We start from the raw sequence: 121,896 nt of genomic DNA on the forward strand, positions 1-121,896 counted from the left end.
GATGTCTTTGCCTATTTTAATCAGAAGTTTAAAAAAACTGACGGAAAGTAAAATTGAAGCCAGTAATTGTACTTTGAAAACTGGTGTTTAGTGTTATATTTTGCTCCTAAAAATTATAATATGAGGGAATTGATTTTAATGTATCTTTTCAGGAAACACAGTTTGGTTAAAACAATGCTTTTGAAATCTAAGCTATCCACAGATTTCTTTTTTTAGGCTCATCTTATGTTCCATGTGCCGCTGCAGTTAATGATAACAGGTGTAGAAAGATAGGGTGACATTTGGATCATGACAGCACGGTGTGAATTTCTAACACATTTTTATTCACGAGCTAAAGGTGTTATTTCCGAGAAAATGCTAATTTAATTCTCACTCTGCATTCCCTTTTCATTTTTGGGGTTGAATACTCAGTAGCGGCAAATTGGCATAAAGTTATGAAAAATGTCCACACTCAGAGCGTCTTAAAAAAAATACTGTTGCAGCTTTCTACTGGATCGCTTGCTTTTGTCTGACCTTCAGAGCTGAGCTATGAAGTCATGAAATTGTTTCCTCATAGGTGAACCTCCGGAGTTTTAATCAATTCATTCAATTCTACCAGCTATCATGTAAAGGTGAAAAAATCTGATGACGTGATCTTAATTGTGAAAAATGTATAGTTTGAAATCTGAACGCTTACACAATAAGTGTTCTTATAATATATTCAACCAGCGGATATGGGTGGGGCATGGCTCAGTGTGAGAAGATGCAAACCATCCCCACAGGGCATAATTTTGTTTTGAAAAAAAATGGGAGACCTTTCCAGGACACCTGCTTTCACCGTGGCTTGGGTTGTAGGTGCCCAGGGTAAGTATGAGTGGTGTCAGTGGTGGTGTTGGGTGGCCCCAGGACATGGCATGGAGCTGTGGTTTACCAGCCCTGGTCTGCCGCTAGGGCCTGACACTGTCCTGCCACAGGTCACGTGAGACCACAAGGGCAGAAGGGCATAGATGAGATTGCCAGGCACCCAGTTAAATCATGGCCATTAAAAATGCCTCACTTTACTGGACCCACAACTTCCCCTCGAAAGTGAATTCATGAACGGAGAGAAGCCCTGAGGATGTGATTAAAACAGCTCTGAAAGTGAGTGGGCTGGTGTGGATCCCAGCGGGACTGTGACTAGAAATGAATTCGCGGCAGGGGGCATGCTCTGTGACGTGTGGGGATCCACACGAAGTCTGTTGAATGAGGATTGGGAGAGGTTTCGTATTGTCAGATGTTTATTCAGACTGTTCAAAAGGCCTAGAGAACGGGGGTAGGCACTGGAAATAAACATGCCGACATGGTAAACGAGAAGAGAAGCCTGCTTGGTTGTTTGTGTGGTCCATTCAACAACAAGTGTAGGGTCTTTTGTGCAAAGCAAGCCTAAGCAAAGAATTGCAAATGCTTACAGGCAGGTGATTCAAATCAAGTGAAGAACATGTGCCTCATTTAAGGGAAAGTCAGCTTCTGCTCATCGTGTCTATTAAAGGGATGTGAGTCTTGAGATGTCAGATCTCCCAGTTCTTCTCTTTCCTTTTTTTGGGCAAGATTAGCCTTAAGCTAACTGCTGCCAACCCTCCTCTTTTTGCTGAGGAAGACTGGCCCTGCGCTAACATCTGTGTCCATCTTCCTCTACTTTTTATGTGTGGGACACCCACCACAGCATGGCTTGCCAATCGGTGCCATGTCCTCATCCGGGATCTGAACCAGAGAACCTCGGGCTGCCGAAGCAGAATGTGTGAACTTAACTGCTACGCCACTGGGCCGGCCCCTCCAGGTTTTCAAGAGAAATCCAAAGGCTGGTATTTTACATAAAATCTCTCAATGTTTACAACTAATTAAAAAATATTCAGGGGCCGGCGCGGTGGTGTAGTGGTTAAGTTCACACTCTCTGCTTCAATGGCCCAGGGTTGGCAGGTTTGGATCCCAGGCACAGACATAGCACCGCTCATCAAACTACACTACGGCGGCATCACACGTAGAATAGAGGAAGACTGGCACAGATGTTAGCTCAGCGACAATCTTCCTTGAGCAAAAAGAGGAAGATTGGCAACAGATGTTAGCTCAGGGCCAATCTTCCTCACAAAAACAAAAAAAATTCATTCATTTTGTGGACCAAACTAAACATGCCATTGTGCGCACGGTCTGATCTAGGCAGTGTGGGGCATGATTCTGCCCTTAGTGAAGAGATAAAACATCAATCCTGTTACACAAGCTAGAAAGTGGTCATGCCTGGAGTGCATAGACAAGACCTGCAGTGGGAGCAACGAGGAACAGAGCAGAGAGGAAGTGATGCTGATCTCGGCCCTGAAGTGCAGGTAGGATTTAGATGTAGGTCAGTGAGGGCTGTGCACCCTGCCCAGAGCGGGAAGGAAGCACAGGTGGGTCGTTGTGAGTAGCCAATAGTTCAGTGTGCCACCAGCCTTGGACTATGGAGACATCCCAAATGAGGAAAGGGTAAGGCAAAGCCCTCCCCATAATCTCCGAGGCCCCAGACACACACAAAACTTTCCCCAACAAATTGTGCGGTGTAGCTTAAAAGTGAATATGGGAATTTGAAACCATGCAACAGCAGCTTTAAGTGCTACGGACCCTTAAAAGCCCTGGGGGAGCTACCACAGGTCCAGAGGCAGCCGCTCGTTTTCATCTGGAGAGTTACTGGGCTGAAAATGAAAGCTTCGCACATACAAAAGGGCAGGCTTTTCCATCAAAGGGCAGATGGACCGGGTGCTCTCTAGGACCTCAGCTGTGTATGTGCAAAGCTGGGTAAATCATCCTGATACAAAGCATGTAACTGACTTCCATTTTATGGCGTTTAAAAGGAATTACGGCCACCGTTGAGGAGGGAGCCTCGACAAGCTCGCTAACGCACAGATGGCAGCAGGTGGCCCAAGCATCACAATCTCTTTCCTTTTCCCTTCCTGAAACCTTCTAACATTGCCTTATAAGGAAGGTCACGACCTCTAGGGAAATGATTATGCCCAGGTCATGGAGGAATTAGTTCCGTGCCAGCTCTTTTTCTTCTAGTTGTGCAATCACAGAGATACGTATGTGGAAAAAATATGACTGATAACGAGGTGCATGTTCCACATGAAGTAGATGATGCATTCTTAAGATGTTTGTTGGAAAATAAGACACCAGGAATTTTAATAAGTGAATTTAAAGTTAATAAACACGGATATGGATTGTAGGTGTTTTTCATGGTTAACATTGACATAAATGCAGCCAAAGTTTGAAAGTGTTTATCACAGTGCCTGTGAGATACATATATATATATATAGGACCGGTACTCGGTTAATATAAGTTCTTTTCCCATTTGACCCTCTCTACCCCATTAGAGTTTTAGTCTTGATTTTTTTAACCCCTCGTGCATTTTCTTTGTTGTTCTCTCTTTTTTTAATTGAACAATTATCTATTTTTTGAGGTAACATTGGTTTATCACATTATTCATGTGTACATCACTATATTTCAATTTCTGAAAGGCTACATGGTGTGCACCACCCGAAGTCTCGTTACCGTCCATCACAGTACACACATGCCCTTTCACCCCTTTCCCTTCCCTCCTCCCCGCTTCCCCTCTGGTAACCACCAGTCTGTTCTCTGTGTCTGTGTGTTTGTTTGTTGTTGTTGTTGTTTTGTCTTCCACATAGGAGTGAAATCATACACTATTTGTTTTTGTCTGAATTATTTCACTTAGCATAATGCCCTCAAGGTCCATCCAGGTTGCAAATGACAAGATTATAATTCTCTTTTAAAGAGCAATTTGAGGAAGCTGAGGAAATTTATCAGAGTGGAGTAAAGAGCAGTCTAGAAAGCTCAGACTTACACAACAACTACAGGGTTTTCTTAGTCAAACCTGGTAAGGGAGACTAAGGAGAACCTGTTCTGTTGACATGAGATAATGCTGGTCACCTCTATCTATCAATAAAATGACAATCACCAAAAATAAATGCTTCAAAAATAAAATTCACTGGGCTTGGCAGGAAGCTCACACTGTAGACACTCATGTTGTACCTTGGGACTGTGGCTTCTCTAAATCTTCAAGTCAGCTCAGTAAAATGTGCCCAGGTGTTATCATCAGATCTCTAAGAAAAACTCTGCAGGATATGGGCAGTGGTCTTGATGGTTGAGGAAGTAGTGGTCTCCTCTTAGCAACATTTATACACATTTTTAAATCCAGAGTCTTGCAATGCCCCTCAGCAGGGCTGCAGAACCTACACTTAAATCTAGTCACAGTATGTTCTTGGCTCCCTTGTCTAAAATTAGCTGTCTGTAGATGTGTGGGTTTATTTCTGGGCTCTCGATTCTGTTCCATTGATCTGTGTGTCTGATTTTGTGCCAGTACCATGCTGTTTTGGTTACTATGGCTTTGTAGTATATTTTGAAATCAGGGAGTGTGATACCTCCAGCTTCATTCTTTTTTCTCAGGATTCCTTTAGCTATTTGGGGTCTTTCATTGTTTCATATAAATTCTAGGATTCTTTGTTCTATTTCTGTGAAAAGTATTGTTGGAACTTTGATAGGGATTGCACCGAATCTGTAGATTGCTTTAGGAAGTATGGACATTTTAACTATGCTAATTGTTCCAATCCATGCTCATGGGAGCACGGAATATCTTTCCATTTCTTTGTGTCTTCTTCAATTTCTTTGAACAATGTTTTATAGTTTTCAGTGCACAAGTCTCTAACCTCTCTGGTTAAATTTATTCCTAGGTGTTTTATTCTTTTTGCTGCAATTGTAAATGGGACTGTATTCTTAATTTTTCTTTCCGCTACTTCATGTTAGTGTATAGAAATGCAACCTGGGAAAACTGGACAGCCACGTGCAAAAGAATGAAAGTAGACCATTATCTTACACTATACACAAAAATTAACTCAAAATGGATTAAGGAATTGAATGTAAGACCTGAAACCATAAAACTCCTAGAAGAAAACGTAGGCCATACGCTCTTTGACATTGGTCTCAGCAGCATATTTTCTTTCTTTTTTTTAATTTTTATTTTTTATTGCAGTAACATTGGATTATAACATTATATAGCTTTCAGATGTACATCGTACTATATTTTGAATTCTGTGTAGATTACATCATGTTCGCCACCCAAAAACTAATTATAGTCCGTCACCACACATGTGCCTAATCACCCCTTTTGCCCTCCCCCCTTCCCCTATGGTAACCACCAATCCAATCTCTGTTTAGCAGCACATTTTCAAATTCCATGTTGGACCAGGCAAAGGAAACAAAAGAAAAAATAAATAAACGGGAGTACATCAAACTTAAAAGCTTCTGCACAGCAAAGGAAAGCATCAACAAAATGAAAAGACAACCTAACAATTGGGAGAAGATACTTGCAAACCGTATATCTGATAGGGGGTTAATACCCAAAATATATAAAGAATTCATACATCTCAACAGCAAAGAAACCAACACCTGATTGAAAAATAGGCAAAAGTTCTGAATGGACATTTTTCCAAAGAAGATATACAGATGGCCAGTAGGCACATGAAAAGATGTTCAACATCACTAATTATTAGGGAAATGCAAATCAAAACTACGATAAGATATCACCTCATGCCTGTCAGAATGGCAATAATTAACAAGACAGGAAATAACAAATGTTGGAGAGGATGTAGAGAAAAGGGAACTCTCATACACTGCTGGTAGAAATGTAAAGTGGTGCAGCCACTGTGGAAAACAGTATGGATATTCTTTTAAAAATTAGGAATAGAACTACCATATGATCCAGCTATTCCACTGCTGAGTATTCATCCAAAGAACATGAAAACACAAATGCATAAAGATACATGCACCTCTATGTTCATTGCAGCACTATTCACAACAGCCAAGACTTGGAAGCAACCTAGGTGCCCATCAAGGGGTGAACGGATGAAGAAGATGCTGTATATGTACACAATGGAATACTACTCAGCTATCAAAAAAGATGAAATCTTGCCATTTGCAACAACATGGAAGGAGCTTGAGGATATTATGCTAAGTGAAATGTCAAACAGAGAAAGTCAAATACTGCATGATCTCACTCATAAATAGAAGATAAAAACAACAATAACAACAATAAACAAACAAACACATAGATAGAGTGATTAAATTGGTGGTTACCAGAGGGGATGGGTGAGGGAGGAAGGCAAAAGAGGTGACAGGGCACATGTGTATGGTGATGGATGATAATTAGTCTTTAGGTGGTGAACATGATGTAATCTACACAGGAATTGAAACATAATGATATACACCTGAAATTTATATAACTTTATAAACCAATGTTACTTCAATAAAAATAAGTAAACAAATAAATAAATTTAAAAAAAAAAAATCTAGTCACATTACATGGTAGACGCTAGTTGTCCACAGATGACACAATCTTCAGTACTTTTTCTTCTTTCCTTATTTAATATGCCTTATAGAAGCAATATGATAATTGATAGGGTGCTCTTGTATGGCAGGTACTATATATAATACACTTACTGCATCTTATTTAATGTAAAATATATTGGGCAGGAATTCTATTCTTTTATGACCTGTGCAGAGCTCCATATATTGTTGGCATGTAATGAATATTTATAAACAATGAAAAGAAAGATGGATGTCGAATTTAATGCAAGAACATGACTTCATTCTCATTAACTAATAGACCGGATGCTTGCAGTAAAATTCAGCTTTAATTATTTTTTCAACGTGACAAGTTCAAAGAAGTTTTTATTTTCTGGTACATTTAAACTTTTCTGTTTTCTAGCACATAAATTATATTATGAATTAATTTAAAACTGACCTGCCCAAGAAATCTGCTTTTATTCTTGCATATAAAATTCCCAGACAGTCTTATCTACTCATCCATAAGCAATATAATACAAATTAGGGGTTATACACATTAAGAAATGAAAAACCAGACTAGACCTCAAGGGAATAGTTAGTCTAACCTTCTTCCTTCAACTTCAACAACAAACAGACAATCAAACTGGCAGGTCAACCAGCTATCCATTTATCTTGCCAACACCATACTTTCTCTTTGCCTTTGTGTTTTCCTATTTAGGAAGTTCGCCTCAATTCCTCCCGCCACCTCTGCATACAGATTCCTCTGTGGGGCATCTCCAGTCTCCTGCCACTCAAACTTGCATTAATCAGCCCGTCTGAAAAAAATTACTATACAAAGAATAATCATTCCATTAGGGAAAATGTATACCAAGTTAAGTTACCCAAGTTCAGAAATCTCGCTAAGAAGTTTCTTTGGAGAAAGTTTTCTAGACTAGAGAGACCTGATTCTATTTCTCACTCTGAACTTCTCTTACCCTAAGATCTTTGTCAAGGCACTAAATCTCTTTGTGCTGTAGCTTCTGTAACCATAAAGTAGAATATTGTCTATTTGATTTTATCTCAGAACTCAAAGAGGTTTTAGGTAGCTCAGTGATTTTTTAAAATACTTGTTAGGATCATATGCAGTCACATACACAAGTGTTTTAATCCATATACAGCACTAGAGAATGCAAGGTAGTGTTATTACCATTATAGGGTTAAAAGCCTTGTTAAAGCAAATACTATTAAAATAAAATTGTAGCTTTAAAAGAAATGTTTAAGCACTAATTTACACACGCTTATTTAAAGCAATATCTTCAAATGCTATGTTCCAGCATAGTTACTGAGAAAGTCTTAGAAATTGTTGGAGGAGATTTTCTTTGTCTTAATAGGATGCAGACGTTTGAATAAATGAATCACTGATAATCTCAAAATGTCATATTAGCTAGGATGTTGCCTCACAAAATTTTTTTCTAAAACATCTCAAACAGCAAAAGAGATGTTTTAATTTTTATTGTTATATTACTATATATGTAATTTTATTATATATAAAAGCTATTGTCATCATTATTGTTGTTGCCATGTTATTATTTTCTTTGAGGATAGCAGTAAATGGTAAAATGGTCTAAAAATGCCATATTAGCTAGGATGTTGCCTCACAAAATTTTTTGCTAAAACACCTCAAAAAGCAAAAGAGATGTTTTAATTTTTATTACTATATTACTATATATGTAATTTTATTATACATAAAAGCTATTGTCATCATTATTGTTGTTGCCATGTTATTATTTTCTTTGAGGATAGCAGTAAATGGTAAAATGGTCTAAAGTTAAGGAGTGATAAGGAGAAAAATTTTGAAAGCAAGCTAATTTACAAACTGAGTAATTGATGGTATGACTCGGGAGTAATGAGGAAGGCTGTGTCAGAAAAGAGATTGAATAACTCAAGTGTTTATAAATAAGGACTGTTTTGCTCTTATCAACCCATAAGAGGGCAGAGGGGATCCAGAGAAGGCAGTGGCCCATTACCAACAGGCCATCAAACCTAGCCCAAGTCAACGTGGCGAACCCTGAGAGATTCTACTGGTCACTGAAAGAGAACACTGTGGCTGAAAAATGGTACAAATCACTTTACAATTTGCTCAGAGACCTCAGCATCGCCCATCAACTTTTTAATTAAAAATTAACTGGAAGAGATGTGCTCTTAGGATATTAACTAGTTTCATCCATTTGGATGGTACTGATTTTCTTTCTCAAGAAGAATAATATACAAAATATTGTAAATGATATCCTAACTAATGGCTGGCTAGAACACTGGGTTAATGAGGCCAAAGCTGGAATAAATTCCCGTATGGGAATTAGCAGCTTTAACAATAGCATTAGATGAGAGATGTGCCACAGAGGGCGGAAGAAATCTATCCTCTTTGATGAGAACAACCCTTGGGCTCCTGTCCCATATTAGTAGCTCGGTTGAAGGAGGCACCATCATATACTGAGGGAAACATCATAACCATTATTTCCCCCCACTAAAAGAGAAAATTTTACTTAATCATCATCTTCCCCTCCATCCTCCGACCCCAACGCTAAAATGCCATTTAATCCATCTTACATATGTCTCATTCATTCATTCACTTATTCATTCAATTTCATAAAGCAGTTTAGACAGTGCTACTCAAAACATAGCTCACAGACCAGTGGACACGTTAAGCAGCTTTCACCAGAGCACAAACCAACTACATCACAAAGCACACTCTTCGGTCAACATTTTTTCATAGCAAAACTTCCCTGGTGAATGAAACAGTGTCTTGATTTACATTCTGGAATGAGCACCTTATCTCATTGTGGACCAGTAAAAACCTTAGCTCCATTTATTTTTTAATCTTTTTCTTGATATAATCTCAAAGACCATGTTGGCACAAGATTCAACCCCTGGACATTGCTACCTAATTCTAAATGTAGACCTTTTGGAAATGCAACTTTTAAAAGAAGTGAAATCTGATGCTCTGTTCTTAAAATTTAGTCCTTGCAGATGGTACCCGGGGGCGATACTACCAGGCTTGGGAGCCCTGTATTACAACGGTGGCGGTGGGCAGAGGCTTACAGACTGACCAGGAAGCTGCAGCCCTTCAGCCTCTCACAGGGAACTCTGCCTGGGGCTGGTGAGTAGAAGACCGCCAAAAAAAGGAAAGAAAGAAAGAAAAAGGGAACTTGGAAAACGAGTATGACATGCAACATAGGGAAGATTTGTAACTCTCAAAATAGAGCCAGAATATCTGACATAAGTCCATTTTATAAATATCAGTGTGCCACTCATGTTACATCCATTTGCCAAAACCACAAAAAAATGCTTTTTTATCTCATAAAAAATCTCTTTAAAAAAACTCTTCCTTCTCTTTAGAAATATAATCAATAAATTTTTTCTTACAAACGCACTGTTGTGTGAAGAACATAAAAAATTCATTAGCCCTGTGGATGTAGGTCATGATTTGACATACTTCATCAACTTTTTATTTAAAAGCACAAGCCATTTCTGTTGGCTTCTTTTGGCCATTCTTGCTAGTCACACACTCACACACACGTGCACACACATACACACACATACACACCCACAGCTATAAACTGTGGTCCATACAGCCCTAGCTGTGTGTCACGAAATAGATGCTGAAAGTTTTTGTCAGGAGAACAAATATAATGTAATAGATATATAATAGTATATGAATAATATTAGTAATATACATATTATTATAATGTAAAATAGTGCTCTTAAGGCACTTTCCCAATGCCTCCACTCAGGGATGCTTTAGTTGATAAGCTAATAATAAAGTGTCTTCTAAGCCAAGGTCAGTGTGGTTTTGCAGGCTCCGGTTTGGCCGCCATGGGAGCTGAAAGATGATCAATCACATTGTGTCCAAGGAGACTGGCTGTATTGAATGCCGTCGCCTGTTGTCAGCAATCCACAGCAAGCAGGAGCTCCACGACAAGAAAGCCAGTCTTTGGAGTTGTGTTTGGACTCAAAAGTAGAAAAAGAAGTGGCATAAATAATTCATAAATTTGCACACTGAAAAGACTGAGCGATCGTGAATACTGTCAATTGCCCTATTATTCTCTCTTGTGGAAGCTTTTCACAGATAAACTATCCATCTTCGATCTCCCTTTGCAATAGGATGGTTTTTTCAGCTGACCTCTAAGCTAAAGATGTTACACGATATTATCTCATCTTGTCCTCAGTGATCTCTATAATAAATAAAGACTAACAGTTGTGCACAATGTGGCCTGCCCTCCGCATGTTGATACACTGAATCTTGGTAACAATCCTTCAAAGCAGGTGAACCACCTTCTGTAGAAGCTGTTATTATTTACCTCTATTTTAAAAGCCACACCACCAGTAAATTTATGAATAAACTCAACAAATATTTTTTAATGTCTGTGACGTACTAGACACTTTCTGGGTACCAGAAATTGAATAACGGAAAGAAACAAGACACTGGCTTTGTCCTTATGGACAAAGAGGAGGAGACAGATATTAAACGAGTAATGACAAAATCAATGTAGAATTATAGCCATGCTCTCTGATGTCATTAAGAGTGACATGGTCCCAGGGGGCCAGTCCAGTGGCAGCGCAGCAGTTAAGTTCGCACGTCCGCTTCAGTGGTCCAGGGTTCACCCGTTTGCATCCGGGTGCCCAGTGTGGACACGGCGCCACTTGGCAAGCTATGCTGTGGTAGGCATCCCACATATAAAGTAGAGGAAGATGGGCACAGATCTTAGCTCAGGGCCAGTCTTCCTCAGCAAAAAGAGGAGGATTGGCAGCAGTTAGCTCAGGACTGCTCTTCCTCAAAAAAATAAAATTAAAAATAAAATAAAAAAATAAAATAAAATAAAGCTGAATCAGATATAATTTAAAAAAAAAAAAAGAGTGGTGTGGTCCCTAAAGAGCATATAATCAGGGGACCTGAGTGGTCTAGGAGGTCAGGTTTTCCTGTGGAGTGATGTGAACGTGAGGGCGTAGGGATGAATAGGCGTTTCAGGGAAACGAGGGCAGCAAAACGGCACATGCAAAGGCCCTGTGGCAATAGTGAGTGGCCTGTCTGTGGTTTGGGCATGAGGTAATAGGGCACAGTGTGAGATGTGGCTGCAAAGGTTGCTGGGGACTAAACTCCACAGGGTTTGGGATCATCGCAAGGGTCCTGGGATAATCTTTGGGGTTTTAAGTTCCCTATACTGGCATAATCTTTGGCGTTTTTAAGGAGAAGAGCAACATGATCAGATCTGTGCTTTGAAGGGATCTCTGGCTGCAGGGGGTAGGGGCAGTGGATCCTGGGGCAGAGTGAGCACCAGCCACCTAGGAGGAGGCTGTTGGAGTGGTCCAGATGACATGTGCTCAGGGCAAGACAGCCGACCTCACATCTTGTTTTCTTTTACCTGTATCACCTGGCCCCCCCCCGTAAAGTGATTCAGGGACACTTTCTTGTCACCAATCTGTAAACGGGAAACCTGGAGTATAGGGAAATTATTTTGTCAGGGCCACATTATTTCTTAATAAGAAAGTCGGGAAAAATGAAGAATTTGAGTGTTTTGATTCTCACTCCACTGTACTATCTGACACACCATGCCAGCTAATACATAAGAATAAGAAATATACATTTTATCACTTTAGCAGGTTTTACTCTAATCTGCTTTCATTCTTTCTCAATTTCCAACCTCTGCAGGCACTTATTGCTGTAGACGAGGCTCTTTGGCTGAAATCAAAGCATCCTAACGTCATATCTGAGCTTTTGTTCACAGAAAGAAACAAACTACAAGAGCAAAAACTTCTTGACAAAGCCCTCGAGGTAAATACTTTCAATCAAGTAAGGTGTTATGCATATGAATTCATGTCAATACACCAACCCTTAAGCATACGCAATAAAATCTAACATCATTGACATGTTTGTCTGATGAATCTTTTGGTTAATTGACACAATAGTTTAAATTTATTTTTACAATTGACCCTTTAGTTTTTGTTGTTGTTGTTGTTTTTTGTGAGGAAGATTGGCCCTGAGCTAACATTTGTGCCCATCTTCCTCTATTTTATGTGGGACGCCGCCACGGCCTGGCTTGATTAGTGGTGCTAGGTCCACACCTAGGATCTGAACCTGTGAACCCCGGGCCACTGAAGCAGAGTGCACGAACTTAACCACTACACCACCAGCTGGCCCCTGACCCTTTAGGTTTTGATTATTCAGGCTCCCACAGTACCTCAGGGTTATCATTTTCCCTTTTCTCTTTCTGTTTGCCTACCAAAAGCTTCTCTTCCAGCTTGGGTAGTGCCTAAATCTGCTTCAGGCATTTCTACCTCTGCGCCGACATGTGTCCTTGGAATAGCCCACTGCACTCTGACTTGATTCCATGCATCCACAAAGACGCACCGTTTCTTCATCTCTTGAAGCTTCCCCTGACCAGTGCAGCCATACTTACCTTGCTTCTGAACTCCTCAAACACTTACTGTTTGTACCAGTCATTGGAAAGTCACAATCTGTTGAATTGTGGTGTTAAGTCTCCCTGTAAGTATATTTTATATCCCCCCTACTGGATTGGAAGTTCTTTGAGGAGAAAGATTGCTTCTTTCTATGTTCACAGGACTGTCTTGCATCCAGTAGATGTTTAATATCTACAGCATTAAAATAAAAGGTATATACAGTTTACTCATTGATAAACATTTACAAACAGAAACACCATATGTTTTTCTTTTATCTAGCAAAGCCAGAGGCTGGAACCTGTGCTACCTTAAGATCACACCAATTATATTTTGGACCAAATTCCAAGTGACATAATTTTATCTGAAAATGAATACGTGACGTTTTTTGGCGGGGGAAGGGTGAGGAAGATTGGCCCTGAGTTAACATGTATTGCCAATCTTCCTCTTTTTTTTTTTTTCTCCCTAAAGCCCCAGTACACAGTTGTATATCCTAGTTGTAGGTCATTCTAGCTCTTCTATGTGGGACACCACCACAGCATGGCCTGATGAGCAGGGTGTAGATCCGTGCCCAGGATCCAAACTGAGGAACCCCAGGCCACCACAGCAGAGCACATGAATTCAACCACTTGGCCAAGGGGCGAGCCCCAAGAAATGACTTTTACAATATTGAAAAGCAAGTGCAAACATATTTGGAGAAATTAAATTGATGTTGAACCCTCAACAGTAATAACAGTGTCAAATTTGAGATGGAAATTTTCTGAACCTTCTCTTATCTGGTAAACATTTTCAACACCAGCCTTCTTAAGTTATTATTACTAACATCATAATTTTCATTATAAATCTATAAATATATATACTACATGTCTACATAGGTTGTATGTAGACATTGTTTTGAAAACAAAGGTATTTGCTGATTGATCAGTGGATCAAATGATCATTATATGGAAAAAAAATATAGAGAGTAAAACACTGAGCTAATAATAACAACTAAAATGTGTTGGGTACTTACTCTGTGACATACACTATTCTAAGAACTTTGTATGTATTAACTAATTAAATCTTGGCAACAACCCTATAAGATAGGCACTATTATTATCCCCATCTTACAAATAGACTGAGACACAAAAAAGATTAAATATAGAGGAAGATTGGCACAGAGGTTAGCTCAGCGACAATCTTCCTCAAGCAAAAAGAGGAAGACTGGCAACAGATGTCAGCTCAGGGCTAATCTTCCTCACAAAAAAGAAAAAAAAAAAGATTAACTAACTCACCCAAAGTCACACAGCTAATAAGTGACAGAGACAAGATTTGAACCCAGTATTTTAACCACTACACCATACTCCTTTTCTGGTTAAATATTAATTAATCCCAAAATACGTACCCTACAGGTTTAACAATTTCTCTTAAGATCATATTTCTTCACCATTTGCTTCTTTTAATGAAATTAACATGATGAAGGAGTGGATCAGATTTTGGCATTTCTATAATATTTCTTTTCTCTTTGTAAATGTCTTATCAATGAGCAAAGTGTATATAAGTTTTATTTCAATGATACAGATATTAAACACCTACAGGACACAAAACACACTGTCGTAAACATTAAAACATACATATTGGTTTTACTATGTACACATAAGTGTTCCTAGTTGAGTTCAACATTACTAACTTTTGGAGTTATTATTTTGAATTAATATGTCCATGGTGGTTGCTCTATTGAAATTGAAACTCACAATGAGTATGCTTTTGCTGCAAAACAAATCTTTTAAATTCCTAACAGACATGATACTTAATAAGATACTTGTTTTTCAGACAAAAAAAAAGTCTTCGGAGGGGTGGGACAATGTTTTTCAAACACAAAGACATTTGCTGTGGCAGGAAAAGTGTGTTTTGTATTGCTCCAGATAGACTGAGTATCAAATTAAAGCTGAATAGTACATACTAGAGGCATAACTATTTCAGCTTAAAACAAGAGACTTTCTTGTCTTCCTAGACTTTCTTTCACTAGTAGTCCTGTCTTCTTTAAAAAGTATTGAGCATCTCATCATAGAGATATTCAAGCATAGGCTGGCTACCAGACTAGTGCTGGAATAAAAGATATTGCTGAATTGGGTCTTGAGATGGGTTAGGCAAATATTCCAAGATTCTATGATAGTGAAAAGATTTCTAGGGCAAAATCTTCATGATGTTGGGTTTGGCAATGAGTTCTTGGCTATGACACGGAAGGCGCAGGTAACAAAAGAGAAAAATAGACATATTGGGCTTCATGAAAATTAAAAACTTCTGTGCACCAAAAGACACAATCAACAGAGTAAAAAAGAGCCCCTCCAAATGGGCGAAAATATTCGCAAATCATATATCTGATAAGAGATGAATATCCAGGATTCACAGAGAACTTCTAAAACTCAATAACAAGAAAAACAAATAACCCAATTCAAAAATGGGCAAAGGACTTGAATAGACATTTCTCAGAAGAAGATATACAAATGGTCAATAAGCACACGAAAAGTTATTCAACATCACTGAGAATTAGGGAAATGAAAATCAAAACTACAAGGAGATACCACCTCACACCCATTAGGATGGCTACTATCAAAAAGAAACAAAAAAAAAACGGAAAATAACGGGTGTTGGTGAGGATGTAGAGAAATTAGAAGCTTTGTGCTCTGTTGATGGGAACATAAAATTGTGTAGCTGCTACGGAAAATAGTATGGCAGTTCCTCAAAAAATTGAAAATAGAGGGGCCAGCCTGGTGTCATGGTGGCTATGCTCACGCACTCTGCTTCAGTGTCCTGGGGTTGGCGGGTTCAGATCCCAGGCGCAGACCTAGCATCACCTAGCACAGCTCATCAGGCCATACTGTGGCAGCATGCCATATAAAATAGAGGAAGATTGGCACAGGCGTTAGCTCAGTGACAATTTTCCCCAAGCAAAAAGAGGAAGATTGGCAACAGATGTTAGCTCAGGCCACTCTCCCTCACAAAAGAAAGAAAGAAAGAAAGAAAAGAGAATTACCATATGACCAAGCAATCCCACTTTTGGGTATATATCAAAAGAATTGAAAGCAAGGTCTCAAAGAGATATTTGTATAACTATGTTCAAATCAGCGTTATTCATAGTAGCTAAAAGGTAAAAGCAACCCAAGTGTCCATCAAAAGATGAATGAATAAGCATAACTCGTACAATGGAATATTATTCAGTCTTAAAAGGGAAGGAAGGGGCCAGCCCCATGGCCATGTGGTCAAGTTCATGCACTCTGCTTTGGCAGCCTGGAGTTTGCCAGTTCAGATTCTGGGCACAGACCTAGCACCGCTCATCAAGCCATGCTGTGGCAGCGTCTCACATAGAAGAACTAGAATGACTTACAACTAGGGTATACAGCTATGTCCTGGGGCTTTGGGGAGAAAAAAAAAGAGGAAGATTGGCAACAGATGTTAGCTCAGGGCTGATCTTCCTCACCAAAAAGCAAAAAAAAAATAAAATGCCTTACATAAATTTTTTTTAAAAAGGGGAGGAAATTCTGCCACATGCTACAACATGATGACGCTTGAGGGCATTATGGTGAGTGAAATAAGCCAGATACTAAAAGACAAATACTTTATGGCCCCACTTATATGAGGTACCTGGAGTAGTCAAATTCACAGAGATAGAAAATAAAATGGTGGTTGCAAGGGGACGAGGAGAGGGGAAAACAGAAGTTACTGTTTAATGGGTGCAGAATTTCAGTTTTGCAAGATGAAAAGAATTCTGGAGATGAGGTGATGGTTGCACAACATGAAAGTACTTAATACCACTGAGCCATACGCCTAAAAATGATTAAGATGGGGGCCGACCCCATGGCAGAGCAGTTAAGTTTGCGCGCTCCACTTCAGTGGCCCAGGGTTTCGCCAGGTCAGATCCTGGGCTCAGATATGGCACCACTCATCAGGCCATGCTGAGGTGGCTTCCCACATAGCACAACCAGAAGGACCTACAAGTAGAGTATACAGCTATGTACTGGGGGCTTCAGGGAGAAGAGGAAGTATGGAAAAAAAAAAAAAAAAAAAAAGGAAGATTGGAAACAGTTATTAGCTCAGGTGCCAATCTTTAAAAAAGAAATAATTGAGATGCTAAATTTTATGTGTATCCTACAACAATAAAAAATATTGGGAGAAAAAAGTTTTTCTTACCAACTCCATTACAAGCAGTTTTTAGAACAGCTGAAAAGCACAGTTTTCTTACGGGTCCAGGGCAGCGGGAAATGATGCACTAGAACAGAAAGCACCTGGATTCCCTGTGGGCGTCTTCAGCCCCTTCAAGTCCACAGGATTCTCTCTGCGGGGAAATTGCACATTCTAGGTTCCTTCACTTCAGAATCAGCAACTTGTGCTGTGCACGGCATCTTGCAAAATAATGGTCACTAGCTTTCTATTATTTAAATAATAGAAAATAATAGTGATAATTATTGTAGTAACCATTTAAATGTTTGACTGCGGTTTCCACAACCCTGGAGTGTTAAAGATGGGTTCTCATTTTCTAACCTTTTTTATTTATTTAGAGCTATCAAGCAGCCATGGAACTGAATCCAGATCTAACACAGGCCTGGATGAACGTGGGTGGACTCCAACACATGCGATAGAAGCAATAATCCACCTCCACGTGGACTCGGTTTTTCCTTTGTGTTTTCTCTTTCTATCTTTCTTCTCTCTTAAGTAATTAAAAACCTATACCTTCACTGAATTCTTTGAAGACCAAAAACTCGGATGTTTAAGGAGAAATTAGCGATTTGTGTTCTGCCTTTTGTATCTGGATGTTGCGTATCATGAATCCTTTGTTCTTGTGAAAAAGAGAAGGGTATGAACGAGCCACCATGATTTTACTGACACAAATAGAATCACTTGGCTCAGGAAGTATTACACAGCAATTGCAGACTAATTGATGTGAGCTAAAGTCCTATTAGAATTTAGTTGGCTTGTTTTTCTCACAGTTTTACCAAAATGTCAAGACTAAAGCTACTTTAAATACTGTTTTCCTATTTCTTATATCTGTTTTTCTTCCTGACCTTTTTATTGGTAACTAATCTTGCTTTTTCCCTCTTTTTTTCAAGAGAAAAACTACTCTGGATGACTCTTCCAGCTAAGACGAGCTGAAAATTATTTTGAATCTATCTAATAAAAGCAAAGATTCATCATCTCGTGTCCATTTTTCTCCACTCTGACTCAATACTTATCCACTCCTGGCCTTTCTCTCTCGTCTCGTGGGACAATGCTTGTGCCTCTGGAAAAGAAAACAGTGATGGAGCCCTTGCTTTCACATCAGCAAGGGCACAACCAACGAAACTTTCCTCTCCCTCCGAATTCAGGGTGGAACATTTTGGGACACATGCTGATAACTCTGGTGCTGAGAGATTTGCATTTCTGCAAATCTTCTGGCAGAAGATATAAAGGAAACTAGAAAGAGGAGAGGAAGAGAAAAGCTAATGTTTTATCCATTTACACGTGGTTTTGCTTCAGGTTTCATTTATACCTTTCTCTACACTTGCCACCTGGGGATCTAATTCCATCTCTCGGCTTTTAATGTCCAAAAATATAAAAGCTGGGATGCTCTGGAGGCAGAGCACTTATTCTTGAAGGAGTGAGATGGCTCATAGTGGGCAGACCCTCCAGGGTCAGCCAATTGGAGAATGCCACCAAGGGAAGGCTCATTTCATTCTCAAGAAACATAATATTTGAGACATACGTATACGAAAAACTAACCGTTATTTATCTGACATTCAAATTTAACGGGGTGTCCTGATTTTCCTTTGTTTGTTTGTTGTAAATCTGGCAATCCTCCTTCAACTGGGAACACTCATCCGCACGTTTGTCATTTGTGTCCCATGCCGTGGAACGATTGGATGGAGAACAGGCAAGTCAGCGTGTGTTACATTCCTACTGGGAATGCGGCTCTAGCAATGCTGTGAAAGGAGTAAGTGACATCATCCCATCTTTTAGGGCTTGCATGGCGCCTTGGTATGTGAGCATTCCAGAAATCCGTGTAGATGCTTGAGAGAGTGAACAGTATCGTGTGACTTTTGTAAGATTTCTCCGTCAGGGTATGTGGGAAACAACAGTTGCAGCTCACAGTGATGTCAGATCATCTTTAGGGAGCTGGATGATACTGGTGATCAAGTTTTTATTGGAAAGAAGATATTCTACAGAGAGATAAGAATTCCATTTTGAGGGAAATAAATCTGATTGAACTAAAAAACCCTGATAGTTTGGCCTGTGTCCCACTGCAATTTAATGGATTAGAAACTGCAGTTGCTGGCCCATTCTTCTTTTTTTCTTTTTTCCTCTTTGGATGAAATTCGCCACTTCTTCATTGATGGTATCCAAATGAAAAACTCTGGAATTAAGCAGAAAAGTGCTGATCTGAAGATTTATCGGGCATGAAGCCTGCATCAGATTTTCAGCAGAGGCCGTCAGCTGAATTAGGCTTCAGGACTGGCCATGTTGGTCCCACACTGCCACTCACCAGTCTTTTTGAAAATATGTTCAAGTCCAGTAAAGTCAAGTCAGTTTATGGAGAAGTCAGCACTGTGGGAGATGCTGGGCAGGCAGAGACTCACCAGAGTCCACCGTTAGGATGCCTGTGGGGCACTAGGTTCCACACACTCCTGCCTCCTCCAGGACATTGCTCCAGTGGCTCCCTTGTCACTCCTGACATCAACACCATCATTTTTTACTCTGCTCCAGACTGCCCCAGCAGTACACAATCACACTGCTAATTCTCCCATCCTAAAATTAGCACAAAACTCTCTTTGGATCCCACTTCCCCTGCCGGCTACTCCTCTATTTCTTTTCACCAAAACTCCTAAAAAAGATTTTTCTAAACTCATTATCTCCAATTCCTCATCTCCCATTCTCTCATAAACCCACTCTAATCAGACTTTCCATCCACCCATCCCCAGGCTCCTGATTCTATTCTTGTTAAGTTCACCAATAGCTCCACGCTGCTAAATTCAGCATCCAGTCCCAGGGCTCCGCGTAATAGATTTAATGGCAGTATTCAAAAGGGTTCATCATTACCCCTCTTTGAAGCTCTTTCTTAACTTCCAAGACCACACACTCTCTTTGCTTTCTTTCTAATTCCTCAGGTTTAGGCTGCAATAATGCTGCACAACAGATAATCCCAAAATCTCAGTGACTAGCAAAAACCACCACTGCATTTCTCACTTGCAGATCTGAAGGTGGCTGTGGCTTACTTAGCTGGTCTAGGTTGGGCTCCAGGCTTCTGATTCTGCTCCATAGGCCGTTTTTTAAGGCTACTTTTATTCAATGTAATGTTTTTGAAATTCATCAATCCATGGTGTTTCATGTCTGAGTAATTCTGAATTAATCATTTAAAAATATACATGTATGTATGTATGAATGTGTGTGTGTATATATATATATATTCTAGCGCTGTCCACTGAAAGGGTCTAAAAGCAATGATATTCTAGTAGAAATGAGTACAAATGGACAAATGGCTGATTCCAAGACTGGTCCAGGGAAAACAGAAAGTGAATCTTGAATATTTTATGCCAGAAGGCAAGGAAGTGCTTAAAGACTGATGGAGATACGTTAAAAGGACACAAGAGCCACTTTAAAAGGATTCTCACTTGCCCAACTAATTCATTGAAAAATGAACCCATGAGTCTTTAAAGAGAATGGGTAAAGAGACAGCACTTCTTTACATAATAACACCTGCTAACAAATGTAAAAGGAGTGATAGAATTCAGAAATCACCATTTTGCAATCTCCAATGTAATCATGATTTAGGCAAGGATCATCAATGGATGCTAAACTTATTTTGCAGAAAATATTCACACGGTCTCCAAGCATCATTTCACAGATGATTATGTACTGATTTCTTAGTACTATTAATTTCAAAGGGGAAATAGTACCTTAGCTGTGAAGAGCTCTGTCAGGTACCGCCTTAATCAAGTAATCAAATGCAGAGTCACCAATAATGGGACAAACTGACAGTGAGTGTTTTCGATGGAATAGCCTAGGAAGCACACATCACCTCTATAGTATTCTTGCCAAAAACATTTAACCTGAATTCTAAACATGAGGAAACAACCAGAAGATCCAAATTGAGGGACATTCTATAACAGAATTGACCTGAATTTGCCAAAATGTCAATCTTATGAAAGGTTATTTAAAAATTAAGAAAAAGATTGAGGGAATGTTCTAGATCAGCAATTCTCAAAATGTGGTCTGTAGACCTCTGGGGATCTATGAGATGAGAGAGTCCCCAAGGTCAAAACTCTTTTCATAATAATATTAATGAATTATTTGCCTTTTTCACTGTGTCGAAATGTTCAGGGATGGTGGCTAAAACTGCTGACACCTTAGCATGAACAAAGACATGGCCAACAGCACTAGCTCATAGGCTTCCCCACCAGGTACTCGCAATTTTTTTTAAATGCCCGTTTCACTTAAGAATGTCCACAAAGCAGTCACAATTGTTAATTTTATGAAACTTCAACCCTTGAGTAAACATCTTTTTAATGTTCTGTGTGAAAAAATGGGAACTACATGTCTAAAGGACTTCTGCGAACCACAGAGCAATGGCTGCCTCAAGGAAAGCCTTTGTGCACCTGTTTGAACTGAAAGCTGCACTAATCACTTCCTTCACAGAACACAATTTTTTTTTTTTCTTTTCTCTATTGTGGTAACATTGATTTGTAACAGTATATAAATGTCAGGGGTACATCATTTTATTTCGATTTCTGTGTAGATTACATCATGTTCACCACCCAAAGACTAATTACCATCCATCACCACACACATGTGCCTGGTCACCCTTTTCGCCCTCCTCCCTCCCCCTTCCCCTCTGGCAACCACCAATCCAATCTCTCTCTCTATGTATTTGTTCATTGTTTTATCTTCTATTTATGAGTGAGATCATATGGCATTTGACTTTCTCACTCTGACTTATTTCACTTAGCATAATATCCTCAAGGTCCACCCATGTTGTCACAAATGGCCGTATTTCATCCTTCTCTCTTTTTTTTTTTTTAGGAAGATTAGCTCTGAGCTAACATCCTTGCCCATCTTCCTCCACCTTATATGTGGGGTGCTTGCCACAGCATGGCTTGATAGGCGGTGTGTAGGTCCGCACCCCAGATCCAAACTGGTGAACCCCAGGCCACCAAAGTGGAACATACGAACTTAACCACTACACCACCAGGCCAGCCCCAAGGTTTCATTGTTTTTATGGCTGAGTAGTAGTCCATTGTGTATATATACCATATTATCTTTATCCATTCACCCCTTGATGGGCATCTAGGTTGCTTCCAAGTCTTGGCTATTGTGAATGATGCTGCAATGAACATAGGGGTGTATATATCTTTACGCATTCATGTTTTCATGTTCTTTGGATAAATACCCAGCAGTGGAATAGCTAGATCATATGGCAGTTTTATTCTTAATTTTTTGAGGAATCTCCATACTGTTTTCCATAGTGGCTGCACCAGTTTGCATTCCCACCAGCAGAGTATGAGAGTTCCCTTTTCTCCACATCCTCTCTAACATTTGTTATGTCGTCTTGTTAATTGTAGCCATTCTGATGGGAGTGAGGTGATAGCTCATTGTAGTTTTGATTTGCATTTCCCTAATAATTAGTGATATTGAACATCTTTTCATGTGCCTGTTGGCCATCTGTGTATCTTCTTTGGAAAAATGTCTATTCAGATCTTTTGCCCATTTGCTAATTGGGTTGTTGGGTTTTTTGTTGTTGAGATGCATGAGTTCTTTATATGTTTTGGATATTAACCCCTTATCAAACATATGGTTTGCAAATATCTTCTCCCAATTTTTAGGTTGTCTTTTCGTTTTGTTGATGGTTTCCTTTGCTGTGTGGAAGTTTTTTAGTTTGATGCAGTCCTGTTTATTTTTTCTATTGTTCCTCTTGCATGGAACAGAATTTTTACGTGACAACTGCTGACAGACACATGGTTTTTCAGACTTGGGTGTTTGGCAGACAGTCTCTCAAAAATACACACAGTGAGCCCATCATGTCAAGAAAATCACTGACAGTATTTGTTGCCAACGATAAAATTTCAGCTTTCAAGCAAAAACTAGAATTTTGGAAAAATTGTATTCATCATTTTATTCATTTGTATTCATCATCAGCTTTTCAAGGCTCGAAGGCTGTTTTGGTGACATTGGTGGTGATATCAATGTATGTAATTTGTCGATATAGAATAATGAAATGTTCTAACATTGGGAAGATCTGTATAACTCAGTTGGTATTTTCCAAATGGCCAGTGCACAATGTTACAAAAAATCATGCGTGGGTAAAAGCTTCATTCACAACACAAAGTAGACCAAAGGATTTTCCTTTTTTCCTTTTTCTCCCCAAAGCCCCCCGGTACATAGTTGTATATTCATTGTTGTGGGTTCTTCTAGTTGTTGCATGTGGGACGCTGCCTCAGCATGGTTTGATGAGCAGTGCCATGTCTGCACCCAGGATTTGAACCAACGAAACACTGGGCCGCAGCAGTGGAGCGCACGAACTTAACTACTCGGCCATGGGGCCAGCCCCCAAAGATCTTAACATTACAGCATACAAAAGGCTTATTGATATGGTTTCGGATTCCACATAGCAGCTAACTTTTCAGAAATACTCCTGTCCCGTGTTGATTAGTGTCAAAGGAAACGAAGAACTAACATTTATTGAGTGCTCGCTCCCTGCTAGATACTGTGCAAGGTAGCTTACATACTGTGCTATAACAATTTAGATTTTCAACAAGCCTGTGATAGGGTTCCACCTCAAAAGCAACTGGAAAGAAGAGTAATAATGGCGTTTGTTGGGAGAGGAGTGTTTTGTCATGGATTGGGAAATGCTTTAGATTCAAAGCAAACAAAGGGAAGACTCAATATTTATAACAAGACATTCAATTAGAAGTTTAAACTGAAGCACCAAGATACAATGAATACCAGATTCTAAGAGAGTGTAAGACAGACCATTATAATGGGACAATTGAGTTGAGTGTGTTGACGCAGAGGGGACTCTCAACGTATTTCTTTGAGGAAACAATTGGTGCACTGTTTCTCCCCCCATCGTGGGGAGGGACAGGTGCTCTTCCCTCAGCTCAAACCCAGGGTTAAAAGCTTCATCAGGACCACCTGGAGAACCTTCATGTGTTCCCTGCATTTATGAGGGCACAAGGGACTGTGCTGCTTCATGAGAGGGACAGTGAAATTGACCTACACAGAAGAATAGGGCAGCCTGATGCCTCAGAATTCGTCAGGGCAAAGGATGCACGAGTGTTTCCCGTGGACCACGAGGAAGAGGGGTGACTACTACATAAGAGGGTAGTGGGAATCCAACAGAGGAAATCTGTGCAGAATAGACTATCAGAAAAACGAGGGCTGAGGGAGAGAATGGCAGAAAAGATAGATGGTGCACCACCAATGTCAAAAGGGTTGTAATCAGAGGGTTGAACCCAACAAACCAGGAAGGCACCCACAAGAATCCATTTTAGGCACCTGCCAAGGCCAGAAAATGCAAAGCCAACTCCTGATAGTACCATTCAAGTAAGAACTTTCTGCTTCTTTTCCCCCGCTTCCTCCTCTGTTCTGGAATGAAAGGTACCAATTGCCTAGCCCTCCCTACAGCACAGGCTACAGGCTGGGAGAGGAGAAGAGGAGAGGGGGAAAAGTGACCTTTACATCAAGATTGAAGTATTGCTTAATATACTGAATTGACATCATAATTTATGAATCTTCAGGATTCCCAAATCCTTTCAGGATATGAGCATCAGGAAGAAACGCACAATGAAGTCTTGGAAGTTTCCAAATGACACCAAACTTTGCCAAATAATGAAGAGCTGGACTGAAGGATGAGGACAGATCGTGGAACAAGTCTGTAGAAAGGCAGTAAGTCATGCCCAGGGTGGAATAAAGACTCTCTGGTCTGTAATTCCCTCTGGGGTTTTTCTTGTGAACTTGGTGTTTCCTGGAGTGTCTACGTATGGCCTACTTTTAAGGAATGTTGCAATACCCACAGTCCTTTTAATGGGATTTTATAAATGCTCAGGGGTAGTTTTATCATGTGACCCTAAAAACATGGACACAACTCATCCCAAAATACTGGTCCTTGACCAAAGGTGCCATCTAAAGGCTGGCCAGCCAGTAGCCTACCTCACATGCTTTGTCCAACAAGTGCATGCTAAACTAGAGGGAAACTCACCACACCAGATGCATCCTCTCTCAGGGTTCTTAAAAGGCAGAAATACAGAGAGGGTGGCCTGTGAGTAGAATGGAGAAGATGAAGAAAAGCACAGAGTAAAGAGGTAAACAGAAGCCATGACAGTTCCTCAAAAAAGTTAAACATGAAATTACCATAAGATCCAGCAACTCCACTTGGGATATATACCCAAGAGGATTGAAAGCAGGGACTCAACACATGCTAGTACACCAATGTTCATAGCAGCAGTATTCACAACAGCCAATAGGCAGGAACAACCCAAATGTCCACCAACAGATGCATGGTTAAATAAAATGCGGTATATGCATACAATGGAATATGATTCAGCCTGAAGATGGAATGAATTCTGATCCATGCTACGACATGGAAGAACCTTGAAAACATTATGCTAAGTGAAATAAGCCAGACACCAAAGGACAAATATTGTATGATTCCACTTATATGAAGTACCTATAATAGGCAAATTCACAGAGACAGAGAGTCAAATGATAGTTACCAGGGGTTGGGGGAGGGAGAATGAGGACTTAGTGTTTAATGAGTACAGAGTTTCAGTTGGGGGAGATGAAAAAGTTCTGGAGATAGATAGCGGCACTAGTAGCACAACATTGTGAAGATACTTAATGCCTTTGAATTGTATGCTTAAAATGGTCAAAATGATCAGTTTTAGGTCATGCATATTTTACCACAATCAAAACATTTTTTTAAAAAATGATTGTCCCAAGTTTCTCACTAATAACTTATGCCTCCATACACTCTGTCATTTAACAGGCCAGACAATGCGGGTAATTTTTTTTTTAAGAAGAGATGCAATCACCATTTATTGATGCCTACTGGGCACACATTGGCTCTTTAACCTTCAGATCCTCCCTTCTTTGGCATTTTGAGATAGAAATCAACAAATGTGCACCGAGAACAGCAAGGACTCTAGAAGAGGACCCTCAAGCTTGTAGATGAAACACCACTGGCTGTGTGAAGTAGAACAGGTCCCTTCTTACTGGCGTTCCGTCCAGTCCTCACAGAATGGCTGACATGGGAGCAGGAGTGCTGCACAGTGGATCCCTGGGCACCAGCTGGGAGTAACTGGTGGCCGAGGACAGCACAGAGGCAAATGTGGGGGCACAAGGACCTTAAGAGGAAGAAGGAACGACAGGAGGCCGGGGAGTTGCGGGGATCCAGATCCTGATGGAGTCTTACAGCCTTAGGGGTGGGCACAAGGAGCCACAGGAGATGTCCGAGAAAGGAACAGCACTGCAAAGCCACAGATGCCTGCAGGCGGGAGGAGGACAAGGCTCCTGGTTGGAGAAAAGCAGGAGGAGAAGGAAGGATGGAGATGCCGCCTATGGGGAACTCCAGTCTGAAATGAACTTGTGTTGGGTCGAAGCATTTCAGGCTAACTTTTAAGCATATGAATCATCTCGTCTGTACACTCCAACTTCTGCCTGGGGAGGGATACCACGTGGCAATTGTTACATTAAGGCTGTGATTACAGAAAAATTCCTAAGGGCAGACAATCATGTCAACATATTTTTCTAGTTTATGTTTTAAATTGTGCAAATGTTCCCAGAGGCCTGGTGACAGACACAACTTTTATAAATATAAAAAAGTCAAACAATCTATACACAACTGCCAGGCTGCTAAAGACTCCCATCCCCTCCAGATTTAACCAGCCCGGTTTTTTTAAAGACAATTGTGTTTTGAAATTTTAAACATGCAGCTAATCAGTCTAAGGAAAAACAGAGTTTTCTCCAATAACATTGCAAAGGAGCATTTCCCCCACCCCTTGTTTCTTCAGCATTAGAGACTGGGAGATTGTTCACGTCACCGAGGATGTGGAGGAAAACACAGAGCGTGGTAAGGGGCGGGCAGACAGGGCCGTGCAGGGTGATGGAGGGAGCGTGGGTCTGCAGAGAGGCCCAGGTACAAATGCCATCTTGTCCCTCCTAAGCAGCATGCCTTTGGCCGAATTACTTACCTCCATCCCCAGGTAGCAGCTTGGTGCGGCTGCCAGACTTCCCCAGGCTCAAATCTTCCTCTGCTCCCTCCTTGCTGGTGACTTCCGGCAGTTGAACGATGGTAACACAGCATCTACCTCATGGCCTTATTATGAGGATTACATGAGTTGGCTTACATGAAATATCTGAGAGAGTACCTGTCGTGTAGAAAGCATGGTATGAATGCTTGCTATCTTATCATCAGTTAAAACAACATATACTCCCTCGTAGGGCACTTGTGACAATTCACTGAGATGGGATGGAAGGCAACATATGTGGTTCAAATCCTAAAATCCTGACTCTACCACTTATCAGCTGCATGTGCTAAGATAAGTTCCTTTATCTGGCTGTTCTTCAGTTTTAAGATTGAAAGAGACGATGCAATTAGAGAACTACGCAGAAGACCTTGCACACAGGGACGGGAGAGTAGGTATGGGCTGCTATCATTGCCAATGCAGCAACAAGCGTTACTTTCTGTTGTCCTGATCATTCTTATTACAAGATGTTTTCTCCTAAGAGGCAAAGATCCTCTGGTCTGTTGGAGTTAATTCAGGACAGTCTCCAGATGAGGGCTGTTATGGGCTGAGCTGTGTCCCCCAAAATTCATGTGTTAAAGTCCCAACCCCTATTGTCTCAGATTGTAACCATATTTGGCGATAAGATCTTTAAAGAGGTAATTATGTTAAAATGAGCTGTTCAGGTGGGCCCTAATCCAATATGACTGGTGTCCTTATAAAAAGAATAATTTGGACACACACAGAGTCACCAGACACTTGCACGCACAGAGGAAAGACCAGGTGAGGACGCAGCAAGAAGGTGGCCATCTGCAAGCCAAGGAGAGAGGCTTCTGAAGAAAACCTGCCGAAACCTTGATCTTGGACTTCTAGCCTCCAAAACTGTGAGAAAATACTTTTCTGTTGTTTAAGCCACCTCGTGGGTGGTATTTTGTTACGGCAGCCCGAGCAAATTAATACAAAGGTCTAAATCTATTCTGCATATTTTTAAGAAAAGGATGCTCCATTTTCCAAAGTCCCGAGTGAGTGTCAATTTATTCAGCAAACTCTTGTTGACCTCCTGAGGTGGACGAGGCCCTGTTCCAGTGCTGGACGTGCCACAATGAAGCACTGCGTGTCTGCGGGGAGCTCAGTCCAGTGGGTGCCCCTGATGGTAAAAGAGGAAGTGGCCACACTAGCTGTGCCACCCTGACCATGTGGCCTCCAAGTCACGAAATGAAAAGAGGGAGATGGAGGAGGGTCACAGACCTCACGTCAATTCCATTCCCAGTCGATTGTCACCTGGCCCCGACCCAACCTCAAGAAAGGCTGGAAAACCTCAGAAGTGCGTGGAAATTTGATGAGCAACTGCCTCAGGTAGATACCTTTATTATGCCTGTCTTCTGTTAGAGAGGTTAAGTGTGTTCCCCAAGGCCGCGCCGCTAATAACCCATGGAGCCAGGAATCTAGTCCAACCAACCGTCTGATTCTAAAACCCACGTCGTGGCCACCACTCTGTATTGTTAGACCATAAAGAGCTTCTTAGGATATGAAGATTGACATTATCCTGCGGACAATGGGGGCTACTAAAGAGTTTTAAGCAGGAGAATGGCATGATCAGATTCTCCTTTTGGGAGATCATGTGGGCTGTGGTTTGGATGATGGCTTTGAGAAAGCAAGGCTGGAAACAAGAAGGCCACTTGCGAAACTAGCAAGAAGCTATTGCAGTTGTTCAGATGAAAGATGTGGAGGGCCTCAAGTGGGGCAATGATGGAAGTAACGGGGAGGAGGAACACATTGGAGAAGTTTGGGGGACATGGGTAAAATAAGCCAGACTTATTGATTTAGTATGGGGGTGAGGAACAGGAAGTAGTCAAGAAAGATACCTTTGTATTTGAACGGTGGCCTGGAAAGACATTGCCACCAGTGAAAGCAAAATACAGAAGGAGGAGCAGATTTGCTGGAGAAGATAGTGATTTCCATTTTGGAAACGCTGAGTTTGAAGAACTTTGTAGACAACAAGTGGCAATGCATATTCAACTCCTTATGGAACAATTGCAATGCTTGGGGAAGAAGTTGGAGAAGGGAATCATGAATACGTAGGTGGTAGTTGACCAAGAGAGGGAGAGTTGGAATCCTGTAGAAAAGTCATCAAAAGGCCATGTTCAGGGCGCCAGCTGAGTGGCAGAGTGGTTAAGTTTGCAAGCTCCGCTTTGGCAGCCCAGGGTTCACAGATTTGGATCCCAGGCGTGGACCTAGCACTGCTCATCAAGCCACACTGTGGCAGCATCCACATTAAATGGAGAAAGATTGGCGCAAATGTTAGCTCAAGGTCAATCTTCCTCACAAAAGAAAAGACCAAGTTCAGGGGCCAGCCCCACGGCCTAGTAGTTAAGTTCAGCGCACTCTGCTTAGGCAGCCTGGGTTTGGATCCTGAATGTAAACTTACACCACTTGTCAGCCTTGCTGTAGTGATGACCCACACACAAAATAGAGAAGACTGGCACAGATGTTAGCTCAGGGCAAATCTTCCTCAGCAAAAAAAAAAAAAAGAGAGAGAGAGAGACCAATTTCACAAGTGATGACAGAATCTTAAGCAGCAGAGTCCAGTATAAAGAACATCAGTTGGGTTCAGTCATTCAAAGTCCTTGATGATCTTAGTGGAAAGAGCTTCTATGGAGTGGGAAAGGGTGGGGCAGAAGTCAGATAGCCACAATCCAGAGTGAAAATGAATGTAAAATGCTACCCCTTTTAATCCTCTCAATATGAGAAGTATTATTGTCCCCACTTAATAATGAAGCTCAGTGATGGCTTGCAATATCATGCAGTGGCTAGGAACTCAGATTCTGGAATGCTGCTATCTCTGGATTCCTTGGAATTAGACTATGAGATGGATATTTGTGTGTAGGTTTGTTGGGGAGCATTTTCAAAACCAACATCTGTAAAGAAATGAGGGGAGCAGGATTGGGCAGAGGTGATGAAGTAGCCACAGAGGACTAATCTGATCTTGCAAGAGCTCTTCAGCTGGAAATGGACTTCAAGTCACCCCTAACATGAGCACAGGGATTTTGGCCAAGCTTTTAGCCACACACTGACTAGACATCAGATGTGCTACCCCCAAGCAAGGATATCACCTTGGGTAAGGCAGCTCCCTTTGGTCAAGGGCAATGCCCAGAGAGAGACTCAGCTGAGAGCCATCAGGAGCCAACTCCACCCCCCCACCCCAGCAGCCAGGGAAACAAGTGCCTCAGCTGTGAACAGGGCATCTGGCTAGCACATGACAGCATCCATTACACTGCCTGTCTAGGTACCAATCTCAGTTCAGCCATTTACTAGCTGTGTGACCTCGGTTAGCTTCTTCATCTCTCTGTGCCTCCATTTCCTCATCTCTAAGGCGAGAATAATAACAAATTTAACCCATAGATTTCTTGTGAAAGTTAGATGAGTTAATAAAACTGTTAGAAAAACGCCTGCCGCGCAGTCAGCACTTCAGAACGATAAGCTACTGTTATTAAAGGTAGAAATGCCACTACAATCCAGGCCTTCCGAGTTCCAGTCCTGGGCCACTTCTTCCAACCTTTCGGCCTCCATTCTTATTCTGCTTCCAGTCTGTGTAAGCACTGTGTGCTACATTGTGCTGCCCATAACCATTTGGCTCTTTACAAAAGCATGCCATAGTTTAGTATTACCAAAACAATGATCCCTAACAAACAACCTGGAAATTTCAGTGGCTTGCAGTAATACGTTGCTCCTTCACACATCTATGGGCTCAGCCGATACGGGCTGGCCTTAGCTGGGCCTGAATCCCAGCTGCAGGCTGGGTCCAGGCCTGCTCCCTGTCTCTCATCTTTCTTAGGTTAGCAGTCCCTGTGGCGTGTTCTTCTCATAGTGAAAGGAAGGAGCTCGAGAGAGCAAGCCCAAATGTGCAAGCACGTTTCAAGCCTCGCTCACATCCGTTGACATCCCCTCAGCTAACGCCACCCAGGAGGCTCAGTCCAAAGTCAAGCACAGCAGAGTGAGGATGGGGCGCGCAGCACTCACAGAGGCTGAGGGAAGAGAGGGGTGGGAAGTTTGCTGAACAATAATCTCCCGTACTGCCTGATGAACAGAGATTCTGTAAAGGAAGAGATACTTCTGACTAGTATAAAACAAACCAAAAAAAGCTCTAATTGAAAGACTTGGCTAAATATTGCTGGTATGTGTGGGTATGTCCTCCTAGCCTCTAACTCAGTCTCCCCATTTGTAAAACATAATTACAATGCTCCCTTCTATTTAAATCACAGAAATGAGATATCATCATTCTCATGCACATATTATGCTTTTTTGTGGAATCTGCAGCACCTCTTTTTGTGGTAACTTTGGCATTTTCTGCCACCTCGCATGCCTCTAATTCTTTACTGAGTATTCCAACATGGGTGCTGCCCCCCCAGGGCTGCCACAAAAAGCCAGGAGAATGCAGGAATGATGTCCTTAAGTAGACACTGTGGCTGGAATCTAGTGCACTTCAGATTTCTTAAGCACTGGGTCTTCACCTTATGGGCTTCTGCTTATCTGGATAATGCTGAAATATAGTGAGACTCCCATAATTTCCAGTTGAATTTCCTGAATTCCCGAGATTTTTAAAGAAGATCAATTGAAGAGAAGATGGTAACCAAACTCTGCTGAGACCTGAGACACAATTCAGCCAGTGGCCTCCGCGAAAAGTTGAACGCAAACCTCCGCCTGTCTTAGCCCCTGAACACCCAGCTGAGCACTTTTCTCCTTAATTCCAAAACCTTCTATTTAGACACTACCTACAAAGAAGCAGCGAATTTCCTCAGAACAGAATGAAAGAATGATGATTCAGCAAACTGCAGCTTCTGGTCCAAATGAATTGTATTTCTAATCCATTAAATTAGAGTGACACAGACGCCAAACTTTTACGGTTTTTTCATTCGATGAAATTACTTTACGCGAAGATGAAATCCTCTTCTCTCTGCCTGCCGGAAACAGGCAGAATTTCTTTATTCCCATAAAAACTTCATGGCTACAGCAGAATCCTGCTCCTTAAACACATTCCAAAATCATTTTGATGTCAAGAACTCTTTGTCACACCTCTGCCAGACTGATCTTACAAAAGTGCTACAGGACTTCCCGAGAAAAACACGGGAGAAATTCTTAGTGACGGTATCCATTTGCTAGGGCTGCCATTACAAAGCACCGCAAACTGAACAGCTTAAACATCAGAAACTGATTATTTCACAGTTGTAGAGGCGAGAAGTCTGAGATCGAGGTGTTGGCAGGGTTGGTTCCCTCTGAGGGCTGGGAGGAAGAATCTGCCCCACGCCTCTCTCTTCGGTGCTTTGCCGGCATTTTTGGCATTGCTTGGTTTGCAGATGCATCATCCCAATTTCTGGCTTATGGTCACAGGGCATTCTGACTGTGTGTGTGTCTGTCCTCAAATTTCCTATTTTTTTTTTTGGTTTTTTTGAGAAAGATTAGCCCTGAGCTAACTACTGCCAATCCTCCTCTTTTTACTGAGGGAAACTGGCCCTGAGCTAACATCTGTGCCCATCTTCCTCTACTTTATAGGTGGGACGCCTACCACAGCATGGCTTGATGAGCCGTGCATAGGTCCACACCCAGGATCCAAACTGGCAAACCCTGGGACGCCGAAGCAGAGTGCATGAACTTAACCACTACACCACTGGGCCAGCCCCTCAAATTTCCTCTTTTTATAAGGACACCAGTCATCTTGGGTCAGAACCTATGAAATGAGCCTATGTAATATGTATGGTTACCTCTGTAAAGACCCTGTCTCCAAATACGGTCACATTCTGAGGTACTGGGGATTAGGACGGCAACATATGAATTTGGGGGGACACAATTCAACCTATAACAGTGACATTGGGTTGAGTAAAGATTTATCACAAAAAGCAAAACTATAAAAGAAAATTCATAAATTGGATATCATCAAAATCAAACACTCTGCTCTTTAAAAAAACACTATTAAGAAAGTGAACAGACAGGGGCCATCCCGATGGCATAGTGGTTAAGTTTGCATGCTCCACTTTGGCTGCCCAGGGTTCATGGATTGATCCCAAGGCATGGACATCCGCACCACTCATTGAGCCATACTGTGGCAATGTCCCACATCCAAAATAGAGGAGGATTGCCACAGATGTTGGCTCAGCAACAATCTTCCTCAAGTAAAAAGAGGAAGATTGGCAATAGATGTTAGCTCAGAGCCAGTCTTCCTCACCAAAAGAAAAGAAAGAAAGTAAGTAAGAAAATGAAAAGATAAGTGAGCCATAGACTGGGTGAAAATATTTGCAAAACACATATCTGATAAAGCACTTGTGTCTAGAATATATAAAGAACTCTTACTCAATAAGAATAATAAAATGCAACGAGGAAAACCCAACTTATAATAAGTAGACAACCCAATAAAAAATGGGCTAAAGATTTGACACTTCACCGAAGATATATAAATGGCCAATAAGCATGTAAAAAGATGCTCAAGGTCATAAGTAATCAAGGAAATGCAAATTAAATCCACAAGGTACGTGTGCATAACAATACAACGACTAAAGTCAAAATGACTGACAACACCAAGTGTCAGCAAGGATGTGGAGCAACTGAAACCCCTGTATAGTCACATTGGAAACCAGTAGGGCAATTGCTTGTAAAAGTAATTATACACCTACCATATAACACACCAGTCCAAATCCTAGGTATTTACACAAGAGAAACAAAAATCTATGTTCACGCAGAGGCCTCCACATGAATATTCATAACAGCTTTATTAGTGATAACCAAAACCTGGAAACCCTAATGCTTATCAACTGGAGAATGGATAAACAAATTGTGATATATATGTACAATGGGATATACTCAGCAATGAAAATAATGAACTATTAATACATGTATGAAAAGACTACATACTTTATATTTCCATTTACACAGCATTCTAGAAAAGGCAATATTATAGGGAGAGAAAATCAACCAGTGGTTGACAGGAACTGGGGGTAGTGGAAGGGAACTGGTTGAAAAGGAACACAATGGAAGTTTTTGGGGTAATGGACGTTTCTGTATCTTGACTGTGATGATGGTTAGATGACTACACATTTTCCAAAAAACTCATTGAACCACACGCTTTAAAAAGCGAATTGATTTTATGTAAATTATGCCTGAATATTTTTCAGCTGCTACAGTATCTCTCACTCTCGCAAGCATCTGCAAAGATTTCTGGAGAAACCCCCTCCTGTCGTCCCCACAAAGTCTCCACAAGTGAGTGACGCGGCCACTCCTTTCAGCTCATCGCTACAGCCCGTTCCCGGTAGGAACATAATGCATACTTGCTGACTTTATTATTCTCCAGCTAATCATTCGATGGAATGGGACAAAAACAATGAACCTATGGGTAAGAGTTTCCAGCCCTTCTTCCTGCCGAATAAATCAGGCTCTGGTTCTGCCCACCGCTCAGTTCCCTCCCTCCTCCTCTTGCTCTTCCTCTTGCTCCTCTTCCTCTTATTTCTAAGCAAGATTCGGGTTCTTGGGAGGCAGAATTAGGGAAAGGAGCTGAGGATGAAAGGCCTATTCTCACGAAAACAGGAGTGAGAGTAAAATGGAGCCTCGCTTCCCAGGGGATCTCACACCTGCAGGTCTGGAGGCCCAGGGCAGAGCTGGGAGAGGTGGGTTAGGTAGGGGTGGGTTACAGAGGGGACTAGGGTGGGCCAGGAAGGGTGAGGGGGAGGGTGCTTCTGTGGCGGGACAGTGACAGGCCAGGAGTTATAGGTGCTAGAGAATAGGGGGGAAAGGGGATTTTAGTAAGAACTGCCTTTAGAGTTCAGCCTTTGATTTGCATGTGATCTGAGTTCCTGTTTGTCCTGTTCTTTGAATGTGGCTCCACTCCTGAATGAACCCATGAGGATCATGATTTCAAGATGATCATACGTGCAAGAAGCATCCATTGAACCCCTTCTGGGGATCCCCACATCTTACTGTGCAGCCCAGGGGAGGCAAAATATATAAGGACAATAGTGGAGATACTTGACTAAGAGATGAAACATAATCAATAACATTTATACAGCCATTTACAACTTCCAAAAATTTTAGTATGTTTGATACATTACGATTTTATTGAAGCCTCGTAAGAACTCTGTGAGGTAAATAGGACAGGTACTATTTGTATCATCTGAGCTAAATTATCTGACAGTGGCTGAGATTCAGCTCAGCGGCAAGAATCTGAAAGCTTGTCCTCTTCGTTCCTCCTGCAACCTCTAGCTCTCTCTGCTCTGGGGAGAACCGTGCAATACAGATGGAGGCCCTGAAGCAGAAGCCCGGTTTCTGGTGTTTCAAGTGGCTTTTCAGGATTACACGAGACATGCCTGGTTACCTCCAGTGACAAGGGTCTCTCACAAGATGCAGGAGTGTGTTAGGTCTCAGAGGTCCTCAGCTCCCTCTTGGCTATTCAGTCCCTCTTGGACCCAAAGATTTGGCTACACAGCAGGCCTCATGGAGAACGAGCGTATACGTCATCAGACATTGAGATATAACTTCCATTTCTGCATCTCTCCTGGAGTCCATATTTATTATTAAGAAAGGATCGAATGGATCAATTTATCAGCCTCCGCTATGGAGTTCCTCTATAGAGCATGGTTTTGCCCAAAACCCCACAAAGCCATCTGGCCTCCCTGTTCTCTTCAGAAGAGGGCTGTGAGTGTGGTAGGCAGGGATGGGTGGGGAGAGGCCGTGACTTCGAGGCAAATGATACAAGTAACCCTGCTATTGTACTGTATTTCCTGAAATAATGAATAAGCCTATGCTTGTGTTTTGTGGTCATTGTTTTGCTTTGGATGGGTTTGCTTTTGCCACAATGTAAACCTACTACCTCATGTGCTCTTATATTTTTGTTTTAAATCCTTTCAGGCATCATGGGACTTCAGAGCACTTACTTTTAATTCCCCCTACCCACCCACTTTTCTCCACTACCTTCTCTCAGCTTTCCCATTCAGAGCGTGTTGATCCAGAATTTAGCCAGTAAAGAAAGAAAAACACCTGTGCCATTATTTTGTCAATGACTCTGAGCCAATTAAAAAGCAGCACTCATTTGTAGGTATCACTTATGATTAAGGGATTATAAAGGTCCTTGAAATAAGCATTTTCCAAAACTGATACAAATGATCAGTGGGTTACATTATTTACTATATTTTAAAGTTTCAAGAAAAAAATCATGAAACAATCTGGTCTGTAATTTAAGGTCTGAGTGTTTTCCAAATGAAAAATAGATGATTTTTAAATACAAATATTTTTTTAATATAGTACAGATAAATGAAGAGTCATGACTATTGTATTCAGAGTAACTCAATATCACTCAATTCTGTAACACTGTCATAAAGAAGGATTAGCAGTTCAACAGCTGCACTGGAAACACAGCAATGACTGTCGCTGGGATTCGGGAATCTGCAAATTACCCCCACCTACATCTACAAACTACCTCATCACATTGAACTAAATCAAAGCATCTACAGAGCAGCTGCTGAATCCGTATAGGATTAAGAAAGGCTTGTTGACATTACATCACTCAAATCGTAGATCTTAATCCCTATAATAAAGTCAATCATTGCAATGTTTGCAAAAGAAGAATGAGATCATAGGAGTGACCTTTTTACCAAAGATGAAAATCCATCTGGAGAGGTCACATCACAGCAGCAGCCTTTGCTGTCCCTCTCGCATCCCAGCTCAGCATTTCCTGGCAGGCCTTCCCATCCTGTCTGGTGAGTTTATCTAGACTTAGAGGCCAGGAATTATTAGTATGCAGCCATCCCTACTGTGATTTGGAGGATTCTGGAAAGGATCTCCTTCCACAAATACATCTCCTCTACCCTCTTTTAGGATATCTGAAATGCAAGTCTTAAAGGCATTTCAGACTTCCTGACATTTTCATTGCTTAAGATGCTAGTTGGTTCTTTCTCCAAAGCACAAGACTTGCAGAGCTGACCCTGTCATCTGGTGGATGGTGATACAGACAAGACTAGTAAACGCAATGAGTTTAGAATGGATAACAGACACACGATGAGGTTCATAACCCAGTCACTCATGTCTTTTCTGTTAAAGTGAAGATTAGCTAAAGACACAGACTAACATAGATAGCAAGATTTCAAAGAATTACATGATACCTCTTTAACTTAAAGTTTACCGATTGAAACTTGACTTACTCTTGGCTTACAGATTTAAAATGAAATTTTTCTGAGAATATCACAAGGCTCTAAAACTATGTTTACATCAAAAACTCATCTGTTCATTTTATGTGACTTCTTGTCTAATCAGAGAAAGAAATTACTTTTTTCTCTGGTTCTACTCATTAGTTCAAAACATCTTCTCCATTTGCATCTTCTACTCCCTTTGCAAAATTCCATTGCCTTCTCGCTTTCTTTGCATCTCTGACTTCTTTCCCCAAGATTAATTGAAGAAAATCACTGAGAAATTATGATACTCTCATATGTGATGTTGGTCCTGTTAAGGGGTTTTCCCAAAATTGCTCAAAATTCAACTTAGACATGTGACCAACCTCTTGTAACATCACTCTGATCCCCAACCCCCTTGAAAGTTGTGCACTGAAGTGAACAAAACAACAGTCACAATATCTGACTGAAACTCCAGGCCAACTTTGTTTTGTCTTTTCTTTCTTCTGAACACTGCAAATAGATTTTGAAAATATCCGGAAAATGTTTTAACGTACTGGTAGGACGTTTGGCATAAATACGTTGGTAGTTTAATTATGAATCTTCCCATGACTTCTCTTGAAAACCACAGGGGAAAACACAGAGAGTTTTTTAAAGCCACAAACTCAATTTTCGTGAAACTAGGAAACATAGAAAGCCCACCATATCTAAATTGGTTGGAAGTGTTTTCAAAGAAGCTGAGTTCACCAGAACTCTTCAGGAGTCTGGGCAGAAGGCAGAAATGAGAAAAGTAGGAAAGCACGGAGGAATGTAGCAGCAATGGGCCTCAGAAATCAGCAAAAGCATTCTCCTAGAAGGGGAGGACCTGACCCTGAGTGAGACCTGCTGTGGACAGGACTGAGTCTGCATAGGTTTCAAGTGCTAGGGAAGAGAAAGAGAGAGGGAAAGGTGGAAGGTACCCAGGCGTACTGAGAGCCGCAACCACAACACTCCCTCTAAAAATGAAGGGGTCACACTGTCAGGAGGTACAGCATTGGATGAAGCAAGCAGGAGAGTGCAACACGGGCCATAGATAACATACCAAACCAGGTGAAGTTCAGAGGGGCATCCACAGAGGTGACATATTTAAAGAGAAAAAAAAGAAAAAGGGGCAGAAAAAGATTCGAAGTAGTAATGACTGAAAACTACCCGTGTTGGATGAAAAACAATCTACATAGCCAAGAAGCTCAACAAACTCTAAGTAGGATAAATTCAAACAGATTCACACCTAGACATATCATATTCAAACTGCCAAAAGATAAAAAGAAATTTTTGAACATAGCAAGAGAAAAACAATTCACCTCAAAGTAGCCTCAATGATATTAACACCTGACTTCATCAGGAACAACGGAGGTGAGAAGGCAGTGGGATGACATATTCAAAGTGCTAAAAGAAAAAAAGTCAACTAAAAATTATGTATCCAGGGGCTGTCCAGTGGTGTAGTGGCTCGGTTTGCGTATTCTGCTTCAGCAGCCCAGGGTTTGCTGATTTGAATCCTGGGTGCAGACCTACACAGCACTCATCAAGCCATGCTGTGGCGGCATCCCCCATACAAAACAGAGGAAGATTGGTACAGATGTTAGCTTAGCAACAATCAGCCTCAAGCAAAAAGAGGAAGCAACAGATGTTAGCTCAGGGCCAATCTTCCTCACCAAAAATATGTATATTATATATCCAGCAAAACTATCCAAAAGTGAAGGTGAAATAAAGACATACCCAGATTTTTAAAACATTGAGAGAATCTGGTACTACCAGATCTGCCCCCACAATAAATTCTAAAAGAAGTCCTCTTGTCTAAAAAGAAATGACACTAGAAGTACCTTGAAGTCACATGAAGAAACAAAGAGCACCAGTAAAGGTAATTACATAGTGGATTGGTTTCCTATGGCTACCATAACAAATTACCAAAAACTTAGTAGCCTAAAACAATGCATATTTATAATCTCATGGTTCTAAGTTTAGAAGTTCAACACAGTCTCACTGGACTAGATCAAGGTGTCAGCATTCTCTTCTGGTAACTCCAGGAAAAGGGAAAAGTCCACCAAATTCCCTTTTCCAGGTTCTATAAGCCACCTACATTGGTTTGACTCACAGTCCCCCTGTTACATCTTCAAAGTCAGAAATGGTGGGTTGAGTCGCTCTCCCATTATATGACTCTGACTTCCTCTTCTGCTTCCTTTGTCCACTTTTAAAGACATTATGATTACATTGTATCCACCTGGCTAAACCAGGATACCCTCCCCTGTCTCACAGTCAGCTGATGAGCAGCCTTAATTCTACCTGGAACCTTAATTCCCCTTCACTACGGAATCTAACATAAGCACAGGTTTCAAAGATTAGGACACAAACATCTTTGAGGAGCCATTATTCTGTCTACCACACACAGGTAAATATAAAAGACAGTAGAAATATGTTTTTTACTTATTTCTCCTTTTAATTGATTTATGTGATTTAACCATATAAAATGATAATTATACAGCTATATTGATGTACTTAAAATATATAAAAATATCATCATATGGCAATAATTACACAAGGGAAGGGGGAGGAAAGGGAGCTATATTGAAGCAGAATATATTCTATTGCAATTAAGTTAGTATTATTCCAAAATAGATTGACTTATGGTAAGATGCATATTATAATCCCAAAAGCAAACACTAAGAAAATAATTCAAAAAAATATATAGTAAAAAGAACCAACAAAGGAATTAAAATGACACATCAGAATATATTTATTTAACAAAAAGAAGGTGATAAAGGAGGAACAAAAAAAAGACATGAGATGTGTAAAGAAAAGTCTTTCACTATGCCAGCAGAGGGGGTAAGTCTTGCCCTACTCACCCACACATCCCTAATCATCTGCCAGGACCTGGGTCAGGAAAACACAAGGCATCAAACATTACAAAAATGAATGACGTATTTTAAAAACTCTATACAATAAGAAAAACATGGGAAAGCACAGCAAACCCTTCCTATATATTAAAAAAAAAATGTCTACCAGAAAGAGTTGTCACAGAACAGATAAGAATTGTATTCAATGCAAATCAAAACCACAGTGAAATATCACCTCACATCTGTCAGAATGGCTATTATTAAAACGACAAGAAATAACAGGCGTTGGAGAGGATGTGGAGAAAAGGAAACCCTTGTACACTGCTGGTAGGAATACAAATTGGTGCAGCCACTCTGGAAAAAGAGTATGGAGATTCCTCAAAAAATTAAAAATAGATATATCATATGATCTAGCAATTCTACTTCTGGGTATTAATTCAAAGAACATGAAAATGCTAATTCACAAAGATATATGCATCCCTGTGTTCATTGCAACATAATTCACATAGCTAAGACTTGGAAACAACCTAAGTGCCCATCAATGGATGAATGGATAAAGAAGATGTGGTATATATACACAATTGAATACTACTCGGCCATAAAAAAGATGAAATCTTGCCATTTGTGACAACATGGATGGACCTTGAGAGTATTATGATAAGCAAAATAAGATAGAGAAAGACAAATACCATATGATTTCACTCATATGTGGAAAATAAACAAACACATAGATACAGAAAACAGATTGGTGGTTACCAGACAAGAAGGGGGTGGTGGGAGGGCAAAAGGGGTAAAGGGGCACACGTGTATGGTGATGGACAGAAATAAGACTTTTGGTGGTGAACACGGAAAGAAATGGGGAAAGCAAGGAAAATGAAACCAAAATAGAGAAAGGGATCAAAGGGGTTAAAGATAAAATCATGGATACAGAAGACCGGCAAAGGATAGCCTACATATGCATGGAGTCCAAAAGAAGGAAGGCAGAATAGTGGAATAGAACACATATTTGAAAATGTAATTATAGAAAATATTCCTGAAATACATGATTTAAGTCAATCTATTGAAAAGGCACACTGTGTATCAGGGAAACTTGGCCCCACACCAACAATACTTAGGTACGTCTTAGTAAAGCTGTCATCTTTAAAGAAGAAGAAAATCATTTGGAAATACAAGCAAAAGGATTACATCACTTATGAAAAAAAAAAGGAAAGAAAATCAGGATGATATCAGATTACTCAACAGCAACATTTAATGCCAGAGAATAGTTTAAACACTTATAATGTACTCAAGGAAAGTATAAGCCAGATAATAGCTTTATTTAGTTTTGACTCAAGTCTATAAAATTAGATTAATCAGAAGTCTTGGTTCATGACATATTTTCATCCTTAGTCCATATGTGTCTTTCAAATATGTATGTATACATACATGTATTTAATTTGTGATAATTTTATGCTAAATTACTAAAATAAGCCATTGTATTAAATAATACCATAAATATCCGTGAAACCAACATGAGAACTCCAACAATAATTTTCATCTGCTTTGCTATCCCATCCATCTGCCTCTTCCCACCAGAGGTATCACTATCTTGATATTTTTTTTATTACTCCCTTGTATACAGACAGTATTATCATATAAATGTATTAATAAATAAAAATTAATTTGTTTTAGTTGTTTCAACTTTATACAAAGGGCATTATATTATATGTAATCTTCTGACACTTCATTTTGCCACACAATATTACCATACTTCATTGAATATAAGGCCCCATCAAACGTAAGGTACAGCATATTACATAATAAAATAAAATACTGTCTTCTAATTAAACAATGACTTGCCATCAATTGTAAGACATATCACAATTTTACAGATGTTAAAATGACAAAGATGAGGGGCTGGCCCAGTGGCGTAGTGGTTAAGTTCACATGCTCCACTTTGGCGGCCCAGGGTTCATGGGTTTGGATCCTGGGCATAGACATACCCAACGTTCAACAAGCCATGCTGTGGCAGCATCCCATGTGAAAAACAGAGGAAGATTGACACATATGTTAGCTCAGGGGCAATCTTCCTCACAAAAAAAAAGACAAAGATGAGAATTAATAAAATATAGCACATTGCTAAGATTCATCTATACTGTTGAGTATGACTGTAGATTATTAATTTGGACTGATGCATGAAATTCAATTTGGTGAATATACTTTGATGTACTTATCCATTTGCTTTTTGATGGTCATTCCGTTTTTGCTATCATACACAGTACTGTTATGAAAACTCTTGTATGTGGCTCCTGGTATACCTATACGAGAGTTTCTCCTGAGTAGGAGTGAAATTTCGGGTCATAACAGAATAACAAATGTTTATCTCTATGAGTCGTTGCAAACTTGTTTTCCAGTGGTTGTACCAATTTACATTCTTGCCAAAATTGAGCTTTTGATCACATTCCTCTCAACAATTAATACTATCAAATGGCTTTGAAGATTCCAGAATTCAGGGAATGATGTTCATGTGAAGGCTTCTTATGGAATCTGCTAGAGGAAAAACTGTCACCAGTCAAAGAATGACTGAGGAAACCTCAAGAAGACTTCTCACATAAATCTGCCTATAGATTTAAGGCCAAGAAAAGGTAAAAACAAGGATCACAGAATAGAATAGAAGTGGCATATGATCTGACAACTTAAAAAAGATAAAACTAAAAAAATGGATAGAGGGAGTGAAAGTGGAGAAAAGAATAATCTCACTGACGCCATCTATAATATAAAAACTGAGACATTTAAAGTTGAAAAATCATGTTTTAGAAGTATAATATACTTAACAATACAAAGTCAACACTAAAAAAGGCGATATTACTGACTAAAATTGCATGATGGAGGGCAAGGAATGAAGGGGAAGAAGAGAATACAAGCTAATTTTACGCTGCTCATATTAGAAAAATTGTAGATATGATTCTAAAGAAAAAAGAGGAAAAGGTATTAAATAAAGATATAATTATATAGCCACTAAACAAAAGAAAGAGACCACATAGAAGAGACTTTAAAAATGTTACATATATAACATTATAGAACTAAAATTAATCATACCAATAAATGTAGATTTAATTTACCTAGCAAAGGAAAAAGATTGATTTTCTGATTGATTGAGTCACAAATCTATGTCACAAACCCAACTATTAGGCTCTCTATAAGAGTAACCCTGAAAATAAAATTATTCAGAAAAGTTAAGAAAAAAAAAGATGAACAAAGATATAGCAGGAAAATGCAAACAAGAAGAAAGTAGTGGTTGCAATACAACATTAGAGAAGGTAGAATTCAGGCCAAAAAGAAATAATAAAGTTAGTTTATAATGCATACATACCAAAATGAGAATGTAACAGTTATGAATAACTCTGTACTAACAATGTAGCAGCAATGTTGATAAAAACAAATTGTGTGAGGCAAAGGAGAACCAGGTGGAAACAGCAGTGGGAAACTTTGTCTCCTTTCTCTCAGTGAAGTCAGATCAAATGGACAAAAATAAGGTATGCTTCTGCTTCTCAGTATAATGGACTGCATGGCAGAAAAATGTTCCCACTGAGAACAACTACAAAATCCAGATACGCTTTTTAAAGTCACATTTTCTAAGGCTTCAGAGCACTGCAAAAGCAAGCATTACTAGAGGGAGTAAAATTCCAGAAACTAAGAGGAGAGAGAGACTTTTACAAGTGAACTGAGAATCTGCAGTTTCCTTTCCCAGAGGTATTTGCCAATTCCAGGCATGGGCTAGAGGCTGAAGATCTGGGACTGGTCCAGACAGAGGGTTTCTGTAGGGGAGACAGAGAACCATAGAGAGTTTTTGTTGGGTATTCAGGACTGGAATGACAAAATTGGAAGCCTGAGAGCTGGTCTTCCCATCTCAAGGCCTTCACCTAATTCCAAAGATGTGCATGGTGGGAGATTAAAGAGCTACACCGAAACCTCTGAAAAACAGGGTAGAAATTCCCATAGTTCATTGGTGCCAAGGAGACAAAGACCAACCCATCTCTTGACTAAAATCTCTAAAGGGCCGTGCCCTAGGTATGGGGCGAACAAGTAGACTGACTGAATCTTTCCCAGACTGCAATCTAGCCTCAACCCAGCTCAGCCCCGAACACATTAAAATGAGTTCCTCTTTCTCCTACTCTATTTTCTTAGAGAACCATTTAAACGTTCTCCATTGAAAAGCATCATCATCTGGAGCCTCTATTTTTTTACACAATTTCCAGCATTAAACAAAAAATTACTAAGCATGCAAAATAAGAAACATATGACTAATAAGCAAGAGAAACAAACAAGTACAGAGAGGGATTGTTAAGGAGGAGATCTATGCAATTTCCCCTAAGAACATCTTAGAAGAAGGAGCAGAGGAAACAGCCAAGCTTTCCATCCCAACCTCCCAGCTGCCATCCTCACCTCTGTGAATTACCCAGACTGCTGGCAACTCATAGCTTCTCCCCTCTCAGGGACAATGCCCATGTTGTCCTTCAAAATTACTTCCTCTCTTCACAGCCTAGAAGAAGGGGAAAAAATTATATTCACAACAGGAGGTGATAACGGTTTAGGAACATAAAAACCTCATCAATAATCCCAGTTATGGCCACCTCAACCCCAGACTCAGTCAGCAGTTTCCCCGGCAACTAGTTTCAAAATTTCAACTTGCTTTTTCTCCTAAGAGACATTTTCTAAGTGTCTTGTTTTTTGGCTCCCTTTATGATTATAGTTTCCTGAAATTTTTATAGGGTGATCCGAAGCATGGCTGCACTATTTTTCAAGAACCATATTCCTTTTGAAGAATGTAGAATTTTTGTAAATATAAAACAACATAACTTGGTTTTAAAAATGAAGTATAAAATGCTTTTTGAATAATCTCCCTCATTTTCCTTTCTCCCTTTTTATTCTAAATTACAGGGGGAAAAAAAACAATTTGTAACTAAGAATAAAGGCAATTCTCCTTTTATAAAATGCTGGACTCATGGCTATAAGAGCACAATTCCCCAAGGCAAACAGGTCCCCTCTACTAACCCCTATTCTATAGATAAAGAATCTTCTAACAAGCCAGCATCAAAATCAGAAACTAAACACAGAGACTGAGATTTCCTAAACTGTTTGGGGAAAAATTACCCTTCTCCTGCCTGAACAACTTTGGCTAACAATTGATTAGTAATATCCAATAATAATATTATTATTAAAAATAAAGATTCTATGAAACAGAATCATTTAGTTTTGGCTAATGTTCTAAATGGAGAATGTGAAACTGTTCCTTAATAAGCTACTACTATGACACTTTGGCTTAATTTCTACAATCAAAAATGCAGTCACTTTGGGGCCAGCCTGCGGCCGAGTGGTTAAAATTCTGGTGTACTGCTTCGGTGGCCCAGGTTCGTGTGTTTAGATCCCAAATGCAGACCTACTCCACTCATCAGCCATGCTGTGGAGGCATCCTACACACAAAATAGAGGAAAATTGGCACAGACATTAGCTCAGGGCTAATCTTCCTTAAGAAAAAAAAGGAAGAAGAAGATTGGCAATAGATTTAGCTCAGGGCAAATCTTCCTCACCAAAAAAAAGAGAGAAAAACCATCATTTATCTTTCCTCCTTTGATTTTGATTTTGATAAAAATCAAAACAGAAATTGGCTGTTTTCTAAGAGTCTCAGGCCATAAAGATCACCTGCAATTTTGGAAAAAAAAATAAAGATAACCAAATAATTGGTATATTCACATTGTTTTCTTAAACTGCTATCTAGTTGACAGCAGCTTTTAGCTTCCAAAGGAAGAAATCCTTGTAATACTTTTTTATGTCTAAAACATTAAATTTTTAAAAATTCAAGTCATCCTGCAGGAGTTCTCCTAGCATGCTCATCATGGACAAACTCCTTCCATACTTTTTCTCTCCACTTCGTTTAAGTTCCTAACAGTGAGATGCATTAATGAACAGATGAGTGATGATTAATTTTAGATGGCAACTTGACAGGTCCATGAGGTGCCCAGATATTTGACTAAATGGTATTTCTGGGTGTGTCTGTGAGGGTGTTTCTGGATGAAATTAGTGTTTGAACCTGTAGACAGAGTAAAGCAAATTGCCCTCCCATGTGTAAGTGGCATCATCCAAACCCTTGAGGGCCTAAACAGAACAAAAAGGTGGAGGAAGGGAGAATTCATTCACTCTGCCCAATTTTGAGCCGGGACGTTGGTCTTCTCCTGCACTCCGTCCGACGGGAACTAACACCATCTCCTGGGTCTCTGGCTTTCAGATAGCAGATCATGTGACAAATTTCGGAATCACGTGAGCAAAAGTCAATTCCTTGCAATGCCTTTCCCTCCCTCCCTCCCTTTCTCTCTCTCTCTCTCTCTCTCTCTCTCTCTCTCTCTCTCTCTCTCTCTCTCTATATGTATCTCCTATTGGTTCTGTTTCTCTGGAGAACTCTAGTATAGGATGATTAAGTCAACTTCATTTTTTGCCTTCAGTGTTGTAGGAATGATCTCTTATTGGGTACGTTCTACAGTTACTGAGAAAAAGCGGCAAGGAATCAACAGTAAGAAAATAATAAACACTGACAATAATAACTTACATCTACTGTGCACCCAGCACAAAGCACACCTTGGGGCAGGGGTGGGTGGAGAGAGGTACAGAGGAAGATGTGCGTATCTTCAACATGCTTCCCCTCGGCATTTCCAGTATCAGTTCCACCACCCCCACCCCCACCCCGACCCTATAGACACACACACAACATATGACATGCCCTGATTTCAGAGCCCTAGGAACTGCGTAGCTCAGGTGAATTTTTCACTGGAAGGATTTAATTTTGTTCCTAGTTCTCCAAATGACGGCAACACGGTTTATACAACTCTCCACTTTGTTTTCATGTCTACCCTTCTCTCTCCATCTTTTCTTTCTATATATCTAATGATCAAAATATTCAGAGTGAACCAGAAACATCTCCTTTCTAAAACTCTAAAAGGTAGTTAGTGAGTCGGGCACATATACTTGGTAGGTTTCTAATACAAACTAAATTTTGAGATAAGAGGAGAGTGAGATGAAGAGGAATCTAAAGAAAAGTGAGAAGTCAAAGGGAAAATAAATGAGGGTGAAGTACAAAAGTTACCAAAAATGGCGTCAATGACCTTTAAAGGCACGTTGGCCCATAAGTGCTCTTTATAAAGGCAAGAAAGGACACACTAAGAGTTAAGAACTCTGGAATGTTTTACAGAGTTTCAAGAAATTTGTGTGGGCAAAAATAGTTTTCAAAATTCTGGGGACAAAGAAAGTCAGCCTTCTTCTGCCTGATATTGGCAACAGAAAATGAAGGTGGCCCCCGGGCGAAGGTGAACTGGCTGACGGCCGTCCCCTGCTTGTCCAGTGTGCATGCGCAAAGGCAGAAGCTGGCCATGGTCCAGCTCACTTCCATATTGTTATTTGTTGACTTTTAGAAATTCTTCCTTAATAGATGAAGTTTCTTTCTCTATTGCTTGTGACTTCTGTACCTTTCTACAGCTCTCAAAAGAGCGGACTTATGCAAAGGTGCATTCACTTGAAGGTGATCAAGATATGCCACTCCAGAATACACCACTTAGGTATAAGGATTACTTTGAGCAGAATTGAGAATCAACACATGCAGGAAGAGTTCTCTGCCCTCCCCTTGTCTACCTGAAAGCCGAGCAAAAATTTCCGTTTGTGAAGGTGTGCCCCCTCCCGCCCCTAGAAGGGGAAGAGCAACTCATCCCCAGAGAGTCAATGCCGAGTTTGCATAAACAGACCTTACTAAAATAACCCTCGTCTTCCATTAGCTCCCCATGTGTTTCCTAGTCACTCCCCAATGATTTCTCATCCCTTGAAGGCGAAACCCACTTCCTTTTGTTAAAATGGTATATAAGCCCCTAAGTCTAACCATTTCTTTGAGTTTTACTTCTTTTCTGTGAATTCCCATGCACGTTTATAAAAATTGAGTATATTTTCTCCTGTTAATGTGTCTTCTGTTAAATTCTCAAAGCTCCAGTTACTGAACATAAAAGGATGGAGGAAGTTTTTCCTCCCTGACACACTCCATTAAATTTCCTTAAAACTCTCAATAGATGATAGATAGGTAATAGATAGATAAATAGATGATAGATAAATAGATCGATAGGAAGAATATCCTATCTATCTATAGAAACAGAGATCTATTTTCCCACTGTGTGCTTTACACGTGCGTGTATATATATATATGTATATAGTGTGTGTATGTATATAGATTATATAAATAATCAAATGATTTCAAACTCCATACTTAAAATTTGCTTTGAAAGTGTCATAAATTAAAAATTACCCGGAAGATCACATTTACAATCTTATAAAAGCATGTGGTGGGAGAATAGATCCACCATAAAGAAATACACTTTACAGCATTTCAAAAACATTGCTCCTCAATTCTTAAGGTATAATCACAGTTAGTACAACTGGACCATTTTGATTTCATTCCATTACAAAATCTCATAGCGGGTCTGTCAAACCCGATTGACAGCATAATCCATTACTCTAATTTAGCAGTTCTCTGCAGAGCAGAATAAAATTAACAGTGTCACCAAATAACCATCACCAAGTGACAACTGAACAAAAGACCTAGGGAGGCAAATGTCTGTGTTATTGTATTAGACAAGCAATCCTATTCTACGTTTAAACCCCCCAGTCAATTCTAAACTCAGATCTCTCTGAAAATCAGCTTTCCAAGTTGAATATAAACAAGAGATGGTGAAAATAGAGCCCAAGGGCAGAGAGGCATGTCCAGGGTTGTGAATACTTTTGAAAGAGACCAAGAAATAGCTTCACAGCCATGCGAGTTCGTCATGCACATTAAACCAATCTATTGAAGAACCATCTCAATTGCATGAGTTAGTACAGCTGGTCCACTGTATCAGTGTAACTCAAGATAAAGCCTGAATATGTGAAAAATTAATTCGGCCGTGGTTGCAAATGGTGTTTCATGCCCATAAAAATATAGCCTGTAAATTAGATGATGATTTTTTATTTGTAGAAAGTTTTGCATACTAAAAAACAAAGCTAACTATGGGGCTGGCCCGGTGGCCGAGTGGTTAAGTTCACATGCTCCGCTTGGGTGGCCCAGGGTTTTGCCAGTTTGGATCCTGGGTGCAGACTGAGCACCACTCATCAAGCCATGCTGAGGCGGCATCGCACATAGAGCTGGAAGGACCTACAACTAGAATATACAACTATGCACTGCGGGGCTTTGGGGAGAAGGAAAAAAATAGATTGGCAACAGATGTTAGCTCAGGTGCCAATCTTTAAGAAAAAAGCAAAGCTAAATAAAAATAAATGATAGTCCCTAAGAACAAATGCCTAACATCTGTAAACAAGATGCAAACCAAATCTAAGCTACAGATTTTGTCGTACCTGTTTTTAGATATAGCTTAGTTTGAAAGTAGACAATTGACTTCCTCAGGAAAATTCAGTTCTCATATTTACTCTTCAGCTTGAACCTATTTAGAATATTGGGGTGGGGAGGAATCTTGGGGATTATTTAGTTCTGGTTCATATCAGAGGCCAGCATTCCCCCTCCAGGTCTTCATATTGGTACTATCTGATTGTTTTCCTAGTAATTCAGGATGTGTTCTCTTTATTCATACTGCAAAGTGAAACAGAGTTTTAATGAACAATATATTAGTTATCTATAGCAGCATAACAAATTGTCACCAAACTTAGCAGCTAGAAACAACAATCATTTATTATCTCAGTTTCTGAGTCAGGAATCCAGGAATGGCTTAGTTGGATGATGATGACTCAACGTCCCTCACGAGGTTGAGTCAAGCTGGCAGCCAGGCCTGCAGTCTCTGAAGACTTGACAAGGCTTGAAGTGTCTACTTCCTAATACACTTGTGGGTCTACGGGCAGGAGGCTTCAAGTTCCTCACCATGTGAGCCTCTGCATGGTGCTGCTCATGACATGGCTTCCACCAGAGCAAATGTCGAGTGGGTGAGGGAGAGAGAACACACCTAAGAAGTAAGTCACAATTTTTTACAACCTAATCTTGAAAGTGACATGCCATAATAAATTCTCCTGTATGCGATTGATCTCACAGACCAGCAACAGAACAATGTGAGCTGGAACAACCCAAGGCTCACTGGCGGCCATCTTGGAGGCAGGCTACCACAAGCAGAGAAAAATAATCCATCTGGAGTCAGACGACTCTAGACGCAAAGTCCTAGTTTCTCCCCTACATCAGTTAGCCTTCTTAGTTGTGAGCCACAGCAACCAGCACTCGCTAACTTAAGTAAGGAAGGAATTTAATGGAAAAAATCTTAGTTTCTCACAGAAACGGAAGGAAAGCTCACAAACGAGGCTCCGAAAAATGTGAGAAACCAAGAGATATTTGCTGAGTGAATATATTAAATTTAAAAGATAATATTTGACATTAGTTTAGGTACTGTACTATTATAAGGGGTCTATTAAACAATCACAACCTATGGGATATAATCAAAATGCACATTTATTTTTACCTTCTACTTGCTCCTTAAATTTTATCCACTGGCAAAAAGTTTTCCCTGTTTTTAGATGAAAACACCCAGCAGGCCCAATGATTTTCTGATCACTCTTAGGTAATAACAGGCCCAACAATCACTTTATACTGCAAAACATGATCTTGATTTAGAAATTAAAAATATGCAGCCCAAAATATTAATCAATACTTTGGTCTTCAAAGTTGAGACTTTCACACCTGCCCCCACTGGGGTCTGTGTATCAGTCTTCTATTGCTGCTGTAACAAATGACTACCAAATTAGTGGCTTAAAACACGCAGATTTATTATCTTACGGTTCTGGAGGTCAGAAGTCTCAGATGGGTCTCATTTGGGCTAAAATCAAGGGGTTGGCAGGGCTGTGTTCCTTCCTGGAGTCTCTAGGAAAGAATCCATTTCCTTGAATTTTCCAGCTCCTAGAGGCCACCTGCTTTCATTGTCTCTTGGCCCTTTTCCTCCACCTTCAAAGCTAGTGATGACCGGTTCAGTCCTTCTCACATCTCTTCACTCGCATCCTCTCTCCTGCCTCCCTCTTCCACCTTTAGGGAACGTGGTGATTATACTGGGCACACCTGTATACACTCCCTATCTTACAGTCAGATGATCATCAGACTGAACTCCATGTGAAACCTTAATTCCCCTTTGCCATGTAAGGCTACATATTCACAAGTTCTGGGGATTTGAATTTATACATCTTGGAGGTGGGGGGGCCATCATTCTGCTTACCACAGCCTGTAATATAGCAGCCAACCAAAGGACAACCACTAGTGAGGATTAACATACGTCGTAGGCTATAAAAGAGCGGGAAGGGAAAGAACGTCACCTGGCATTTGCAGCTGGTTTAGGTTATACCATGTTCTTTAAACCTGGGTTGAAAGAAGAGGCTGAAAGCCAGTCAGATGTAGGCACAGTAAGAGAGTAAACAATCTGCTTATCGTGTCTGTCTTGGCCAAACTGCCCAACCACAACCCCATTAAGGGACTAGTCAGCTGGGGAGTGGCCTGGATGGAGCACGACTGTAAGGAGTGCTGACAGCTCACTGGAATCCATTGGAAAGATGGCGCCAGGGAATGAAGCTTTCCAGATAGACCTTCTCATTTAACTAGTGAAATGAAAATTGGTCTTGTTCCCACCAAAGTCGATAACACCTTCGTGAAGAAACAAACACTTCTTGCTGGTATCTACCGATGTGGAACAATTTACTTTATGTGAAAATGCCACCCATCTTGACATCACCCACCTGACTGTGGTTTGACATTAGCAACTGCAGGCAGCTACAGATTATGAAGTTGAACTTGTAGTTCTGCTTGTTGGAAATGACCAATATTGGGTTATCTGGTTTGGAAAACTGTGTAATAAATGCATACAATAAATTTCTTATTTTGAAAATAGAAGTACACATATCTTAGTAATAAGTTTCTCTGACTCCACCAAATAAATGTTGAGCAAATATGTAAATATCACTAGATGAAAGGGGAAACCAAATTATTGACCTTCTTTAGATATTTCCTTGACTGCAATTGGGTAAATAACTCAATTTTAAGCAGGATATTTTAAATCACACTGACCTCTCCCTTCTAGCTGTTACCTTCCTTTGGAGGATTTTGGAACATGTCGGCTATCAATGATAAAACCACCATAGGCAAAGCACGGTGCTGGGTTTCAGTAGTAAGTAGAACACAAATGTGGCTCTCAGGAAGCTTATATCGCACAATTACTTGATTGTAAGTGGGATACATGATTCAAAGTTGACATAGGGGTCCTATGAGCAGAAAGGCTATTTATGTTCCAAAGTGAAGGTGGAGAGGAATTTATCAGGTAAAGGGGAGGGGGGAAGAAGAGAAAAAGTAAAAAGAAAAAATTGGGGGCCTTGAATGTTGCTGCACATAAACCCTGTGCACTGGATTTAGAAACAGGAAGTCAGTGGAGACCACAGGATCCACAGACATCTTACCTCTGCCATCCAGCTGCTGCTGCTGCAAAGTTGTTTTCTCCTTCTCAAAGCCAGGTGCCTCCACAGGAACCTACCTGTCTCTGAGATCTTATTTGTGGTCTCTGAGATGCCTCTAAGATGCCTCCAAGCTCGCTGGCAGAACCTCAAATATCCGCTCATTCATCTGTTCATATTAACCATGCTTGGTCACCAGATGCAAGGTATATAAAGAAGACAAAATGTGTACAAAATACTGTGTAAAGTACAGTCCCCGCCCTTGAACTTATCATCAGTGGCATGAGCAATTCAAGGCAAAATGAAACAAACACAAGTGCTGTGAAAAAGAAGAGGAAGAACTCACTCGAAGGCCAGAGGTTACCCACTTGGAAGGAATTCGAATTCGTTGACGTGCTTAAGGAGATAGAGACCAGTGGAGTCAGACTGTCTGGCAAACAGCAGCGGTGAGGGTCAAGCTGCACAAGTTCCCAGCAGAGAACGATGCAAAGGAGGAGCAATGAAGGGACTGTCCTCACTGGCTGGGCAGCGGGAATGGTGGGTCACTCTAAAGAAGAGCTGTGCGTTGGGACTCGGGCCACACTGAAAGGTGCCCATGAGGCCTTGTTGTGTAGTTCTCATCCTCCCTGCCAGGTTTTCTCTTCATGCCCAACGAGGTCCTCTGGGAAAGTGTGCATGCAGTCATTCCTGCCTGAGTTGCTCTTCGCTCCCTGCACATTCCAAATCCTTTGGGAAGTTTCCAATTACTAGCTCTCAAGGGGCACCCATCTACTTGTGAAATCTCTTTTTCAAGTTGGGTGATCTCCAAGGCGAACTTCCTCTCAGATGCCCTGCAGGGAGCATGTGCACTCACTCACCTCCCCACTCGATGGCAGAGCCTTGCACTCCCTCTTCCCCACAACACAGCGCTCGCCTCCCTCTGCCAGCACTGCTACCTGCCCCAGACTGTCCTGCTAATCCCCACTCACCTTCTGTTGCACACACGCCTCTCTCCTAGCTGTAGGATCAGCCACAGCTGCCCTCGTGTCTGTGCTTCTTCCTAAAGCATCGTCCAACCCTTTGTCCATTGGTTTTGTGGCCTTACTAGCAGACTGCCCAAAAAGCTTCCAACGGGCCCAGTCAGCACTTGTACACTGACCTCAATGGACAGAGGGAAATGAGGACAGGAAGGATTACCATTGAAGGTTCATCTGGAATGACTTTCTTTTTACAGATGAAATGCGCATGCACACCCACACGCACACAAACACACTCTGGTGGTCTCTGATCCCATGGCTAGGTTTTCCTTTTGATTTCTTCCACGGACTTATCACAGTTTCCAATCTCCCTTGCTGAACAGAAAGCTGGACTGTAATTCATTATATCACTTAAATGACAGAATTTAAAATGATTGTTTTCTGCCTTAAGAATTTTCACTGATTAACAATTTACTGGTTCAGGGTGGTCTTAACATAAATTAGAGGTGGGGAGAAGAAGCCTACTGTCGTGCTAAGTGAGTAATTGAGAACAAGAAGGCCAACATTTATCATTTTGACCACTCCTAGTTTGACGGCAGCCCATCAGAAAACACCTCCATTTGGGGCACTTTTTCCCTTCCTTTCAAGGTCCTGACGTGGTTGAACGCCCTTTGCTTTTTCAGAGCTTCTGTCGTTCTCACGTGGACGCCCCGGTTGATGAGATGGGCTCTAGCTCCCGACCACTCCCCACTCTCCAGCTGCTCCTGATGGGCCCTTGTTACCCTCCCACACCAACGGCCACCTTGCTCAGGTCCCCAGAAGTCAGCAAAACATACTGATGCATTTTTATCACATGCCTAAAGCACCTCAGCATTCCAGAAAACATTTCACACAGAAGAGTTCAGAATCTGGGAATCACTCCGCATTTTATTTTACAGTACATTCATGTAAGTTCCTGCATTTCCAAGGTAACCAGATCACATTCAGGTTAGCACTGCTGGTAACAAAATTATACAACTACCCTGGCTTCAAAAACAAGATAGGATGATACAGATGAACACTTCTTTCCCTTTAATACTGCAGAAGACAATACATCACAAAAATAAAATTACATGCCTTTTACAATCCAGTGTGAAGGCATATTATTTATGTTAAAATCAAACCATTTGGGATATGGGGAGCATGAGAAGAGTTTCAAAGCTTAAGATATCTAAAATTTCTCCAAATGCCGTCTTTCTTTTCTAGCCACCAGTTGGCACATTCAGCATCGATGCCTTGGGAGGAGAAGGGCAGAGGAAAGCAGGGGATCCTTTAACTCCAAAACTCATGGCTTCTTAGGCTACTTCGGTAAAAACTACTTTAACCTAAAATCCTAAAAAGAGTTAATATTAACAAGGGATGGTAATATAGGAAGCACCTGGAGAAAATTCCTCCAGTCACTGATGAGAAACATAAGCTGCAGACATTTCGCAAAAATGGAAAACTGTGTCACATCCAGTAACATATTAAGTTCTGAAAATACACTTTCACTTTACTGAATGAAAACACTATCATCTCCGTGCTGGTCTCAAATCAGCTCAGAAAAACAGCTGTAACCTCCGTCTGCAGTATTCCCTAGAGGCTATCTTATACCATTACCATCTGAGAGCGCAGCTGACCAGTATCCCCAACCCTTGAGAAAGATAAGAAGCCAAACTGAGCCATCATAAAGATTAGAACAAATCAGGTAGGAGAAAATTCGGATGTGTGAGAAAGCAGGAAATTAGATTTATGTGGGTCTTTCTCCTAGATAAAAATATTGTTACAGAATGTTTTGGACCCAGGTCCAACACAGCTGGAATGATAAGTTACTGAAAACTTAAGCCCCCATGGAGAAAGACAGCGTGCTTATGCAGCACCTTTCTCTTAGAAGTTCAGTGTGCTTTAGTACAATTACCAATTAATAGCATAATTAAGTACAAGGTTCAGAATATACTTGGACTTATTGTTAATTCCAGTGACTACAGAGTCCCTGCCACTTGCTGCCAAGAAATTTTTGAGTCTTGAACTTATCAGGTTATGAATGAAATTGACACTCATATTTGCTGACTCGAGAAGAAATATCACCCCTTTCAGAAGGGGCTGAAAAATACGATGGAAGAGGGAATAAGACACTTCTTAGGAAAGCCACAGAACATCTTATTAAAAACCAGAGCCAGTGCATGTTTCACAACCCCTGAAGAAAGTCCCCAGCAGCAGGGTGAGCGAGGGGAGCGGTGACGTTTTTGAAACCAGAGTGACTTGTAGCTAACTGCCTAACAGTAAATTCACATAGTAAAATGCAGAATAAGTCAACATATAGCCGAGGTTTACATTATATCTAGAAATATGTTTTATGCTTTAAAAAAAATTGCAATGCACTCCAAAAAAATTTTTCAGATAATTCATGTACAACAGAAGGCACTGTTATCCGCATAAATCCATTGATTCTGCATGGCAAAAACCTGAGACGTGCAATTCAATCCGATTCTCTAAAACCACCTTGGTCGTTCATCCTTTGGAGCATACGGTTTGTCCTTTTCAGTCCAATGATTTTGTTTTTCTTTAATTTCATACATTACAGTAGCTGCTTAAAATATATATATTTCAGGGTGAGAAAGGTCAAAGGGGAAGGGGAGAGTGCCAGGCGGTGACTGGCACAGCAGGAGCAGCCGCCCCCCTCCCCGCGCCCCTCACCTTCCCCTGGTGAAGCAGATGTGGCGCTGACATGTGGTCGGCTGAGGTCCTGCCTTCAGTTGCTGCCGGGCACAGTCCCGAGGTTAAATGCCGAGAGGACGCCTTTGTTTTCAAACGTGAAGCCTCCCTGTTGCTCGATCTTCTTCTTTGCCTCTGGCATTTGCCAAGAGAAAGGGGAAGAAAGGACAGGAGAGGATTTAAGGTGACAAGGTTGGAAATAACTTCAAAGGAACCCGATTCTTTAGACTTAGCACTGTGAGGGAATGGGACTCGTGGGATTAATTACTCTGCCCAACGGAGCACCAGCCTTTAACAGACCCATGTCAGGAAGCAGTTATATTTACCCACACGGAAAAACCATTTCCTAAAAACGAGTAAATTGAAAACAAGGCTCAAAGTTGAGTTCCACCTGCTCCACAGTCTGCTGCTGAAAGGACGCCCAGACCTCTCACATTAGGAGGGCTGATCCAGAATCTGTACAGGACTGAAAATCTATGTCTATGCAGAAGAACCCGGGTTCTAAACTCTACATTTCTATTCCATGATTTCCCACTGAAATATTTTTGTAATTACAAAATCCTTTCCATTGATTTTCCAGGAGTGACCATAATAATGTCTGCATAAATAATTTCTCCAGGGGGCCAGCCTGGTGGTGAAGTAGTTAAGTTTGCATGCTCCGCTTCAGCGGCCGAGGGTTCGTGGGTTCGGATCCCAGGTGTGAACCTACACACCACTCATCAAGCCATGCTGTGGCAGGCGTCCCACATACAAAATAGAGGAAGACTGACAGAGATGTTAGCTGAGGGTCAATCTTCCTCAAGCAAAAACAAAAAAGAAGAAGAGGAAGACTGGCAACAGATGTTAGCTCAGGACCAACTTTCCTCACCAAAAGAAATAATAATTTCTCCAGCTTAAAAACTGAAAATCAAAAAGAATCACCAACATGTAAAGCCCAAGAAATAGAAATGGAGGGTATCTCATCTCCAGGAATACAAGCTCCTCGCTAGAACTCACAAAGGGCCTTTGGTCCATCTGTGGTTAAGACGTTTAGGTAGGTGATCCCACTGACTAACTCTCCCTCAGCAAGACTCATCCACCCCTCATGTCTTACCTTTAGCTCCAAAACAGGATAAGGATGTGAATAACACCACCACTAAAAGACACATATTAAGGCATGGTGTTTTGCAGAGCTAAGATACCAAGAATGATTAAAAAGAAGATCATGTACTACTAATTTCTTATTATCTTGAAAGGCTGGCCTCTAACAACTTTAAAAAGTTATTTTGGTGCCACCAGGTGCATAAAATAAGACTACTGGCACTCTGTCACATGCGCTCCAATCTGGAAATCACGCTGGCTGACCTGCCACCGTCCTCCGGTGCTCCGCCAGTGTGTACACCTCCTGCAGCGCCCTCCTCTGATCCTCACTGAGCGGTGCCATCAGCAGCTGGTACCAGGCAGCATCCCGATTCTGCACAGCTGTTGCATTTTGGGGGCAGTAGGGGAAGGAGGAAAAGATAAGGGAGTCCGGTGACAATTATTATTTCAGAGAATAATAGTAACACGATCAAATTACAATGAAATGATCGCAGACAGTAAGAGACCAAGAGTACAGTACTATGACAAACACAAGGTGCTGAAACTTACTCCAACAAAGGATTATGCCTGAGTACTCACTTTAGTGCCCAGCTATGCGGGCTATCAGGAAGGTCGGGACACTGCAAATCTCTGCTTTGCCTAGTTTTCTGCTTCCTTTACCGTCTCCTCTTCTTCTTGGGGTTTTACTAACTATGAATGCTCCCTAAAATCTAGATCTTGCCAAACACCTATACTCAACTTGGTACCATTTTTCTCTGGAATTCTCACCCTACCTACAGCTTCAGTATTGCTCCTACACCAAGAGCACAAATTTGTATCTTTAGCCAAAACTGTTCCCTAAGCCTCCTGGACTTTTCCACTTGGATAGCTCACCTGAAACTCAGCACAACTAAAATCAAATTCAACATTTTACCTCCAAAGCCCTCTACATTTCCCCATCTCCATTACTAGTTCTATTAGTCTCCTAGTCAACCACTAACATCTTTAACCGTGCCCTCTCCACATCCAATTCTCTGCTGCTTTCCTGAAGTCTTTCACCGATACACTTCTTTCCATCGAATGCCATCCTCCCACTCCAGGGTCCCACTACTCCTAAATTAATAAAGTAATCTCCTAACGCTTGGTTCCAGATTTGAGTCCCCTTCAGTTCTTTTTGCACATTGTCATCCAATAAATCCCCTGAAGAAAACTACCACATCCCCGAGGTCACCTCTTTACAGAAAACCATTAAACAACACGCCGATGGGCAATTAGATAAAGACCACCTCAGTCCAGAATTCAAGGTTGGTACAATTCGGTCCCATTTTATTACTTCACAGAGACTTTAAGCAGTGGTCCCTACACAATGATCCAAAGCTGTTTGCCTATCACTTGAGAAGCACTTTCAAAATTCATATCCTGAGACGCCACCCAAGACCTAAAAGCTTCCTTCCTGATTATGATGCACACCCAGGTCTGGAAGCAACTGCCTTAGAGCATACCCTCCATATTCTCATCTCCACACTTATGCTCTTATTTTCCCCATGCTTTGGAATAGCATTTCCTGTGCTCTCTATCTCTAGTTCCCACTAAATTTCAATAAAACATAGAGGTGGTTTTATCTTCATATTTGTAATAACACTAAATAATGCCCATCTATTACACTAGCATTGCCTTGTTAGTAACAATATTTTCTACACAAGGATGTTTACTTTAATTGCTTATAACAGCAAAAAAACTGAAAATACTTTTATATGTTCATCAGTAGAAACAAGTTAAAGTATGATATTACCATAGAAATACTATGTAACTATAAAACAAATGATCTATAGTAGTGGGATTTCTTTTATATATATTATATATATTTTATTATATTAATATATATAATATTATATATTATAACAATTTTCTAAATATTTTCATTGGTTTATTATTTACTTTTAACTCTGTAAATTTTCCATTTACATCTCTCAATTTTATACTGGATTATTGATCTTATTCACTTGTAGAAGGCCTTTGTAAACTGTGGATCTTAAGCCTATGATATGTATGTGACAAATAGTTTCTCTCAATCTTGCATGAGTCCTTTAACTGTATTTACAGTGTTCTTTGCTGTAGAAAGTTGGTAAATTGATATGTAGTAAAGAGTTACTCTCTGCTGGCAGCTGGACTCTCTGTTCCCTCCCGAGCGGACTGTGAACTGCTAAGAAGTCTATGGTCACAATCTTTACGCAACATTCTTTGTGAGATACTCCATTCTTTTCTGTAAAGTGTAAAAATGCTTGCCCATTTACACCCAGAGGGTGAGTAATATATGCAGACACTACTACTTTTGTGAGGATAACCTGCAGCCTCACGCTGCCACTTCACGACGATAAAGATTGCTAGGACAGGGTGGTAGGTGTTTCGTTATGCTATTCTCTCTCATCTTGCGTATGCTTGGGGATTTCTATAATAAAACTAAATAAAACTTTTTAAAGGAATCTAAACCAACTGTGGGCAGATCTCAAAACTTCTAACACAAGGAAATGAAGAATGAGTTTAGAGAAAAAATCTGAAGATTCAGGGAGTAAAGACATACTTAGCAGAGCTTGGGTAAAAAATTGATATTCATCCACACTGTTGTCAAGGTCAAGTGGAGTGCTGAATCCCTCCAGGGCAGTTTCTTCCAATACTTCCTCATCCCAGTCATCGTCATCTTCCTCCTCGTCTTCACCTCTTCCGTTATTTGACTGCATTGCTTGAGCAGTTACGTTCGTCTCCTCTTCATCACTCGAAATCTCCTCTGTGGATCCATTATTTATTTAAAAGGAATCAAAACACATAAGGACAAAATTAAAAATTATTCCATAAAAAAACCAAAAATTATAAAATGACATTCTAGAAATGGGAAAACTACTATATAATTTTACATAAAATTATAAAAATAAACCCTATCTTTACTGTAGTTTGTTAAATTGGAAGTGATTTTATCCTCCTCACTAAAAACAATTTCCAAATACTCCTAAATCTGTGGTCCAACTGAACATTACAATTGTTTTGCAAAGGCTGCCTCATATTCATTAATATAAAAACACTATTTAACGACAGATTCCCAAATTAACCTTTTTGTTAAAAAAGAAGACAAAATGATTGTGCAGTCTGTGCATGTGTTTTAAATAACAATGACCTCCCACTGAGAATGTGGGTCCCTTAACAATTAACTAAGCTGATTATGAACTGCTCAGAAGCGCTCAAATGAGGAGGTCATTTCTGCTCATAGAAACAGAAAAATATCGAAATGTAAAGGGAAAACAGTTAGCTACATAGGGGTTGAAAAGTCGTCAGCTGAATTGTACATCACTATGGATTCTGTTTCTGTTTTCAGTGTCAGTCTGTTCCAAGCAGTTAGCCCAATATTGTAAATAACTGGAAGATAGTACACGCAGAACAAAAGCAAACTAAGAGGAAAAACCTGGAAAAAACCCAAACCAGTCAATATTAATCTAAAACTAGTTCTATAACACACATCATACTGAAGCACCTGGATTAATCTGCAAGGTAGTTTTAGGGATAAGGCAAGAAACCATAGTTTTGACCACACACATGGAAAAAAAATAGATAGATAGATAGATAGATAGATACACAACACATACACATATATATGGCGAAGGTATAATTACAGAGACGGCAAGAAATCCCTTTGCTAGTTAATCATTCTCATACTTCAGCAGAAAATTCAACAAGGAAATCTAGAATATTACTAGAAAATTTCCCTCAAGTCATATTAGTTGTAAACCAATAGTGAGCAAAGCAAGAAATTAGAAAGAGAATATTGTAACATACTGAAAAAAAGAATTCTACAATTGTTGGCATATACTTAGCAAAAAAAAAATCTAGTAAAGAAGCATTACTACAAAAAGACCTACATAGAATTCAGAAAAACAAAAAAATTAGAAGTGCTTTGTGTTGGGGGTGGGACAGGGGACAGATACCCTATATTTGAACAAACTGGGATGATGCCAGTTAAATGCAAAATGTTTTAAATCTACACATGCTGAAATCATAGAATTTAGCATCAAAAATAGAGCTGTATGTTTTCCAGGAAAAGTTCTGATTTTTCTCAAAGAAATATCTGTTTTTAACCAGAAGAGGAAAAGTTCCTTTTTAGAGTTGTATAATGTTACTTCCTGGGCCCTAGCAAGTAGTTTCACAATATCATTAAATAAAATAAAGATCTAATATTCTTGACTCTAACAATCTTATTCTGACTCCTGATTAAGCAAATCACCTTCATTTATGCCCTTTATTCTAAATTTATTAATATGTAAACCACAAATATATCCCAATTATAATTTTTCTGAGGAATCACCTAAGAACCACTAAAAAAAAATCAGGCACTCTCTACTAATCTGCTGCACTGACCTTCCGCTCTGGATCTAACGATTCCTTGAATTCACGGCTGCTGCCTTCATTGAGACTAGTGGCACAAACAAGAAAATGAAATACTGCATTGCTAACTTACTGTCAAGACCATTTGATTCCGTTATAAATTTCCCAGGGTGTAACAACATCCGTTAGGCTCAATAATAAATCATTTATGTGTCAAATGTGAACAAATCTAAATTTACAAAGCACGATATAATTAAGTCAACCAAACCCAAAATATTTCTTAAATGTGCAACAGGCCAAAGAATGTAAATCTGTTTAATGACTCCAAATAGACTAAAATTCAAAGAAAATGCATGCTCGAATCAAAATCAATTCTAGCATTCATTGCAGTTAGAAGACTTTACCGTTTTCTTCCATATCAGCTTTCTCTGCTTTTGAGCGATCTTCCCGGTTTACTAGTTGTCTAGTAGCACAGACCTGCTTTAGGCCAAGGAAAAGGAAAAGAATTGAGGGCACAATCTGTCCCACCACAGCATCTACTGCAGGAGGTCGATTTTGTAATTCCAAAAGGATACTCATTCCTATTATACACATCTTCCGGTCATGATGCCTACAAATTACAAAGGAAAAAAAACGCGCACATGAGAAATGAGGACAAGTTCTGAATGTCCTCATTTCAAAAGGAATGTGTAAGGTGTACTCTAAGGTTCATTCACTGGAATTATACAGAGGTATCCCTCATTTTCTACTAGTAAATCAAGTTTTGTCCACCAATAATTATCATCAAAGACCCACGGGAGTCTGCAATGAACATGGTGAATCCTGCTGTAATATCAATTTATGATTCATAGAAATGTTAAATCTGGGCCTTGGCATAACAAGTTTTATTAAAGCAGGAATATCTGTATTTGACAGCATAAAATTCCTATCCAATGGAGAAAGGAAGAATTTCTGAGATTGTTCTACAAGTTTCTTGGCACATAAATTGTACACTAACCCCGGGTACCAAAAGCTATTTCAAAAGCTCAGCATCTAATAGACTGAACTTAGTGACTATAAGTAAATCTATTAAAGGTCCTCTGCTATAACACACGATAAGGAGAATTTAATTTTGAAGAAAATAGTTTGACGATTACACATTACACACATTTTTCTACTAAATGTTTCTTCTAAGTTCTTTAAAAATATTAAGAATGAAAAGACTACTATATTGGTATATAACACTTTCAAAATTGCAGGCATGAACAAAAAATTCATTGGCAGTGATTCAATTCGTTTAAAATGAGAGTAATATACAACAAAACCAATGATGAATGTATTAGAAGCTTCTGTTATTCTTCATTATTTGCACTGGTGATTCATTCAAGTTACTAATGCCAAAGCGGTATACTCTAACAGGAACTGTACTTGACCTGAGAGCTTTCTCACCCATGTAGCCCCGAACTAGTAGGGCACACTGGGTGTCAAGGCAATCACAGCAGGAAAGATGATTATCAAGTGGGGCTCTAAAGAACCCAAGGAAACACCATCCCAGCGCGCCCAGTCTGTGCAATAGCTGAGATAGCCTTTCTGTTTTTTGGAAAACTGCTTATAGATGGTAATAAAGAGATAAGTGTACCAACTGCTTAACTGTGAACGACCAAATCTCTACGCCCTAAATCTTTGTCAGAGAGTACTTTAAGCATAATTTCTTTCTCAAGTATGTTCTTCCCTTTAAGGCTTTAACAAGAAACCTAAATCAGGGACAAATCCCAGTCTCTTACACGCAGACAAATTCGAGTACACAAAGCAGCTTGTGAAGATGTTCCCCATTCCTATTCTACCATCCTAATTCAGGCCGCCACCATCGCCCCACCACTTAGCAGTGGGCTAAGTACTCCTCCTGCTGGAAGCAAGTCTGTTCCCCTCAGCAAATTTTTCTAAATGATATCTTACAAAACTCAAGAAGAACACTAGTTATTTCTAATGTTTTAAACAAATTAATCAGCAATCTAGGTCAAATTCTAGTATAACATGGTCATTAATATGTGTTGGGCCACTGGAAGTGGGCTTACATAGTACTTGGGGTCTCATTTTTCCTACATTTGAAAACTAGGACAGGTGCTTCACACAAGGCTAAACTCTCCTCCAAGGCAGGATCTCGGCCACAACTAACCATCCTTCTGACCTTACATTTGAGAACAGGCCCCCTTGTGATCTGCAAAGAGTTCAACATCCTGGGACAGGACACTATATCTTTATTAGACTGCTACTTTCCTTAGAAACCTGCCTCCATTTAGAATGTTTTTACCCAAAGACACTTAGTAGTCATGGAACCTGGATGGACACAATTCTTATTGCCTAGAGCTAGAACAATGCACGTAAGTCAAAAACAAGTGGGGAAGGGCTATACCTAATTTTCAGAGCCTGCATTCTTTCCATGAGATTATGCTGCTGAAACACATTCTTAATTCTCTAAAAATTAAATATTATGTTAACAATACACTAAAAAAAATTCTTAAGATATGAAAATTATCTTTCTATATGCTATTACACGTGCATATTACAAAGTCAACTTTCCAGAAACAGAAATGCTGTGTAAAATCCAAAAGACACATACCCAAGAAAACAATCTGTATCATTCATCCACTGATTTATAAACTGTACAGTTACAGGTCCAGGGTTATGAGGCAACTGAATTCGTTCTAAAGTATGTAGCAGCAAATCAGGGTTGTAGTACAAGGCAGCAATTGCAACCTGAAGACACATAGTACGGAGCTCACTCGTTTTGACCCCTCGGGTTAATCTCTCCAAAACAAGTTGAACAAAGAGTGGAATGCACTAGAGGAAAAAAAGAAAAAGAGAATCAACCATACACAGAGAAACCAAGTAACTTTTGTAAGAAGCAGAATGTTGGTAAAGAGTGTTATCAGTAAAGAAGATCCTCTTAATGACAATAAAACTTTTGCTTATTTAAATCATTTTTAGATTTATTAACCAACTTTATATTCTCATAAAAAGCCAGACAGACTAAATGGCCAAAAAGAGGTCCCAGAGCAGGGCCAGGAAGTCCCCTCGCCTTTGAGTGCAGATCACGGTTAGCTCAAGATTGTCCTACATGAGTCCACACTCAAATGATGGGAATAATCCATATGTAGACTCAGTCACTTCCACATTTAAGGTAAAATGACAATTATGGAATTTTACTTTGATAAATCAAGTTGGAAATAAATGAATGAAACTGAGAATAAGCATCATGTGATCAGAATTTCTCTTGAGAAAGAAAACTCCTAAATAAATAGGTCATGGGGACGTAATGTACAGCATGGTGAATACAATTAATAATACTGTATTGTATATTTGAAAGCTGCTAAGAGAGTAGCTATTAAAAGTTCTCATCACGAGAAAAAAATTTTTGTAACTATGTATGATGATGGATGTTGACTAGACTTAATTGTCTTGATCATTTCACAATATATACAAATATCGAATCACTATATTGTACACCTGAAACTAACATGAAAACTTTAAGAAAAGAAAATTCCTATTGGTATAAGTAAAGGATGAAGAAAAAATGGTGGACTTCACATATTAAAATAAAATTAAGTGAAAGCGATGAGCTGAAATGATTTGTGTAAAATAAAATTCTGAGGTCTTACTATAAACTCATTTTAAAATTAAACTTTACAAATCAAGGTTTCAGGGGAGGATGGGATGAGCAGGCAGAGCACAGAGGATCTGCAGGGCAGTGAAAATCCTTTGCATGTTACTATAATAATGGACGCACATCATTATACGTTTGTCCAAACCCATAAAATGAACAACACTAAGAGTGAACCCTAGCGTAAACCGTGGGCTCTGGATGACAACGATGCGTCAGCGTAGGTCTATCATTTGTAACCAGTATACCACCTGTGGAGATGCTGACAATTGGGGAGGCTATGTATGTATGAGGACGAGGGGTATATGGGAAATCTCTGTATCTTCTGCTCAATTCTGCTGTGAACCTAAAATCGCTCTAAAAAATAAAGTTTGTTAAAAAAATAACTAAAGTTTCATGTAGAAATCTGAGTTAAATTTATATGCTTTCTTTAGTAGGCCAACTATAAGTACATTCAGATCAGCAGAATACTAGCCTCATTTAGGATAATATATAAAACCAAAGTACATGACTACATGTGCTACTTTTAAGATTGAGATTTTATAAAGAGACGACTAGTTTGATTAACTCTATTGATTTCTTCTCATATTCTGATATAGAGCCTTCAGTGTTCTGATTTGATGCACAACATATATAGGATATGGGCTACATTAAAATTATTACAGTAGTCAAATAGTTATTGTGAATCAATGAAGCCACAAGAAAATGTAAACTAACGTTGAAAAGCTCTTTTTGAGATGTTTTAATAATAAAGTTTCATTTTAACAAATATTTCCTATTACATGCAAAGCCATTAAGAATACGAAGAAACTTTAAGGTTTAAAACTAGTAAAACTAAAATTATCCCTTTATATTATAAGAAAATCAATTATGAGGAATAATATGCAGAATATCTCTATATACTACTATGGAGCGATCTGTAGGATATATTATTAAGTGAAGTAGGCAAGATGGAAAAAAATATGTATAGTATGCTACTGTTAAAGACGGTGAGGAGAGAATGAATATATCCATTTGCTTACTTTTTAAAATGAAAGGATGAAAGAAAAACGGGGTGGAGTGTGTGAAATGGGGAAAGAGAGTAAGGGTAGAGGGGACAGCGATGGAAGCTAGGCTTCCCTGAATATGCAAGCACATCTCATTTTATTGTCTTTTGCTTTATTGCACTTCACAGATACTGCATTTTTTACAGATTGAAAATTTGTGGCACGCTGCGTTGAACAAGTCTATCCGTGCCATTTTTCCAACAGCATCTGCTCGCTTCATGTCTCTGTGTTACACTTTGGTAATTCTCGTAATATTTCAAACATTTCATTATTATTATATTTGTTATGGTGATCTGTGATCAGTGATCTCTGATGTTACTATTGTAATTGTTTTGGGGCACCATGAACCATGCCCATGTAAGACTGCAAACTTAATCCTGTGTGTTGTGTGTGTTCTGACTGCTCCACCCAATGGAGGTTCCCTGCCTCTCTCTCTCTCCTCGGGCCTCCCTCTCCCCTGAGACACAATATTGAAATTAGGCCAATTAACAACCCTACAACGGCCTCTCAGTGTTCAAGTGAAAGGAAGAGTTGTATGTCTCTCACTTTAAATCAAAAGCTAGAAATGAGTAAGATTAGTGAGGAAGGCACGGCAAAAGCCGAGACAGGTCAAAAGCAAAGGCCTCTTGCACCAAACAGTTAGCCAAATTGTGAATGCAGAGGGAAAGTTCTTGAAGGAAATTAAAAGTGCTACTCCAGTGAACACATGAATGATAAACAAGTGAAACAGCTTTATTGCTGATGTGGAGAAAGTTTCAGCAGTCTGGATAGAAGATCAAACCAGCCAACCCTAAGCCAAAGCCTAATTAAGAGCAAGGCCCAACTCTCTTCAATTGTGTGAAGGCTGAGAGAGGTGAGGAAGCTGCAGAAGACAAGTTTGAAGCTAGCAGAGGTTTGTTCATGAGGTTTACGGAAGAAAGCCATCTCTAAACATTAAAGTGCAAGGTGAAGCAGCAAATGCTAATGTAGAAGCTGCAGCAAGTTATCCAGAAGATCTAACTAAGATAGCTAGTGAAGGGGGCCACACTAAACGGCAGATTTTCAATGTAGATGAAACAGCCTGATATTGGAAGAAGATGCCTTCTAGGACTTTCATAGACAGAGAGGAGAAGACATGTCATGCCTGGCTTCAAAGCTTCAAAGAACAGACTGACTCTCTTGTTACGGGCTAATGTAGCTGGTGACCTTAAGTTGAAACCAATGCTCACTTACCATTCTGAAAATCCAGGGGCCCTTAAGAATTATGCTAAATCTACTCCACCTGCACTCTATAAATGGAACATCAAAGCCTAGATGACAGCACATGTTTATAATATATTTTACTGAATATTTTAAGCCCACTGTTGACACCTACTGCTCAGAAAAGATTCCTTTTCAAAATATTACTGCTCACTGACAATGCACCTGGTCACCCAAGAGCTCTGATGGAGATGTGCAACGAGATTAATGTTGTTTTCATGCCTGCTAACACAACACCATTCTGCAGCCCATGGATCAAGGACTAATTTCAACTTTCAAGCCTTATTATTTAAGAAATAGGGTTCATTAGGCTATAGCCGCCATAGATAGTGATTCCTCTGACGGATCTGGGCAAAGTAAATTGAAAACATTCTGGAAAGGATTCACCACTCTAGATGCCATTGAGAACATTCTGGATACATGGGAAGAGGTCAAAATATCAACATTAACAGGAGTTTGGAAGAAGTTGATTCCAACCCTCATGGATGACTTTGAGGGGTTCAAAACTTCAGTGGAGGAAGTCATTGTAGATGTGGTGGAAATAGCAAGAGAACTAGAATTAGAAGTGGAGTCTGAAGATGTGACTGAATTGTTGCGATCTCATGATAAAATTTGAACAAATGTGGAGTTGCTTATTATGGATGTCAAAGAAAGAGGTTTCTTGAGATGGAATCTACCTGATGCCGATACTGTGCAGATTGTTGAAATGACAACAAAGGATTTAGAATATTACATAAACTTAGTTGATAAAGCAGTGGCAGGGTTTGAGAGGATTGACTCCAAATCAAAACTACAATGAGACATCACCTCATGCCCATCAGAGTGGCTATAATTACAAAGACAAAAAAGAACAAATGTTGGAGATGACGTGGAGAAAAGGGAACCCTCAACACTGCTGGGGAAAATGCAAACTGGTGCAGCCACTATGGAAAACAGTATGGAGATTTCTCAAAAAATTAAAAACAGAAATACCGTAGGACCCAGCTATCCCACTACTAGGTATTTATCCAAAGAATATAAAATCAACAATACAAAGAGGTCTATGCACCCCTATGTTCATTGCAGCATTAATCACAATAACCAAGACATCGAAGCAGGCCAAGTGGCCATTAACTGATGAATGGATAAAGATGATGAGAAATATCTATATATAATGGATTACTACTCGGCTATAAAAAAAGACAAAATCATCCCATTTGCTACAACATGGACCTTGAGGGTATTATGCTAAGCAAAATAAGCCAGACAGAGACAGACAAACATCATATGATTTCACTCATATGTGGAAGATAAACAAACACATGGATAAAGAGAAAAGATTAGTGGTTACCAGAGGGGAAGGGGGTGGGGGTAGGCGAAAAGAGTAAAGAGGCACACATGTATGGTGACAGATAAAAACTAGACTACTGCTGGTGAGCACAAGGCAGTCTATACAGAAACTGATATATAATAATGTACACCTGAAATTACACAATGTTATAAACAAATATGACCTCAATAAAAATAAATAAATAAACAAATAAGCCATGAGGATGTAATGTACAGCATAGGGAATATAGTCAACAATGTTGTAATAACTTTGTATGATGACAGATGGTTACTAGTCTTATAAGGGTGACCACTTTGTAATGTATATAAATGTCGAATCACTATGCTGTACACCTGAAACTAATACAATATTGTACGTCAACTGTACTTAAATTTTAAAAAAATTATGCTAAGTGAGAGAAGCCATTCACAAAGACAACATATGATTCCATTTATATAAAATGTCTAGAATAGGAGATCTATAGAGAAAGAAAATAGAATAGTGGTTGCCCAGGGCTGGGGATACGTTAAAGGGAAATGAGTGATTACTAATGAGTACAGACTTTTCTGAGGGGTAGTGATGAAATGTTCTAAAATTGACTGTGGTAATAGTTGCTTAATTCTGTGAATATATTAAAAACCTCTGAAATATACACTCTAAATGGGTGAATTATATAGTATGTGTATTATTTCTCAATAAAGCTGTTATAAAAAAGTACATGGAGCAAAATTACAGAACTGAAATAAAAAAGAGACAACTCCATAGTTTTATTTGAATGATTCAACACTTTTTTCTCAGTAACTGAATATCACACCACAACTGTATCAAAAATTGAATTCATCTTATTGAAAATTTATAATATTTTTTAAACTGGTAAAAAGCAGCTTTTTTTTCTTTTTTGCACAGTATCTTCATTTCTGGTTAAAAAAGCTTCTAGGAATATTTCAACAGCATACACAAAAACAAAGTCAAAATGCAAATCTCTGGGAATCCAACTGAGTAGAATTTACACATTTATCTTCTTTGAGATTTGCTTGATAACCCCTTAAATTATAGTCATGTGTCACTTAACGACAGGGCTACTTTCTGAGAAATGCATCGTTAGGCAATTTCGTTGTCATGCGAACATCATAGAGTGTACTTACACAAACCTAGATGTTATAGTCTATCACACACCTAGGCTATATGGTACTAATCTTATGGGACCACCATTATATATGTGGTCTGTCATTGACCGAAACATCATTTTGTGGTGCATGACTATATTACATATTTTTCTATGTATCTCTTTCTCAGCTAGAACACAAGGCACAATTTCCAAACTGTGTAAGTATTTTTCTTGGTCATTTAAGCAGGATTTGCACCAGCAAGCATAAACTGTAGGCTACCTCTTTAATTTTCCATCATAATATAACCAAAATGTCAATCAAGTACGTAACTTTTAAATGTAAACATCAAGTATGATGCTTTCCATACAATTATTACCTGATCAATTCCCCTTCCTTTGCACTGAAGAATGATGACTTCAAGAAGTTTGGCTGCATGACACTCTGCATCTTCTCCGGCATCTCCACATAGTACCTACAGTAATTACAATGGAGCTCAGCAGTGAATGGATTTGCATAGAATTTAATCAAGTCCACATGAAGCAAATAGCCCATAAAAATTCAGCCACTGGAATCACAGCTTTGCTTGCTTTATAAGTTTACCTTGCCAACCCAAAGAAGGAAGCTAAAAATAAAGTCCATCTGTTTTCTTTATCTACCCTGATTCCTCATAAGCAGTAACAATTCACTTATTTAACTTTGGATTAATAAATAAGGCTATATGAGCTAACTGTCTATATAAACAAAACTTCCCTTTAAAGGCGACAAAACAAGAAAACAATAAAATGGAATCAAAAGAAAAAAATAATCTCTTTAGACTATGAAACAAATCCTGTATTTTTCTGTTCCTTTTTAATTCCTGTCTATATGCATCCATTTTTTTCATAATAGCCACAATTTAATATTGCACACCTTTTAATTTCCCCCCATGGATTTTATAATTAAAAATATTTTCCATTTTCCTAAATATAACCATTTAGGACCATACAGGACTGCAGTAGATGAATACAACAAAGTTTACCAGACTCTTCCCCTATTGTCAATTTTGTATTTTCACTATTATAAACAATTCTCCAATGCACATGGTCATACATAAAATTTAGAATATGGTTGCCTTGTAATAAGGCTCCCAGAAGAGAGATTCGTAGAGTAGAGGCAGCTTATATTAGAAATTAAGAAATATGGAAACATTAATAAGAATTCAAACACCAGACATAAAAAAAGAACAGACAAGACAAAGAATAAAAGTGAGACAGAAATTTAAAATACAGACAAAAAGAAGGAACACAAACCAAAAGAAGATTCATTGAAAAAAGACTTCATGAAGTTGACAACTTTTGTCAAAATTATTTTTAAAAGCAAAGAAAGCAAAATTAACACATATTAGGAATGAAAGAGACATAAATACAGCTAAAGAGATTAAAAATAAGAGAATAGTATGGAGAATACCATATTCCTTATATATTTGAAAACTTTAGATGAATGGGATAATTTCCTAAACAAATACAGTTGAAGAAAACTGAATAAAAAAGAAATTCCAGATAAAGATGACAGGCTGAACATTCCCATTTAATTTTATTCCTTCCCAAAAGGCCATTAAATGATAGAAGCATATATCCACAAAGACAGAGAAAAGGAAAAAAGAGATAGCTACAAAATTTTGAAAGCTGGAAAACAGATGGATCAGTGAGCTGAATCTTAAGCAGGTAGGTGGCAAAGCCAAGAATCAACCCTGTATTCATAAATTAAAATTCTACCTCCAGGGCAGGGTATCTAGATCTATATTCTAAATGTGAATGGGCTCTGGAACCAGAATGCTTTGGTTCAAATCCCAGCTCTGCCACGTATTAGCTGTGTTTTTAGAAAAGCTACTTAACCTCTATGTCCTACTCTCACCATCTGTAAAGAGACTATAATAATATACTTACGTTGTGGGAATGTATGATACAGAAAGAAAAAAAAAATCACTCTGTTTTCTCAAAATTGCATTTACTTGTTTTGTTTGCTGGTTTGGGGGCTTTTCGCCCCCAAAAGGAGAAGAAACAAAAGATATTTCCGTAATTAAAAAAATGAGCTCTGGAGCCAGTCTCCCTGGGTTCAAATCGGCTCCAACACACAACAGCTACATGACTTAGGATACTTTATTAAACCTCATGCACAATGCAAGAAACTGTGCCTCAGTTTCCTCTTTGACAAAAAGGTGATACCTTCCTCATAATGTTGTGAAGATTAAATGTTAATATGTATAAAGTGCTTAGGAAATACCTGGTATACAGTAAGAGTTCAATAAGCAATAGCTATTATTAAAACCAAGAACAGAAAATATATTTTAACTACTTGATAAGTATAAAGACATCATTATGAATATCACTTTTCTGTATCTACTATAACAGAGAGCAGCTGCGAATTACCGACGGGACTGTGTAGGACTATGTTTTCTACTTGTTGCTTTCTCTTCCCCTTTCCCTCACTAGCAGCTGTCTCTACAACTTATTAAAAAACTGAAGACTGCAAGGTGACTACGATTTACCAGGATGGGTTATAACAGAGCTAAATGAGTCTTTAAAAATCATTATTCAGGGCCGGCCTGGTGGAGCAGCAGTTAAGTGCGCACGTTCCACTTTGGCAACTCAGGGTTCACCGGTTCAGATCCTGGGTGTGGACTTGCAAGCCACGCTGTAGTAGCATCCCACATATAAAGTAGAGGAAGATGGGCATGGAGTTAGCTCAGGGCCAGTCTTTCTCAGCAAAAAGAGGAGGTTTGGCAGCAGTTAGGTCAGGGCTAATCTTCCTCAAAAAAAAAATCATTACTCTACTCGTGCCGTTTATATGTGATGAAACTTAGTGACTTCCCAAAATCTTCCAGGCTCTTTATACCTGAACTGAGACCTAAATCAGATACATTGATTATTGGTTCAGAACTCTTAACACATCCTGGTACACCTTTCTTCTAGTGAGGAAAATAGGTTGTACACTAGCTATTTTACTCCTAACTCCAAGGCCAAACTTAGGTTTCTAGCTATTTGAGCTTTCTAAATTTGCCAGCTCTTGCATTATAGTTTTACATTCATGTATATACACCTGTTCACCTAAAGGAGAAGGAAAACATTATTTAGTCATCAATGACTCCAAGACTTAACCAATAGAGGGCCAAATCTAACCTGTGACAAAGATACCGCAGTAGGCAATCACATTTGTCCATAAACACAACAGTAGCCATTATGTGGCTTATAAATTATCCTGCATTGAGCTAAATGATGCCATTTTTCCAAGTATTCCAATTTTTGTCTTATGTTATTTATGTTCAAATTACCTATATCTAGTAGCTTCCAATATATACATTCAATTAAAGGAAAAATCAATGATTGACAAATTGTATGGTTATTTTCCTAGCATTTTTTTTAATCAAGCAGCAAGTTTGCATTTTTGAAAGAAAAAACACAATGAAAATTATTTACCCTAAACATTGCAAAGTACACAGCTGTAAAAGCGGCAAACATTCTTAAACACAAAACACAATATGAAATTTTCGAATTTCAATTCCAAGCTCCACTTGAAAATACAAAATGACAAATATATGTTGATGGAGGCAACACAGAACTAAATGTATAGGAAACAAACAGGAAGGGTGTCTGGAAGCGAAACCCTCAAACATTAGTAAGAACCACTGTGACAATTGATTAGGACACGCTTACCTTTCTACACATTGTAAAAAGTATTTCTAAGTGTTTTGGATTTGACAGTAAAGTATCTGTATCTATCGTCACATAATTATGCAGGAGAGGCATCATGTCTGGAAAAAAGATTTCAAAATCCCAATGAGACGTGAGTAACAGAAGTAGAAATAAATTATTCCCACTGAAACCACATTTCCGCAGCACTCACACACTGCTGTCTTCCCTTGCAACCACAAAACGCTAGAAGTGAAAGTGATAAATCTGCCCTATTTATAGATGAGAAAAATGTAGACCAGAAAGATTAAAATGCTCATCATTTATTGTAGTGATTGTTCTGCATCTTCTTCTTTTTCTCTGTAACACTCATCACTGTCTGACATACTGTATATCTTCTTGCTTGTCTGTGTGTTTGCCACCTTCCCTCCACATCACACTAGAAGGGAAGCGTCAAAAGAGCAAGGGCTCTATTTTGTTCACTGCTGCATTGCTGAGCTTAGAACAGTGCTTGGAACACAGTCAGCATTTAGAAAATATTAACTGAATGTACTGAATGTACAGATATATGCTCTGATTGCAAATTAATTTAAGATACAATAGGAAATACAGTCTCCCTCCTACTGCCTATATCCCTAGAGCCGAAAAACACTGCCACGATAGCACCACCCTTGACTTGACAGGGAAATAAGGACAATTATTTTCTGATTAGTACTGAAATCATATACGTCTTTATGTCCAGCGTCAAAGGAAATAATATCTAGACACAGAAAAGCAAAAATGTTACATGGTCAAAGTCATACCTGTAAAGTATTCAAAACAATCCTGCTGAAAAACCTCATATAATATACCTAGGAGCTGCCACATTTGAGGGGAAATACCATGGCAGGTTAAACTATATGCCAGGGAAAGAATTTCTTCATAGAATTCTAGAAAGAAGAAAATCTCTAGTTAGGACGCTAGGAAATGGCAAAAATTAAACACAAAGACCACACAGAGGATTGAGTCTATACACGCGTGCATATTCCTATATTCCTCTTAGATCTAACGTACTTCTGAGCATGCCTTTCTCAGCATTCACATCTTCAGGTACATATATTTACCACCTTCCATTTCTTACCAAGATCTGCCCCCTACTCAAGAAGACAAGGCAAAGATTAGTTTTTACTAAACTTACTTACAATACTGAAAAAAATATTTAATATTTTGTAATATATAAAATATAGTTCATACTTATAAAACTATATTAGAAATGGATACAAGAAGGAATAGATGATCGTATTCTCTCATGCACAGAATTTTTAATTTACAAATAATTAATATTCTTTGGAGAGCTTAATTAAGCTAGGCTAAACCACCTGCTTGTCTCACATGTTTTTACAAACTATATACTGGACAATATTTTGTCAATTTACAAAACTTGTAAAATTTGTACAGTATTTTTAAATTCACCTCAAGACAATTACACAAACTATAAAGCAGAAGAGTCCAAAGGGAACGTTCTCGTATTTGCACGTTTATTATTACTACCCTCAGTCAAACTGTATCTATACATACAATGAGAAAACACAAGTACAAACATTTCAAATAATTCCAACCATGTCACTCAGCAAAAAAGCCTAACTTCAAAGTTTTTCTTCCCTCTTATCAAAAGGAACTGCTATTCACCTTGAAAACTTGAATAAAGTTTTTTTCTGTAACATTATTTAAAACAATATATTTAAAAGCTAGTAATACAGATATTTGCCTTACCAGAAGCAAAATAAGATGGAAATCATAGATACTGGGAAATAATTTGTGATATAAGACAATCACTTAAAAAACAAAAACTTATGTGGATGTAACATTTCTGAAAGTTCTGTTCATCACTACGCCACCTGAGATGACGAGGAAAGGAAAGCAAATCCCACGTCCTAACATGCAGATAGAAAAGGGGCCCAATATTTCCTTTTATACCCTTGACAGCTATAGCGCATGTGCATGAGCTGGACAGCAGATGCTCAAGACCAGGACTCTGACACTTGAGGGAGACAGTAGAAGGCACACAGCTGGTAGAGATTATTTTCTGTGGCTGTGCTGGAGTCTGAACTGTGATGGGCAGTGGTCTAGGACCCAGTGTTAACAAAGGCAGTCCTGGCCTTCAAAGGCAGACTGTTTTAATGGCAGAATCCTGGCTGGCTCTGGCCAACTCCAGCCTTCCCACTGATTCAGTGAGCTAGCAAATGTCCTTCCACTAAACTCCATTTATGCTTAAACTGACCAGCAGTTATTTCACTTACTCTCAACAAACAAGACTGACTGTCAGGATAGGGAGGTTTTACTAACACTGACTTCCTACATAAGATAAAGCAGTTAAATCAGTATAGCTAAGCCTGGCTTCTAACAATAAATAAAACTTTATGAGTAAATTAGCATTGAAAACAGGCAAAGGAGGGAGGGAAAGTGGGACAATGAAAGAGACCGGACCGTGGACATAAATGTGGTCAGACTGCTGTGGTGGGGGTCAATAACAGACTCAGCCCATGACACCATCGAGAACAAGTATTTTTAATCTGAGATCCGGTACGGCCATATATTCATTCAAAAAGTGCTGTTAACATTACTCATCACAGTTAAAAACATAAGGAAGATAATAAGATAATATCAGATATTAAGGATTATCTAGATAATAAGGATTATCTAATCCATCACCTCAGGACTAGGGATGGGGTATTAGAGGAGAAGCAACGGGAACCCTGGCTTTCTCCTCTGCCTACTGAACACAAGAAATAGGCCCTTTTCCTTTTCTTAACATCTTCATGTTACTCAAACCTAACAGCTGGTGTAGGGAGATCACGGAAGGTTGGTATAAATTATTTCCCTATGCCATACTTCACAGTTTTCCTCCTCAAGATTACTTTACATTTACATGGAGAATTTTCAGTTAAAATCTTTCCCACGAATAAGGTCATAAGTGAATTGAATATATTCTTTTCGAGTTTATCACCTTCCCAATTTTAACATCTTCTCCAATGACAATACAGTAGTTCCCGCCTTATCCGAGGCTTCACTTTCCAAGGTTTCAGTTACCCCTGGTCAAGCGAGATCCGAAAATATTAAATGGAAAATTCCAGTAATAAACAATTCATAAGTTTTAAATCTCGAGCCATCCCTCTCTATCCTGCCCAGGATGTGAATCATCCTTTTGTCCAGGGTACCCACCTGTAAACACTACCGGCCTGTTAGTGACTTAGTAGCCATCTCAGTTATCAGATCGACTGTCACAGTGTCACAGTGCTTGTGTTCAAGAAACCCTTATTTTACTTAATAATGGCCCCAAAGCCAACTTTATTATTAGTTATTGTTGATAATCTCTTACTGTGCCTAATTTATAAATTAAACTTTATCACAGGTATGTAAGTATAGGAAAAAACCTAGTACATATAGGGTTTGGTACTATCTGTGGTTTCAGGTATCCGCTGGGGTTTCTTGGATAGCCCCCCAGATAAGGGGAGACTACTACAATATTTCAAGATCCTGAAAGTATAGATGAGTAATCACAAAATAATTCTTGCTGCTACCTAGCAGAAGAAAAGCAAATAATTGGAATTCTAGAGCACATAAGCAACTGAAAGATGAAAAACTTCTCCACCTTTCTTTTTAAATGAATTTCAAGTATATAATCACTTTTATATGTCTCTTCCTGTGTCTCGGTATAATACTGAAATAACTCCAGTAACATCTTTACTTGCCTAACCTTTATACAAATCGACGTTTTACTTAAAAAAAAAAAAGTTAACCTTGGGGGCTCTAAGGAGTAAAACCAAGACTCCAATCATCTCCCATAAATCCCTGTTTATTAGTGTAGCACCTTCATTAAAAATTCTTTTTGTTTCTATGATAGCCAAGGGCTTAAAAATTAGTCACTTAATTCCCTGCAACTAGTGACTACTCTTTTCTGGCTACTGGATTACGCTGTCTGTTTTGCATTTGCTCTGGTAAGACAGGAAAGAAAAGTGATCGTATCCAGGGATCCTATTAGCAGAGAGCCCCTCCAAGTCAGTTTCACCTGCATGAGATCGGCTGGGATATTTGGTAAAAATGTAGATTCCCAGGCATTGCCTCAAACTAAGAATCAGAATCATTGGGGCTATGATCCAGGAATCCTCATTTTAACTAGCTCCTCAGTGATTCCCACGCACTCCCAAGTCTGAGAAAGACTTCTTTATAACAATGATTTCAAAAGTAAGAGTATGTACCCTAGGCACAATGCAAGATGACCCACTGAGATGGGAGAGGACTGCATTAGAACACTTTACACACATACTTTTAATCTCACCCTTTTACATTTCTATTTTTACACATGTAAACACAGTACAATGACATATGCATATTACCTATAAATATGTATTCAAATATTATTCACATATATTAGAAGTATATGTAGTTTTTTACTAATTGGGTGAATGATAAAAAGTTTGGGGACAACCCCTGTTAAGTATTAAACTTTTACATCTTTCTTAAGTATTAACATCTTGCATGTTTCTACCTGCATACTCTACAGGCTGCATCTCCCTTTGTCCAAATGACTTGGGGCTGGCATCTTCAAAATGCTCGGATACTAGATACTTAGGGAGAAGCAGCCTTCCCTACAAATTCCCATCAGTTTATAACATCTAGCATTAGCAACAAATTCTATTCAGAAGTCAGGCACTATAACAGATAACAGAACAATTAATTCAAACCTCTAATAAGACATATACCTATCATTTCACATTTTTCAATCTCAGCTTAAAGTAACCTCACCTGAACCATATCCCAGTTCATTTCTAAAAACATAAAATTTAAAACTTTCTGCTCTTTAAAGATTCCAAGAACAAAAATTCTTAATTGGATGTATTAAGTTTATGTCTAAAGAAAATACAGATATCTAATATTAGAAAGTATATCCAAAAATTAAAGAGAATGCAATCTTCTCTTTCTCTAAATTGTCCATCTTGTTGAATTTAAAGGGCTAAAAATTCACCAGGAGCTCCCCCAATTTTTAAAAATTCTCTTTTACCTTTTTACCCAAACTTTGAACTTACCAATTACATGTTTCTGTAAAACAAGATCAATGATCCGTAGACAGATATTCTCTAACTGCTGAGTAACCTAAAGACAAATTTTAAACTTTTAGTTTAAAATTCATTATGAGAATCCTTAAGCTAATCTATAAATTTAATATTATCCCAATAAAAATATCAACAGGACTTTTCTGAGAGGAGAAATTGACAAGTTAATTCTAAAGTTCATATGAAAAATTAAACATGCAAGAAGAATACCAGAAAATTCTGAAAAGTAAACCAATGATGGAAATAGAAGTTAAATCCATAATAAAATTACAAATTAAATTAGTTCCTTACCTCATATTTTACACCAAAATAAATTCCTAATGGATCAAAGATTTCAATGTGATAAAAAAATACTAGAAGATATAAAAGAATTTGGGTGTAATCCTCAAGAGGAAAAATAACTCAAAGCCCAGAAACCAGAAATAAATATATTCAGTCATGTGGTTTCAAAAATTAAAAATTTCTGCATAGGGCAAGGGGAAGTCAGGGGGAAGATAAATGAAAAATTGAGTGAAATATTTTCAAATGATATCACAGACAAAGATAAAATTCCCCTCACATGAAATCAAATCAACAGAAAATAAAGCAAAGGCTATGAAAAAGAAGTATAGATGGACCTTAAGCTTAGAAAAAGCTGTTCATTCTAATACATAATAAGAGTACAAATTCTAAGCACAAGATTAACACTTTTCACCTATCAGACTGGCAATGATCAAAAAGTAGGGGTCGTACATGGATCTGGGGAGTGTAAATTGGCACATGCTGTGAAGGACAAGTTAGCGATATCCTTCAAACTTACTCACACATATATCCTTTGACCCAGCAATTCCACTTCAAGGAATCTGCCCTCCAGGCATATTATTATATGTGCAAAATGACATGTCTTTCATTGCAGCAATGTTTGTGATTATTAACAACCAAATATCCATTTAACAAGGGATAGTTAAATTATATCCATAACAACAGACTGGTTAAATAAATTTGATGTATCATACAAAGGGGGATTATACAACTATTAAAAACATGTAACTTTAGGGGCCAGCTGGTGGCATATGGTTACGTTTGCACACTCTTCTTCAGTGGCCTGGGGTTGATGGGTTTGGATCCCAGGCATGGACCTACACACTGCTCATCAAGCCATGCTGTGGCAGTGTCCTACATACAAAATAGAGGAAGATCTTAGCTCAGGGCAAATCTTCCTCAAGCAAAACAAGGAAGATTGGCAACAGATATTAGCTCAGGGCCAATCTTCCTCACACACACACACAAAAATCTATTTTTAAAAAAATGTAATTTTATTGACTAATATGGAAGGATCACCTAGCTATATTCATCAATATGTGATGAAAACTGTATGCTACTGTTTTCATTAAAGAAAAATAAACATACTCACTTTTTGCTTGGATATTATAATAGAAAAGTCTCTGGAAAAATACAAAAAACCTGGTAAAGGAGCTACCTCCTGAAAGGAGAATTAGATGACTGTGGAGTTGAGTGAGAAGGTGAAATTTCACTGAATATCTTTTCACATTTTTTTAATTTTTCAACATACGAAATATTTTTTAAATAAGTAAAAATTAAAATCCATGTTGGATTACATTTTTCATCTAAATCCTATTTTGACTTTCAAGCATATTCTTCTAATAGTCAACCTAAACTACTATCTTAAAGTTCAAATGATCCAAATGTGTCAGTGTATTTAAAATCATTAAGCAAAACTGCCTATGTTTGAGCACCTGTTTTAGATTTCTAATTTTGGTCTTCACAGATTAAGTATTTGTACATGTATTCACACACATATGATTCCTTTTAAGGAAATACTGTTTTCAAAGTTTGCTTTTAGTAAGCCAAAGTTCAAAATCATAGGACAGGCAATCAAGAGACTAAGATTCCAGTCTTTGTTTGCCTCTAATTATCGTTGACCTTGGTAAAGCCATTTAGCTGAAGGCTTTAAGTGTTTTCCTCTGTAGGTAAGGAAGCTGGATTTGATTAGTGCTTCTCAATTTTAACTCATGCCTTCCTTGATAATGACAATAAGATCGCACACTCCTTTAACTTTATCTGAAATTCAAAATAAATTTGATATCAAGAGTAAAAAAATTAAAACAAAAAGATAAAACGCTATTTCGTTTTCAAACTAATCCTGCTGCTCATTCTACTACTGCCCATCCTCCGCACACACAGAGTTGGGAAAACTCGACTAGGTGATTCCTAAGGTCTCTTCAAATTTAAAATACAAGTTCTACATGTAAGGGGAAAAAATTATCCTTAAGAATACTTGTTGTAATTTAATTTGGAACATTTCACTGTTCCCAAGAGGTCCATACAGTTTCAACAAGGCTACAAAAGTAAAATAATGAATGTGGAAATAAAAATTCACAGTAAGCCTTTTAGGTGAGGGAAGGCCTGCCCAGAAGAAGAATCTCGAACTGGTTTTATGAATCTGGTAATCTTCCATTGGTATATGATAAACACAGGATAAACCAAGAGCCACAGGGTTTAGCAATGCTATTTAAAGAACCAGCACCTGCTCCCTCAGTTCCCGCTGTATAAAACAAGAGCTGCCATCACTGCCAAACAAGTCAACTTGCACTCACAGAAGTAACGGACACAAATCTAATTTGAGGTAAGGAGAGGCTATGGGATACTTGGGGAGGAGAGCAGCAGGTTTTAGGTGAGGATAAATTGATATCAGAATAACCTGACTGAAAACCCAAAACTTTATGACCATGAACAAGTCTTTTGATACCACCTGAATCTAGTTTTCCACTTCTGCAAAATGAAACTACCATTTACCTGCTCCATCTCATGGCGATGTTAGCAAGATTCTACAGCTAATGGATGTGAAGGCACTTGATAATTGTCTGCACAAATTCTTATCCCAAAATTGTTCTGGAACGCAGTTTAGGAGAGATGACAGTTAAGCTCTTCTTCCCTTCCATTCTCACAATATTTGTTACATCAGAATTTTGTTCCATTATTTAATATTTGCCACCGTGATTGGAATGGCTATCACTCTCTCCCAAGACTAGACTGTGGGTTCCAGAAGACAAAGCTCACATCTTATTCAATTTGGTATTCCCCAAAAACCTAGTGTGGCATATAGCAGATGTGATGAACTGAACTCAGATTAGTACAAAAGGATATATTATATATTTTACAACTACATGTAGTATTTTCCCTCAATCATTTTAATAAGGGTTTTTAAAATTTGGGAGTAATTTTTAAAATCTGGCAACATAACTAAATACCAATTTAAAAGTAAAGACTTTAGAAGTCATGCCCATTGATGATATAAATTTTAGTTGTTACTATAACAACATAAGAAAACACAAAGAAATCCCACCTCTTTATGATCTTCTACAACCGTCAAGATAGTATCAATGGTATGTAAAATTCCCATCGCCATTACTGTTTTGTCTTCAATTTCTTCATATTCATCACTTTGAAGAACTTTGCCAAATATCTCGGCCTATGAAAATAACAATGAAGGAAATGAGTTTCCAGATTCAAAGCCCAGAAAGTGAAAATTAGAAGGCTCACATCAAGTCACATCACTACGAAATCTCGGAATATTATAGATAAGAAGAGAGGATCCTAATTGTTACTAGATTTAACTCTAACTATGGAAATTAACTGCTCTCTGAATTATTGGAGCAAATATCTTTATATTAATATTTCAGTTACATATAAAACTGAACTCAAAATTTTAGAGTTTTTAATTTATTTAGATTATTCACGGCTTTTATAGCAAACTGACATAAAATCTGCCCAGTCTTACCAAGTGTTGGGTCATGTCAACAGCAATGGAGGCTACTTCTTGACTGTATTCACATATCATCTTCTGGATCACATTAGTAACATCATCATTTTCTGTCTCTCTAACAATGTGCAACAGCTCCTGCATAATAGGCCTCACATGAGGCTTCATATATTCCTTAGCTAATGCAATAAAACAAACAAAATCAGTAAAAAATTAGCCATTCACAAGTGGTAAAAGGAATTAACTTGGTCACCAAGTAAAGTGACACAGGGTAACATATTCTAGATACTTCCTCTGTGGTGAATAAGTTACAAAACTATACCAAAATAATCTTCACCAATATATCAATTTTCCCATGAGTAATATAGGGATAATCAGTCCTGCACAAGAAAGAACTGTCCTGCCCAAAACGCCAACAGCCCCCACTGAGAAACCCTAACGGTACATATGCTCTGCCATCAGCATGACCTACAGAACATGAATATTGACATCAGGATACAAGTATAAAAAATCATGTACATAAAACTATGCCCAAGACTGACAATGCCCATTCCCTGCCCCACCCCATCTCTACCCACCCACTTCCCCACATATCCTCATACAATATTCTGTCCTCCCGTTGAAACCTTGTTGAGTAGAGGTAAACCTGGTTCACCTACCTCAGAAAGCTGAATTGATTTTCAAAGGTTTATTTGAACTTTGAACAGAATATTCTTCTGAATAATAAAATGAGATATCTGTGTTGTCACTCACCAGAAATACTACTTGCTACTTTCAGAACGAGCAGAATCCTAGAATCCTAGAGTTGAAAGGAATCTTGAAGCCGTCTAGTCCAACCCCCCTGCATTTAAACATGCGGAAACCTAAGCCTCGACAGATCATGTGCCTCACCTAGGTTTACAGGGTAAGTTAGTAGCACAATCAAACTAGACCCCAGGTCTCTTGATTTTCAGTCTACTCTAGCGCCTAACCCAATCAACTTGTTTCCTAATCTAAAATTTTTCTGGAAATCAGTCAATAGAAACTCCTAAAAAGGGCAAAAATAAACTCCTATAAAATTGAAGGTAGAAAAGCTCAGAAATCCAAACCATGAACCTTAAGACTTAGAAAACCATCCTTATTAGGGAAGGAAGTGAAAAAAACTATTTGAGAAGACCCCCGTCAAAAAAATAAAACAAAATGAACCTTCTAAAAGGCATTTTTGGTTTTACCTTGTGTCTGGTTAGAAATTAATGACTGAAGAGCAAGGGCAGCCTCAACTTTGACAGGCATCTCCTTATCCTCAATCAGGCTCTTCTTGGCTAGTTCCACTGCATTTCTCAGATTGAGCTCATTGTGAAACTTCAAAGAACTGAATGTATGAAGTACCCAGCAGGACTACAAAAAGAAAGGAAGTAGAGAACTATTAGGATTATGGCACTCTGTAATAATGTCACACACATAAGAACTTCTTACTAAGTAAAATATCATTAATTCTACCAAGTACTATTTGTTTGGTTTTGGAAGGTAGCATATTAACCTTAGTTGCTAAACTTTTCGATTTCCCAGTCTTTTTATTAAAACAGGCAGTGTCATTACTTCTGAATTACTTACATACGATAACATTTTTTCATAGGAAAAAGAAAACAGAGCCAAATTTAAGCGTCTCTGAAAAAAGAAAACCTGTTTACACCTTTAATAAATATTATGATTCATAACTAATTTATTATTTATATGTAAAAGCTACCACAAACCTATGTTTGACATTCATTTGTTGGCCTTCACAGCAAACAAATGAAACATTCTTTTCCCTTACACTAACTGGTTTAGCAAGCTTTCTTTTTTCACTGACATAAGGTATGAAGAACTCTAAATCTTGTATAGATTAGCAGATTTTAAACTAGTAGACCACAGAATCATACTACTACTTTTTTTTAAATTCTCTATGTGCCTAAAACAGAGTCAACAGTAATTAATTTGAATTACTAAAGACTTTTATCCAGAGAATTACAATTCACACAGCCTGTCAAAGGTGGCAGCCTACCTATAAAAACACTTATCTGCCCTCCACATCTCTAATCGACATTTGCCCAAATATTTCTCCAGCAACTATCATCTTCGGTTTACAAATGTTGCAGAGCGTACAAAGTATTGTTAATATTTGTTGTTTTTAGCAAGGCATTTTTTCCCTGTGGATGTAGCTAGAAAGATAAATACTAGGCTCTTGAATTAAAGTTCTATTTTTATTTTTCCATATAATATATTGATTCTAGAAGTAACATACACTTAAAACACAAATAATTTTGTATGGATTATTATTTTCTCCATTTTACTAAGGCATATCTACCTAATATACTGGAAATCATAATTAAGTTTTTAGCCAAACTAGAATTTCATGCTGTTTTGCATGCTGAGAATTAATCACTTTATGAATTTACATTGTACCACTGCTGTGACATCATCCCTCTCACTGCATGTTTTGCATCTGCAGCAAGTGAGGCTGAGGGGAAAATGAAAACAGCTGAAACTAAAATCCATAAATCCCTTTATTTACTAGTTCGTTCTTTATTCAGTTTATGTGACCATAAGGAACATTCCAATTGATTTTGTCTCAATTTGTAGTGAAAGGTCGATTTATCCAAAAACATTTAATTCAATAATTATCTCACAAACGAAGATTTTAAGGTACATAATGGAAATATGGAGAACTTACTCTAGCTCGAAGATACCCCAGGTTAGACAATAATAATGGAAACACATGATTCTGCAGCAACAGCTCCATTTGGTCCTTGAATAAACTTTTCTGTTAGGAATTAGAAATTAAGTTTCAACTTATCAATGTCTTTTTCACAGGTAAAAATTACATCTGATAAAGTATGTTTATTATGACTAACTCTTAATATACCTCTATTTACAATCTTGTAAAATTATTTGACCTACATATCGCATGTTTTAAAACAAGAATTTGAAACTGATTGATTTTTATAGAACCAAATAACACTAAAGCCAATTTGTAGCCTTTTTTTTACATAGCAACAATTCCAAACTCAAAATCTAACAAATAAAAAAGTCAAATTTTCTTTTTAATTAAAGAAACAGGTGACAGAAAGAAGGATATTTACAGTCAACTCATTATGCAGAAGCAGTCACCAGTTTTAAATGCTCCATAACTTTCATATTCTCTCATTTGCCTATACTTCACAGCTTTATTAAGTAAATTAAATTTTGAGTAGCTTGACCTTCAATAGAATATCAGCTAGGGAACCAATCACATGCAGGGCTCCATCTTTCTTCCTAGGGTCAAAGTTCGGGTCTGTTAGGATTTGATAACAGAATGCCATCATTTTTGGCAATACCTAAAGAAAGAGAAAAATCCATTTTAGTCTATATGAGTTTTCAGTACCCTCCTAAAGTATTAAATATGATGCACAAATTTTCAAAAATAAAGCCATTTTATTGTTTTATCAAGCAATTATAATTAAGAAAACAAAATAACCCTTTTCCCTTACTAGGATAGAAAAACATTCTTAAAGTGACAGATTATAACTAATAATATAATTTTTCAAATACTGGAGGTATACTAGAGTGTCAAATCAACACAGGCCACCCTTCAGTTTGATATTTAAAAAAAATAACTGTATACCTCTTTTCTTTTCTTTGCAGCAGTATACAAGAGAGTCTGGGCCGCTGTGGTGGGAGAAGCATAATCTTCAAAAATATCTAAGATTTTTAAAGGTTAAACCATGTTAGTAAAAAGACAATTACTTATTATAGATTTTAAACCTGATTGAGCATTATTCCGAAACCAAGAAATCCATATTTGACACTAATTTACAGCATTAAAAACCTAAGGATATATCATCAGTGCTCTCATGCACAACAATGTTTAGCAAACTCTACAGGTCGTCCTTTTAAACAATCATATTAAAGAAAACAATACATATTAGGCATATCTGTTTCACTGAGGACAGGAAAAGTGCTTTATCTCTATCAAAAAATAACAAAAATTTATTTAGTGCTTACTATGTGCCAGGCACTGTTCTAGGCTCTGGGGATACAAAGATCAAACAAAAAGGGTTCTCATGGAGCTGACGTGGTGAGTGAAAGAAACAGATTATACACAAACACACACACACGTACATAACGGGTCAGGCTCAGAATCAATGTAACCACAGAGTAAGCACACAGAGAGTGACAGGGTATGAGGTGCAAGTTTAAACGAGGGCTCAGGGAAAGCCTCCCCAATTCTCTGTCAAAGTAACATGTAGGCAGAAATCGAATGAATGAGGGAGGAAGCTCTACGTGGAACTCTAACAACAAAGCTCTCCAAGCAGAGGAAACCACAAGCGTAAAGCCTTGAGGGACTGCTAGGACAGGGCTTGACTCTGTCCACAGGTGGGATCAGCAGGTATTCCACAGTATTTACTGAATATATATCTATTTAAAACACATGACTTCATGTCACGAAAATTTTCACAAATTTCAGAATAGGCAGTTTTATCTAAGAATCTGAAAAGTTGAACAATGTCTGATATGTCCACATTTAAATATAAAAATAAAACCAAATCTAAGTCTTTGCCTCAAAATGTAAAATGCAAATGTAATAATACTAATAACTAACATTTATTGAGTACTTTCTCTGTGCCAGGCACTATACTAAGATTTTACAAGCATCTAGCAACTAACGCAGTTAGCTCATGTGTATTATCCCACTTAATCCTCCCAACACTATCATCATCACTTGTTTTATAGCTGAAACATTGCATCTCAGAGAGGTTAAGTAACTTGCCCAGTCACGCAATGAATAAGTGACCAACTCAGCATTCACACCCCGTCTGCCTTAACATCAAAGCCTGAGCTCTCATTGTTTTTACCAAATCTAAAAACATTATTATTAATATCAGTCAATGCATTTAGATGCATTTAGATAAGAATGTTTCATTTATATAAATAACTGTAAGTTACAAAAATATAAAAAGAAAACTAATGCTATAATTGTTCTCCCCTACAGTCAGCCAAAAGTAAAATATACATATCAAATGACAACCTCTGCATTCTACTCCACAGAAGGAAATGACTAAGGAAAAAGCACTTGAGTTAGTCGTGAGTTATCTATATTCCCTTTTAATCAAGAAAATGCAAATTCTGTCAATCAATACTCACAGCTCTTAATTATTATATTTCTAAAAAGTGAGATAGTATTTCATTTGATATGAAGAGTAAGTGAAATAATGGTTGCTTTCTGAAAGCCAAACAAATACCCTGCACATTCAAATCACACAGGTATTACAGAAAAGCTAAACACTAAAAGAATGTCTTGAAGAAGATAGAAGAAAGACTGGCTAATCATTCTGCTCCTAGGAAAACAAAAGCATTAGGAAGGGGAAAGAATAGATCATGTTTATGTGTAATGGTTTTCAAAGGGAAACGGTAGAACAGAGGGATAAAGCAGATGGTAAATATTGCTTCTCATTCGTTTGCTTTTCCTGTACTTTGTCTCCAAGAGAAGGGGCACTTCCTTACCTACTCGATCAAGTAATACTAAACACAAAGCACCAGAAAAACCACATAGCCCAATAATCCAGCATCTCCACCAGCAGGCTTGACTCAAGTAGCTAGAGACACCAGGCCTGACGAGGGGAAGGCACTGCACTGTCACAGCACCTGCAGCAGGCCTTGGGCAGTGCTAGTTTCATCAACTATTTATTTCAACATTTACCGAAGGCAGACTAGAGCCAAACACCAGTAGAGGAGCATAGAGGTGTAGAAGGGATGGAGAATGCAAATAAAGCAAATAAAGAAGAAAAAGTCCCTGCTCTCAGATATCTCTAAGTTGTGGGTGAACCAGAGGTACACAAATAACATTTTGCTAGATTAAGTGCAGAAATATTCCATGAAGCAGTTAATTGAAACTGGGGATCAAAGGGAATGAACTCAGGTAACTTACACAGTTCAGCAGCTTCCAGGAAGATCCAAGCTAAAAGGACCCCAGAGACCTGGGCCACACATTGGGGCCACCTTAGGAAATCTCATTCCCTTGTAGAATACTTAGCCCCTAGGATAAGGAGGCAAACTAAATTGGGGCACTACTAAAATATACAGAAATCCAAAGGATCTCCCAGACTGAGAACAACCAATCTACAAATGGGTATCCCAAAAGGCACAGAAGCGCATCATCAGAAAGTCACAGACGGCTCCACGACTGCTTCAGTGCTCGTGTAAGAGGAATGGAGAAAGCGGCTTTTCATCTCCCACACCCAAAGGCCTCGAGTCCACTGGTTCCCCAGAACATCAAACTCTCAGGAGTTTGGGTTTATCATGCAAAGCAGAACTCTGAGAATGTAATAAAGCAATAAAATCTGCATAAAAATAGAAATTTAGTTCTATTACTTTACATGTCCAGGAACTGATAGAGAATAAAATCATCTCAATTACCAAATTTCATCCGTATATACTCATATGGATCTTCCTGCCACAGCTCTTCATCTTCGTCTTTATAACACATCACCGAAAAAATCACATCTTCAGAGATATTCTAAGAAGAGAAAAAGCAAAACAAAACAACAAATACATACAGGCTATTTAAATTTGGGGAATACCAATAATGTATTTACTGACGGCCTTTATGATGTTAGTTTTCTAAACTTATATTAATCTTTCCGTTAAGTTGGCATTGGCTAAGGTGAAAGCAGGAAAGCAAGAGCTGGGAGAGGGGGGTAAAGAGTTAAACACGAGATTGTTTAAACACTGATTAAAGGTATAAAGAAAGAGATGAATGTAAATGCTATCCTTTGAAGCAACAGCAGGGATAATAAAGTTTACTAACAAATGAATATTAAACATACCTTGATTCTTTAAGGAAGAGAAATAAATACCAAGTCAAGGTTATATTTACTAATGTATTTCTTATTGTGAACATTTTTACATTTCCACTTTGGTCCTAAATGTCAACATATCAACAATATTAAAATTTTCTTCATCCATTTTCAAAAATATGGATTTCGGGGTGGGGGGGAATCACATCTAATAGCTTCTCGGTACACCTCTATTAATGCTCTACTAAGCCCTTTTGTGCTCTAAGAACTACATATATAAAAACAGGATCATTTCTTATCACTTATTCAAAATTAAATAATTCTAAGAGAAAAAATTCAGCTTAAGGACCGTGTGAAAATAAGGCCCAAGGCATCAAGTAGAGAAAAACATGCTATCACAATTTACCCTTACTTTACAGGAACACAGTAAATAAAATGAAATTAGTATCTTTATCAATTGCAAAGAAATGATCACTGTTTGATCAAGGGGATTAGGCAAACATTATTAAGATGTCCACAGAAAACAATGCAAAAGATACTGTATTTGTAAGACCTATAATAAGACAACACTAAACAAACTGTATCCTGGACACCAGAGACAAAGTAAAAGAATTTATTTTCCTTTTTAGATACCATCTTAGAGATACAGAATTTAAGAATTCATAGCTCAAGAGGAAAAAAAAAATTCAGTTCCTAACATCTTTGAATTACCCAAAACTGTCTGTATGCAAATAAGAATTTACTTATTAATGGCCCATAATTTTTCATTCTCATTTGTTCTTTAATACAATGCTGAATTCTACCTTTAAGTAAAAAAACTGAAATAAAAACAGGAAACTTTAACTTCTGCTATAGAACTTAACAATCCAAAAAGAGAAATAGAAACCTTGTTTGCTCATACCTACAAGAGAAAATAGTCATGTATCAGGCTTCATTTCCTGCAAAATAACACAACTTGTAGAGCCCTGGCAGCTGTTTTCCAAATGCTATCACACAAGATAGCTCATTTGATGCAGCAACCGTTAGATAAGAAGGGTAGGAAAATGTTGGCTGACTTAACAGAGGAGAAACTGGAGCTAAATGAGATTCCAAACAAGACAACTGTATCCAAGTCTTACAACTCATGAAACTTGAAGGCCTCACTCTTTTCAAATACTGAAATTTTCAAGCCCTTCATATCAGATACAAGACTGCACTCACTGGAAATTATTAATGGAAACAAAATATATTAAATATAAAATATAGGATTAGTAACACTTACTTTGTCTAGAAAACCTAAATTAACCAGAGAATCATTTTGGAGAGCTGTTCCCTGACACCAACCTGTATGTGTGGTTTCATCTGCTTCCAGGTCACAGAATGGACAATCCCTTGGTTGAGATAGTTGAAGGCTTGCTGAAGAACACGGGGTGCAACATACTCTTTCTGTCTGTATTGGTCTAAAATTTTTAGTAGTACCTACAGGAAAACAGGAGGAGAAAATATACAACATAAACAATTACAAGGTTAAGGGGAGGGGCATTTTAGGCATGACATAAAACCCAGAATCCATAGAGATAAAAATTAACAGATTTTTAGGGAAATCAATATTTTGTGAGAAAGCTCCTGGGCAGTTTTAATTATTAGATGGATTCATGTTATATTGAACTAACAGGTGTTTCACTGTGATTCCCAGCCATTTGTCCTACTTCTAACCTGTAGAAACACTCAGAGTAAGTCTACACTCTATTCTGCATACTAGCTCTTCAAGTAAATTAAGATTCCTGTTAAGAAAAATAACAGATTTGACTAAAGGAACATTGAAAACATCTGTACTGCAGCAAGAGATACCATAACACATTTTAATATTTGATAAAGGTACATTTCAAATTGGAAGGGAAATGATAAGTCATCCAAAAGAACAGTATTGGGACAAGTGATTAGTCCTTTGAGAAAAAATTAAGTTGGCTCCCTAACTAAACTTCATACCAAAATAAATTCCAGACAGGGAAATATTTCAACAACAACAACAAAAATGAAAGCATAGAATTTTTAGAAGAAAATGTGGAAGAATTTTATTTTATAAACCTCAGACCTTGGAAAGTCTTCATAAACATGGTCTGAAATTTATAATTTCAGAACAAGAATTCAGTTCAAGTTATGTAAAATTCAGGTTTATAAAATTTATCAGATGTCCTACCACTGCCTAGATGCCCCTTCTGCAATGCAGGCTAAAAATGAATGTTACTGAACATGGTTCTTCTTAATATAGTTGTGACTCATGCAAAGTGGAGTTGGTGGGAGAAAAAACACAACAGTAAAGGAGAGAACAGTTTTGTTTTCTTTTATTTTGTTTGCTGAGGTGCTAATCTTCCTCTATTTTATATGTGGGTGACCGCCACAGGATGGCTGACAAGAGGTGTAGGTCCATGCTCAGGATCCATACCCATGAACTTAGGCTGCCAAAGCAGAGCACGCTGAACTTAACCACTAGGCCACGGGGCCAGTCCTGAGAAGAGTTTTTGATTAAAAAGAAAAACAAAAAACTATTGTTAAATACTAGGAATATATACCTTAAATAACCAAGGTACAAATAGTTTATGACATGGATGCAAAGGCATGAAATTTAAATGTGTACGTGTACATGACACTGGAAAAACTCTACTGAACACACTTCCAGAGAGCATCAACTTTAGGATATTTAATGGGTTTAACAGCAGTGGGAAGAGGAGAAGACAGAGCTGACCAGCTTCAACTGCTGAACAGATAATATTATTCACTATTCACAAATTTTCCCTATAGACAGTTTCATGGGCCAACAAAATAATTTGTGAGAAAATTATAGCTATAGCTTTCCTAAATTGTTGCAAGGTACTTTTTAGAAATGATAACCCATAAAATGATACTAGACAAAATGATAACTCATTAAAGGAAGTATTCCATCTAAGATGACAGGTTTGAAGTACTTTACATCATTGACAATAAAGACTGATATGCGTAAATTTATAAAAATCTAGAAACATCATCTATATCATTAAAACCTTTTACTATGTATGATTAATCTTTGCTTCCTCAATATGGTCCTGACACAGCCAGTGCTCAATAGCTATTAAATTTTATTTGTTGAAATAGAAACAAAAATATCATGATTCAAAAGGCAAGGCAGATCAACCGATCTTCATACTCATTTGTCCTAAACATTAATATCAACTTGGATTATTTCTCAAGAACTCCTAATTTTTACTGTGTAGAATGGTTCCCAAAGTTCCACAAAAATGTATAAGTTCTCAGCTGAAAGTCTTAACTTCTGAGCTCAACTCCTTTTAAAATAGATCAATTCATATTATATAAATCTTCTGATATAAATGCTTAGAACAAAGGGGTGAGGCCCAAAGAAACAGAGGGCAAGAAACTCGTAAGAGGTCAGTGAGAACTAACAGAAGAATCCAGTCTCATACTGGTGACCGCTACACCAGTACCACAAACTTAAAAGGCTTGAGTCCAGTGTCTAGGAGCCTGGAAGGGCACTTCTTGTGGGAGCTGCCCTAGGACATTCGGGTTCTAAAACTGATTGCACTGTGTTAGATTCTCAGAGCTGCCATTTCATCCCCTATAAATCTGCAACATATTAATATGTTTGTAATCTAACTTTTAAAGGGATAGAAATGACTTAATTACTTTCAGTAGTAACCGTCCTTCTATTTAAAAAGCGTTAAGTTTATTACCTGCTGAATTCCCACTGCATAGGTTTTCAAAAAGAATTCAGAAAATTCAAAGTACTCTTTTGTGACATTTCCTGGGCTTCCATATCTTAAAATACAAAGAGAAAATGTTTAAATACTGTAAATTTTTAAAACAAAGCATGCTCACTAGTTTAAATGCAGTCCCTTGTTGAAAGATCTATTCTATTTGGGCAGGAAACTAACTTTCCCCTTTTTTCACAAGCCCCAAAATGAAATCATGAGCTGTACTTAGACTCTGGCCATACTTAAAATTTCAGACAGGAGCTTCCACCTACTTAACCAAGAGCTCCTAAAGGGCAAATATTACACATAAAGATATGTTATATCTGACATATTTTCTTTCCAATAAATGCTTCTATAATTAAATTTGACTAATTTTCCTATGGATCTGAGTGGCCAAGCACCTTCTCGTACAATTCCTGGATATTTCCAATGAACTAAACAATGTCATTTCTCCATTCTTTACAGAAGAATAGAAGGACCCAGAGAAGACTGTCCACCTCATTATGATCTCAAAGCCAGTGATCAGTTGAGCCTGCTTTAAAACAGAGAGTGACTTTCTGCCCTCTGTGGCTCTAAAGACAAATCATCATATATCGTGGAGCATCAAGGGACATGTCCAGTTTTATTATATCCAGTAGGAGATACTGACTGACCATAAGATCATGAATCTAATAAACAGAATTACCGTTCAAAGAGACGAGCTACAATATGCAGTGCCCACTTCTTACATTTCCACCAGACTAGTTCTGGTCTGTCATCCTCATCAATTTGCAGAGTCTCCTAAGAGGACAAAAGCACTCCGATTAAATTTCTGCATTTAAAAGGGTTTTTGTGAGTAACAAAGACAGAATAAATCTTGACATAGATTAAGTAACATTAAATGTCAATTTAGGTTGCCATACAAATGCAAATCCTTACTATATAGATTGCTAGGTAGGAACTAAATAAGCAAAGCAAATTTCAACTAATCAATGCTGTTGTTCACATTTATCTCCTATCTTCGAAAGTTCCAAATAAGTAGAAAATAAAATACAAAACATCACGACCCTCGAGGAAACGCTCTAGGATGACAGAAAAGTTCTACATCTTGACCTGGTTGATAGTGATACAAGAATATGTTTGTCAAAATTCACTCAACTGTTCACTAAGTTCTGTGCATTTATAAATATAAATTAAACCTCAACATAATTGCTTCCAAGATAAGGACAAAGGAAGGAACACTGCACACATTTGGAGACAAGCTTAAATTTTAAAATATTTGATACAATTTAATTTAGCTAATTTGGTTAGTTATTTGAGTTCATTGGATAGAGGAAATACAGTATCACTGTTATTGCAGATAAAAATGAGACTCCATCTTTCACCTATCAAACTGACAAACAGAATTTAATGTAACAGACATTCTCAGTCACTGCATATCAAAGTATAAGCCAGTGCGCTGTTTCTGGAGAGCACTCTGCAAGAGCTGTCAAAGCCTGAAGCACAGCTAGGAGGTTATCCCAAGAAAATAATCATGTATGTGCATAAAAATTTAACGTCACCCTTATAGTTAAAACACTAAAAAAATGAAAACAACCTAAATGTTCAGCAAATGAAGCATTCAACACAAATGAGAGTATAAAAACCACTCATAATTATAAAGAATATTTATAATAGATTTTAAGTGGAAAATGAATTTTAAAACTGCACCTACTTATACCATTTTTATAAATTAAATATGGTTGTATATAGATGCAGAGAAAAAAAGACTAGAGGAATAAATACCAAGTTTTTAAGATGCTTTTTATCATTTTTAGTAAGATTAAATATGGTTATTATTTTATTAATTTTGCTTATCTGAACTTTCTGAAAATGAGTATGTATCATTAATTATTTTTATTACAGAAGTAATTTTTTTCCCCAAATAACAGGCTGGGACAATAAGTCAGTCCACCACAAATATCCCAAATCCAAGTTTTCCCCATTTGCCCAAAGAAGAGAAGGCCCTTCTTACAGGAGGAACAGTCCTGTCAATAATAGTTCGGAAGATCTCCATCCATGCTGTCATGGTTTGGTTATTCACCAGCTGAAGAGGCAATGCGTACTGAAAACAAAAGAAGAACAATATCAAACAATAATTCCTCCTGTCCAAAAAAATCAGCAATGTTATCTATTTTGGAAGGTTGAAATATATGAAAAGGCTAACATTTGACCATGAAAACAACTTCAGATGGCTCAACCTAAAATTTAACGTAAAATAGATCTATAAGCACATACACGTAAATTAAAAATTTTAAATCTAGAAGTATACATGTCATGAATTATTTCTCTGGGCTACTTTTTTAAATGAAAAAAATATTTAACAGAGTAAGGTCTCATTTAACCAACATAAGATTCTAGATAAGTGATTTGTTACCATTTGTATGTTAAACTTTTTATTTTTCCAGCTTTATTGAGAGATAAGTGATCTGTAACACTGTGTAAGTTTAAGGTATGCAACGTGATGATTTGATACACATATATATCACAAAATGATTGCCACAGTAAGGTTGGGTAACACCTCCATTACCGCATATAATCACCTTTTTTTGTGGTGAGAACTCATTTTAACCACTTCAATGAAAATCTCTACTTCATGAAACATTCATGAAAGGTTTTTGCTATTACTTTCCTCTACACTGTGGCATAATACCACAGTCCACTGTGTCACACAGTGTGCATCGCCCTGCTACCCTGTGAGCTACAGCACCTCTGCATCCGGGCACTCCAAAATCTGCTGCTTGCTAAGGACACAATGATGAGTAAGAGACATAGTCTCTGTCTTCACAAAGCTTACACTCTAGTTGGGGAAAAACACATTTAAACAAGGAATGACAATGTGGTGTGATACACAGTACAGAGAAAAGCAGTACAATATTGATAAAGGCGCCCAGGAGGAACACCTAATGCACCTGGTAGTGTCAGGGACAACTTCCTGGAAGAAGTGATATGCCAGCTGTGACCTGGAGAAAGAGCACAAATTGACCAGGGCATAAAGGGGAAGAAGAGTGCTCCAGGCAGAAACACACTATTCGAAAGGCTCAGAAGTGAGAGAGGGCATGACCTATTCAGGAAGCTGAAGGAATTTCCCTGTGGCTGGAATGTAAAGTGCAAAGCTAAGAATGATAAAACATGACATGGATAGCTGAGGGTTTTGTAGGCATGTGAGGAAGTTCACACTTTGTTCTAAGTGCACTGGGCCGTCCTTTGCGCTTGAGACAGGGAACAGAGAAGGAGCAGACTCACAGTTGGGGGACAGTGACAATGAGTTCACTTTTGGACAAATTAAGTTCTGAAGTATGTACGGAATAGTCAAGTGCCCTGGACACAATAAATATTTAATAAATGCTATGTAGACAAAATCAATTTAATTGTATCCTACCTCTTAAAACAAATTTTTCTGCCTCTTCCCAAACTGTCCACCAACTTCTTTTCACTTACATTATATCACTGTTAATTGTGCCTTTTAAAACCTTCTAAATTTTTGCTTCCAGGATTCCCAGCTGGAGAATATTACTATAGTGGCATATAAGAGATTACCAAAATGGTTAAGAATGTTGCAATTTTTCATTGGGTTTTTAGGTTTTTGGCATGTACATGTTGAGAGAAAAAATTTCAGATTTTGCCCTCTTAGCTAACCAAATGGAGGTAGAGGCTTTGGGGAAATTATTTCATTAGCCTCTGTCTTTCTTCCGGATTCCTGGCTATGCTTCTCCCAATGGGAAAGGGAAGTCTAGCCTCTGAGTAAATGGGATATTACTTTCTCTAATGGCAAAACTTCTCACTGAATAAAAAATGTTTGCCTCAGAGTCCAGTGATTCTCCTGAGGAAGATTTCTGAACAGTGCTTTAACAAAACAAGAGCACCACACATCTTCCTTTCTCATTACTTACAAAAATAAAGAGGGTGAGGGAATACGTTTTCCTAGTATCCTGGTTTCTTCTCTCTTCTCAGATGTGCCTCCTTCCCCTCTTCCTTCTCCCCCAAAAAAAGCTGACCTGGAAAAAACCTGAGACCTGCCTCAGACTGTCTCTATTAAAAGTTTAAAAGATGAGGCTAAAAATACAAATCTTTTTGAAGGTAAATATTTTGAAACAGTACAAAAGTACTTAAAAGTCAGATATGAAGCCAAGAACAAAACCAAACTCTCTTGGCTCTTCAGCTCGATAAAACTACCCTCTTGCCATGACTAATTGAACCAGAAAGCATGTAATAGAGCTTTAGTTCATTCATCATCAAACAGTTTAGACCAACGACAATTATCCTTTCTCCACCCAGATCTAAATAATTTACCCAAGTCTTTCAAGGATTCAATTTTAACTATTTTTATATTTAAAGCACTCCCTCTCTAATTTCTCTAATTATTTTTTAGATTCCTATATTAATATTCTTTATAGCTTTCAGATAAGAAAAAGGAAGTATTTTAAAAGGAGGAAAATGAGGCACTAAATGTTGTTAGCTTTAAATTGGGTCAAAAACAAAGAAACTCCCATCAGTATGATTTCCCAATAAAAGAGGGACACTCTTCTTGTCCGTCCTCTTCTCCTATAATCTTAACTCATCTACAGGCAGACTGCCATGGACAGATCAACCCTGGTTCTTCCGTTCCCAGCACTTCAGACCCTGGAGCCAAAGGCGGATGGACATTGACACTCTGCTCTGCCTCTCAGATAACCTCGGACAAATAAGTTAATTTCTGTGAGCCTGTTCCCTCATAAGAATTATTTTTTAGGAAATATATGTAGGAACATGTAATAATTTTTAATAATAACTGACACTTATCAAGCACTTTCTATGTGTCAGGCAGAAATACAAGGCACCATATTTATCTTCTGCAAGAGAAACTTACCTGAACAAGTGCATAAAAGATTTTCAGAATCTGCTTCTGTAGTAATACAGAACAGTGTGAGGAATCAGGAAGGAGCTGCATGATTTGCTGCTGAATACGAGGCAGAAATATTTGCATTGCTGCTATCAGAGGTTCTCTTTCCTCTGCTTTCTTATATCTACAGGAGCAAAGACAAAAAGAGAGAAAGATAATTTCTCCCCCACAAAAGAGGCATAAACCATGAATGAAAAAAATATATTCTTTAAACTACATAAAGCTAACAAAACAAAAACCTTCCAAACACTGGCTTACATTTTGTTTGGATTGTTAGAATAAACTTGGAAGGAACTTTGAAAAAGCATGTCCCTGTTTTAGGCAGAATACCTATAATCTTTCTAGAAGAGCTAGACTAGTTTAAAAGAATCCAAGATGGTTTTGCAACTTTCCTACATGAATTTTTCTAGTACTTAAATTAATTTTCATCATACCACAATTCTTCCTATAAAATATAAGTTGATATGCCACTTTAAATAGACATTCCTACTATAGAACAAATAACAGGGGGAAAAAAAAGATTTCTTCTTGTACTATCCTAAATTGAGAAGTTAAAATAGTTTACAAACTTATGTGCTCTTAAATCAGTTTAACAGCTATAAATCTAAAATATTCTCTGAAAATTCTACAGAGTATGAACTAACTAAGGAAAACTACAAGACTTCGCATGCAGGAGCAGCAATCTTCTCAGGGACCAGAAAGCAATGCCCCCAAATGTGACACTAGTCCCCCTACCTCCCAAGCAAGGTTTATGGAAAAGAAAGTAACTAGCAAAGAAACTAACATTTTCTATCTTGCATCCAAATAGGTAAATGTTTGCTTTACTTAATAACGTGCTCACTTGAAGACAAATGTTAAGGTACCCCTGTATCAGAGTTTCCAAGGAAAGCTATTAATAACTGGTCCTCTGAAACTAACATAAGTTTGAGAAGCACTGCCTATCATATCATTGCCTTAACGATTAGCAAAGGACATTAGCAGATTGAAGGTGCTTTGACTAACTATAGTAAATAAACATGTTTAACTGCGTTTAACCCAACATTTCCCAAACTAACCTGATTCTGAGCAACACCCATAGCAGATCCCTCTATGCAATTTAATCCTTTCTAAGTAACACAAGGCTGGTATCTTCACCCAACAGAAATCAACTTACTCATATGTCTTCACCAGTTGATACAGACATAATAAACTGCCAAGCCAGCTTCCACTGCTCTGTGACTGCAAGTAATAGTCTATCTTGTCGACTACTGCTGGCCAGTGACCAGGGAAATCGTATTTAATGATGGCACGGAGACACATTGTTAACTGGACTCTATAAGGTGGGGGGAAAAAAGTCCAAAATCTAAGTAGTTATAAATACCAGGTTTCAAAGACCTCTAATATTTCACAGAAAAGCACTCTAACTCGCATTTACCTACATTATATAGTCATTTATCTGCAGTAGGGGGAAAAAGAGCAGTCCTATAAAGAAAAAACTCCTCAAGCTCAACTTACTGAAAAGACACAGAATGGGTGATTTCCCAAAATGAATGAAACCTTTCAAATGGTCTTCTGCTAAATATAGCTTTGTAAAAAGAAAAAAAGAATTTAAAAATAAATTCATAAAAAATTTTCAAAAAGAGACAATGAATCCAGCTCAGCTCTGCAAAATTTCTCAGCTTGTTATATTTGGTATTTTGGTTTCATATCCTAAGGGGGAAACAAAACAAAAAAGGTATTGTATCATATGAACTGGAGGAACTTAGCCTAAAAATGGTCAAAGTAAGTAAACAGAGGCCTACATAGCGGTGGGAAAGGTCTCTGTGAGCCAAAGTCTTGAACCATCCATTCTCAGTAAACAGCCAACACAGAATGTTGCACTTATCAAAACTTCCTGAGAAACAAGTTTTTGTACTTTGAGTATAAGAAACAAGTATGAGCTAGCAATTCCCGAAGAAGAAAGTTAAGAGCCTTTTTCAAAGAAATAAAAAGAAAAAAAAGCAACGGGAAAGACATAAAACAGAAAAAAATAAATCCTTTTAATAAAGCCACAAAGTTAAGTGATAAAAGATACAATGTCATAACACTTAGGTCAGTAATCACTTCCTCAATGGGATCCCAACTGTAATTGGGAATGAAAAGAAAATAAGAGAAAAAATTTCTCTTCTATAAACTATCAATATGCCCCTATATGGTCATTTGCAGATGGTTACACGGTGAACCTGGCTAAATTAGGATTCCATAGTGCCAAAAAATACGTGTGTTCAACTGAACAGCCAATAACTTGAATTCACTGAAATGAAACAAACAAAATAATGCCTTTTCCTTATGTTACCAAATCTATTTGATAAATTTCCTTTACAGTACTTTTAAATAAACTTCGAAAATATTTCTTCAAGCGTGATTACAGTCAAGCCTTCAGGACATAAAAGCAGCAAAGCCACAAAGACTATCTCATAATAAAGATAAAGCCCTCCTCTGGGCAACAGCAGCTGCTCCTAAACAGCAAACAGGTCATATCTGTGTGCAACAAAACTGAAACTTTGCATTTTTTTAAATTTCATCTTCAGCTTGACCCTCTCAATCCTTTCTCATTCCAAGACACGCAAAGAATGGCTATGAACGGCCATCCTTTCATACATTATTGTGTACAAGCATTGCAAGATTCAGAGAGATCTGAAAACATAAAGATTTTGACAAGAAATGGACACATAATGGTACCATGGAGAAGCCAGAGTTAGGGTGGCATTTGGGCAACCAACGTGAATAATGGTGATTTTTCTTTAATCAGTACACGAATTTTCTCCTCTTAACTAACAAAATAACTGCACAAAGAGGAGCTCAATATTCATTCTCCTTCCTCAACACTCCCCTCACACTTCCGTCCTTTTCTACTGCTTATGTCATAATGTACACTAGATGCTCAGGGATAAAGTTCTAGCTAAGCTCTTGACATTAAACAATTTCATTCCCCTACCTCAGTTTCATCTATTTCCCTCCTTCCTTTTCAAAACAGAACCTAATTACTATGTCCGTGTTCATGTTCATGTTGAAAAGAATCTGGTTCTCCCATTTTAAGACTGCAAAACTTGTACAAGTTGACGGCTATGCTGTCCAATAGGAGCAGCCACTAGCTACATGTGCACACTTTAAATCAATCAACATTAAATCAAAAATTCAGTTCCTCACTTACACTAGCCACATTTCAAATACTCGACAGCCATCTATGCCACATGGCTACGTATTGGACAGTGTGGCTGTAGACTTCATCACTGCAGAGAGTCCTACTGGACAGTGCTGCTTCACAGCACCTAATCTGAATTTGAAAATCAGGAGACAATTCTTCCAGTTTATACTTGCTCTATCCTATCTTCTCCAAAGGAAAAGATAATCAGTTCATAAAAATGAACAAAAACATAGGTAAAGTGTTAAGAAAAGTGGTAAGTTAAAACTCCCAGAAGTCAATTTCCCCGTATCAAGAAAAAGAAAAGCAAACAGTAAAAAGTCAAGAGATCAAAATGAAGGAACATAGGTTATTTACATAGCGGGGATTTATACAATTTTAGTTAAGCATGATTTTTGCCTTAATTCTTTTTGTGGCAACTTACGGCAACTAAACCTTTTACAAAATATTCTGGGGCAAAGACAAATAAGTAAAACAATATTCTTTGAGTGCTCATCTTCATTACTTCACCTCTTTAAAAAAACAAACTTGAGGCTGATGATTCAATCCCCCCCCCCATTTGTGTCTTTCGTGCTTCCTACCAGTCATACAGATCCAGCATGATGTACCTCACTAGATCTGGAGACCGAATGATTCCTTCCACAATGTTATCACGTATTTGCTGGCGATCGTTTTCATGAATGTTGAATGGAAATATTGCTTCTCCTGGTGGAGGTTCTCGGTCCGGCCAGTACTGTGTCACCATGTTCTTCAAGTAAATGGCAGCTAAGTTCGACAAAAAAAAAATTCTAATGTAGCAGTATTGAAAAGATGGCTTTAATTCAGTTTTACAGAGTGTGAAAGGCTAAGCCCTTCAATGTTAATATGACACCCAGCAAAAATGGAGAATCTTACTGCTATAAATAGCCAAGTGAGGAAGGGAAAATGGATAAGAATTTAAAGCTTTCTCTTTAGCTAGTAAAGCAAGTCTAAGCAGAAAACCTTTCATTAAATCAAGCTCCAGAGATCACATGACAGAAAAATGATCTAAGAATCAAGGAATCCACTAGGCATCCTTAGACGAAATACAAAGTGGTCTAAATGAGATCCTATTAAATGTACTTTGAGGGGCCAGCCCCATAGCCGAGTGGTTAAGTTCGTACACTGCTTTGGCGGCCCAGGGTTTCACCGGTTCGGATCCTGGGCGCGGACATGGCATGCTGAGGCAGCATCCCACATGCCACAACTAGAAGGACCCACAACTAAAAATACACAACTATGTACTGGGGGGCTTTGGGGAGAAAAAGGAAAAATAAAAATCTTAAAAAAAATATATACTTTGAGATCATAAGAGTCGCACTGTTCACAGTATCTAATAGTGGATTGACAACAGGTGAGATTCTGCTGTCCTTCAGGTAAATTGCTTATTTCGTTTATTTTCTTTCACTGGCTACTACCCTGCCCCACCATTTTGAAATATCTATGCTTTTCATATTATTTGGTAATTTTTATCCAACCCTTTTGAAATATTTACCACTTGTAAAGATAATAATGGAGAAAAGGACATTAGTCTTCAAATATTTTTGGAAAATCTCAGGAAACTTCTTATCTGTTTATTTCTATCAAAAGACATAATCAGTGGAGGCAGCTCAGTGGCATAGTGGTTAAGCTTGTGCACTCCACTTCAGCAGGCTGGGGTTCACAGGTTCAGATCCTGGGCACAGACCCATGCACTGCTCATCCAGCCATGCTGTAACAGCGACCCACACAGAAGACTGGCACAGATGTTAGCTCAGCAATAATATTCCTCAAGCAAAAAAGATGAAGATTGGCAACAGATGTTAGGCTCAGGGCCAGTCTTTGTCACCAAAAGAAAAAAAAAAAACATAATCAATTATTTTGTTCCTATACTTTTTAACCATATTCAACATTTAACAAAAGGCTTCTGAGAGAAACAGGCTGACATGCTGCTACAGGGTTTTGATAGGGAATATGCAGCTTTCTAACCAACCCAGCTGAACAGTGAATGTAAATAAATACTTATAATGTCATATTCTTATACAGACATAAGAAAAAAAAGATGTAATCTGCAAAGCATTATAACTTTCTTCCCTTAAATTTCTCCTCTCTCTTCTTCCCCTAACTCCTCCCTTATCTCAATTTTAACATAAAACTAAACTGGCTTGTAAAAGCATTACACCACAGAGAATAAACCAACATGTTCTCCAGTGGCTATAACACAACAGAAATGTAATAAAATTATGAACTTTTTTTTCATTAGTTTTGATTCAACAAAGTTCTGAAAAAGATAATTCCACCTAGGATTTCTGCTTGGATAAAAATGAAAATTATTTGAGAGAGAATGTGTGTATGTGTGTGTCTTAGTTTAGGTTTTTGTCTTACTTGTTTTTAATTTAGACCACACAGGCTCTGAACTAAGTACCATCTTTTATCCCAGTACGTTTATTATATTATATAACAGTGATTGCCAATAAAAATTTATAGATTGTTGGAAAAAATGAATAAATGAACTAAGAATATGGTCCAACCTGTCAGCAGCTCAGACTGATTCATGAGATTAATCTTTGCAAAAAGAAAAATCAACTATATTATACACAAAACCATTTTAATCCCTATAGAACTAATCTTGAAAATAAAAAGCAACCTTCAGACAGCAAAGATACAGATGTGATATACTCATAGACTTACTTATAATTCAGTCATTAAATGCTGTTAATTTTACAACTAAAAAATATTTTTATTATGGAGCACCATTCAAGATGGACCTATAAAAAAGGCACACTGACCAATTTGTATATGTTGAAATAAACCTGCAATTAGTTAAAATAAAATAGAACTTAATGTAATAATTTGAAAAGAGGATACTACTCTTACAGATAATTGTGGTTTACTAAGGATAACAAAGGAAAAACATCAAAGATAATTGAAATGCTATCAATAATCTAAAAACCTCCCTTTAATCATTTAATTCAAGTATCTAACCATTTGTCAGAGCTAAGAAACAAAACACAAATATCATCGTAATCCATTCATAAAGAAATTAAGTATTAAACTTTGTTTTTCTGCAAAATTCACTTGCCATTTCAAGTACCTGCAGCTGGAAATGAACTTTCTAAAACATATACACGTTTCCCTCCTTCTCAAGCACAGTGAGTCATCACTTCAGCTCTGAGTCCTGGACCCAGAGCCACGACAACACATGGTTCCAGAACCTCAAAGGGGAAAGGGTGCCAACATAAACTCAGTGAAGCAGAATGCTGTGCTTTTTGAGATGATATTTCTAAGCTTTTCCATTTTTCATCACAATTTGGTAGCCCCTCTCTCCCTTATTGTTACTTTAATTTGTTAGGCTAGGAAACCAAATAACAAAGTGTGTATATTATATCTACAACAAGATTAAACAGATTCTGAGTAAGAGCCAAGGAGCTTCCTACAAATAAGACACAAGAGTTTTAAGAAAAGAGCTTCTTGAAATGCTTCCGGACTGATCAGAGGCATCTTTCTGTTTATTTCCAGCTTCTGTATTCTAGAACGCTGAGGTTAATATTAATAAGTAAATAACCCGTGAATAACTTAACTATCAAGTGAATTTTTATAGCCTCTCCCTATCCATCTTTTGGAAATACATACAAAAAAAGTCAGAAGAACAAAAAGCAGGCAACTTACAGAAAATAGAAATCATGTTATCTGTCAAATGATGGTCCCACATCAGTCACCAAGGATGACTTCTTAAGGTCTAATGTAATACCCCTCAGCTACCTCTTTTAAATCCAAACTACTCTTCTGCACACAGCAACTCCAAAGTGTACTAAAGAAAGTACATTTCTGAACATACGTTTACATACATTAGAGCGGCTCTTCTCTTCAGAGGTAAGGAGTAAAAAACTGGAAATAAAATGACTTGAGAGATTCCTGCTGATAACTATCCTAAATTTAAGATGGGCTCCCTTATCTGCACATTACATGATAATATTAATAATGCTACTATGCCTATCAATACCTCAAAAGGAAAACAGTAGAGCAAACATCCAAATTTATTTTTTTTGCTTGCCAATGTCAAAATATTACATTGTTTTCCTATTTCTTCACAGTAATGTAATAAACGACATTCACTAACGAGCTTGCTTGACAGTAGCAAGAATTCTTTAGAATTGCCCACAAGCAAAAAGATCAAAAACTGAATATTTTGCAGGACTACGTCTTTCCACTTAATACTAGCATAATTTTTTCACAGCTTTATACAGGGCTGAGTTTTTTTCTTTTAAGCAAAGATCACATCATTCTTTTTTAAATGTCATGCTAAAATGATAAATTATCTGTCTGAGTGTCACCACAAGGTTCTTGGAGCATCCTTGCATTTTAGTAATAGATTAAATAGGACAGATAATTTTTAACTGGCATTTAAATTTTGGATAGTTATAACATAGAATTTTACACAGTGTATTTCAGACTCTGATAAAATAGATGTTCTAAGATAGAAAATTGTCCTCATAAATTAGAAATTATCAACTACCAACATAAATTCTGTCTTGTGGCTAACAGATTTGAAATCTACATAGATTATAAAGAAAAGCTTGCCTTTAAATGTCATTTACATTTTATACCAAAACTTAATTATCTAAGATATTAAGATTCAAAGTTGTATGGAGTTGGTGAAGATATGGGAAACCCAGCATTCTAAAGCAGTATTGATAAAAAAAAAAAAAGAAAGCAAAAGCAACTTGGAGATAAGATTCAAAATTCTAAATGTTAACTTCACTAATATCTATTAACCTAGCATTTCCATTTCTTATAATTTATTCTATGAAAATATTCCCACAAGTATCCAGAGATATATGTCCAAGGATGCTCCTTTTAGAGTTGCCTCTATCTACAACAACAACAGAAAGAAACAATAAAGGAAATGTCTATCAATATCAAATTGTTTACATAAACTTTGGTGGCTCTGTACAAAGAAATAGTGAACAATTGTTACAAAGAACAACATATATATAAATACACGGACATGGAACAATCCCCCAAGGGCACGTGGTTAAACAGTAAAAAAAAAAAGGAAGTTACAAAACAGCATGTGTATTACAGATTGTTGTTACTTTTTAAAACCAGCATATCTATAGAAAAGAAGAATTTGAGAACCATGCAGCAAACTTGACGGCGACTACCTTTGGGGGCAGGATTAAGAGCAATCTAATGTATAAATCTGTGTTTCTGTAATGTTTATATGTCATATAAAGAAGACATTTTAATTTAATAAATTGCTTTAAGATCTATAAAAATACTACATCTACAAAGCTTCCTAGGAACTTCACAATGGCCCTATAAATCCTTAGGTTATTGAAAAAGGTTCCCTTTAGCAAAATGTGCTTTTAGAACAGCCCTATTATATAAAACAAAGATTAAACAACTGGGAGTTATAGTTTCAAAAATTTACATATAAGTTTTATACACCTTACTAAAGTAAAAGATAATTCCAACAGGAATGTTTTCCATAGGTTTGTCTTATCTTAACCACAAAGAGATCTTTTAGGAAATCATACACATTGTCATAAATATATGAAAGCTAATGATTCCTTACTTTTTTCTGTTACATTCAGGTAAAATTACTTTTATCAGCATAAACATTATAATCCCATTTCTATAAAATTGTTCATCTATCCTTCTACCTGAAAACATGCAACGACTAATGTTCACATAATGTTAACAATGGGCATTTCTGAGCAATGAATGTCGGGTAATTTTTTTTACTTTCCTCTTTGTATTCTTCTGTATTGCCCATATTATTTATGAGTATATATCACTTACATAATTTTAAAAAGTCTTTTTTATATGCATTTTTTAATTAGCTATTGTCACTTTACCCCTTTTATCTTGAAATTATTCTCTTTTTAGGACTCATGATGCTCTAAGGCTTTCTCCATTTTTTACCTTCTGGGCTCTAATGACGGCTCATAAAAAAAAGCAATAAAAAGAACAATATACAACATCATGGAACTACCAGAAGGTCCCAGAGACTGAAAACTAAGTTTCATGTTTAAAACAAAATTCCTGCTCCCCATCACGTGGTTAGGACTATCCGTGCAGTATATTACCTCCGTGATCTGATGCATGAATGGAGCTGGAATTCACACATATATATTCATGGTCTTAATCTATGGGCCCAAAGGGTAGGCCAGCAGGAATCAAAAAATTAGGGAGATCGAGCCATTAAAATTGGGAGCTAAGGGGAAAGTTACAGAGGCAAGGAGGTAGGTGGAAGCAAGAGGAGGAAAGAAAAAGCTAAGGGAGATTTAAGAGCTCAGGGCCTACCTCTGAGTTTCCAGGGAAAAAGAAAGTGAGTTTTTAAGCCATTAGAAATACTTCATGAGCGCTTCCTATTTTTATCAAGAAATCACAAATATTTAGAATTAAAATAAAACTCTAGTTCTCCTGTCATCTATAAATAAATTTATAAAGGATAAAAAACCAACTCACCTGCCTGGCGTACTGGGAATTCCACATGGTCAGAGACTATAATCCGAAGTAAACTGGGGGCAAAATTGATAATCTTGTAGGACTGAAATTACAAAGAAATATTTTATAAAATAGGGCAATATAAATGAATAACGATTAGCACCTGTTACTGAATACATTACTGTCCCAACAAAAGAAAACTTTTAAAGTGAGGGAAACTCTCTAAGGCAAAATGAAGATTACTAAAATACTTCAAGTCAAAAAAATTTACTTACGATAAATTGATGACTAAAAAATATGAACCTCTTTAAGTTTTTCTTACATGTATTATCAAAGTGTTCTCCAGAAAGGGGTAGCAATTTATACTCCCAATGGTAGCACACGAGTGTGTCCATCTATCCAATACAGAGATGAGCATTATCATTTCTTTGAAACTTTAAAATCTTAATCATATTTTAAATTACATTTCTGCTAGGTTGAATTTTTTTCCTGTTTGTTGGCTATTTGTTTTCTTCCACTGATTCCTTATTCCCTTTATCCTTTTATAAATGGAGTATTTGTTTTATTCTTAATAAATTCTAAGAGCTATTTACGAATTTAAAATCTCAAAGTTTTATTTGACCTATACATGGCAAGGGTTTCTTCCCAGCTTATTTGTGCTTCAATTTTGTTTATGGTATTTTTGACAAACAGGAAGACATGGGCTACAGAAAACAGGAGATCTGATACAGGAAAATGAACAGATCATGTTAAATAGCTGTGCCTGAGCTACGGAGAGGAACCACTGTGCCTCACAAAACAGCACTGAGAGCTGTCATCACCAGCTGCCCTCTGCTGCTGCAGCATCTTTTAAACTTACCAGTGCCCCAGTGAGCCTGTGCTGATGAAGTGCCTGCTGCCTGGTCATTTCTCCCCACAGACTGTTCTGCTGTGACCTACTCCCAAGTTTGGCCCTGGATACTTCAGAAGTGAAAAAAAAAAAAAAAAATACAGAGCAGCCCATTCCGTCTGACCATATTCCCTCCAGATGTCTAGTACCTGGACCATGTTACAGCCCTGCCACATTCCCAGAGCTTACACTTGGCCTTGCCCGCTGACATTCCCAGAAAAGACTCATAAATTCTCAGTGAGGCTGAAGCCAGACAATGACGCAGAGAGTCTGTTCAGCTTACCTCCTCCCAGGAGGAGGATCTATGGTGACATCCCTTTCAACACACCACTAGGTTTATGCATGCCAATCCATTTTTTAATTTATCACCTTTCCTATTCATTTGCTTATAAGAGCATTTATTAAGATAAACGTTTGACTAAAAGATTTGGAGAAAACTGGCATCTTTAAAATATTGATACTTCCCATTCAAAAAGGATGTTTTCCAGATCTCTCTATATCCTTCAGCAGAATTTTGAATTATCTTATAATTGTTCTTCCTTTCATCCTGTATACAGTTCAGAATCTTAAATCTGTTGTATATGAAGTAAATTCTGTTTTATCCATAATGGAAACCACCAGAACTTTAAAGCAGTTTTTAAGAAAACAGATTTAGCAGCAGTTTACAGAGTCAAAATTAACACAGATTTACCCCAATCTTCTACAACTTCTACATTTATATTTTTATAAAATAACTCATGTTTATAACTTTTGAGATCCTGGAAGATCTTGTAGTTAATCAAAGATGAAAACATCTATATAGTTTTGTTCCAATCTATATAGTTTAGTTACTTATTTTAAAAATCTTAGCACACATAAGTACAAAATAACCTTTATACTTCAATTAATACTACTTATTTGAAAGTAGTTACTGTAGCGACTACTTTTATTTCAACACTGTTGCCATTGTACACATTTTGGAACAACTCCTTTTCCAATTGTTGCCATTTCAAAGACCTTCTGCCACTTTCTGTCTTCTCTTTTCAGCTTTGATTCAATCAATGTGAATTTGGCCAGCGAAAACCTTCAGTGGTAAATTCAGATATATTCTTATACTACTTTCCTCACAAATATTTATCCAATTTCATTTTCCACCTTGGGCTTCAAGTTTCTAAGAAAAAAAAAATAAGACATTTCTCAATGATTTCTTGAGGATATTTACTTTGTATCTTTGAAGTTTTCTGAAAATAAAGAGTTTCCTTGCTTAGCCAAATTCTGCATTTTACGAGAACTCATTGAAAGCAAAGACCTGATGTTTTCCCATTCTCCGCCTCACTGCTCTCACTACACTAACTTTTCTGGTCCTCCAACAGGCCAAGTTGTGGGCCTTTCCTGAACTTGCTCTTCCCTCCATTCCTCTCCCAGTTCCTCACCTGGTTCACTCCTTCACAACACCTAGGTCTCTGCTCAGTGTCATTCTCCAGTGAATGACCGCCTTATTTATACATCCCAACGCACTCTCTCTAGGGCTTTACTCTCTATTGCACTTATGACCTGAAATTATATTATTTACTTGTCGGTATCCCCACTAGAATGCAAGCTCTATGAGAGCAGACTCTTATACTAGTGCCTCTTAGTTATCTTAATAAATATATGTTATTCATATAAGCAAACTCTCTTAAAGGACCACAAAAATGATGCCTACAGATGCACGGAAAAGCAGGGATTCCAAAGCTTGGCAGTGAAGGCACATATCTTTATTTCCTTACGGAGGCCACGTAGAGAATGACTTACTAAAAGAAGACGCCTTTCTGGATGAACTATTAGAGCAGGATATCTACCCATTCCTACTTCCCTATGCTGCTGCTAAAGGGACTTCTGGGTTCAGAGACAGAGAAATGTGTATAGGATGCATTGTTAATATCCTGAGATAAAACTGAAAATGCATTTTCCCATAGAAACAATATCACAAACACAGTCAAGGAACCAGTCACTGGTAACAGAAATACGCTGGCTACAGGAAAAAAAAAAAAAAAAAAAAAGCTCCAAATGAGATTTTACCCTTTGGAACACAGGCTGTTATGTTTTGAAGCTGCCTCGGCTTCTAAATGGCAATTAACAAATCAATCAGTACACTGTAGAAGCTGCTCCCATTTCCCATGCAGAGCATATTTGCTGAGGGGGGACCCAGACTAAAATAAACAAGCTGGACCCTAATAACTTATGGTAGATTAACCACCTGTTTATCCAACAAAGCAGGATGTTACAGTGGTGGTAACGGATAAGCATGCAGAACCCAACATTACAGCCATGTTTTACTATAAGGTTATGTGACATTATACATTATACAGTCTTCTATTTACAGACAATTAAAAAAATACTTAATGAGAGCATATTACGATCCAAAGCATTATATAAAATATAAATGTTAAATGAGTGGCATAGCAATAAGCTACTTTGCGAAGTTGCAGAGGAAACTGTGGTCCCTGATGAGTTGGTGGATACAGGGCAGGGGAGAGTGAGATGGAACGGATTTGGACTGAAATACCACGGAAGAAAAAAGTAGAATTGGGTCTTCCATGTCTCTTCTAGTTCTGCAGGGTTTCCCACCTATCTTTTCTACTTCTATAAAGTCGACTACACTTACACACCACGAATCAGAAACAAAGCAGAGGTAGGCTAACAGACAAGGAAATCATAACATGCTATCAAAGGTATGATCCCTACCAACACTGTGAAAGTCATAGTGATAACAGCTGGCCTCGTGGTGAGGAGCCAGGGGTCACAAACAGGCCACCTCCCCTGTTCATACTAGCAGATTGCAAATTCAGCTCTTGCTTTGTTCCTGCCAGCCAATCCCTGAATACCATTCTTCTAGCTAATCAACAAATAGTACATCTATTCTGCAAAGCCTGAGACAGGTACCGACTTTAACTTTCCCCTATTCTGAGTGACAGTCCGCTTTCCAAGACACCAATACATTCCCTTTGGGCTTCCGTGCAGCTTTTCTCTCTTGGGAATCCTGGATTCACACTTACTCCAAACTCCACCCAGATTTCCCGTTACAATAATCCCTTTCAAAGAGTCACAATGCATATCTGGACTTTAAAGTAAACTCCAAACAGGGAAAACCTTAGTGAACTACTTCTGGAACATTTACTTAGGACCGTTGTTCTCACACTTTAGGAAGCACAAGATCACCTAGCTAGCTAATTAAAACACCACTGGGTCCCACTCCCAGAGTTTCCGATTCTTTAAGTCTAGAGTGACTTCAAGTCTATGGGGATAATTTGCACTTCCAACAAGTTCCTAGGTGATGTTGGTGTTGCTCATCCTGGGCAACACTTTGAGAATCACTAATTTAGGTATATTCCTTTACATTTTAAGGATTACCGCAACCTCAAACAGCTGTCACTCTATCCTGGGGGTAGACTTTAATTTGTACTTTTTAGTGAAAGGTCTATAATTCATTCCTACAGGTGAAGAGGAAAAAAGTAAGCTAGTTTGGGATCATTAAAATTTCGAAATGTCCTGGAAAGGCTGGAACTAGGTCAAGGCTAGTTAGCAGGAATAGAGCATGGAGGATAAAAGAAAGGCTTACACATTTTAGCGTTTATGAGAAATCCCTCCAAACAAATATTGCTGGACGTGTCTTTTGTAAAGCAGCACCACCATGAAAATTGCCTATTCTTCCCAGAGCACTCTACCGACAGCATTTCCCAGCGCTCCAACAAAACTCTGCCAATCAGTGTCAAAACAGTCCTGCCAGCCCCACAGAAGCAGGCGATGGGCAGGGTTTCCCACAGCAACACCTAAAAAGGGTTGGGTCTGAAGAAAAGCTGAACTCAGATTTGAATTTTAAGTGAATTTTCCCACCCGCGTCCCCAAGTCAGCGTCCTTAAGGAAAAAGAAGTCACACCCTGAAAACGCTAGCAAAGCTTGCTAAAGCTTCTTTCTGCGGACCAGGCGGGCTGAACAAACTGCACTGGGGAAGGAAAGCGACACGACAAGGTGCAGAGGTGGCCAACAGGTGCGCGAGCTGTTCCGAAAAGATCCGGGGAGCGCTGCTCAACAGGAGCCGGGCCGGGGGGCGGGACAGGCCGGGAAGCGCCCGGGTCCGGAGCCCCCGCGGGGTGGAGACCCGGGCGCCAAGGAGGGAGAGCCCGGCGAGCCGGTGGGGGGCGCCGCTCCAGCGGCAGGGGGGCGCCGCAGGCCCGCTCCTCACCTGGTTGAGCTCGTTCTCAGCGGCGATCCGCAGCTTGGGGTCGATGGTGCCCTTCAGCGCCTGGATGATCCGGTTGAGGTCCATCTCCCTGGGATGGGGGCTCCGCGGCCCCCGGACCAGTAGGCCAGACTGCAGCTTTAGTTTTCTTTTGACCCTCTCAGCCTCCTCCTCCGCGATCCCTGGACTACCTCACGCCCCACCCCCCGCCACCGTCGCCACCTGCAGCCACTTGCTGCGCCACTCTGACTCCGCGCCCCCTGTCCTCCCTTTCTACCCCCCACAACTCGCTCTCCATTCACCCTTTTACGACAGCCGGTGGGAGGCGGGAGAAGCGAGAAGAGGAAGCGGCGCTTCCTTTACGACGGCCTCTTCCCGCGGGCGTGATGCTATGGCCGCTCCTACGGGCGGCCGCCATGCTGCCGTACGGAAAGCGATCTCGGCTTCTTTCCCTGAGAGAAACTGCGCTCTCTAGTTCCGGCAGGCGGCCGCCATGCTGCCGTACGGAAAACAGCCTGCGCTTCTTCCCAAGGGAGAAACGAGCTGGCTAGTGGTCTCTTTACAGCTGCTTCCAAATTAAGCATGTCTGGATGGAGTGGCACTTTTTGTTAGTCCGATAACTGTTTGGACATCACAACTGAGCCTGTTCCAGGGCAGACTTGTTGGGACCTTGAGATTATCTAACCCACAGGAGGACAGGGTCCCCTGGGTCCATGGGAGCCATCACTCATTCATTCACTGAACATTTGTCAAACATCCATTTTTGAACCAGAATACTGAGATATTTGGGTACCACATTATAACAAGATGAATTCGATGCAGGTTACTATAAAGGAACTTACAACCTGATAGAAGAGACAAATTTAAACAGATAAAATATATTTACGGAGTAACTGTGGAAATACGGAGATCAGAGAAACTAGCTATATGCCTGAGAGTCTCTGAAAACTTTCTGGACCTTCTCAGAAAAGTAATGAAAGGCAAGAAGGGTTATACTGTGTTCCACTCACTGTGGCCATATCTGGCCCCACAATTTTAAAATCATAAAAATATGAAGGAGCTAGTTTTTCCTGAGGCTAACCCAGCAAAGAGAGTTCTCATTATATTTAGTAGAGATGATGACTGTAAGCAAAACACACCTGACAGGATGTGATCTTTCCAGGACAGATGATATAGATTTGTTCAATCAAATGGGCTCAATCAAGAGAGTAGAAAATACGTAGGGGAAACTTGGCTTTCTGAAAGATATCCGCTCTGCAGAGGCTGAAAGTGACACAATCCCCTCAACTGGGTGCAAAGGTGCCTAACCGTATGTCTCCGATTGCTTCCAGTTTTGCCCCACTTTAATCCATTCTCCACACTGCCATCAGAGTTATGTTTCTTAAAGGTTAATACTGTCATGTCCCTTACTCCTTGAGGATCATCCTTGATGATTTCCCAACAACATCGAGATAAAATACAAACTCCTTAGCACCCCTTCAGGGTCTTTTGAAACATAGTGCCTTTCATCTCCACACTATTTCATTACACTCTCTAATCTAATACTCCTTAACTTCTGAAATCTTAACTCCTATATATATATGTTGGTGAGGAAGATTCTTGCTGAGCTAACATCTGTGCCAATGTTCCTCTACTTTGTACGTGGGATGCCACCACAGCACAGTTTCATGAATGGTGTGTAGGTCCACACGTGGGATCCAGGCCTGTGAACCCTGGTCCACCAAAGCAGAGCACATGAACTTAACCACTACGCCACTGGGCCAGCCCCACCAATATCTTCTTTTTAAGTTAGGGTCTATTCTTCCATCTCTCTCTCAATAGTTCTACACCTATTTTCCAACTCAACCACTTTTTCAGTTCTCCTTAGTCTATCCATTCCTGACTACACTTCCTTCTCTGCTATTAAACTCCCAATTCAACTTCTCAAGTCTATCCTTGACCCATTGGACAAACTGATGCCACTAAAAATGTGTGTTCTTTTCTCAGACTCAGTTCTATTCCTTGTCTTTGATCAGCACCATCTTCCATTCCTTCAGCGACTGTTCCAACCCTCAAGACTCTTCTCAAACTCCCTACCCCTTCTCGCAGAGCCCTGCAAAGATGAGCAAAGCCAACAGGCTCAACTCACTCAAACACAAATTAATCTCTGCTTCCCCCCTTCACCTCCTTCCCTCCAGTCGGAACCCAGTCCTCTCCCATCTCCTCTGGGACCTTGCTCCACAAATCTCTCTCCTCTCTTCTTTATATTTTTTCATTAAAATAAATTTTAGGTATTATTACATGCTCATTGTTGACAATTTGTAAAACTTTGTCATATATTTTCAGCCTCTTTCTCTCCAGTGATTCATCCTCGGCCTAAAAACATTTCCCCCAGTTAAAAAACAATCTTTCTTCAGTAATGCCCTCCAATTATTGTTCTTTCTTTTTCACTCCAAAGAATGGTCATTGTCTCTACTTCCTTATTTCCTATTCATGCTTCAATCAGCCATCCCCAGGCTTTTGCCTTCATTTCCCCGAGATTGCCAAGCAAAAATCAACACTGACCCTCAGACACCAAAGGCAAGAGACATTTTCAGTTCTCATTTCAAAATGTCTCTGATATCTGACACTGTATAATATGCTTTATTAAAAATACCTCTTTCCTTGTTTTCTCTTAAAGAGTATATTCCTAACCCTTTGATGACTCACTTGATCAGCCAACTCTTAAACATCGGTGCTTCTCAGGACTCTGTCCTCAGCCCTCTTCTCTTTCTCCTCCATCCATTCTGCTTTAGTAATTTCATCCACTTGTATAACTATAGCCATCAACTCAACAGGGACAACTTACAAAATTGCTTCTAGCTAAGATCTCTTTTCTTAAACTAGATGTATCCAAATTTCTACTTGGATGTACCCAAATCCTTTAAGGCATATGTCTAAACTGAACTCTGGTAGCACTAAGGATGGTTTGGAGTAGGGACAGACTTGATGCAGTCATTCCAATAACGTAAAAGGAGAGAAGAGATGTACAAAATAGTGACACCACCAAATGCTGGCGAGGATGCAGAGAAACAGGAGCGCTCACATATTGCTGGTAGGAGTGTGAAATGGTACACCCTCTCTGGAAAACAGCAGTTAAACAAACTGTGGCACATGTATAACCATGGACTTCTACTGAGCAATAAAAAGGAATGATACATGCAACAACCTGGATAAGTCTTCAGAGAATTATGCTAAGTGAAAAATGCCAATCCCAAAAGGTCACATACTATCATTCCATTTATATAACATTCTTAAACTGACAAATTATAGAAAGAACAGGTCAGTGGTTGTGAGGGGTTAAAGTGGGAGTGGGGATAACAGGAAGTGACTATAAAAGGGCAACATGAGGGATCCCTGTGTGATGGAAATGTTCTGTATCTTGACTGTATCAGTGTCAATATCCTCGTTGTGATATTGTACTATAGTTTCGCAAGATGTTACCACTGAGGGAAATTGGATAAAGGGTACGCAGGATCCATCTGTATTATTTCTTACAAGTGCATGACAATGGACAATTATCTCGAAAGAAAAATTTTAACAACAAAATGTGTAATTAAAAAGAGAGTTGATATTCCCATGCAAACTTCACATGCTTTGCAAAGACTTAGCGAAAACAAGTGACTAAAAAACAATGCTGTCAAATTTCCAGTTGTCTCGGACACTGCTAAACACCTATAAGCATCTATGATTCTGCTCTCAGATTTCTTACATTTTAAAATAGCTTTCCCTAAACTATGTTATGTTTAATTCATATATTGTTGTTTGAGTCTCCTTTTTTATTACTGTGCATAATATGAGAGGATGTCTATACTTATTGATATCCTCACCTTGTTTAAGGTAGAATTTGAGCCAGCTATGTTGTCTTGTATTACCATGGTTGGCATATACCTCACCTCTCTGTACCTGTTTCCTCATCTGCTTCCAAAAGCTGTTGTGAAGACTAAATGAGATAAGCACATTGCTCATGCTACAGGCTCAATACTAACTATTATCATTGTATTCTATTTAAAAGAGACAAGAGAGACATTACTCAACTTTTGATGGAATGTGACATAGAACAACACAGTCTCCCACTATGCCTGGCACATAATAAGCAATAAATAAGTACTGGTGAGATGAATAAATGAATGCATGTGACAGAAAATAAGGGGTCTGCAATAGGATATCCACAGTAGGAATAACGAAGACAGATATGAGACATTTCACAGGTTAAATCAACAAGAATTTGTGACTGATTAAATACATAAAGCAACAAAGAGCAGTCAAGAATGATTCTAAAGTTTCAAGCTTTGAAGACCTATGGAAGTCATTAGCCAGGGAAAATGCAAGGCAGATTAGATTTTGGAAGGACGAGTTTGCCTTTGGACATGTTGAACTAGAAGTGCTTATGAGTTATACAACTAGAGATTCCCAGTGACAATTGGAAATCCACATCTGGCACTCACAAAAGAGGTGGGTGAAAAGGCAGGAAGTACGGCAGGGGAAAGAAGGAGTAAAGGGATGGAGTTAGAGAACTGTGAGTCATCTGTGTACCATGTAGGTTAGTTGACAACATAGAAGTGGATGACATTACCCTAGAAATATAGCATAGAGAATAACCGGCATGATTACAGCTCAAGTTACAGAAAGTAATTTCTTACTCCAAGCACTGCCTCCGTGGCCTTTTTTGAGATTTAACATTTTAGTCTTCTAAATGCAATATCACACAGCTGTCCTTCCATCTGTTGGACCCAGCTCATCTGCTGGTCTGTTAGTAGGCTTGAATCTAGTCCATACAGTTAAGAGAAAATGGAAGCTACAACCCAATGCACAAAAATCCCAATCTGAAAGTTTAACAATACATCTTTTAAACTATGTTAAATAATCCATAAGAGAATACTGTAAAGCTTGTGATTAAACACCTCTACTTCACACGTATCTATACCGGCAGAGCTCTATATCATACACCTGAAATATATCAAGAGTATATGCATATATCTTGCAAATGTAAGATCTTTCGTATTTTATTAATATAATAGAAATCAGGAGTAATCTTTAAAACGTCACATGTAACCAAAAGCCCTGAGACTTTTCTAAAAGAATGTGACAGACCTCTCAGTTAAAGAGAAATAAAAATTTTTAAAAATCAGTTATATACAAGCAAAGTGATAGGGGCTTAGGAAGTTTCTGAACAAAAGTCAGAAACTTCATTCTCCAAGAGGCCAAAATGGTAGTGTTGGGGGGTGGGGGGAGAGAGAGCAGCGAAAGATAGTAGTATTAGCTAGGACTAAAGAAATATTTACTTTCCAATCAGTTTTTTTCCTCAAAATGTTCTGTTTCTTCCTCAGGCTTTCCACATTTCGCACTGGGAAAGGAGTGATTTTGCCTCAACTTCAGGACTGTGAGAAACTAAAACTTAAGACAGCCTCCCAGGAGTCCAGTTTGTCCAGTTCATAAAGCATTTAGTCTGCCACAGCAAAGCTTAGCAGTGCACCAATCATACGTGTTCTGTTACAAAACAGCGATGAAAAATATAAAGGCAACAGCACCTGAGAACTAAAGAAGAGGAAAAAGTACTGCAGAAAATGCCATGCCGTACTTGGACTCGTGCGAGCCCAGCCTGGCTCAGGCACTTCTGCTCGTGGCCTTAGAAAGTCAATCTCCAGAAAGTCTCAATTTTCTTATCCCTTAAAACAGTATCTACCCCTCCAGGGCCATTGTGAGGATCAAATAAGATGACATAGATGAGAGTACTCTGTAAATTATGAGGGGAAATGTAAATATCAGCAAAAGGTGGAAGGTATTTAGGTTTTTATGGTAAAACTTTCCCATATGTTATCCAAGGCTTAACAATAATTAAAACAAACCCTCAAACTCTGTCCAAGGAAAGACAAGGCAGGGTAAGTATACTTCAAGTTCTACAGTAAGATTCAGAATGTAAAGTAAAAGTCTTCCTCCCTCCTACTACAACCCCCTTGGCCTTAAAGCCAACACTATCAAATTTCTTGTACATACCACCAGAAAAAAATGACTCAAATAATCACAGACACATGCTTTTACAAATTGTTACATAAATGACACTGCACACTCTGCTCTGTATCTTCTGACTTAAACAATTCCCTAGTGAGAGGCATCTAAGTTGTTTCTCATTTTTGCTATTATAACTGATGCTATACAAAATTGCTCTATGTGTCTATCTCAGCATAATTCCATAACTATTTGTTAATTCCTAGCAGTGGAATTTCTGGGTCAAAAAGCGTGTACTTTATCTTGATAGTTATTGCCAATTTACTCTCCAAAAATGTACCAATTTTATTCCCATCTACACTGTGAGTGCCTATTTCCCCACATGCTTGTCAAAATGTGCACTTTAAAACTTTACATATGCTTATTGATCTTTTTTTTGTATGTATGAACTGCCTCTTCACATCTGTTGCCCTTTGTTTGGCCATCATTTTCTTATAGATTTCCTCCCACTGCAGGTGGTCATTTGTCTTTCGACATTATTTCCCCTAAATAGAAGTTCTGGGGGGTAAAAGTCAACGTGTCAAATTTATCCACCCTTTACGGCTTCTGGGTTTTGTGTCCCACTTAGAAAGCTCTTCCATACTCCCACATTGATGTTCTCCCTACCAAAAAAATCACGCCGCCATGAAGGCCAAAGTGAACCAGTCCCGCCTCCACATTCAAAGTTTCCAGTCACTTTTTTACTGCTCCATTCTTAAATATGAACAGTCAACCAATTATCACAAGATTGTGAGCAAATATAACAATACAGATAAGAGATCAGAACAAAGGGGGGAAAGTGTAAGAAATAGACTACAGAGGGAAGAAAACTTCAAAAAAAAAAATACTTTATCCTTAGAATTAGAAAATAATGCAATCATGAAACAAGAACAGAATACATATACGTAAGGAATGTTCAGATAACAGAAATGTACTTATAAATTTTAAATGTCACAGAAACTTAAAACTCTGTAAAAAGGTAGGAGGATAAAATAAATCTCCCAGAAAGTCAAACTTAGAAACAAAAGATGAGAAAATTAAATTACTGGTCCAAGGAAGTTTAGCTTCTGAATAGCAGATGTTCCAGATATAAAACAGAAAAAATAGGGGTGTGATAGAAATCAAAGAAATAACTCAAGAAGAGATTTTCTCTCAGCAGATAAAATTGATATGCCCGATGTGTCTAAATATCTGAATATCACCCATCTTTGCAGACTCAGAGCCAGGTACAAATTAGCTAACTCACATATTTGAAAGACGAATTATTGATTGCAAGGTATGAGGCCTTTGAAATAAAAGGAGTAAAGGAATAAGGCTTGATGGGAAACTTAGAATTTGTGAGCCTAAGGCCTCTTGGTATTGACAATAGGTAACGATATTTTACAATCTGGCATTCAACGCCTTGCACTGGTAGCTAGTGAGCTATACCTAGCAGTTGTCAACACCTACCCAAAAGCTGAAAAATGAGGACAAAGCTATTGCCCTAATCATTAAAGTGGTGATTAAGATACCCCTGAGATAGATTAGCAGGTAGAGGACCGAGAGAGACAAACCTAAATTTTTTTCATCAAAATAAAGTGTTTGGCAGGGGAGCAGAGTGGAGTTCATATGGAAAAACTTCGATGTCTATATGCCAGCTATTATTTCACCTTATAAAATATCATCCTAGTTTTATCACAAGGATCACAACAGAACATCAGTCATTAAAGCTAAGGAATTAAAACTTTGCCAACAGGAAAAATTAAAAGATAAAAACACAGTATGTGATGTCAAAGCACTGTAAAAACACAGCTATTATGGAGTTGAGAAAGTTAAACAAAAAAATGGGATAGTTGACAGATCCCTGTTACAGGAGACAGGTGAGCAACCTCTCAAAAAACATTTCCTGCCTTAAACACCTGCATTTACTTACTAAATCATTTTAGAGGAGATAAGAGACAGCAGCTCAGAATTCTTGCAGGGAGAACTGAATTAAAAGACTAATAGATTTAAAGTGAAAGAAAAAAACTCAAAGAATTTAGTAAATAGGAAAAGCTACATCACCCTCCCCCATCTCCACCTCCAGAAAGACACAACTACGTATCTATATATTCAGGGACTACACTGTAATTATATGGAATGTCTTTCCACTTTGGTCATATCTACAACAAGATCTTCCCAATAAAATATAAGTTCTTTACACAAGACCCATAAATGGGCTTTACATATCTATGGATCCCTCCCCCCCCCCCCATCTCTAGCAAATGTATCTAAAATCTGTGCATGTATATATCTTTCTGTAAAGACATCTGGACTTTTAGTAAAAGCCTTCAGAACTGTTTTCAAAAAGTTATATTGCTCTGAATGAAAAACCTTCTCCATTCATTCTCTTACGTCTAAGAATAGTTAATTTCTATTGTCTTTACCCTTAGGAAAACAGTATTTCATTTAAAGTACTCTTCTAAAGAAAAGGAAACCCTTATACACTGTTGGTGGGAGTGCAAACTGGTGCAGCCACTATGGAAAACAGTATGGAGATTCCTCAAAAAATTCAAAATAAAAATACCATAAGACCCAACTATCCCACTACTTGGTCTTTATCCAAAGAACATGACATCAACAATTCAAAGAAATTTATGCACCCCTATGTTCACTGCAGCATTATTCACAATAGCCAAGATGTGGAAGCAACCCAAGTGCCCATCAACAGATGAATGGATAATGATGTGGTATATATATACAATGGAATACTACTCAGGCATAAAAAAAAAGAAAATCATGCCATTTTGACCAGGCATAAAAAAAAGAAAATCACATCACTTTTGACAACATGGATGGACCCTGAGGGTACTACACTAAGCAAAATAAGTCGAAGACAGACAAATATTGTATGATTTCACTCATATGTGTAAGATAAATAAACACATGGATAAAGAGATTAGTGGTTACTAAATGGCAAGGGGGTAGGGGTAGGGTAAAAGGGGTAAAGGGGCATATAAGTATGGTGATGGATAAAAACTAGACTATTGGTGGTGAATATGATGCAATCTATACAGAAACTGATATGATAACGTACACCTGAAATTTACACAATGTTATAAGACAATACGACCTTGATTTTTAAAAAAGACATATATAAATCAAGGAAATAGAATTCAGAGTCCAGAAATTTTTTTAAAAAATATTCTAAAACACGACTATTGTCAGGAGGGGTACTCTTGTCGTTGGACGCTTACCTTAGAAAACAAAGAATCACTTAAAATACTTAAACATTGATTGTGTGCAGGGGAAAAGAGTAAGCTAAAGATCCTAAGGCAG

The 121,896-nt window shown here is 38.4% G+C and overlaps 1 protein-coding gene and 1 long non-coding RNA gene across 9 annotated transcripts; one reads left to right on the forward strand and one right to left on the reverse strand.

Moving 5' to 3' along the window:
* Positions 1-54,341: 54,341 nt before the first annotated feature.
* On the reverse strand, positions 54,342-112,945 carry IPO8 (importin 8). Of its 8 annotated transcripts, XR_011440007.1 has the most exons (27): positions 112,597-112,901; positions 108,363-109,542; positions 107,525-107,606; positions 101,662-101,818; positions 99,044-99,202; positions 97,858-98,014; positions 94,984-95,073; positions 93,676-93,770; positions 92,970-93,054; positions 90,589-90,723; positions 88,886-88,985; positions 86,094-86,170; positions 85,690-85,806; positions 85,164-85,253; positions 83,683-83,848; positions 82,490-82,650; positions 82,055-82,180; positions 78,682-78,748; positions 74,419-74,544; positions 73,640-73,737; positions 70,324-70,419; positions 64,204-64,424; positions 62,009-62,214; positions 59,815-60,018; positions 57,519-57,635; positions 56,157-56,309; positions 54,342-56,046 (listed from the first exon to the last, which is right to left on the reverse strand). XR_011440007.1 is itself a non-coding variant. In XM_070271177.1 (26 exons), the coding sequence occupies exons 2-26, from the start codon at positions 108,504-108,506 to the stop codon at positions 56,212-56,214; spliced, it is 3,174 nt and encodes a 1,057-aa protein (XP_070127278.1). In that variant the 5' UTR covers positions 108,507-109,542; positions 112,597-112,903; the 3' UTR covers positions 54,342-56,211. The 8 variants fall into 8 exon arrangements, 6 of the variants coding, with proteins under 6 accessions (XP_070127278.1, XP_023499078.2, XP_023499080.1 ...); XR_011440008.1 differs by lacking the exon at positions 108,363-109,542 and having other exon boundaries at positions 112,597-112,945; XM_070271177.1 differs by having other exon boundaries at positions 54,342-56,309; positions 112,597-112,903.
* LOC138924782 (uncharacterized) lies at positions 112,186-120,927 on the forward strand. Its single transcript, XR_011440009.1, has 2 exons — positions 112,186-112,401; positions 117,942-120,927. It is a non-coding gene; the product is annotated as an uncharacterized lncRNA (long non-coding RNA).
* Positions 120,928-121,896: the final 969 nt, after the last annotated feature.

Source organism: Equus caballus, chromosome 6 (genome assembly GCF_041296265.1).
Source record: "Equus caballus isolate H_3958 breed thoroughbred chromosome 6, TB-T2T, whole genome shotgun sequence".
NCBI lineage: Eukaryota > Metazoa > Chordata > Mammalia > Perissodactyla > Equidae > Equus > Equus caballus.

What these genes read in the sequence shown, in the direction of transcription:
- IPO8 (XM_070271177.1), bottom strand. Translation starts at nt 108,506, where the DNA reads ATGGGCTGCTCTGTATTTTTTTTTTTTTTTTTCACTTCTGAAGTATCC. An exon ending in ATTCCCAGTACGCCAGGCAG is followed by an intron (nt 101,819 to 107,524) that starts GTGAGTTGGTTT and finishes TGTCGAACTTAG; the next exon opens with CTGCCATTTACTTGAAGAAC. An exon ending in TTTTTACAATGTGTAGAAAG is followed by an intron (nt 70,420 to 73,639) that starts GTAAGCGTGTCC and finishes TAATTACTGTAG; the next exon opens with GTACTATGTGGAGATGCCGG.